Source organism: Sphaeramia orbicularis, chromosome 17 (genome assembly GCF_902148855.1).
Source record: "Sphaeramia orbicularis chromosome 17, fSphaOr1.1, whole genome shotgun sequence".
Taxonomy (NCBI): Eukaryota; Metazoa; Chordata; class Actinopteri; order Kurtiformes; family Apogonidae; genus Sphaeramia; species Sphaeramia orbicularis.
In genome coordinates this window covers 27,334,446-27,443,339 of record NC_043973.1, presented here as the reverse complement: position 1 = coordinate 27,443,339, position 108,894 = coordinate 27,334,446, and the positions used below count along the sequence as shown (strand labels likewise).

Here is a 108,894-nt window from a genome sequence, read left to right as displayed (position 1 = left end):
CTTTTTCTTCTCTAAAGAATGCATAATGGAAAGAATGATATTTAAGACAGAATATATATAATTATATCTAAATAAAATATGAAATCAGGGATTGATATTTTATAAATGTTCTGATTTGATCTTTTTTGACAACTGTAAGGTAAAAGTTTGAACATTTATGCAACATTTAAATATTTATGTTAAATAGAATTTGTATTTATGACAGTGAAATTTGTGCATTTATCAAGTAAAGTGATGATTGTTTTATTCAGAAAGGTTGTGAAAAGAAGTGGAGAAAAAAACAGAGTTCATTAAGTTGCACCTGCTTTCTGCGTCTTCATTTTTTGCGTAAAAACAAACGTTTTGGGTGTATCCTTTGGTTGTTTTTGAACCAACTAATAAGACTAATTCGGATTGTATTTTATCAAATTTCTCCCCCTTTAAAAAAAATGAGGAAACAGACTTTAATAATTTTTAATGGCAAATACTCTCCTATAGCTTTTGCTGTGATCAGAGGATGCAGTGGTGATGGTGCCAAATCATTAATAAACCGAATAAAATAGACAAAAATCTAAAAAACCTTTTGAGATATTCTTATACGGTCAGTGAAAAAATGTGAGGAGGAGACAGAGGATGATATCACATAGAAGAGACAATGAGAGGAGCTCGGGAAATGGTTTCAATAGATCAAAAAGAGGTGCTGCTGAAGTCACTTGCAATTACAAGAATTAGCCTGGCCTGGCCCTCCACTGCTAATCAGAGTCGGCGGTGATATGTTTATGTCCTCATGCAATCAGAAGACCGGTTGGAGAGCCGGGGCACCCAGGACTCAATAGGGCTATCATCATCAGGTCCCATTGCTATTTAGAAGGTGAAATAATGTGCGATTAAACCAGTCCTTAAAGAGAAGAAAAATGTGTTTTTTCTTTTTCCTTTTGCGCGCGTATTTGACCAGGGATGAATTACAATTACAAAGAAAAATATTGGCCGAGGCGTCATTTTATTTAAGAAGACTAAATTTATCTAAATTGACTAAAGTTTTTTTTTTTTTCTTTTAATGTGCTATATTCTCAGATCAATCTCTCCAAATCTGACTTTGGCCCCTGTGCGTCCTAGCCCACACGGCAGTTGACCTCGCATTTTTATCCGCATCTACTTTCGCACAGAGTATCTCTCTCCGGGAACAATTGTTGTAGCACTTCTTTTATTTTCTGAAGCCAAACGCATTGTTTTAAACCCAAGAGAATGGGACAGAGAGCGGAGAAACATCTGCCTCTCCACCCTCCTGACTCTGATGCCCATCGGCCCCAATATTCCAACAAAAGCCACCGTTGTTTTACGCTGTCCCTTGTATCCAGAGTAATTACTTATCATCAATCAAAATTAATAATAGCTGATTGGGTTGGTGTGGTCAACGATTATAGAAGGGGAAGGGCTGGAGCAGACTCTCACACCGTTTTTGCAGTCAGTGGTGAACCTGGCAAAAGGGGTGGAGGAGGGAGGGGAGGCAACGAGAGAGAGAGAGAGAGAGAGAGGGAGGGAGGGAGGGGGGGGGGATGTGCAGTGCTGGGGGTGCGACCCGTCTATTTGGTCTCCACTGGGAAACTACCGCCTCTCACGACGGCCAAAAAGTCAGAGGCTGAATAAGGAAATGAAGCGTAATTTGAGGAAGATGGATGAGCCCCCAGGGAAACACCCCCTTTTCATTCCTCTTGTATTGCAGATGATAACCAATGCGCTCTCGCCCTCTCTCTCTCTCTCTCTCTTTGCGCGCACACACACTCACGCTGGAGATCTTGGAGAGGGGCGGAGGGAGGAGTTGCAAAGAGGGGATGAGGTGGATAGATAGAGAGAGCGTGTGTTTATGTCTCAGTGTGTGACAAATAAGAGGGAAAAGGTAGCGGTTGGGCACACAACAAAGCGCCCGGCTGACTGACGCATATAGAGTGCAGAGATCCGGAGAAGCGGTCCACTCCCAGGGATGACAAACACGGCGCAGGATCTACTTCATTTCACTCTGTCTTTGCACTGAAAGTTTTGTGCGTCGCCAGGGGGGGAAAGGACACCTGCTTTCAAGTTTCTACCAAATAGAGTGTTTGCCTGCAAAATGCAAAGACCAGGCGGCCAAGGGACGGCGTTTTCTATCGATTCCCTGATAGGACCCCCCAGCCCAGACCGGGACACCTGCTCTACACGGGCTACCCCATGTTCATGCCCTACAGACCTCTGGTTATTCCTCAAGCTTTATCCCACTCGCCTTTATCGTCTGGTATAACCTCCACTTGCGCCTTTGGCTTCTTTTGCGGGCCGGCTCACCAACACGTTCTGTGCCAGTTTGGGACAGGGGGTGCCGTCCATGGTCGCGCTCACCACCACGATGCCAAGTTTCTCGGATCCACCGGACAGTTTTTATCCGCCACAAGAGCTACCCGGTCCGCGTTTAAGCGCCGCCGATCCCGGAGCGAGGAGGCAGGAAAGTCCGCATTCAGAGGAGCTGCACAGCCGGGACAAGGGCTCTGAGCTGCTCAACTTCACAGAAACTTTCCAAACAATATCAGGTAAGCTCGGCCTTACTTCGAACTGAATCTTTTTTAAACCTCGAGGCTGATGCGTAAAAGTTACCACCGTGCGTAAAAGTAACAAAAAAAGAAAGTGGCCGATCCGTGACCTGTTTGGTCTGATGGTATGGAATAAGAAGGAGGTAATAAATATTTTCTAAAGGCTGTGAAAATTACTTTCCAGTTACATGTAGTTAAATGAAGCAAAGCAGACTTTTATCTGTAAAGATAATGAATTTGGATAACGAGTGTGACGCTTTTAACTATAACAGAAGAAGAGTGGTTTCGTTTGGAGATAAAAGTAAACATGCAGCTTATAAATTTACCAAAATATGGTTGATTTATGTAGCAATAATTCCAACATTGGGGAGCATTAAGAATAAGGCCAATACTTTTATAAATGTAAGTATTTTTATTTATTTATTTAGAAAGTCCATTTTCTCTCATCGTGCGTAATTCTTCGTTAAAGCATCCTGTTAAATGAGTGACTTAAAAGTGTGTGTGTGTTTCTTTCTCCACATTTTAGGTGAAACCAAACTGTACAGTTCAGACGACGAGAAGCTGGATCTAAAGTCTGCAGACACCGTTTGCAGCGACCGGGAGGACAGCTCCGCAGACAGCGAGAACGAAAGTTTCTCGGATGGAAACAACTGTGGCTCTCTGTCCCAGAAGAGCAAACTAAAAACTGGTTCAACAGGAGACGATACCGACCGGCAGCTCAGCGGGGAAGAGCAGGAGGAGACGAACAGCTTTTACAAGTGAGCAGCTGCTGGAACTCGAAAAGGAATTTCACTGTAAAAGTACCTTTCTCTGACTGAACGTTCCCAAATTGCGCACGCACTTAAACTGAGCGAAGTGCAGGTGAAGATTTGGTTTCAGAACCGCAGGGCCAAATGGAAACGGATCAAAGCCGGTAACGTCAACAACCGGTCAGGAGAAACCGGTGAGAAACCCCAAAATTGTGGTCCCCATCCCGGTGCACGTCAACAGGTTTGCAGTGAGGAGTCAGCATCAACAAATAGAGCAAGGAACCAGGCCGTGAACTCAGATGAAAACACAAATATTAATAGTAAAAAGAAAAACAAAAACACTCACACTGACTGTATGTTCCACTGATTTGTTGAACGCATGAAGCACAAAAAGGAGGATTCAGTTATTTTGGACTGAGAGGTGAGACTCAGCAGAGAACCAGAGAGGATCTGCACACACAGACAGATCCATAATTTGGCAATACGCTGTCATTTTTATTTATTGTTTTGTGAATATGTAAATATAATCTCAATGGGCTAAAAAAAAAAACAACAACACACAAACGGTACAAATGGGCACTATGAAATGAGACTGTAAAGATTTTTTTAAGTATTTATATGTGGGGCCAAATTGTTCTGTTGGTTATGTGCATGTTCTTTACCTCATTTGGTGAAGGTATTCTGAAATTTTGTTTTGTGTTTCGTACAATTTGTTGACCACATCTGCATGTAACTTAAGACGTTTGACATTTTGTTTGGCGACTGTAGGAATCACGTTTGACAGCTATTTGTGAAAAAAAAAAAAAAAAGATGTGAAGGAAATAAATGACCAAACAAGGGACAATTGTAAAGTATATTGACCTAATAAATCGCTTTATACGAAAGATTGAATCAGATTGAATCATTTGCTTTTTTTATTTAGAGGATAAAATATTGCATCCTCAAGTATGAGTGGGAAAATGCGTAGGATTTATTTTATTTTTAAGTAAAATGTAAAATGTGGCCTTAAATATATAAAAAAAAAATGGAGAAAAAATAACTAAACAGAAAGAGGATACAGCACTATATGATATGAGATTTTTGTGATATTTAGACATTTAAAAATGAAAAATTGCAATATGCTTAACCTTTTTATAAATTAATATGTTTAATTTATCGTTGCATTTTTTAGATGAATGTAAAGTATGTGAAAATCCGACTGAAAAAGTGCAAGGTGCTTGAATTACAATTAAGATGCGCTTTGAAACTTCAAAATGAAAAACGCTGCAACATCCGAACATTATTTTTAATTTACTAAAAAACAAAACAAAAAGAAAACCAAGTGATGGCCTGACAGGTGTTTTTTAACCAACTGGAGTGATTGATTTCTCTTTAGGAATCCATGATGGATCCTCATTAGACAACACACTGTAATGAACTTCTCCATCAGAGAACCGACAGCATCCATTCCTGCAGGTTTACAAATAAAATCACACCGTAAACCTATTTCCAAACCTGTAAATAAAGGCTTATACGCTGCTTGTATGAAAAAAAAGAAATTTAATTTAAAGGAAATAGCGCAAAAAACAGAAAATAAAGAGGGTGGATGCGTCAAACAGGGAATGTTTGATGAATTTATAGAAGCAATTCTGTTTTTATTATTATAGAAAAAGACGGATTGTAGCTGCAAAACCCAAGTAATAAATAAACACATTTATATATTTTATGGGTCAATAAACGTATAAAGCTAGTTATGGCTACTGGGTAACATAAGTGAATAAACCTGCCATTTCAAATATATGTGTTAATACTGCACATTTAAGAGTGGCATTATTGAAATTTTCTAACAACTAAAATAACATCTACCCACAAAGCTATCCATTTACAGGAAAAGGGGGGAATAACGCTTGATGTTTTATGCAAACTTTCATATGGAGTGGTTCTGGGCTTACATTGCTTTCCTCTGAACTGTCTCCAAAAAGGCTTATGCTGGAATAATTTCACTAAACCCACACAGCTCAGATGAGAGAAAGTGATTGGTTTCACTCTTTCCAAAATAAGACTCAGGCCTCAAGCCATATTTAACCCAGCAGCACCTGTTGAAGTATGATGATAGGGCTGAATTCTTCAAATGTTTTATTAGTATTAATATTTTATTAGACTAACCGACCATCTCTTCAGTCAGTATTTAAACTAAATGTGCTGTGCATTGTTAAAACCCTGACTACAGCTGGGTGGGTGGGTGGGTGGGTGGGGGTCATTGTGCATTATTATGTTCTATTTCATTTTCTTCAGGCCTCTCATGGATGTCAGGCTGCACCATCACACTGAGAATAGTTTTATCTCACTTTGACCTCAGTGCATAAACAGACACTTGATGACCTGGGCACCCATGAGTGGTACAGTTTATTTCACCGTCCACTTCATACATCAAGACTGTGACACTTGGATGGGGATTCAAGGAGTGATGATGAGGCTGTTCCTACTGCTGGTGTGAAGGGGCAGTGGAAGTTTTATTATGGTCTGAGAGCTGACTAATACAGATGGTCAATTCAACGACATTGTGCCAGAGCGCAACAGCTATTTCAGTATCCGTGAACCTCATGGTGGAGGTGGTGATGAGGAGACATGACACAGCTCAGTTACTAACCCCTAGCTGACTATTATTATCAGCACCATGCAAGTGAGTCCAGGTTTACTCCAAAGTGACAGGAAAAAAAAGTAGGGTTTTACAGAATCTGGTTATTCCCAATACTGTGCCATGCAATATTAACCCTTTCATGCAGGAATTATGAGAACCATAGTGAAGATTTTTTTTTTGAGTGTTTTTTATTCCTCCTTAGGCATGAAAAAAAACAATGCGATTGAGTTATTTTTTCTGTGGAATTAGAAAAATGGTCATGTTTTTAATTTTTGAAGTAAAGAAACATGTTTAAAACCCAATATCAGAAGTGATATGAAAACAATGAAATAAAAAACATTTTTAATGCTGCTAATCTGATGTCTTCTCATATTTTAACATATTCTAATGCTAGTAATTATTCACTTCATGGAGATAATATGCAAAAAAAACAAAAAACTTTTTGCCTAACAAATAACAATTGACTTACACTCAAACATGTTACTGCAGATCAGCTTATCAAGAACAGCACAGTTACAGTTATTGTATGAATGTCAGTGCATGGGATGGAGCATAAGCATCACTGTGTTGGCTGATATGGAACTAAACAACAAAACCCATTAATATACAAGAGAACAGCTGGAGAAGAACTGTCCACTGGAGTGACCTATGCATGAAAGGGTTAATATACAAGAAAAATTACTGAGAAACATTTAGAGTAAATTTGGCTCTATATTGAGTTTCTAAAGCTCTACCTTTTACTCTTTTTAGAGAGGGACCAAATGTTTTCTGAGTAGAGTAAAATTTTCTTCAATTTGAGTAAATTTTACACAGGTAAATTTCCTGTGTAGGTGTAAATTGGAATGAGTCTTCTTTAAAATATTAGCTTCCTCAGATGCTTTTCTTCCTTTATGATTTTTAATAATCTCTCCACCATTAAGCCTACATCTTCAGTGAAACACCCCAGTCTCAAGACAGTACGTATATCATTTTGCCATTCTGCTGCTTGAATCACAAATTGAAATATCAGAGGTTCTCCTCAGCAGAGACATTAAACCATTTCCACATTCCCACCTGGAGAGAGAGGAAAGCGAGGGACCTCATTACTTGCTGCTTGTGTGAGTGCAGGGCTGCTCAGCACCGACTGGAAGGCCTGACTTCTTGGGAGGGTCTGGACGGTGGTGGCTACAGTGATGTATGGGCAGATGCATCAAATCGCACAAGATAAACAAGCGATGAGTTTCATCAGGGCCATCATAGCTTTAATTTGGCTGCCTAATGAGTCAGATCTAGTGGCGGAGATAAGAGTTGTCAGAGGCCCGGCTCTAATGAATTTCTTGCCACTTGTAATCAAGGTTGCCTGTCTGAGGGGGGATGATTAATGGAACCCTGGAGGATTCCCTCGGCCCTCAGCCTTCATTACAGCTAATGCATTCTCAGGCAAATTAACAGAGAAATGCAGGCAAAAGCCAACGGGGAAGAGAAGAGGAAGAGAGAGGAAAAGGAGGAGAGAGTGATGGGAAAAGAGCGTTTAGATAAGACAAAGGATAGAGAGAGAGGAGGATGAAGAAGGGAGGAAAGAAGGAAGGCATGGTGGGTATGAAACATCCAGGTTGGCGGCAGGAGAGGGAAAAAGAGACACTGAAATCCACTGATTAGCAAGAGGTTCAAGGATATGGAAATGAGTGTGAAGACATGGGTATGGGGCAGTCAGAAAGGGCAGAGTACAACATGGATGTACTGGTGAGACATGATGGAGCTGAAATTGATAAATGGATGTTCAGGTCTGGGGGGACCACAGAGGGGGGAGATGGTCAGAGTGGATATAATTACTGGTTAAAGAGGTTACAGGATTGAAAGGAGGGGATGGAAAAAGACCAAAAAAAACCCCCAAAAAAACAACAGGATGGAGTAGTAACCTGTTAAAATCAAGACAGGCTTGAGCAGACATGTTAGACAAACCTCTGCTCAACGCCACCGTGATGAAACATTTATGTTCCAGGCAGCCACGTCACTGACTGGAGCTCACTAAAAGGGCTGGTAAGTGGCCCGTGGCCAGGAGCTCCTACATGTTATGGAAATATGGATTTAATGTTTGCAAATATGGTCTCGTCAGGTCTTTGTGTACCCATCCATCAGCCTCAGACCCACCTCTGCAATCTTGGAGGCAATTTGTCTGAGAAGAGGTGGGCGGCAGAGAGCCCTCCTCACTGTTTAGCAGGCCCTGATGAAATATCAAAACACACAGCAGTGCAAGCAAGCGCTCCAGTCTCACCACAACAAACACAAGTGGCCTGGGTGTGCCAAGGCAATATGGTAATAAATTAGGACAGATTGTTTAAAAGATATGTTTTTTTTTTTTTTTTTTAGAATTGTGGAATAAGCATGCAACAGTTTTTTTTCAAGGCTTCACAAAAACCCTCGAAAACTTTTAATCAACAGGAATTCATGATGAATATTAAAAGACCTGAGGAAGAAAAAGAAGGTAGTTTAAAAAGGAGATATCGTTGGCTTCCTAAAATTTACAGGAGAAAAAAAAACTTGATATAACAGGAAACTGTGAAATATGACACAAAAACAAAATCTGTTTCTTTAATTTACTTACGGTGGAATGTAAACAACTTTCACAGGAGACTGAAATTTGAAGCTATACTAGGGGAGATAGCAGGTTTTTATTCCCTACCAAAAATGTCATTTAGCAGGTTTTATCAGGAAGCCGACGATATGTAGATATTGAATATTCAGAATAAACACAAACATAAAAAAAGGGCAATGTTCTATCTGATAAGGTTAGATAGCTCTTTTTGACATGTCAACTTCAAAGGAATAAACATACAGAAATACAAAAATGGTTGAATCTTTAAGAAATTAGTGTTAACACAGGAAGTCATTAGTGCAGGATGCCATTTTTCACAACTTTCAAGCCACTTAAGCACGACCTGATGCATAGTGGATCATGTCGAGCCATGCTGAGGGAGGAAGAGGGGAAATTAAAGAGAAACCAGGTGATAAAGCACAAACAATACCAGTCGACAGAGAGAGGAAGGGGATGAAGATATGCTGAGACAAGATTAGCAGGAAATAAGAAGTGGATTAGTGAGGGCTCGACTCCTCTGAACACTGAGACCTTTCACTTTTTCCCCACAGTGTTGTGCTGCCTGACACTAAGCCCGGCTCTGTATCTTAATCCTCTTTCAGCAACTGAGGGGGGTCCTAATAGCAGGAAGTGAAGAGGGTTGCTTTACTTACCTCGAAACAGGCCTGGTTGAGTTGTCTCTAGCACATTTACAAGAGTCGGTTTCAGTGTGATTGATGGAGCATGCAAACACGGTAGTGCATGTGTAAAATGACAAGGAGACTTTGAAATCAGTCAAATGTTACACAAGGACATGACAGATAGACGACTGAAGCACATACAAGACGCAAACATCAGTTTCCCCAAATCCAGGGAAGGCTACATTGTTTTATTTGAGTGTTTATTAATAGGTCAACAGTCAGCCAAGCATCCAAGCATACAACAAGTTACTCTTTAGCTTTTGCTTTGTTTCACGTTCTGAACGCAAAGGAATTACAATAGGAAAATTAAACCAAACAAAACAAAACAAAAAAATATTTACATACTGCATTATAAATATGTCAAATGTACATCATTATACACAAGTACCAAAGATGGTCGGTTAATGTCGAGACCAAACCAAAGTACCTTAAAAATATGCTTAAGGAGAAACAAAAACAACATATCAAAATATGGTTTGCGGGTCAAAGGGGCCCGTTGACCGAAAACCAGTTCAATTTGTTTCCCTATGAGGACTTTTTTCTGCCGGTAAAAGCATTAAGCTAATATGTACACTTCATGTTGTGTTTAGGTAAAACAGGCAGGTTTCTAGTGTTTTTTTTTCTTAGCATCTACAGTTTGTAAATAGTGTGGCTTCAGGTTATCGCTGTACACATTTAAGTCTCCTAGTAATCCCCTCGGACTACTGTACTCAGTAAAATCAAGTAAAGGTTGGAAATAAGGCCAGTACCACTGTACAGTACAAGTGTAGCTAGTTCATATGTAATCTGGTTGAATTTGTGGCCAGTTGTGGGATATTTTAAAGGAACAGTTGGACATTTTGACAAACTTATTTCCCTTTGTACTAAGAGTTAGCTTGTTAGCCTAGCTTAGCTTCAAGACTGAAGTGGAAACCAGCTACCTTAGCTTTGATAAAGAGTACAATACACAACTCTCCCTTTAACTCCTACTTATTGTTTGTAATTTTACTTATCAACCAAACAATACAACACATAAATAAGGGGTTTTCTAGTAGTGCTTCTTTTGCCAAATTTCCGAAAGCAAGGCTAACTCTTTTTCCCTGCGACACAATCTTCATGCTAAGCTAACAGCCTCTTTACACACAGACAAGAGACGTGTAGATCAATTCGTCTGGCTTTCAGCAAGTGAATTAGTCAAAATATCAAGCTACTCCTTTAGAAACCCCCTAATGTCTTCTAGTGACCACATATTCACTGTCTGTGAGCTAAAATACTGTAAAGCAACATCAATCTTATGTAGATAAGGTACCAAGTTAATAACTTGCTCTGTAAACATACATCCTGGCATTGTAAACCCTTAAAACAAAGATGGTTTAAAACCTTTAAAATGGCAGTCGAATAAAAGGGAAAATACAACATAAACAGACATGTGCCAACCTCCCCTGAACTCAGTTCTGCTCATATGACTTACTACTTCAAATGGCTTATCATGTCTTGAAGTAACACACAGGAATACTTTACATTTCTCTAAATGCAACAAGTGTCTATAAACCTTGCTCATTTTTTATTTGTCAGTCTATTCTTTGCTGCATCTGTCAGTCTTATGCCTGTTGCTTGAATGCATTTGTTAAGTCCCTGCTTTTTAGGCTTATAGGCTTTTAGGACGGGAGAGGGCACACAGGTTTAAGGACAAGGAAAAGGGTACGTTTCATTGACTCTAAAAGTCAGAATAAGTCCAAACTGTTTGTATAAGGAATAAGGTGAAGGAACAAGAACTACTTTTTACAGCGGTCTGTACATTAAAACACAGTTATGCTCCCACATCGTCACTGCGGACGTTCGTCTTCTCTCCAGTGTCCTTTCTCCGATGTTTATGAACAGAAATGCCCGGTTGATCTCTGCTGCGCGTGGTCACAGATGAAGACGTATGTACGAATGCGTGCGCACACACACATACATCCACACACACACACTCACAGTACCGTACATGTATTTCACAGCAACAATAGAAGAAATGCTCTTGAGAGTACCAATCTGGTGCCTTAGGCCACAGGAGGTGAAGGGATATTCCAGTACACTCTTGCTTGAAATTGTGTGAAATCGGTGTCAAACAATTACCGACGCAATCTAGTCAATGTGTAAAAATTACTTCAACAAAGAGATCATAATGGCACAATCTCAATGTTTCAAGGAAAGCTTCGGATCTGAATAAATTCTGATTGAAGAGGCACACGTACAAAGCTGTGTGCGTCAATGGACATAAAACATCATGCCCCTTAATTCCTCTATAGTAATGGACACTTCTACTAGAGGATCATGATAAGGGTGACGATGGAAATGACTCACTTTCACCCAAAAGGAATTCTGCAATCAACCCCTTTATGGGAATCCGAATCCATTTTGCCGCAAATTAAGTGTCTAAATCATTTGGACTTTTTAACCATAATTGCTTTGCCTTGTATATGAACAGTATGTCAAGAGTTTGATAGCTGTGTTGAAGACATGCATCATTACTAAAGCTGTAGCAGCCACTGGTACGGTGGAAGATTTAGTTTCTTTCTCACATCATTGTTTCGTCACTTGAAAAACTATTCCTCACAGTTTTATGTTATTATACTTAGGCTTGGAATCTGAAGGAAATTCTCATTCACCCTCATTATAAAATCAGTTCATGTTCAAGAAAGGGGAAGACATAAAAGGAAATGTTCGAGCATTAAGGAAATGCTTTCGTAGGGTAGGTATGAATGCCAAAGTAAGTCATTTGTTTGGTTGATGCTTAAAAAACAAAAAACAAAAAAAGCTTAAAGCTGATCGTAACCATTTAAAACCAAGACTGAATGGGTTTTACAAACACAGACAAATACAAATAATAATATAAAACAATTAATGTACATTGTCCGAACCCCAAACACCCACTTCTTTCTTTCAGCGTAGTGGAATATCAACATCGTGTCCGTCACTCCTGATATCTCCGCGTTGGTGCTTGTTCTGGATTACACAGTGTGAAACAGAGGAGGTACTGGGAAGAGACTAGGGCGGGTTCAAGGTCGGATGTGTTTGTCTGCGGCCACTCTCTGGCTCCTACATGATGCTAATACTGCGGTTGAGCTCACACTGAGCGTTGTTGTTGTTGATGTTGGGGTTGGGGTTGCGACGGCTCATGTTGGGCGTGGGGACGGAGGCCAGGCTGCCGGTGTCGTTGGGGCAGCCATGTTGAAGTAAGATGTCTGCGCACTCCTGGCTTCCTGCTCGCCGAGCATAGGACAACGGCGTCTGACCACGAGCGTCCCGACTCTTCACGTCCACGCCGTACTGTGAGGCAAAGTAGTGATAGTAAAGAAACATCATCAAATCAATCAGTAGAAACTTTTTTTATATATATATAACCACTGCAGGAATTTCCAAACTATGTGTAGTAGCTGATATAATTATCCTAAACAGTGGGAAAAAAGGGAAGGATTTTAAAATTAAAATATCCATGATGACTTTTCCATCCTTTTCCACATATTTGCCAAGACTTCAAGCAATTGCATCTGAAAACAGCTTGAATGAATCTTTGCAAACATAACTATAGTGTTTTAGGCAGTACTGAGAACACTAAAATAAGGAATTTTGTAATCTTTTTTGTTTTTTTTTGGCATATTTAAGATTCAGTTTTGATTTTTTTTTACATCCAGTATATTTAAATTGTCAGGTACATGTGTCAGACAATGGTGGGAACTATAATAGATACATGTAGTGGTATTATGTTTGCACGACAAAATAAATGTAATCGGGTAAAGATGAAATAATCAAATGCTATAGGTTACATTACTTTGATGTACTATTAAACTAGATCAGTTATTCTGTTTAACGGGCTAACATCTCATCTGTAAGATCTTACATTTCTAAAGTATCCTCAACACTGGTGCTAAATGACTTTATATTGTTAATACCAGGAGGGAACCAAGGAATTCTACCTGTTATCTCTTCATTATTGTGACAAAATATAAATGCATTGATGTTCTACTAAGTTTCTAATTAGACGTGAAATGATTCATTGACTCCAATCGATTAAAAGAATTATTCAATTACACTTTTCATGAATCGAAACTTCATTGCCTTAATTTTGCTGACACTAAACATTGACACATCATAACACACATGCCAGGATCACCACAAAGTCTTATGTCAGTAACATCTGAAGTTGTTAGTAAATTGTATATAAATTTGTTGCAGACTGCAGTGCACATAGTTTGTAGATGTCATTTGACTTGTTTGTTGTTGTTTATGTATATACACATGGATATTTTTATATATACTTTTAGATCACTGTTATTATTTCTATATTGTTAGATCTTTTTATATATAATTTTATATTGTCATTATTGTTTTTTTTTTTAAATCTAATTTTACTTTTATAGTTTTTGTGGTTGCAGTTTCAGCTGGTCCTGGAATGAAGGACAAGTTGTTTGTCATTTTCAGACAAGTCTTTCTAACATTTTTACTATTTTTTCGCCTATTCAAACAATTATTTATATGAATTGAAGAAAATCATCAACAGATTAACTGATAAAAAAAATATCAATAGCTGCAGCTCGATTTCTAGTACTGTAAAATCCCGTGATTAAGCATTGTGTGCATCTCTATGGTGTTGATAAACCTTCAGACTTCTCATGCTGATTTTCAAAATGCCCCACAAGTTCAGGGTTTCCATCTGGACTGTATTGGTGCATCACTAACTGTGTGTTCCTTCACTCACCCATATGAGCAGCTGTGTGATGACCACGTTGGCCATCGCGCAGGAGAGGTGCAGAGCGGTGCGTCCGTCTCCGTCCCCGTAGGTCTCATTAACCTCTTCTTTGGTGCCGTGGGCCAGCAGCACCACCACCAACCTCAGGTCATCTTCCACCACGGCTCGAAGCAGCTGCTGCCCCAGGGGCACGTCCGACTGGGGCAGCCCCACCAGGAACAGCTTCTGCTCGTACTTGGCTCGGATCCAGCGCTCCTTCTCCTCCCTGGAGAGACGGAAATGACAGAGAAGCTTCAGGTCAGCCGGGGTGAAGCATGCGGTAAGTATTCCGAGCAATTTAGCACCTACGCTAAAGAACTTTCAAAGCATATTTTATAATTTAGAGGCGGTGATTTAAAGAAGAAGGAATGTAGAGACACGAGGGAAAGATTACAGTAATTGGCCTAAGAGACTCGCTGATGTGAAGTGACATTTCTAAATTATTCGAGCACAGAAAAGCCACTAGTCTCTACTATCACAGTGGGAAATAATACAGTGAGATGGGCTGGAGAGATGGGAGAATGCCAAAGGGTGTGACGCTGTGGACAATATTCCACTTTTGTATGATTACGGATGACAGCAGGACGGTTAGAGCCTGGCCGAGCTTTCTAAAGGTTACACATCTTCAACAGCATGTCTACTGTGGACAATACAGAAAAGGAGGGGGACATATTTTTATCTGCGCTGTCGGCTGTCAGTCTGAACTGGTGGATCCCCCCACAAAAGAGGCAGTGTGTCTCCGAGTCCCGGTCTCCCTTGGGGTGGCTGGGCCCTGAGTCAGATCGATGGGGCTGAATGGCAGCCAGAGAGGGACGGTGGGATGTGGGGCTCCGTCACTCCAGCCGGCAGCAGAGAATAGACACTCAGGGAAGGGTCCATCCTCTATCGCCAAGTAGAATTCTATCTATTGCTCTCCATCTTCACCCCCCCACTCCATTTTATTCTCTGCCCACATACAAACTGTCCAAAAAAAAAAAAAAAAAAATCAATATCAATATGTGAATGACTGAGCATGCCCAGTATGGCACTAACCTCATGACCCTGTCAGTCTATGTGATAAGAGTCACAGCAAGAGACTGTTGTTTGGATTTGTGGGTGAGTGACAGAGAGGAGAATGTCTGTAAGGATAAGTTAAAGTGGTGACGCCGGCTAGAGTGACAAGCCCCTCATGGGACCCTCTATCATCAGGTCTGGGCCTCGCAGCATGTACCCACTGATAATCTAATTCACTTTACCACAGTCACAGGAAAAAACAGGTCCTGCAGGTTAATTGGTCAATATATAACACAAAATCGTAAATAAAAAAGAAACCGTAATTAGAATTTAAATGCAATGTCTTGCATCTTACTGGATATCCTTATATATTCTGAATATCCTTTCACTTCCAAGTATTTAACCCTGGAGATATTGACTATAATTTGAGTAAGGGTCACCTGATAATACTAATTATTAGTATGATGGGGGTTAATAGTTGATATATGCAGTGATAGTGTAAAAATATCTTAAGAACAAAAAGTGCAGGAAGCTCAAAGCAAAATTCTTTATGCGAGAATAAATTAAACAAATACCTCCTAGAAGTTTTATAAAGAAAATGTAAAAAAACAAAAAGTAAAAATCGACTCTCAGTTACGAGTCATATTTTGACAATTTTATGGTATGGTAAAAATCAGCTACAGAGAGAAGTGGATTCATAAGAGCCAAAATAGCAGTTTTTAACTAATTTATTTTATTGGATATCAGATTTACAAAAACAATACAGGTGTAAGGTATAAGTGTTAAATATAGGGCTGACAACTGGTGAGGACAGTGGTGCCTAAACTTTTTCTGCGTGAAACTCAAAAGACCAACGACCCACATTTTTTGTGTCATTTTTGGCTTCATGACATCATTTTGTGTTGTAAATATTTTTTGACATTTATATTGTTTTAGTCTTTTGTTATTTGCATTCTTTTAGACAGAGAACATGCTTTGTTTGTTTTCATTTTTAACAATGAATTCAAAAGCCATTTTATTATTACACATTCCACTCTGGGAATTAGTAACCAAATAAAAGCAGCTCCACAGATTTAAACCATTTTTAATCAGTTTAGTAAAACTTCATGTTATTTGTCTCATCTGAATTTGGCCCATTTTAGTAAGTATTCAACTATATCCACAGCATTTGTTGACAAAACACAAATGTCTTTTAAAGCCGTATCCTACATCTACATCTATCCTGGCTACTCTAAATAATTCAGACATCCCTCTGTAGGGGCAATAATGTAAAACTGACACCACTGAGCTGCGTTTTGTCATTTATGTGGACTGACGTCTTATATATTGTTCATCCCCAAATAACTAATTTTCAGTTACAACATTTAGTTAAGAATAGTAACCGGCTCAACATTAGTCACTTTAGTCACTCTCCTTTATTACGGTCTTAACAGCCATGTGTCAAAGCTGCCAACTTCCCACAGACAGCAACCATTTTCAGACTCATATGTCAGCTGCCAGGCTCACTTCACAGAGCAGTCCGTCTTGCACAGAGGAGCCTGGCACTGGCCCTAACTACAGGAGTTAAGGATGTAATGGAAAAGGGGCAAGTCTATATCAATGGCCAAGCACAGAATGATTAACTGCAGAGCACATAATAAAGGTACTTAAGCCATATCTTAAAATAGTCAACTGGATTGGTAAGCATATGGGTACATTTTGGTTATGACCTCGAAAAACTGCGGGGGAGAGTGTCCTTTAAGGCACTAAAGCATAAGGAAATCTTTTCTTAAGGATGAGGGTATTATGTGCACAACAATACAGCTATAATGGCAGGCAATTGCAGCAGCTCCGGGTTTTATGGTGTAAGACCTCCATCAATTCCTACTCAGTAATTATGTGCGGACAAGCCTGTTAGCAAATCAATTGGCCTTAGAACAAGTGGACTGCCCAGAACAGGAAGGGGCAGTCCTGCCCTCCCCTCTTACTTCCGGTGCGTTGTTAGAAACACGTGTTTTTTTTCCTTCCTAACTGAATAAACTACGCCTCCAAACTCTGTAGCCTACTTAGTAATCCTCAAGGCAAAAATCTACAACCTTACTTGGTTTGACAAAAACCCGAGAATGGCTAAAACAATCAGTAAGAGCCGCCGTCCAAAGTTTGTTTCAGAAAGCTGGACCATGAATGAGATGCTGAATCGGTGGAGCCAAGTGAATTGATATGAGCTAAATGAGGCAGAAAGTTGCACCAAGACGTGAAACAAAAAGGCTGAGGAGAGCCATTAAGAAGACGTCAACATCTCAGAAAGGAGGCCCGAGGACACTTTGTTAGCCTCTGCTAGAAAAATCAGCCCCGGAGACCTGCAGGAAAAGGTCTCGCTGCTGATGCTGAGCTTAAAATTCAACCACAGTTTTTGGATGTTTGTGTTTAAGACATAAAAAAAAAAAAAAAAAAACATGGCAGAAGCAGCCGGGCGGCGGTGGTTTTAAAAATTCCTCAGCTGCTGCCACTTGAAAGGTAGAGTGTGAAAGGAAGTGAAATGGTAATCCCGCCTCTGTCTTTTGTTTGAAATAGAAAAACAATCCAAACAGAGGTAGGGTTTAGACTGTCAGGGGGAAAACTGAGACCCTTGAAAAGGACACTTCCTCACCGCAGGAGGAAGAAAAATAAAATCAGCAGATTTAGCATGTCAAAGCGCCAGGACAGGGTAAGGGGGAGATGGAGAGGGAAATGAGTGAATTTTCTCAGCATGGGGGGATATTTAGGAAACTGAACTGATGGTTACTCTTACTTACACATCTACGTTGTAAGCACCAATACACACCAATTTCCCCACCCTTGAGCACATACTTGTTCTAAATTTCTCTGTTGCTAAGGGGACAGAGGGGAGCTTAAAGTTGCCAATAAAAATGCCTGTCTCTTCACGTAAAAACAACTGGTGTTTGTTTCGCCATAAACATCCTATTATCATTCTCACAGCTGATGGAACTGATACATCTTTGCTTAACCCCCCTCTCTTCATTAAATTTGATTGGGAAGACAACCCGAGCAAACATCAAAACACTGAAATTGGATTCCTGTTCGGGGCTGGTGTTCCCTTTCATTTGCCTACGCAGAACCCACCTAGATAAAGGCAGCCTTAACAGTAGAAAGCCTCAAAGAAAGGCCTCTTTTATAATTCTATTAGAGTTCTGTCCCTTCAGCCCTCTGTTGAGCAATGGATTCTGACCCTGACTTAATTAAGTGGCAAATGGCGGAATGATTCTCCTAAACCCAGCCCACGGAGTCAAGAACACATGACTGAATCCAAATAAAGAGGGACAAACAAGGATAATTAGTCAAGCCTGAAAGACAAAGGCGAATGGGAATTTATAGGAAGGGAAGGGAAGCTGAGACAGAGTGGGCGGAGCCAGAGTCGAAGTAGCAGCAGAATGACCAATCTGACTACCTACGAGAATAAAGGTCCGCAGGGAAAAGCAGGATGTCCGTCCCACCAACAGCCCCATCCTTCAAACAACACTGAATCCTCCTAAACAATCAAAGGTTTAGCTGGCTCCTCCTATTCATCCCCGCACTTCCAATTTCACTGTGGACACATCAAATAGACGCACTCAAGGGGAGAAATGGTGGTGGTGGTGAAGGGTTGGAGGGGTCTTTGCATTTGACCAGCCTGAACAGACTTCACAGTGGGGGTGGGCAACTTTGTATGGGACCGATTCCCATGCAGCCAGCAGCTTCACTTCCACAAACCGAGGGGAGGGAAGGGGAGAAAGAGACAGACAGTGAGGAAGAGAGGGACGGGAACAGAAAAGACAGCGAGGGGGCTGAGAGGGAAAAACGACAAAGATGGAAAAAAAAAAGGCGCACAACAGGGGAAAGAGAGCTGGGCCCCAAAGCATCAAAGGTTGCTAAGGACTAGAAATGAAGCAGCAACACAGTAAACGCTGCTGCAAATGTGGTAAATAAGGCCCCCTATGGTCCAGAGGGTACAGTGGAGACATGCCACGCTCGCTCCTTAGAATGCAACAGCTGCAAAAGAATTAAGACAAATATTCCTCCTTGTGGAATTGGAGCTTTTCTTGCTTCCAAAAAGTGCGGTCAGAACAGATGTAACACCGAATTCAAAGGTTGTTTTGTGGAGCTCAATGGAGGGGCCAGTAGGAGAGCATCTGGGTGCCGTAGGCAGCCAGAGGGATGAGTTGAATATATTGTGACATTAATGAGGTTGTCGGACTCCTCATGATGGAGTGGCTGTGTTTTTGTGCCAGCAAGACTAACACCCTTAAATGCTCATGCTGTTAACCCCTGCTGAACCCTCGCCTCACATACAAAGCTGAGGGGACGATAACACATGCCCTGCTTATGTGCGCAGCCTGAACCACTCTAAAAACCCTGCATAAACCTCCTAGGAAATTATGATATCATCTCTTTCATGTAGTCAGCCGAGGAGCTTCTATAATGATTCCAGCTAAAAAATTGAATCTTTCCTCTACATATACCTGGCTCTGAAACCTGGTGGCATGTGGACAATTAGTGACTGTGGTTCCACTTCTCCCACACAGGGCTAATTACTGACCTGTGGGTTTCATTTAGACAGACCGAGAGAAGGGGAGAGCGAACATGGGAAAACCCAGTCATTCATTTGTCTTAATTAATTACTCTTTTTCCACCAGGGCTCCTGGCAAGGCCGGCTATTCTAAAAGCTCTTCTGAGAGTTGACGTTCCCGCACTCCTAACCTGTGAATAGCCCGGAAGCTTTGCTGCGTTTTGGGGGGAATTACATGCTGGACAATGTGAGTGGAAAAGAGAAGAAAAAAACCCTAAAAAAACTTAGACTCCAATACAAACCTGTTCTAACAGAAACTGAGCATCGGTGTTGTAAACAGTGACCCCAGATGCTGGGCAAGAAGGGGTTAAAAGAGGCAGCGGGGCCAGGTTTGGAGAGGTTAGCGGTGTGATTCATTTTTATTACCACGCAGCCCCTGCAGGCGGCAGGAGTGGCAAATTATTTCTGAAACAAAGTGGAGGGCTCTCATCAGAGCTATTACCTGCCTGTGGCCGAGGGCAGCGCGGAGCCTACAGAGGGTGACAGTGAGAGGCCCGCGTCAGTGAGGGATAGCCGTCCACATCCGTCCACGCTCCAGGACATCTCCCCCAAATGAGAACTGGTGTGTGTGCATGTGTGGTTATGTGTGTGTGTCAGCAGAAGATAAGGGTAAAGTTGGCGACTGGACCCCCCCATACACACACACACACACACACACACAGTATCTGTCAAAATAGTCTGTGGTGTTTTCTATCACGAACATGCCAAGCAATTAGAGCAAGCGTGCAAAACATGACGACTCCCAGGTGCTAATTAAAAGAACAACTCCCCTCCAATATGCTGACTGCAGAGATCAGCCACAGTGCACAGCAAATTTCCAATCACAGATCTAACGGCAGTCTGGACATGTCTGACTTTTATTGCATTCTTCTTCTAAAAAAAAAAAAAAAGGGGGGGGGAAGGGGTGATCAGGTGACATTCATGTATACATGGATATAAACATGGTTCCCATTATGATGCCTGTAATCAGTCTTACGTACGCCAGTAATTTCAGCGGATCTGCGTACGACAAATCTATATATTGTGTTCTCTGGATCCAGAATATCATAAGCTAAACCAATCTTGTGGATGAATGCCTCCAAGTTAAATTTCCAAAATGCCGGCATAAAACTAGTCTTGCAGGAGACATTCAATCAGACACTGAGTTGATATTCAGGTAGTTACTGAATCGTTTAGATTAGGTGTCACTAATGTTTAGTGGGAGTTGGGAGCCATATACTGCCTGCCTAGGTGCCATCACAAAGCTGCTACATGTCACCAATGTGACACAATTAAAATCTCCTCCTCAAGTTAAGAGCTGCACACACAGAAGGAGGCAGGTGAGGATTTATGGCAGAGAAATGAAAGAAAAAGAGAAGGAATAAACTGAGTCCCATTAAGTTGGATATAATTCTTCATTCACTGTCACCTACAAGTTATGATGAAGCTAAATAATTTGCTACTAACGTTTAGCCCAAAAAGGGTAATCAGCAGCAACAGAATCATCATCAGCCATCTCAGTAACCAGTGGCCACATACGAAATTTACAACCGCTGCTTTTGTCCAAAGATTAGTTATGCTGCAAATGAGATTTATTGTTTGACAGTGAAAACTAATGGAGATGCCGCTGCAGGATAAGATCGGATTTTTTAGACAATGGAGAGCCTTCCTGCCCATGGCGACGTGGGACTGACAGTGGTAGGGGCAGGAATCAACATCAATAATCTTTCATCAAGTCTACGGAGGAGCACTTCAGCACAGATACCATTCAATAAATAACTGTAGGCCATCATTCAGCTCTGAACTGGCCTGAGAGTGGAGAAGGAAGAGGACTGGAGCTGACTCAAAGAAAAAAAAACTGGGAAACTTATTTCAGTTCATGTTTTTTACAAAGTATTTAATACGTGATATGATATCCCCATGAAAAAAAATCTACTTTTAGTGATTTTGTGTGACGCTACGTGCACTGAAATAACAGTGAATTACAAGGATTGTTAATTTATTTATGACCAAAAGCTTTTCCTTTCAGAATGCAGACTGTCTTAGTCGCCTTTATTCATATTTTAACAACTCTCACCAGATTTAGGGAAACTATACCAACATATAAATAAGAATAAGGGTCATTATAGCGGCTTACAGTCAGTCAAAATGTCCACCGTCAATACGATAGGGGTTATTCTCTGTCACTACATTGCATACATAATATAATGGTTATATTACTCAATCATGTATTTTATGTAAATGTATTTTTTCCTTTTGTAATATGCACTTTTCACCTGTCACTTCATGGTCTTAATACCGCTTCAGAGAATTTTCTGCCTTTCCAATGTAAAATCCTGAAGGAACTGCTATATCTCTCTAATTCTGTGCCATAGACAAAAACATTGTTAAAGTGTACTGGGAAACAGCAACTTCAGTGTTTTAGGCCACATATGGTTTTTAAGTGGAACATGGGCCTGTAAAGATTCTTTCTCTTGATTATAATCAACTTGAAGTACGTGTAGTAGTAGTTGCATTCTTCAACTTAGCCACTAATCATAAAAAAGCATTCAATACTCACGTTTCCACTAGGACCGGTGGAATTTAACATAAAAACAACAAAAAAGCTGCACTAAATGTGTTAAATCCTGGACAATTTGAGTGGTCAGTGCTTAAGTTTATATGAAAATTCACTAAAATCTACTTTCTGAAACTGTAATAAGGAAAGAAAGATTGTTTACTCTTAAAACAGCAATTACTGTATGCGTGCCGTCACAAATAAAAGTCAGCTGCACAACATGCATCATGATGCCTTAAGTTTATATTTTTAAATAAGTGTATCATGAATAAAAGTAGCTTTGGCAGACTTGACAGCAGCTGAAGTAGCAGAAGTAGAAAACAACCGTCTCTCTGTTGCTATTTCACTTTCTTAACAAAGTTACAAAGCTGTGATGTTGAATCAGTCTAATGCCACCAGGGAGACCCTACAGACAGTCTTTGCGGTGACAGACAGAGTGATGACCCGGCCCTGTGTGATGGATATGTGACAGGGCAGCTTGAGGCCCGAGGGCCTGGCTCTTGGGGTGGGGTTTAGCCATAATGGTGTGCTTAATTACCTGCACAGCCACACAGCAGGTCATTAGTCAGACTGGGACGCTAGGTCTCACCTGTCACCAAGAGATAAACAATCCTCCTACCAGATCTGGGTACCTCCGAGTAAAGGGAACAGATAGTCGTGGGGTAAGTTAGTGCAGGGCAGTACGGAGTAAGTGGCAACGTATAATTTTGGAGATACATATTAAAAAGCTACTTATTAGGAAGTAAAAAAAAAAAAAAAAACTCTGTGTTGAATAAGTTCTACAAAGTCCGCATCCCTACTTAATACTAAACTCAAACTCACCTCTGATTGTGTTCATACCACTACCCCGATGAAACAAAAGGGCTTGGCTTCGGATGTGGCTTAGATTAGAAGATCTTTTCTCGATTAGCGCTTACATGTCAAGTGACAACCTTGATGGATTTGAACCTAGTCAGGGCATTTATCAGGTAAGTGCAAAATGATGTCACACGCAACACTGCAGCACCCCCTCTATGAGTTATGGCTTTTTAAGACGCAGTAGAGTAAGGACAGGCAAGACAACACACACAAAGAAGGAAATATTAGTTATTACATGGCTTGGGTGAATTTTTTCCAGTGTACATATTTATATGTTGTGTCATTTTTGGAGAACAGATCATTGATATGAGTAAAAGAGCTATTCCAACTGTCAAATCTATGATCTATTATATTTAGTAGAAACAATATTTAGTAACATTCTTATTACAGTTGCTGTGTAGTAAGTACAGGGTTCAAACACATTTTTCAAGGTAAAATTCAAGCACTTTTAAGGGTCATTTTCAAAATTTTCCAACACAGCAACTTATCGCTGGAGTAAAATTCATATCTACACAATTACATATACTCATGATTATTTTTTTCACTTTTTATCACAATGATGTACATTGTATTATGCTTTAAACATCTAAAATTAAGTTTTGTAATACCAAAAAGTTTAGAAATTAAAGGAGTTTTATCCAAAAAAAGGCGTTCTTCAGGCATACTCACACCGACACAAAGATTAAGTGTGCCTGGAGTTGACCTGAGAACACCCGCTAATTTTATTTTTTGACAAAAAATTTTATTTTTAAAAATCTATCACCTCTCTGTAAGTAACAGTAAAGTAAGGACAGGCAAGACAACACACACAAAGAAGGAAATATTAGTTATTATTACATGACTTTGGTGAATTTTTTCCAGTGTACGTATTTATATGTTGTGTCATTTTTGGAGAACAGATCATTGATATGAGTAAAAGAGCTGCTCCAACTGTCAAATCTATGATCTATTATATTTAGTAGAAACATTATTTAGTAACATTCTTATTACAGTTGCCGTGTAGTAAGTACAGGGTTCATACACATTTTTCAAGGTAAAATTCAAGCACTTTTGAAGCACTTTCAAGGGTCATTTTCAAAATTTTCCAACACAGCAACGTATCACCGGAGTAAAATTCATATCTACACAATTATATATACTCATGATTATTTTTTTTCACTTTTTATCACAATGATGTACATTGTATTATGCTTTAAACATCTAGAAATTAACTTTTGTAATACCACAAAGTTTAGAAATTAAAGGAATTTTATCCAAAAAAAGGCGTTCTTCAGGCATACTCACACCGACACAAAGATTAAGTGTACCTGGAGTCAACGTGAGAACACCCGCTAATTTTATTTTTTGACATAAAGTTTGCTTTTTCTAGATGTTTCACCTCTCTGTAAGTAGATTTGGCTTGACATCTAACCTGGCAGAGTTAATATTAAAAATAAATAAATAAATCACATCACTGAGTTATAATTACACGCACTTTCAAGCAGTTAAACTAAAATTCAAGCACTTTTTAACCTTGAAAACACAACATTGAAATTCAAGTATTTTCAAGGATTTCAAGCACCTGTACGAACCCTGTAAGTATGTCAGAATATGTGTCCCCCTCGCTCTACATTAGCCCTTACATATATCCTATAATGCAGATTACAACAGGACTGTACAGTAGGTGTCAAAACAAAACTGGCTCAAGTAAAAACTGTGGATAAACAGATGAAAAAAGACGTTCTTGGCTCAGTAAGCTGACATTTATAGACCCTCAGTGCATCTTAAGGAGCATTTTGTGGCGCTGAAATGTTAGTGGCTACTAAATGGCAGCTAATGGAGAGAAAAGTGCGCCGGCTTTTTATCCTATAATCTGTTCAGGCTTCATTAAGCAGCACCTTTATTTGTAAAAAGGATCCTAACCTGGTGCTGTCGCTCCCCGGCTTGGAGTACCCTTCCAGCGCTCCCTCCCATACGCTGTTGGCCATCGAGTTTCCGATGGCGGTCATCACCATGCTCAGCTCCACCGGCCAGTCGTCCAGGTCTAGGGAGCGGACGCGGGAGAGGTGGGTGCCCAGGTTCCTGTGGATCCCCGAACACTCGATACACATCAAGGCGCCCAGGTTCAAACTGGCCCAGTCTGGATCTGAAGAAAAATAGGAAAGGATCATCAGAGTTATGAGGGGAGAGGAGAGGAGAGGAGAGAAGAGAAGAAAAGAGGGGAAAGAAGAGAAGAAAAAAGAGAAGAGGAGAGAAGAAAAAAGACGAGAAGAAAAGAGAAGAGAAGAAAAGAGAAGAGAGAAGAAAAAAGAAGAGAAGAAAAGAGAAGAGAGAAGAGAAGAAAAGAGAAGAAGAGAAGAAAAAAGAGAAGAGGAGAGAAGAAAAAAGAGAAGAAAAGATAAGAGAGAAGAGAAGAGAAGAGAAGAGAAGAGAAGAGAAGAGAAGAGAAGAGAAGAGAAGAGAAGAGAAGAGAAGAGAAGAGAAGAGAAGAAGCTTTATTGTCATTGAAAATACCATTGTACAGTGCAACAGAATTTGGTTTTATGTTCTATTAGGTGCTCAGGTAAAATACACACATCAGTTATACAGGCAAGAATAAAAATATATGTATAAAGACAATGAAAAAAAGTAATAAGACAATGCAAGTATAAAAAACAGTCCAGTAAAAATGGTACACACACAGAGGTGAGTCCAGTGTCTAATATGCAGAATATACAGGTGACAGTAATGGCTATAGTGTTAAGTTTTTTTAAGTAAAGTGGGTAGTACAGTGTCCTGGGTGTGGGTTCTGTTACTGTTACATAGCATTAGCAGAACATATAACATTAGTCTGAACATGTAGAACAGGGTTTCCGCAGGTATCAGCAAATCTAATTTAATGCTTTTTAATGCCCTTTTTAATGCCACTTTAAACAAATTTAATGCCTGTGTCCAACTGCAGATACAGTTTTAAATGTAGTTTTATGACAGTTTATCGTTGACAAGCTATAACCAGGTTCGGAATAGTTCCTCCTCCAATCACTTCTGCTGAAACTTGCATTTTCCCCATTTTTCTGACATTTGCTAATATTCCCTCTGCTCTTTTGCCACAACATGAGCACACTCACAGCATGTCGCATTCCAAGCATCCGGTGTTGATGACTTCATGTATCAGCCATAAACAACAGCCAATTAAAGGGTTCCATCTGTCAATCATCACACTACACTTCTGATCAAAATTATTAAATGTTTGCATAATCAAAACAATGCTTTTTTCCCATCGCGTGTACTTAATTTTTTTTATGCCTCTCGACCTCAAATTTAATGTTTTTTGATACCATTTAAGGCCTTAAATTTCACAAACTCTATTTAATAACTTAATACTTTAATGACCTGCAGAAACCCTGTAGAATACATGTGAGAAGTGGCTGGATTTGCACTGATTTTAAAGGCTGACATTATTCAGTTTGCATAGTTTCCTCAGATGAGTCTTTAAGTGGAACATAAAGAGCGTTCATGCTGCCAATGTATACGTCTACAGTAAAAATCAAGTTGTTTATGTCTTATCTGTTCCTTGTCAGTGTGATGGCACAGACTAAAAAAATAGGTTAAAAAAAGTTAGGTACTTTGGAAGATGTTTTCTTGGCAGTGTATCAGAGGGATCCACAATTTACTTGAACTTTTTCTCCCTCATATTGATTTCTGGACATGCTGTTCCTTTATTAAACAGCAAACAGTAGAGAGGAAACAAGAAATATGGGCAGAGAGGGCGCGAACAAGCGCACAAACTAGGGTCAATGCAAAACCAGAAACAGTGAGCATGCTATAAAGCCAAACCACAGTTCAAAACATACTGAAAAAAATCTTTAAACAATTATGCAAATAGATTTAGTTTTATTAAGTACAAATGCTAGAACACATGAAAAAAATGAGAAAAGCTGGAGCAGATATTATTTAAGTGCAGATAGATAGATAGATAGACTTTATTGTCATTAAATGCAAAAGAAACAGTGCACTAGAACAAAAAATAAATAGTTTGTCAAATCTCAAATCTAAAAAGTGCTGTGTACATACTGTTAAAAATCTATTTAAAAATCTATAAAATCGTTCTTTTTTCATCGTAACAGACTGATGTTTTGACACTACCGCTTCTTATTCATGGTAAAACACCAAAGCAACATGCAAACAGTTTGTAATCAACCTAAATTTGTTAGTAGTTTTTATTGATTAACAGGTTGACCTGAAGTTCAAGGCTGTTGGCTAATCATTTGGACCGGGGGTGTCGAACTCATTTTAGTTCATGGGCCACATTCAGCCCAATTTGATCTCCAGTGGGCCGAACCACTAAAATAATATTAGTAAAAAAAGTAAAATTATATTATGATCTACAAAGTTTCCATAAAAATCTGAATAACATGAGCAACTAGAATTGTCTTAAGAAAAACCAGTGCAATTTTCACAATATTCTGCCTTGTTTTATCAGTTTATCATTTACACATGTGCGTTACAATTGCACAAAACATTTAGTAACAGGCAGAATATTGGTAAAATTGTATGTACTTTTCTTAACACATTTCCGTTTGTTCATATTTGTTCAGGTTATTCACATTTTTTGTAAAAGTATAGTTTGGTAATGTAAACATTTTTATGTAATTTTACTTTTTTACACCAAAAAAACAAAGAGAAAATTTGGGGCTGTCATTATTTATAGGTTATTATGATAATATTTTACTGGTTCTGACCCACTTGAAATCTAATTGGACTGTATGTGTCTGTATGTGGAACCTGAATTAAAATGATTTTAACACCACTGATTGTGATTCAGTGTTATTTTTGCATTTCACAAATTCACCCTGCAGGCCGGATTGAACCCTTTGGCGGGCCGGATTTGGCCCCCGGGCCGCATGTTTGACACCTGTGACTTAGACCATTAAAAGGTATTGAAATTATCAGAGTGCTCCAGATTTTCTCTTTTTTTTCTACTTGAAGTCTGCAGTACTAGCAGAGAAACACCTGATTTGACTGATTTCTGCAGAGAACCTTAATCTGATAGAACATAGACCAGGTTTTGATGACCAAAAAGCACAAGGTTTTCCAATTCTAATTCGAGTCCTAAACCCTGAACCTTTTTATGTTATGATTAGATATACAGGTATATGATTATGTTTGGGAATAGCTCTGTATTTGTGTATTCTAATGCATAAGTTGTTGTCTTTATTCCAAACTAAAAATGCTACTCACTTGGTGCATCACAGTCGACACAGAAGCTGTTCCCCCTCACATTTCGTATGGACTGAATGGCCATAGCGTCACTTTGGCTGCCTAACCGAGACTACAAGACATAAAGGAGAGAACAGGTCAGCAGGAAGTAATAAAAAGGCAAAACAATTACATCTTACATCTGAACTGAGACTGGAGCTTAAACCAGGCGAGAGAGGGTAAGGAAGAGAAGAGGCGTTTCAAAGTCTTAAGAAAAGACCGAGGCAGAGAAAATATGAATATGAAAATGAGGCCGTGTCTCCCCAGTATGCTGACACAAGCCATGTTATATCTCTGATGTCTGTCAGTTCTAATAAGAGATCCCCCACACTGTGGTGCACCTGTCTGACAACCTCCCACATGTGACAGCTTCAAGTGGGTGAGGAGGGGAAGGGGGGGGCGTAATAAAGGTTGCAAAGAACGGGAAAAAGAGGAATGTAAATGAAGCAGCAGCTGATGTAAGATGATGAGACGCTGCAATTAGATTCTAATCGCTAATCATGTCCAGTTCTGGTACTTGGACCTACTTTGTTCTTTATGCTCTCGCACGACTGAAGGCTGGCAAAGATCTGGCTCTCGATGGCTTGGACCCACAGCTCCCTCTCCTCGTACGTGGACGCTTCGAAGTTCCACGTCTGACCCGTCAACGACACTATGATGAACTCAAAGGAATCCTCTTGCTCTGAAAAACACAGAAAATTTGACTTTTATATGTAATGTTGTGTCAAGTGTTCACCGTGTACAGGTCGAGTAAAAACCTTCTGTGTGATGTACATCTGCAGGGTGGAAAAATCAGCAGCTGTCACCGCACCGAAGGGGTCCATGTTAGATGTCGGTTGTGCAATCTGACTCTGCAAGTCAGCGGTGCGGCTCAGAGATTGAGGCCTATTCATGCAGAAAGCCACAACGGAAAGGACTTCAACTCAGCACATTTCTGGGCAATTTGCACCATCCCTGACTCTGATCACACTCAACAACAGTAACACACATGTAGTTTCTTTCAACTGCAGTTTGACCCTTTGGTGCATGAATTATGAGAACCTTAGTCAGATTTTTTTTTCCTCTTTAGGCATGATGATGATGGCAATGTGATCTTTTGTGAATTTTTTTTAATAAACCTATTTTTTATGGAGTTACAAAAATATCCACTCAGCTGGACACCATGCGTTTGATTTTTGAAGCAAAGAAACATGTATTAAAAATGCAATAACAGAAAGTGATAAACTGTGTGAAAACTATGAAATAAAAACACTTTTAATGCTGCTAGTCTGATGTTTTCTCACATTTTAGCATACTCTAATACAAGTTATTACTCACTCCATGGAGATAATATGCAAAAAAAACCTTTTGTTTAAGAAAACTGTTATTTACAGTTTACTGACAACTAGCAATTAATTTACACTCAAACATGTTAGTGCAGATCAGGTTTATGTAGAACAGCAAAGTTACAGTAGTTGTATGAATTGCAATGTATGAGATGGTGCATAAGTGTCCACTGTGTTGGCTGATGTGCAAATAAAACAACAAAACCCATGAATATACAAGAGAACAGCTGTAGAACAGCTGCAGCGACTGCTATGTGTGAAAGGGTTAAAATCTTTAAATGCCATTATCATTTCTAGCAGACGTCTTAAAAATATAATTTTCTAGTCAGGTGTTCTTTGTGAAATCTTATTAGCATTTGATTTGTACTTCACCCAAAGCTGCAAGAGCACGCAGAGTTAATAAATGTTTTATTTTACTGAACCTTTATTTAACCTGGAAAAAGCTCATTGAGATGAAAAAAACCGTCTTTTACCAGAGTGTCCAGGCCAAGACAGTAGTAGCAGAAGTCACACAAAATAGAAATCACAGCCATATATCCCCACTAAAACTATACATAAAACACAATAAAAGTCAGTTCTAATACCATAGATAAATGACTAAATTAAGAACATACATATAAAACACCAATAATTTAAAAGGTACTGAAAGTGTAACAACGTTCCTTAAAAGCATCTCAAAGCAGAATCTGATTCAATCAATTATAAAACTGTCTCCATCCCGATTTATCCTTTACCTATTGATTTAGAATTACTTTGAATGTATTTAAGAAGGGTTCCTACAGGTGTCTACAAGTTAAATGTAAGGCTTTTTGAGACCTTTTCAAGACTACTTAGAACAGAATTTAATGCCTATTTAAAGGCCATACTGACTCCTAGAATTTAGGAAAATAGATTTATTTACTCCAATGCCTTGATTCCTACCATTCAGAGTCATTTCTCACAGTGTCTGCAAAGTTTGTGATAATTAGTTCCTAATTTCATCCTAAATTGTTGGGTTTGAACGGGTGGAACTGAGTCGACTAAGGTTACTTTTTTGCAGTTTGGACATTTAACTGACACATTTAAACACAATACAGCCAACAAGTTTATGGCAACATCACTTAAGACCTACCATATCAAATTTAATACCGTTCAAAGACTTTTTTAAAAAAAAACTATTAAATGCCGATTTGTAGATTCAAGACCTTTAAGACTTTTTAAACCCCGCGGGAACCCTGTTTAAGAGACCAGTTCCTTCAGTTTGATCTCCTTCTGTACGTTACTCCAGGCAGTAGGAGCAGAACATTCAAAAGCTTTCTTTCTCAGTTCTGTTTTGACTTTTGGAACTCGTACAGATAACAGATACAGGGACCGGACCTAACCCTAACCCTAACCCTTATTCAAGTCATTCCAACAGATGTAGACCAGCAAATATGATGGAAGCAGACCTAAAATGCATTTATAGATAAAAGAATACCAGTGTTTTAATAAAAATTAGTGGGAGAAGGATAAAAACAGGTCTGAAAAAATTTTAATTAATAAACTTGTAAGCTACAACCTGATAGGATTAAACATCATGACATTAAAAAAAATGACAAATATTAACAAATGAGTCACATTTTTAATAAGAGTGGTGATTTTGAAAGTTTTAAAATGTATTTTTCCTTTTTTTGCCGGGTTCTGCACCAATTAAACCAAAAAAACTGGATCTGATATGACATTTGTACATATTGTGATTATGGTAATTGGTCAGTACTCTACTAGAAAACTACAGCTTAATTTCTTCCTAAAATGCAGACTCATTTTGCATCAAACTGGCAGCGAGTGTGTTAACTAAGATTTATGAAAATGTCACCTGCCATTTCCAAACAAGAGGCCTGACACAACATATGCTGTAACACATGCCATGATGCCTCTGCCGTTCAGAAGCAATTCATTAACTCCGTACTGTACAATGCGACTTGTCTAACATCTTTGGTCTGTGCACATGCTTGAGCTCATAGCCAAATGATTTGTAATTACCTAATTATGTCTATGCAAATAGTCATCTCATTTGCATAAACCATGTGTGGAGAACTGGAGGCGAGTAGACACCAGGGAAATGTTTTTCCTGTGCAGCTTTCATCCACTTTGTCCTGAAAAGTGTTGTCAATATCCTCTAAATGTGCAGTATGAATGATATTCTGATCGCAGTAGCGAGGAAATATTTGGAAAAAGTTAGTTGACAGCAGACATTATTTTAACACGTGAGGAGATATTAAACTAAAATCATCAGAGAAATGATCAAATTCCACAAATGACCACAGCTCAGGTTTACAATCAATTCTCCCTATTTGGTGCGAAACACAGCGCTATGCCATAAAAGTGCTGCTAAATGACAGATGTCTGCCACTAATATAGCGATCTTAGAGCTGAGGTGGAGGGCCATCTCTTCAGGGGGAAAGCAATAATCCAATTAGCTTGACACCGACTTCAATTATCTGATTTAGTTTGCGGAATTGACTACAGGTCACAGACAATCAATAAAGACTTGGAAGCCTCTTTGTTTAGACTTGAAGTGAAAAAGTCTTTAAATGGGTGTGGCCTTTTAAACCACCAGTGGGGATAATATATATAAAATTCTCCTTGTGATAGAGCTAAAGGAATCTAAAGCAAGAAATACAGCTAAGAAAATTATACTGGAAAAAAAAAAACAAAATAAAAAAGCTTGATTAATTGGAATACATGCAACAAAATCCATTTTAATCCAATATACCTTCAGGTACAATAACCAATGCATTTGATTATAATCTGTGGTTCCTAGACTCAAATGTTGTTATACTTGTGTTTTCATCTTTTTAAAAACCTGAACAAAGCTAATTATTCTGTTGGCTGCCCAGGCAATAAATTGGAGGCATTAAAACACTTTCATTATGGAGATTAAAAAAGCAATGGATGGCTGATTTCTTAAACTGATGAGTATACAAGGGAAAACAAATCAAATTCTCCATGCACAGTCATGCACATGCGAGACATAGTGTAACTGCTAAAGAGCCAGAGGAGCATGTGCAGCAGGAATCTCATGTGCCGTTGCCCCATGACTACACTCAGTGTCATTGTGACACAGGTATTGTCATTACATGCAGCCCCAGCATACCGATATTACTTTTTAATGCCGTCCACAGTGTGGCAATTCCGCTCCATAAGCCAAAGTAATTCTGCTCCATGTGAGTGTGAGGTCAAGGAGCTCCTCTCACGGTAAATCTGAGGCTGAACGATGACTCAAAGGTATCACTGCTATTGTACAGGCACCTGCCATGATGAGCTTGTAAAAGGGCCATTAGTGCTTTTGTTATTACTCAGTGCTTGCAGTTAGCACATGGCTAACAGGAACAATCACCTTGTCACATTAGCACGTGCATTAACCTCCTGACCATGTCTATCTGTGAGCCCACGATCAACAAGTTCAACCAATTAGAAATAAATTAACACAGCTCTGCCAGTGGGCGGACAAGGAAAAAAATACAATTTGGAGCCAACTGGAGGGGCTAACTGTGAGGAATGAGCCAAATATGATTTTCCTTAATTAACATGGCATAATGAAAAGGAAATTAGAGGATAATGGCCGAAGAGGTGCAAAGAGTAAAGAATAGATGAGAATACACATTGTCCACCATTTACATAGATTATAAAACGGTTAGGAAACTGGTGGCGACTCCTAGAGGCATCACAGCAGCGTATTAATAAACAAATATTGTATTATAATACTAATGGCTGCTTTGGAAAGAGCTTTCAAAGAGGTCAGGGTGTCGACAAGTACCAGACACGTGCATTTATTCACCTAACGCAATTCTTAACCACATGCTTTTGTATAAATCATACTTTTTTTTTTTTTAAACAAGCATTACATGTAAATATAGGGTAAGCGGTAGATGTGATTCCGAATATTAAGGAGTAATATGACGATTAGAGCGAGTTAAGTCAATCTAAACTTTGCCAACTGGTACTGTAAGTGCAAATATTAAAGGTGCGGAAGGAGATCCTGGAAAAACTGTTCAAGCAAGCTACTGTTTGAAAATACACAATTCAAAAGTCCAAACTCCTTTCTTCTTCCCTGCTTGTTCCCAAGGGTTCACGAGCGCTGCGCAGTCCTGTCCGTTCCACAGGGGACTAAAAATTTTTATTTTTGTGTTAGAGCATTTAGTAATTGGTTGCAATCGGGGTGTGAAGGGGATTTTAAGCAATATAGTAAAAAATGCTCGAGGAAAACATCTCCTACCCTACCTTTGAGTACAAAACAACATTAGGTTCCCTTGGGCTGTCTGACACAGTTTAATTACTGTTCTGTAAATTAACATCTAAACACATATACACTGTTGTCCATAAAGTTGGAATAAAATATTTTTTCTCTTCTCATGAAATGATTGTAACAATATGATTTATTTTTGATATATAAAGTGTAACTGGGATTCAGTATGTAATCATTGCACCAGGTCAAAGGTGATTACTGATGTGTCTAAATAGGAGGAATGCACCTGAAAACAAAATTATTCCAAATTCATGGGCAACGGTGTATATTATTGCCTGATCTTAGCACAAGTATTTTGTTTAATCTTTGCTAGTTGGAGTCTCGTGTTCAGAATCACTCAGCTCTGTGCCACATTTACGCTCCTCCATGTTTGTTTGAGTTGCCTTCATGCTAATTTCCTGCCTGGGTTGGTGCCATGTGGAAGACAGAAAGTCAACTATTGCTGGAAACGGTGATGTGAAATGACATGTTTTTATAATCAGAGCTCGAGTCACTTAAATACATAAAAAGGTGCATGAATGAAATTAGTGAAAATGACAAATCTGTGCCAATTACAACACGGAGACTACTGATGTGTATATAAAATCAATATAAGACCTGCAGACACCCTGTCATTTGATTGAGCTGAAAAATCAAACTGGAACCTGGAAGAAATTGCTAACCTAAGGATGGTGATCCCTCTATTGCTGTGTTTGAGCAGCAGATGCACCTATGAGGACCTGTGGACCAGATTACCACCTGGGGGGTTTAGTGCTGCTGAGCCCAGCTGTGCTGTCTATACAACAGGCACCAACACAGCATCTATTCTGTCTAAGCCCCTCAAAGACCTCTGGAGACTGCTGTCCTTAGAGAGGACTTAGCAAACAGACTCTTAGCCTTGAGGACTCCTCTCTTCCTCTCTTCTCTCTTTCTTTTTTTATCTGTTTGTTGAAACAACTTGGCTAAAATGCCGATGAGGTGCACCGGTTCAGGAGGTGAGCCACTGTTTTGGTGTGTAGGATGCGATGTGTTGTGTTGTGTCCTATGCATGCATCAGGCAGTCACTTAAAGAAGTGCTTGCCGTTCCCGTGAATTAACGAGCAGTTGGGAAGAACAGGCCAAGGCGGTGCCATCTGTAAATGTCACAGGCACTGCTTGCTCATTTTACACATCATTAAAGCCAATATTCCTAACCTGTATCAGAGCAATCAGGAGCAGGCCATTACTGCGACAGGGGCCCCAGGGGAACCACGACCAAACTCAGAAAGAAGAGAGCAGGGAGGGAGAGAGAGAGAGATAGAGCACACTCTTTATCTATCTGACACGCAAACACACACACACACTCTTGCACGCTTCTACACGCACATGCACGTGCTCAGACAAACACGGAGCTCACCTTCCAACGATAAACAAACACATGAAATCAGCACCAATGCCACTACTCTAATAGCTAGTGCATTTAACAACAGAGCAGAATGAAAACAGGGCCAATTATACATGTATCTGTGGGCAGTGTGTATAGAGCCCAAATGAGAATCTTGTTATTCCTTTCCCTCCATACTGTGGCGCTCAGAAAGCTAAGCCATTACAAGAGTGGAGGCTCCAGGGACAGCTTTCGGAAATGAGAGCGAGTCGGGGAGTGACAAAACAAAGTATTGAGATAAACACCCACCATTAGCACAGGCAGTTAAACCTCCATTTCCTAATCCTCAGCTGGACTCCAGAGGATATTAACCCTTGGTTTACTAAGGTGCAGGACAACAGGATACTGGATTATGTCCATGTTATCATATATCAATTTAACACCTGCTTTGATTGACACATAGGAGAGACTGTAGTGTGAGACGAGAGAACAGTGTACCTCTGCACAGATGTGAAGTGAATATAGAAACCTTATAACAAGCCATGAACGATGAAAAATGAGTGCAACAGACAACTTACTTACTTTAGCCTGTAGATTTACATGTACATCTGCTGCACATTATCATTTCAGATCTCTACGAAGTACCAGACATTTTGCAGTTCTCTAATTCTGTCCAGTTTCTAGTGACTTGCAAACTGATCGCAGTGGAAACATTATTTTATTTCCATCTGCATACACTAGTAAAACTATATTTTCCCCACAGCTCTGCTCTTCCTTTGTAATCCCATTAAAGACAAGCAGGAAATGCTGATTAACTCTTAAAGCCTATTTATTATCTCATATTTGCTTTTGCAGCAGCAGATCCCATTGTGTCTTGAGCAGAATTGCATGACATTCAATTAACATATGGCTTTATGTGCTATACCCATACATATGTGAGAACATATGTATACATAATTTTTATAATTATACACATATTCTAGACGGAGACTTCAGTCTTTTTGAGGATGTCATAAGGAGACATCCACATTTATTCTGGGACTCAGCAATAAAAAAAAAATATAATTTTATAATCTTGTAATTTAGTGGAGGGGTGCTTACAATCACTTTAAAAATTAAAACTACTTCAATGATTAAAATGTTATTAAATCTTTTATTTAATTGCAAGCGATCACAGAATAAGACAAGAGTTTTAGTGACAATTTGGGCACTTAGATCAAAATGTAATTTGGGAAAATAAAATGAAATGGCTGCACTATTTCATACATGATGATCATTATTAACCCTTTCATTTCTCATTTCTAGCGATTTCATTTCGTACATGGTCATTGTGTATAATCTATTAGAATATGTAGACGCATTTTATAGTTGTTTTGCAGTTTGGAACAATATGTGGACAAGATTTAGGTTCATGTTCATCATTTCAGATCAAATCTCACAGATGTAAATATGGTCTTTATGGCTTTATAATCAGCAGGTACACTCCAGAACTCCCCTTTTTTCTGTAACTTCCTGAGCACAATTAAAAATCACCCTCTTTAAAACTGGCTTTCATCACTATTCCCACACCTCCCTCTCTGCTAACATTGGACAAGCTAAAACCCCCAAAACAACGAGCATTTGATACACTTTCTTTAAAAGAGAAATACATTAATGATGCTCCCTGACAGTCTGCATTAATCAGAGGGGGCTCCCCCTGAACACAACTCTTTATCGGCCATCGATTTTCCAGTGGGTTTATGGCGGGCGACACACCAAGAGAGCTCGTCGCCGAGCGGCTGCTGGGAAACACATTACGGGGCTGTCAGTTGTCTCGCCATGCATCCTGCATCATTCTTTAAGCACATGAGAAGTTCATTACAGCACACAGCTCTGACAGTGCATAGGATATTAGGGACTGTGTCCATTGTGCATATCCTCGGTGGAAGTGTAGCACTGTAGAGGATTCATACACTATACAAATATGGCATTAAATCATTTATACAAATATAGCTTTCACTGATTGATTATCTATTTATCTACTACAACATATGGCAGCTCATATACCGCTTACACATGTAATGTCTCTCTAATTACTGGTTATACTTACATAAACTAAACTCACCCTCTAAGAAACTAAAAGTAGAACAATATTCCTCCAACAACATAGAGGAATTTGGCGTTGTGTTGTGTCACTCTTGGAAATGATAGTGCAGCAAAACTTTCTCCTAGCTTCCTTCACGTTCCTCCACGTCGCATGTTGACCAAAATTATTTCTCACCTTAAGACGCTCACGCTGCTTTGATTTATGATGCTTCACAACTACTAAAATTCAATTTCAGCCTGCATTGCACGCTTCTGATTGCCCCGTAAATGAGATAAACTGATAGCAATTTATTCAAGGATCCCACCTCTCCTCTCCCACTCACTCTCTCTCCCTCTCTTTCTTTCTCTCTCGTTTTTCCGACGAGAGACGCAACTCACATCCTCGACTTGGTTGAATCCAATATTTAAGCGATACGTCTGTATTTTAGAGCATTCAGCAGAACAGACAAGCTGATGCTAATGGAAAACTTCACAGAGAACAATGAGAGATAGAAAACAATGCACGCATTTGATGACGTGAGGAACATTTGGAATCTGCATCCTGTGATCTGATTACTCTGAGACTTCCTCCTCGAGTCCAGGAGTAGTCTTGCTTTGATTACTCAGACCTTAAGATGACAATTATCGATGAGATTTGGACTTTGATAATACCAGCCATTACTCAACCAGGGTTCTAAGACTGCTGTGTAAATCTGCCAAAAAGAAGATCATTAAAAGCTACGAGATGTCAAATACAACTAGGAGTAAAATGTAATAGGTTTAGATTATGCTTGAACAGATGCAGGGTGTTACAGAGTGTTTCCACACACTTATTTGAGATTAACTTTGATCAGATTAACTAACATATCTGCTGATGGAACTGTATCATGTGCTCAGAATAAAAACAGCAACACTTATCTCTGAGATGCTGATGATGTTCACTCCATACAATGTGGTCAACAGACCTATTCAGACTTTAAAGAGCAGCTGTCAGAGACCATGATAAAAAAGTATAATGATTATTAATGCTAAGCCCCATTTAGGAGGCGTCAATGCCATTGTTGTTGTTATCCAGCGTATCAATCTTGTTGATTGATCATCCCGCTCTGGTGACATCAGTTTTATGGCCTCTGAAATGCGTCTCAGTGTTTTCACAATGCCATCCAATTAGGGGACTCCATTCATCATTGGGCTGGGGAATCATTATTAATTGGGTGGAGAGCTGACTGCCACTCCCCTGCTGAGGAGGGCCACGGCTTCTGAAGATCAGACCATTCATAGTGCGGTAGAAGAAACGGAGGGCTGTGAGGGAGCGCTGCGCAGGAGGTCACATGAACATATAACAACTACACACCTTTATGTACTTTACGGTACATTAAAGCAGAATATGGATTAGAAATTCTTTAGGCAAAGCACGCACATCCATGCACTCACTTTAGCAGAGTGAAAAACACCAGCCCAACACCACTTCCAGTTATTAATTCTCCAGTTTCTAAAAGAGATTACAACTTTTATCGCATAAAAAGATTAGGCAAGGTTTGGTTGAAACATCAGATTTATGTAGAAACAAAATTAAGAATAAATTTTTTTTCTCTCCGTTTAACCTTTCTTAAATGATTTATCTCCATTTATCATAATAATATCCTCAGTATTTTGCTTTTTTCAGTGAAAATCTGGTATTTTCCTATATTTAATTTATCAATTAGGTAGATGTTCATAAAAGCTAATTTCAAAATTGAGGGTTTTTATATCAAAAACAGAGAAAAATGAAGAAAAGGTGACTTTTCAGCAAAAATATCAATAACTGAAGGTAAAAACAAGTGTCTACAGTCACTGTTACTTGTTAAACTACATGAGTTTTATTAGTGAATCAATGTTGCAGAAGATGACGGTGTTTCCACGTTCACTACAGAGCCTCTGAATGTCCAAATGTATCATATCTGATGACCATAAAAAAATGACAAACTGTATTTTACCCTAATTATTTCAACCTATGATGGGTTTAGTGGTTCAGGAGTCACTAAACATTTATAGTAGATTATTTTGGTTGCCAGTGACTGGGACTAAACAGTATGTGGGAGCTAAAAACTAGAAATAAATGAGACTTTTCAGAAATTTTTGAGTTCGATGATAAACATGTGAGTTTATAGATATAAACTTTGGCTGTTTTCTCATGTTATCTCCAGTTAATGTTTGGAGAAGCAGATCTGGACATTTCCCTTACTTTTTCCTTTCATACATGCAAGCACAAAACAGGAAATAGTCACTGTCTGACATTGTCACAGGAAATCCAGGTCAGTAGAACATACAAGAAGTGAGAAAAGAAGGAAAAAAGTAGACTGGAAAATGCATGTTTTGTTTAGAGCACATTAGACTGATGAGAACATGATGACTGCTTTTGCATCAATACCAACACTACATATATTTAGATGTATCTGCATTATCACTGACAGTGTGGAAAGTGATATAAATCATGTAAACGTGCAAATGATCCTTTGTCGTCACCCTCTGAGTGGCAGCATGGCAACGTCATCAACAACCTCTATTCACAGTCAGTCATTTGTGTATCACATGCTCCTCCTATGGGTAATGTCTAGATAATATCCGGGTATTTAGACCTGCCTGTTAAGTTCAGCTGAAATAGTTTCCCCATTTATACGTCGTTAACCTCATAGCATAATTGCATAAGTCATATTTTTTCAGGACATAGTCAATGATGCAAAATGAAGCAGCAGTGTTAGGAGAATAAAGTTACACAAATATCACAAGTTGGCCCAAAAATATGACCTCAATTATGCTATGAGGCTAACGATATCAGTAGCTCTTTTAATGTACAAATGAATGCACCCACAATACTTTTCACCTGTTTCACTGAGATGTTAAAAGGTGAAAGAGGTTTGTAAAGGAACACAAAACAAGCTGTTAAATCACTGGGTTCCAACTTGTGCAAAGTAATAGTAACATTGCTTGGAATCCAAAACACTGCGGGAATCGTGCAGTGAGTGCTAAAGCATAAGGTGAAGGTTTGGCCTCCAAGACACCCGTTTAGACCATCAGTCTTCGAGTCTCTCTTAATGCATCAAAGTTTTTTGTTGCTTCAAAACTAATGTAGCAGCGTGATTGTGTTGTACCTTCATTGCCTGCAGATAAGCCGTCTGGCTTCGTGATGCCCGTGCTCTTTTTCCTTCGGTGTTTCTTGCGGTTGGCGTGTGGAGAAGGAGGTGGTTCAAGTTTAGGACTTGTGGCGCTGCCCATGCTGGAATTTGCAGGATCGCCCGTCCCGTTGGCTGAAAGAAAGAAAGAAAGAAAAAGAGAGAGAGAGAGAGGAGAGAGAGAGAGAGAGAGAGAGAGAGAGAGAGAGGAGAGAGAGAGAGAGAGAGAGGGGAAACACATTTGGTTAATCTTTGGTTTGTACTCAGTGCCAGGTGGCCAGCAAAGCAGCAACAGGAAGAAAGAAATGATTCAGAAAAGATGATGCGACATGAGATTTATTATCTAATGTTATGTTAATTTTTTTAGACTGGTGTTTAAAACCTTAAGTACATACATACTGCATCTGTAATGTATGTAATTCCCTTGAATGTAGGCCATGAAATGCACAAAATGGATTTTATGAATTACCTCCAGATTCATTCTGTGTGTAATCCAGTCCAAAGAAGACAATTTATGACAGTGAAAGGAAAGACATCCCATGTGTTCCAGGTACATAAGGCACATTAATTATTCTCCTTTTAATAACTTCATGCAGTCAAACTGAATGGCACTACACTAGCAAAGAGTTGGAAATGGCTCCAAAAGTAACTGTTGGTCCGGCTTTAGATAGAGTGAAGGACACGTATGGGGCTATCAGTGAACAAATGGTTACCTAGGTTAGCCTCTGGCAAAGCTCTCTATATGACTGTCTGAGAGTGACAGGGGGCTAAGAGCCGGCTTTGTTTCTTGTAAGTGATTTTATAAATGTGATATTAACCTGTGCTACCGTTGGGCAAAGGGATAGGAGGGATGGGATGATAGGAGGGGGTTGTCAGCTTGCCATCTTTCTGATTTCCTGACATTTGACATCACTTTCCCTTCTTTCCCCCTCCAGATGCCATTATGAATCTGGGAGTAGGGGCCAGGGGCCTGGGGGAAGCAGGGAGGGAGGGCCAGTAGATGGGCCCCATATTGCTCTCCTCTTACCACCCTGTGTGGTGCTGGCAGCCTCCTCCATTGTCTCCCATCAAAAGCTCATTGTAGTGTGGCAAACTCCATTCATTTCCCTGTGCACCGTCCCAGCCCCAGGGGTGGAGTGCAGGAGGACAAGGGGCTCAGGGATTATTGCTGTTGTCGTTGCCAGTTGCACATGCTATAATGTGCGGCGCTGTGCCATTAGCCAGTGTACAACATTAGGCCTAATTCGGTCATTACCTTTAGGGAGATGGGGCTGTCTTGGAGGAGTAAGATGGGCTCAGCAGGGGACTGAAGATGCTAACGTGGGGGAAGAGTGGAGCTTGGAGGGCCTGGGGATGCATTGTTTGAGCGTGAGTACAATATAGGAGACAACACCTGAGACATTACATCGGTCCTAAATTTAAAGATTAATCACCAGGAGTGTTGACAGGAATTTATTTCTATAAAAGTAATAATAAAAATGTGGAAATGAATGAGAACTATTAGAAAACCGACAATACCAGACCACCCTTATAGTCTTTGCTGCAGAAATATAAATGTGTTACTTGGAAAATAATCTCATTTATTATATGCCATCACATTAATAAACATAACATTGGTGCTTGTGCTGGACTACATACATTACTCTCTGGTGTTTTGAATGGCAGCACGCAGCCACACATGTAGCAGCGCCTAGTCGAGGCGTCTGTTTCAATTTCCCTGCTCTCTTACAACAGCCCCCCTGAGACGAGTCATTAGCTGGCTCAGACAGCTGGGGGCACAGGGGTCCTCCATGTGCACCCCCCACCCACCCATCCTCTGCTTCCTCCTCCCTTTCCATCCGAGCGTCTGTCCCGCCAGCACAGCTCCGTATGGCGGGTGGAAGACTTGAGCTCCAACCTGCTTCCAACGTGACAGCCAGCATTTGTTTAATGTCGCTTGAGGTTAAAGGGGAGGGCTGCCCCTCAGGGGCCCCAGTCGTGTCATAAACACCTCTAATTATCAATTTCTGCCCCTAATGTTGTGGAAAATGACCCTGGTTCTACTCATCCTGCACCTGAAACATGCACTGGGTGATACGCCTCCTTTTGTTTGCGCACATCTGGCTTTAGGAAGTCTGTGAATAGAGGACTCCAACTACAGTCTACATCAAAGCACTTGAGACAAGTAGGTTTTATGTAAAGTTTCCTGACTTTAAGTAGTTCTCAGTTCAAAACTACATATAAGTAATCGGTGAGATTTCATAAGTTGAGAATTATGAAGTTAGAACCGCTCTGATCATGCACACATTCATAGAGGCATTATGAGCCAGCTGTTAGTGTGTATAAGGGCCATCAGGACTGAGCCGGGTAATGAAGCACACTGGGGATCAGGAGTCTCTTTTCCACTCAGCTAAGATCACCTGGGCAGCAGAATAGGTATCGGCTAACCTGTGATTACAGTGTATTACACTCCCACCATGGAGATGACAGTTTAAACATGCTTCAGTGTGAAGGCTGTGGGTGAGACAAAGAGGGGGCTGCTAACAGCCTCCTCGCTTTCTAATGCTACACTGAAAATGAATGAGAATGAAAAAAGGGTGAGAGAGGTGGGAGGAGGTGAAGAGAGAGAGAGAAGGGGGGAGGGGGGGAGTCATTTCATTGTTATTCAAGAGGCTCCGGGTGAGGAGCACTATGATTCCGCCAGGCCCCTTGACATGGCAGCCCTGTCTGTCCTCAATCAAAGCCAACGGCTGCAATTAATGGCAAAAATTAGAAACAATCACCGCCTCCCCCTTATTATCCTCAATTAGAGCGTACTAATCAAGGCCTGATCGCGCTCTGCTGCTCTCTCCAAACTAAATGTCAAACTTCATTATGGCCTGGCGTAGAAATCAAACGCCCCACATGCTATCACCCTCGCATCAGGAGGCCAAGGCATAAAACACCGTGCCACAGGAGAAGGCTATCTGTGCATTAACTACCTGTGTCCTGATATGCAAACTCAGAGGGAAAAAAAATCCTTCAGGTATAAATTACAACGCGACGGAACAGAGCTACAACACAAATTCCAGCATGAAAGAAGACAATACAAAGTTTTATTGAAGGACTACGGGTGGTGAGAATAGACAATAGCAGCAATTACTTGACAATTAATTCACCATTATCAATATTATGAGATTCTGAAATGGTAGAAAATTATATATTTGGTCCAGTTGATTTAGAGAAAGCCTGTATATTAAACATGCATTTATTGACAGACTAATCACTCATTTCTCACACTTATCTATTTGACTCATGACATTACTCACACTTTGACTGTGACTTAAGTCATTGTCATCAGCGCCACTGTTTGAGCCTCTTGTCTTTAATTCACGTTCAAAGATTGAGATGTGTCCAAGGAGAGCAGCATCTAAACAAGCGCCCGCGGCATTAAGAATGGGTGCCTTTATGAATGCAAGCAATCGAAAAATTGGGCCGAGATTTAATCAAAAATTCTGCGCTCAATATTCAAGAGACGTTACTACCTCTGCTTCTGCCTTTGCTCAATAGGTTTACAAATGAGGACATTCTTTAAATAATATGGAAATGGTTACCTGGCTAAGATGCATTCATTCTTCAGTGAGCCATCAATCTGATGTTTTTGCATCTCAGAATCACATTTTATGTTAACCTGCAACCTTCACCAAGGATAATGGAGTGATTGGTTGAAGTCAATACAAATGGCAAAACATGAGCAACCTTCACTGTGGAACACCCTCTATTGATTATTGAAGGTGCATTAGGATGAAAGATAAGGGGTCACATTTCAATCAAGTGTGTTTTCAGATAAAGCAGCTGCGTAGTTTGTGCCCCAGACATATTCTTTTGCTTTAAATCAGATTTTTTTTTTTTTTTTTTTACATTGGAACGATTTACAAAAAAATGAAGATGCTCTAAAAAGTTTTCGAGGTAGAAAGTATTCACTCCAAAATCGTGCCCCGGCTCTGCACAGATTACACACAACATATCTATCACTTGACACAATGTTTCTACTATTATTTTCAGCTCATTTGCCTCATTCGAGCTCATTTGTGGTTACCTTAAGAGTAGCATGAAAATAATTGGAGAAAATAAAATAATGGAGCAAATTGTGGCTCTGATTTAGTTGAAGACTGGATGCTGGTTAATGAGCTATGCTAATATGAAGGGCTTTTCAGTTTACCAAACATGAAAATGGGAAATTCAAGTCGTCTTATTTCCATAGCACAATGTTTAGGAATTTTTATTTGTCCTCGGCGGACCGGCAACCAAACGTTCACAAACATGCAGTATGACGCCTTTTTCTCCCACTCACATACAAACAGCTACACAAAAATTCACACATACACAACACACACTCATTTATTTGAGGACCCCACGAACCTAAGTAATTCTGCTTTGGGCATGCGGCTGATGGGAGACAGGGGTAGGGGGTGATGGAAATGCCTGCGTCCAGGCAGAATTGATCGTTTGGCAGCTCCAAATGAGAGACAGGCTTGTCTGCGGAACCACAAGGGCCGTGCAGTTGGACTCCAGCAGCGCTCGTAAAGTGCGCTCTTTAAACTGCCGGGGCCCCTGGGAGCCCATGGGGAGGGGGGGAGCCGCCGCCGCGCTAATGAGAACTACCAGAGTGCAAACATGCATGGAAATGACTGTTATTCTGTTGATGTGCATTTAAGTGCTTTTTTACTGCCAACCACAAAGAGAGGGAAATAACTGGTGATGAATGGTACCCCCGAAAAGCATTCATTTTCCTCTTCGGAAGAAAAGAGAGGAAAACAGAGGAAGGAGGTGGGTAAGGGGAGTGGGGGGGTGGGGGTGGGGGGGGCAGAGAATAAGACGGAAGGTAAAGACAGGATGGAAAAGGGGGGGCAGACATGCATGGTGAATATATTATTTTACTTGACTCAAATACAGTGACAAGGTGCGATGTGACACAGAGGCTGGAGATGCATCGATGGCAGAAAGTTAACCTTCAGTGTTCCTCTCCTCTGAACACGCTCCATGCTGCTTGTATCAAGAGAGCGGCAGCCAAAAAGGTCACAGCGATCACAGCCCTCATCGCCTAATTATGAAAATGAGCCTTGTTCCACCTGTCTGGCAAAAACTGGGAAATGGCATCTCCATCAAACCACACCTCTGGATCACTTTTTCCCCCCTCTGTTGTAATAACTGTATATGAATACTAAATCTACGATCATGTGGGGAACAAAAATGAAGACTTTTTTGGGCTTTTTTTGTGGATGAGTGAAGATCTTACGGGCGCCGCTGCTTGTACTGGTGTTGATGGCTTCATTCCACTGGTCGGCACTGGACACGGAGAAGGAGCGTTGGTGCATACCGTCTTTACCGAACGCCGAGCCACCTGTCTGGAGGGACGAGCTGCTGTTGGAGTGAGGGGCGCCTGGAAAAGACAAGAAAATAACTCCTGAATTCTTCTGTTCTTTATATAAATAGTAAAGTTAATCAGAAAGAAGTGTTTATGACGTAATTTGTTTTAATTTGTACTTTCCGTAGCACTGTAATGTTGCCTCCACCTTATTTGTGCACATCACTTTGTCAACCCACCCCCTCACACAGACACACACACACACCCCTCTCCCTCCGCCTCTGCCTCTAATTAGCCCTTAATTAACAAGATACACTCTGAACGCTAATTATCTCGCCTCATCCCTCTGACTGCCACATCGATCTCCACTGGCGTCAGCAGGCGTTCTCTCCCTAACTTCCAATCAGGCGAGCCACGGACGCCTGGCTCTCTTTACTAATTCATAGGCTAGGCTGCACCATGTGGGGTCCTTCCCTCCTGTTCGTGAGCAGTAGCTCCAGCACATCCTAACTACTCTGAAAAACTCATCCTCATACTTCAGTCATGTGAGAGGAGTCAGGTTAAAGCTGAAACTGTAAACGATGCTAAGCTAAATGGAATAATTTAATGTAGCACAACCCCCCCCCCCCCCCCCCCAATCCACGTAAATTAATTAGCTTGCTCTGAAATGTAAATTAATGATCTAGCACAAAGTTTAAAAATGTATGATCATCGAAGGTCATGTTCAGTTTTTCCAGTGTTGACAATAACTAGCTGCTAAAACAATATCTTTTAATGGTGTAAATATGTGACGCTTTTGTATCAAAAGGTTAAAAATTCACTGAATTTGTTTTGATTTCCTCATCAAAAGCTGTCGCATCTTACAGGTATCACACATCAAGGCCTTTTATTCAATAATTACAAGAGAATATCAGTTTCTGATTGAGGTGACAATAACAGAAAATATAGTGTGTGGGTCGTGTGTAAAGTAAACTAAGCGGCACGGGTGCTTGTTAGGATAATATGTCCTACTCATTATCTAGAGTAATAAGTGTATCAAATTCACATAATCATGTCTAATTAGTATCAGTAATTATCTTGTTGGGCCCAGGAATATTAATCTTCAGGTCCCAGAGGGGAGGGAGCAGAATCGCAGCAAGAATGGGAGAGAGAGCGAGGGAATCATGCTGAGGAGCACTGACTAAATTAGCATGCTGAAATCAGAGCAGAAGAGGAGAAGGAGGAGGAGGAGGAGGATGGGGGAGGAGGAAGGGGAGGGGGGATGGAGTGGGGGGTGACAGAGCCGAGAAGTAGGGATACTGAAAAGAAAATGTGAAACTTTTGTTTTTGAAAAGTAACACATGAATGATAAAGAAAATGATCTTTAATGAAAAGGCCTCTGATTACTATTAAGTACACAGTGGAAACCAGTTCGGAACAAATATGTAAGAAAATAATATTTTTACAACGCTACATTCACCTGCAATGATCCAATTCACCACAGACTCATGTTTAATCACCTCATTCAGTTGTCACTCATTAAACGATATTATTTTTCTACTGTTAAACAACTAACGTCTATATGACATGTGTGAAGTTTGACTCTTACCTTAAAATTGAGGAAAAAAAAAACACAGTTAGATAACTACAAGGCAACTTCTATTGATACTTAAAATTCAACAATCACCTCTAATTGTCAAATTGGATGCTAATGATTAATGAATTATACATGGCTGTATCCATTAGTCCCCAGAGACCACTTCTGCATAAAGGGGAGGATAATGTAATTACAGTGGAGAAATAATCAGCTTGTGGCATTAAAAGAGCACTGTACCCGCAGCTCCAGCCAGGCCTGAATCTAGAACATACGACAGCTTTAGTCACACTGGAGATCGATACCGATAGACCTGAGATCTGCCACTCAAAGGCCAAAATTCAGCAGCTCTATTAATGAGAAGCGCAATATAAGTTTCACGTACAAGAATAAGTATTAAATGCAGTGAAGTACAGCATTATTTTTAAATTAAATTTGTATTAACCTGAGGCTCTGTTTTGGTCTACTCTGTTAATAAATGCATCATCTTTTACAAGATCTGTCCACTTATTTTTCTCATTAAGAATGTCACTACTTGTTTAATTCCAAAAACCAACAATATTACAGTATGATCCCAAAGAAAATGACCGAAAACTTTTCATAAAGTACAAAACATAATGAGCATTTCTCCTTGACTATATCATAATGTGTATGAAGAGATAACAAAAAGCCCATAGTGTGTTCTGCAGGCTATCCAGAGCTGGGGTGTTAAGTAGAGGCGATGGATTAGCGGGGAGCAGCGCTGCCTTGCTCCTCATTTCTCTTTAGGCCGGGCCGTCAGTGGGCTGATGAGCCGTGACGAGGCCTGACCCCTCCGTGGAGTTGTTGCCATTATGTACAAGTAGTGGGATAATGAAGCATTCATGCTAATGTGGGCCGGGCAGCACATCATCTGTGGCTGTGTAATCCACCACCATCATCCCGACCAACGCCCAGACCCCCCCCCCCCCCCCCCCCCCCCACACACACACACACACACACACACCCCTGCTACTGCTGTCACCAGCCTCCACACATGTCATTCAGCTATTTAGATTTATGCCCGTACACTTTTCATTTTACTCCGACTAAGATATGACTCCAACCCCCTCAGGCAACGAAAACACTGCTTTATTTAGTCGCTTTTGACTTCCTCGCTTTATACTTATTTTTGTCAATGTGACGCCTTTGATGTGGTTTACAGAATCTACAGAAGTCTGCAGAAATTCCCAGATTTCAATACTTTTATACTGCACACATTCTTTTTATTTTACAATTTGACTGTGTGCCTTAATACAATAGGTACAGTCAAATAATAATGACTATTTTAGTTTGTTTTTCTTATGGATATATAGAAACACATTCTATATTCCATGTGGATATTTGAAATTAAATGGAGCAGACATATGGGATATGCTGATATTATTCAAGTTTTCTGAGGGTTATGTGAGCATGAATACAGAGCGTTGAGAATATGCATCTCAGTTGGGGTTTTTATTCCACTTTGGGACATGAGCTCTGTTTACAGTCGGCTCTACGCTTCCAACACAGCATCGACAGGGGCAGAAATGCACGGCCAGAAGAAAATCCTACAAATCTAGTTGGAAGAAGAAACACACCAACTTTATACAGCAGGTTTTTAGATATGTGCAAATACCATTTAACTGACCTTTTGTAAGAAGGTGGTTGAAGGAAAGAGTGTTTGCACAGATAGAACAATTCTGTAAATGTCAAAAAACTAGACAAACATACACTTTTACCTCCTCTTGTGAAATTATTGTGACATTGTGATTTATTCTTGATAGATAAAGTCTAACTGAGGCTCAGTATGTAATCATTTGCACTTGGTCCAAAGGTTTATTAAAAAAAAAAAAATGTCTGAAAACAAAATCACGCAACAGTGTGTATTATTATCCGATCTTAACACAAGTATTCCATTTGATCTCGGCTAATCAGTCTCATGTTCAGAATCACCCAGTCCTGCATCATTTTCGCCCTCTTCCATGTTTGTTAGCGTTCATGCTAATTTCCTGCCTGCATCTGTCCCATGTGGAGAAAAGAAAGTCAACTATTTTTGGAAAGAGTGATTAAAAAGACCAGAACGTGGCATTACACAATAACATGTTTCTATAATCAGAGCTTGAGTCATTTAAGTACATTAAAACGTGAATGAATGAAATGAGTGAAAACAACAAATCTGTGCCAATTACAACATCAAGACCTATTCCTAGAGTGTATTTTAATAGCATAATTGCCCAAGTCACACACTGTATGGACAAAAGTATTGGGACATATTGAATTCAGGTGTTTCTTTTCTAACAGGGGTCTGGGGTACAAAACAATAATGACAAATGTCATAATATAGTTTTACACTGGGACAAATATCATATTGATTATTAATATTGATGTGTATATCTCAAATCAGCATGAATGGGACATCTTACAAGCTGCAGATGTGTTCCAATATTTTTGTCTATACAGTTTATAAATATCAGTATTGCCTTTTTAAGTTGAATGGTTAGTTGTGGTAGAAAATTATTTGCAGTCAGAGTATGAAAAATATTTTTGAAATTTAGAAGTAGGACATTTAAAATCATAGTCATGGATAAAAAAAAAATCAATGTTGAGAGAAATTAAGTAAAAAAATATTTAAACAAAACTAACCAATGCAATAAAATGATATTTATTCCAATATAAAACTATATTATAACATTTGTCATTATTGTTTTGAATCCCAAACCCCTGTTAGAAAAGAAACACCTGAATTCAACATGTCCCAATACTTTTGTCCATATAGTGCATGACTCGAGGCTAACCAAAAGCAGCTTGTGTCACTTTTACACATGTTAGGGTGTTTGATGGAATATGCACGAATGTGTAAACAGATATATTAAGAAGCCCATTAGGAGTACAGATTTTTTTTTTTTTTTAGAATAAGAGCAAAAAATAGTATCATGTAGCTATAATCGTACAGAATATACCGACAAAACTGTAACAACTAACCATTAGACTGTATCACCTTCAGCTCAGTGAACATGTGGCTACTGCCTCACAGTGCGCCTTTAGATTTCAGACAAATTGCGAAGTAAAGAAGTGAATGAGCCGAACACCTTCTTCCCCGGAATCTCCACCTCCTTTTCCATGCATCTCTCTCTCTCTCTCTCTCTCTTTCTCTCTCTGCTGCAGGATTGATTAAAAGTGACTGGGCCCATTAATACTTTGATACAATGTATCTGTCGCTGGTGACACGGCAGGATGCGTGTTAACAGGGAGGATCATATTTAAAATGGTTCCGCTCAGCACCCAGCAAAGGAATTAAACCTGGCTGCTCGGCGAACTCGTGGGCGCATGCGTTCTCTCATTTACTCTCCATCTTCTAAACCCTTCCTCTTCATCTTCCCATCTTCCCCCCCGTCCTCTCTCCGCCCCTCCTTCCCTCCGTTGCTATCCCTCTTCTCCCAGTGATTATAAAGGTCTTTAGATCTAAGGAATGAATGAATTACTAAAGGCAAAGACAAGGCTTGTGATTTGGATGACATGAATGAAAAATTACCCCTTTGTTCCCTTCATCAATTGCATGTCTAATGAAATCAAAATCCCGATCGCATAATCAGAAGAGGGTCCTCCACCCGGAAAGAGACCTGATGTGATTTGTAACCTTTCTTTTCCTAAGTGGAGATTAAGGCAAATCTCCCTCACATTGTTCCCTGATGCATAAATGGATGGCTATTAAAGATCTTGGGAATCCGCTATTGAGGTGTTTCTTTGCGAATCAGGAGAAAACAACACCGGTGTGATAGAAGAAAGAGAATTTACAGATAAAAACCTGCTGGTGCCGTTTTTCCTAAACCCTGGTCTGGCCTGTTTTTCAGGGCCCTTTGTCTGATGACCTGATGACTCTCCTAAACCCAGCGCTCAAGGTGAACAGTTTGTGGGATGGAACAACCTCGATGCTGTGTCCTCTGCTCTGTAAACTCCTACATCTTTCTGCTTTTGACTGATTAACCCATTCAGAGGTGGCAGCACCTTGGCCGGCTTTGACTGTAACCTGCCTGGACAGTGCTACCGGTCCCCGCTGACCCATATTTGGCGCCGTACCACCCTCAGCCACTTAGCTTTTAGCCTGAGCGATGGAAACACTTTGCCCATTTTACAGCCGATGAAGGACCAGGCTCCCTCTGGGGATCACTTTGCTAATTAGTATTAATTACTCTTAATCCTAACCCCTAAATCCAATCACTGGCTTCCCCTCTGTACGCCTGCCAGACTCTCTGCAGCCTCCGGTGGCATAGCTCACTGGGAAAAGCTCTATTTTTAAACCCAAAAGGTGGAAAAACCCTGGCATGATACTTAGGAAAAAAACAATTAGGTCAGTGTCATAGCACTGGTATAGGCCAGGATAAACAAATCAGATTTTTTTTAAATATAATATCATTACTTTCAACATGGACTTGATGAATTTTTAATTCCCTGTTGAGTAATTCAGGGAACATTAATAGATTTCTCATAGATGCTCATTAAGACGTCATTGTGTATACTGTGAGGCAGCTAATCAGCATGAATGTAACATATAGAAAGCACATAATTACCCTGTTGGGGCCCATTTTTATGATTAATTGGAACTGAGGACATAGAAAATGAGTACAGTAATAAAAGGCTCATTGTGCAACCACTACACAATATATTATACCTGTGATTTGTTAATTATTCTGTGTAATGCACAATATGTGGTGGCACTTTTACCTACAATGTCTATTCTTTTAGATTTAAGAATTTTAATATTATTATTCCTAAATGTTACAACTACAAGTCACTTAACTGGGCTCAAGTGTTTCCCAATTATATTTCAGAAGAATAATTACACACAAACATTGCTCATTATAGGAGGGTTTCAACAAGTTCTATTTAAGACGTTTTAAGATTTTTACAGTATGAATGAAATTGAAAAAAATGATCAGAAAATTAAGTTTGATGTTGGTGACTTTAGTGATGTAAATACAGAATTGGATGTGGCTATTGCAGGTTTTGCAGCTGGAATTCACAGCAGCTTTATGCTTTGACTTTGCCTGCGACTAATATATTAAAAGTTTGTAACTAGAGCATTTTCTTACATTGCTTTGATCATTATGTTGTTCCCAAGCCATATTTCACTGAACTTGCACTTAGCCCTGTGAGGTTAAATTATTTATTTCAAATAACATGGCTCTTTTCAAGAGAGGAGATGGTGCTTTACCCCACAAATCAAATCGTGGCAAACTAATTGAGTGCGCTCCAATAAACTGTGATGAAGATGCAAAGTGTGTATTAGAGCCTATTGGTTCTATGTTTGTTTTGTTTTAGTTTTGCTATGGTGCAATTACTAAAAATTTCACCCAGAAACACAATTAAAACCAAAACATAAATCAATATGACTAAAAAAATGTTCGTAATGGGTGCTTTGCTGGGTCAAAAATGTGAAATGTAGGTGTGTGTATAAATTAACCATCTATACATGAAAAACAGGAAAAGCAAAACACTGTCACAAATAACAGTCAGTGTTAAAAAAAATAATAAGTAATGTCATAAACAGAAAAAATGCTCAATATACTCTAATATAACAATGAAAATGCATAATTATTATTATTTATTTATCATTTATTATTATCTACAGGGAAACCATATTGCGACCACACGGAGTCGTCATCAGGACATAATAAAACCCTCTGCCTTCAGTCCACACCAAAGTTTTTGCACATACAGAGGGACAGACGGACGGATGACGAACTGATGACAATACCCCGTGGCGAGGGCCGAGGGTAAAAACTCAGTGCGTCATGTGACACCAGTCACCTCTTACGTGTATCAGAGTTGCATTATTTCTAACTGTTTCTTATATTGCTTATTTTCTCAACATTCTTTGCAACTGTCTTTTTTGCTTTACAGAAGTCAATACAACTTTATAAAAGTGAAGTCAATATCATAATTTAATCACTTTTCCAGCCTGTTGAAACTGGATTCATTATGTTTTAATGTATAAGAGTTTTAAAGACTAGTAAAAGCCCTGTATAATGTTAAAAAGTTTGAAAATAAGTCTGTTTGATATGATTCCTGTCTGTTGTTGTACCTGTGTTCCCTATGCCCAGCTGCAGGGTACTGCGGTCCTTGGTCAGCCCATTGGTTTTGGGACTAGCGGTCGGAGCTACGGTGGCTACAGCTCTGGGCGGCCGCTTCCCCGGAACCTTCACTGTCGTCCTCAACAGGTCGATCTCCTTTCCGTGAACATTCTGCATGTAGTCCTGAAGAAAGTGAAGAAACAATAAGGGAACACATGAGAGTTGTAGGCGGCCTGCACTCTACATAAATATCTCTTTCATTGATACACACAGAAGATAAACACGAATGCAGGACTTATGAAAGAAAAACAAATTAAAAGATGATTCAATTTCCATCCCCATTAGTCACAACCCTTCTTAGACCTTCCACTAAGGGTGTGTGATAGCAGAAAAATGACTGTAAAACCATTATACATCACCTGAGCCCACGCCGTCTCTCCAAATAGCGAGATGTTGGGTTTAATGAATGCAAACAGTCTCATTCTCTTTCAATTTGGCCATTTGATTTGGTTTAAAGCGACTACCGCCCAAATGTGGGAAGCCAAGGTGAAAATCATTGGGCTCAGCAGAAAAAAAACAGACCCAGATAGAGGCGAGCTCGGCCTTTGCTGTCCCCCCACCGGCTCCTCGGCTTTATTACTGTGTCATAAAGCACTCATTTCTTTCCCAAGCCTCCTCGCTAATTACCCAGTGAGCGCTCTCATTTCATTTTATTGCTGGAATTAACAGCCAGATCGAAGCGTGCAAAGCTATTAAGATGTGTGATTAAGCCACATTCAATTAGTTTCTACAAACAATTTAATTGATGTAGCAGATAGAATTAACAGAAGGTGATTGTGTGGATGGCTTGGCTGACTGCGAAATTAAAGGTTCCCCTCTTCCACTCTCAGTCTGCCTCCCTCCCTCTTCATTCTTCCCTCTCTCCTTTCCTCAATCTCTCTCTTCCCCTTTCCTTCCTCACTCTTTCTCTGCTCCACTGCTCAAAATGAGCTGGAGCTGTTACCGCGCTAATGTAACTGTCTCTCTTATTCCACCTCCCTCCGTAAGTCAACAGATTCATAGATTCAAAGATTGCCCCGATGACCTGTAATAGCTGTAATGATCAAGAGATAGCCTGTTCACTCAATTACATACATCACTGTAGCACGGCGCTGCTTTACTAATAACTGCTTGTAAATTAAACCACTAACACACTGTCAGTACAACAAGGCCACGCGCAAGGTTCACGTGTCTAACTATCGGGCTCGTTCTCCAAGTTTGAGTCGTCTAATTGCACTCGAGATGTCGCTGGTGCAATATTTTAAACCGCCTTTCTTTCTTTTTTTTTTTTTTTTTTTGCAGAGTGATAAAACACACACGACTGGATGTATGAGTGAGAATGATGGACGGGATTTTCGGGGACGTTTCTGTGTGTGGCACCGGGCTCCTGAGCTGTCTGCTGCCAGCCCAGCCGAGTGTTTAAGAGGTATTAGCGGCCCAGCGGGATTCTGACAAAGATGGATGTGGGAGGCTGGTCAGGCTCTGCTGCCATGCGGTGAGAACCATTATAAATACAAGCCAGCGTGGAGTCTGGGCGCGGCGGGCACACAGCAGCACAGCCATGTCTCCATTAGCCAGAGCTGGGGATCGGCACCACAGGGGGGTGGAAATGACCACCAGGACACCCCCGTTCCTTAATACTGAGGCTAAAGTCACAGGGTTATCTAATACTAATACAGCCATTATATGCAACGATCAGGCTTAGGGAAAATCACCAGCCCTACATGGTTGTACCTCAAACTCGTGAGTTGCAAATGTAATCGTATCAACAGAATCGCGCTCAGCAGCAGGTTGAAAAAGTCCTGCATTAAAAGATGTTTGGCAGCACCCTTGAGTACAAACAGTGGTGTGACAAACACATAAAGCCGATTGGAAAAGAAACGGGAGGGAAGAGCGGAGGGGGAGGAGGAGGACTTACATGTAAACTGGGGTGGTAAGTGAGGACGCCATTATCACACAGTGTGACATATTTCTTTTTCCACTCCTTGTTGAGGGATTTGCCACTTCGCTTCAGAAGGATTCCCTGGAAGAGACAAGGCATCACAGTGAGCATATGCTCTTTTCAAAGCAGCATGGTGGAAGATGAGAGCCATTATGGATGTTAAATACCATAAAGCAGCGTTAGTATTATTGTTATCACACATTAGATATGGTGGTTACGTTGAGCATTTTCTTTGCAGTAAGTCATGAAGCAAACAAACATTTCACAGGATAATGATGAGGCGGTAATATGAAAACACAATAATTCAGAATTAAACAACCACAAACTTTTTTTCTTAGCTCATCTATTATTTTGACTTCATTCAGATAATAAGTTGGTGAATTATTACAGCTGAAAATGTCAAGTGTTACATTAAGATTTGTATTAGATTTTCCTTTGTAAATATAACCCATGATGCAGAACCTAGAGATATTTACTTATCGATTAGATCCAACCAAGAATAGCTCATTTGCAAAAAGCACAATTTGGAGTTTTGTTTTTAAAAAACTAAAAAGAATTTATCATGATTGACTTTTTGATCAGCTGTTAAACACATTGCTCTATTTATTAAACAGGTTTAATTAATGTTTTGGTCTGGGGGTCATTTCAACCACCAACACCAGCCTTGTTCCTCTGGCACAGTGACCATTCAGAAACAGAGACAATCCAATTTGCCAGACCTCCTCCCTGCATTCATACACATTACATGCTGAACTCTGGAAGACCTCTCAATCCTGGGATTAGAGAGTGTGATCTCCCCTCTTCAAAGCCCACTCAGCTCTTATTCTTTTCTACTTTATCTTCCGGGGCCTTTTAGGGCCTCAGATGCTTTCCTTATCTGTTGAGTAAATCCACTGGTAAACAATGCAGTTCCTCTGCTGGAGGTGACCAAACACTGCTGAGCGCAAGGGCCAGGAGGCTCTGTGGGGTTAAATACTGAGGAGGGGCCCGCTTAATTAGGGGATTAAGACAGGTCAATGTTTGTGCTTTTACAGCCAGGCCCAGTGTGTGTGTGTGTGTGTGTGTGTGTGTGTGTGTGTGTGTGTGTGTGTGTGTGTGAACTGAAAAGGGGAGGTGGATGGTCAGTGTTTTGCTAGGCAGGCCCATCCTGCGGGCTTTAATCCTGATTAACACATCAGGAAGGGATGACCCTCGGTGACCTGGGCACCAGGCTGTTTGCCGACAATCATCCTAATCCAAACCCTGATTCATATGGGAGGGGGGTTCTGATTTTTAGCTGCATGCTGAGACCGAGGAGTTTGCGCTTCTTCTTCGTATCTTAATTACAGCTGGTTGTATGCACATCCGCCAAACCTCAGCCGGATGAGTACTGAATATTAAAAAAAAAAATACATCAAATATAATGCGAAGAGTACCTGCACCACAGACTCCCAGCGAGTGGTAAATGTTGTGTGCAGGTACTACTTGAATTCTTTAAAAAAAAATAATAATAAAAAATCATATTTAACATTTTACCATTCTGTTCATAATGTTCTCTGTGGAAACAATAGCTTTCATTAATATCTAAAGCGTGCAAAATCTTAATTGGAAAATAATAGGAAAATAAATTTTATTGTCAATGACAGGAAATGAAATAACAAGCAATATTTTTCTGCGTCGCTTGAGTACTTCTACATTTAAAAAAATCTATTTTATAAGATAAAAATCTCCTACAGTATCCTAAGTAGAATTTGAAAGAACCTGGAAGTTTTATAACCTTATCTTGACAAAATAAACAAATATAATGAATAAACACATAAATAAATAATAACTTGGATTTAATACAGGTTTTAGTCTTATTCTCCTACTTTCTTCTAAACAATATTAAAAACAACATGTTTAAATTTCATCATGCATGCAATGAAAATTCTGATTTATATAGAGTTTTCTTGGCCCAATAAAATAATATATGTTAGAAGAAAGTGGCACCCATGGAAAAAAATGAATGTTAAAAATGCAACTATATGAAACAAAACCAAACAAAACTAAATCTTGTCTGTAGTGAACATGTGGGAACTCTCATAGGTGGAATTATGCTGTATTTTTATGGTCAAAAAGATGGATAGTCATTGTAAATAAGTAACTGTTGTGGTGCAAAGTTATTTTATATATTGTATTATTGGTAAAAAGGCCACAGTTAATAAGGGTTTTCTCTGAATACATCCTGTCTTCTGTAGAGCTTCTAGTGGTGAACAATATCATATAATTTGTTGGCTGTTGAAGCATTACAGATGTTGTTTCAACTCTGTAATGATATGACGATAAATGAAAAATTCATACAGTGTTGGTTTCCCAGTATATTGACCAACACTAATCCTAAACATAAGCTTGTATTCCAGTGTTTTTTCTAAATTATTGAATAAAATGTACAACTTTTCAACTGCTGCATTTAAACAGCTATTAGCTGTGAAACCTAAATGTTAAATATATAAAATTAGACACAAAAAATAACTTTAAGAGAATTTTGTGTCATCTTTTAAAGTATTGATACTTTAAAAACATTGTGTCTTCCAATCGATAGAAGCCCCTCCTCAGATTCTGCTCATTTCTATCAATAAAATAACTGTAAACACTTGAAAATGGCTCTCTAATCATACACAGTAAATGAGGCGGTCACAAGGGCCTCTGGCGACTTTATAATGTTTTACAAGCAAATATGTTGCTCATCTTGTGGCCTTACTGAAGCATACACAAATCTATACACGCAATCAGAGTGCAGCTTCATATATTAATCAGTGCTGTGAAGCAGATCAATACAGACACTAAGAGAAATATGTGGAAATCTTTACACGTGCAGACTAATTTTTCAGCTGTTTTATTTGAACAGTAGCCCATTATGTCTGCGATGTATCTTTGATAAACTGTGTCACGTTCAGTAATTGCAAACTTGACGAATGACTTAAGATCATTTATCATAATTGTTCTGTCGCTTGCCACATTAGATGGAGCGGCGTAATCTTTATGTGATAGTTCGACACATCAGCGGGGAATGTGTGTGAAGCCCGGCACTTCCTACAAACACACACACGAAAAACAGACGTGTGTGTCCAGCCTGTGCGACATAAGGAAACAGGCCGGCTGTCAGTGTGTGTCCGCACAATTGTCATATCTCCACTGAGGAGATAGTGTCTTTCCCTTCTTTTGTCGGAGTAACAGGAGAAAAGCTTCATCCTGCCACTGCGCTTGACTGATAGGCCGGCCCTTTGTGACAGGCCAGGGAGCAGGAGGGGGGGTTGGGTTTGAGGAAGGGGTAAGGAGGCATGGGGGGGGAGCAAGAATGCACTCACTGCTGAGGAGCTGCCAGCAGTGAGTGCATTGTTACCCTCACTCACTATTTTTATAGAAGGGGGGGGGGGGGGGGGTTAGAGGAGAGAGGGGGGCATGCAGCGAGTAATTTGGCCCGATGGGTTTGAGGGGAAAAAAAAAAAAAAGGGGGGGGGGGGGGGTGATAATTAAGCTCACATTGACACTTTGATCTCCTTGATTGTGCATTTGACTGGCCTGGGGATCAGCTAGTCACACCACTACCCCCCCAAAACCCATGTGAAGCCAGCAGGACTACCACTATAGCCACCACCCCCCCTTCTCTGAAAAACCCTTTGTAGATAATGGGGGGGTGGCTTATCTTGTCAAAAGTTGCCATGATACTAAAGGAAATTGGCCCTGGACTTTAAAAGGCAGCTCCCAGTAATGTAATGGAGAAGAATGACAGTTTCCAGTAAAGACCACTCCAGTAAAAAGGGGGATTTTTCTTTTTTCTTTCTTTTTTTTTTTTTTAATAATTACTGCAAACCATCCTCCTGCTCACCTACATCCACAATCTGCAGGGGAAGTTTTCTATGATCAAAGGGAAACAAAAACCACCATCATCTTTTAAGAGCATCTGTTAGTTTTTCAAGACACCCTGTATGATTTCAACTAAAACACACACATACACACACACACACCACTGTACACTTTTTTAACCCCGTTTTTTTGCAATAACAGATAAATATTCCTTAACCTGTACTTTACCCAGAGCGATATTTTCTGACCAAGCTATGCAGCTCAAATGCATCACCCTGCAATTATCTCAGCTGGACTCGATTCTTGGCAATTTGCTATGAACGGGGGGATAAGAAGGTCTGGCTCAACATTTTCAGAAGGGACATTATCTTCCATCATTTGAAGGTAAAGAGGATAATAAACAGATGCTGACCCGTTTCAAAAGCCCTCATATAATCACGAGTGATTGCTAATCAATGTGTCAATTACTTCTCTTTCAGTTACATTCGGACGTTTAGAAATGATCCTTACTCTGATGTCTAATTTAATGTTCATTACTACCCCTCCTCTGACCCTTGAAAGAAACGTGCAAATACGTGAAAAGAAATACAACGATGAAAGGATAAAATACATAATGAAATAAATAAATGAATGTACTTTTTTTTTTTTTGAACCAGAGGCATAAGATTCAGTTTGCACCAGAAAATACCTACTGGGATATGTAATAATATTTTCAGCTAATCACGGCTGTCACAGCTGATTATATGGATATGCATGAGTAAACGTTCTATGAAAATATACATTCGCAAACAATTAAGAGGATTAACAGCAAAAATGTTACTCCCATTTGTTGCAATTTTAAAGAAACTAATCATCATCAAAATGCAAAGAAAAGACAAAACAAAACAAAAAAAGGTGAGTCTGAGACAAATTATCCTGAGACCTGACATTATGTAGTTTTTGTGATTCTATTTTTAATACTAAAATGAAATTACAAAAAGCAGAATTTGTATTTTTTTTTATTAGAACTGATCAGTTAATTACAATAAACACAGATTCAATTTGTACAGTGTGTCTTTTATGTATTTAAATGAATATATATGGTAAATATATCTGCAAATCAACCATATATGAGCATGTTACAACCTTTCTCAAGCCTCCTCTCATTCATTTAGCTGCACCTCTGCTGTTGAAGTTTAGTGTTAAGTTGTGTTATGTCGCCATCTAGTGGTTAGAATAACACATGGCTTTTCCAGCATCAACCCAAAGCCTGTGATTAAATGTTACAGCACAGCAGCGACACAATCATACTTACCCAAACTACTATGAGTAGTGAAGGGGAAAAAGATGAGGGGAAGTGCTTACCTGTTTGATAGGTATGGCCCTTCCACTGCCTATGCTGTCTGTTTTACTGTCAACGCTCTTTGCTTGCTCACTGGCTTTCCGCGACTGCAACGAAAACAAGAAAGTCAGTCAACAACTGAAGCGGCACACTGATGATAAAGCAGAGTGGGAGTCGTAGGGTGTGAGGAGAGCATGTGTGTGTGTTTGTTGAGGTGTGCGAGAGAGAGAATAAGACTGGGGGTCAGGGGTGAGGGTAGAGGGGGGGGGGGGAGTGAGGGTTGGTGTTTGAGTGTTTTGTGGAGGAGACTCGACGTTGCAAAATAAAAAGTCTCAAAAAGAAGCTTGAAATTAACAGACAAGCAGACCAGCGGTAACAAACAGCAGTAACACCGACGTGCAAGTTAAAAAAAAAAATAAAAAGTTCAAAAAGAGACCAAAAAACCAAGACCACACTAGACACATTTCAACACAGAGGAGACCAAGACCACCACACATCGAGTCATGACTCAGCCCTGAAACCCTTTAGGAGATCCTTCCCTCTGTGTGAGACCCAGAAGGGGCCCTTAGAGGACCTGCAGACCAACTGCTTAGACCCTTCATCAGCTGTGCCTTTAGCATAGCTGCACCGACAAGGGCTTTTGTAGCGTGATACACAAGTTAATACTCATAACAGGTTAAAAAGGAGAGAAGGGAAAAGGGTTATTTCACAGGTGACTTCAGAACAAGTAGCTTCAATCCGAAACCTGGAGGAAGATAAGATTATTCTGCAAACATTCTGCACATGTCAAACAGGGTCAAAAAAGGTTAAAATGCATCAACATTTTAATTTTAGTCTCTGGTTGAGCCTGCGGAGAGAGCAAATGTTAGATAATAAAATCAATATTAAAAAGACAAAAAAAAAAAAAAAAAAAAAACTTCCCACCCCAACACAAATAAAAAGATGAGGTACAGATACGGACAGACATGAGTGTGTATGGTCTCACTCAGAACATGAGAAATGTCCAGTCACCAATGGAGAGAGGTAGAGTCTGAGTTCAAGTAAACCAACTCTGCTTTATATTTTTTCCAACAGTTTATTTTTTTCTTTATGATGACTTGTTTAGCTTCTATACAGACACCATACAAAGCAAGTCACAAATTCACTTCAAAATATTCAACAGATTGAGCCAAACATTGCAGTTCCCACAAAATATAGGATGGACAATAAAGGCATTATTTCATATATTCCTTATATGTATGTACTTTTTATAGAGTACCATTGTAAATAAAATACAATACAAGATATACAGCAGTCTATATTTTTCGTCGATCCGTTCATGATAGAAAAGCGATTATGCAAGAGTTCATAATCTCTGTACCAAACCTGAACTGAGAAAAAATGTAAATAAATCAAATGAATCGAAAAACAATACAACGTGGAAAAATAAATAACTTTAAATAAAATCAAAAAGAAAGAAAAAAAAACAAAACAAAAAACAAATATTAAGGTTAACTACATTCATACAAGTCGGTGCAACCCAGTTTCATTTCTTGTCACCTTTCAGAATAGTCTCACTACTCTGTCTACTCTGAGTTTTATGAAGGCCTTCATAAAATTACCCGATCTGACTCTAATCTGAAACACCTCCATGATAGTACAACATAAAACCACATTTCCAGTTCCATTAAATATCTCAATACTCCCTGGAAAATAAGAAGGAATCGAATAAATATGGACCAAATCAATGTAGGAAAATCTATAAAGGAAGAACAAAAACAACTTGGCACCTCTAGTCCTTGAGTCCTCATTTATGGCAAAAGGCAGTGTGATGTCATGTAAGGAGCGGTTGTGTCCTTTGGGTGGCTGGATAACAGTTCCAAGAGTGACTTGACTGTACAGTGTGTTTGTTTATGGGGTGTCTGAATGGGGTGGGGGGCAGGGGTGGACGGGGCATTTCCAGGAGTGTCCCTACAGTCTCACTTCATGATATTTGACAGTCTATTTTCAGTGAGCACTCAAATGGACTCGACTTTAAGCTGCGTTACACTCATCAAGTCCTACGTTTCCATATAGTGCAAGTTCTATGCCTTACCCTGAATGCATCAAAGCACAGAGAGTAAAGCAGCAACACGCTGTAAGTCCTCAATCAATAATTTCCTCTTTCTATCAGGATTGGCAAAGCAGGGGGACTCTTTTTTTTTTTTCTTTTTTTTTTTTTAAACCATCATGTTCTTCTAATTCGGAAGGAGTTGGAAAGCCCTTTTTGTTGAAGAAAGGTTGGAAACAGAAGCACAAATCTGCAAATATTGAAAAACAGTGTCAAATGTTATTTTTTTGTTTCGTTTTATGCCGTTTATGTTTCGTTTCACGTAGAGATCCAGTAACAAGTCAAAGTGACAAAATGTGAAATGGGAGAAACAAAATGGCAGACAGGAATAAATGGAATGAGTATGAGTACGTCGCAATGGAGTTAAGTATAAAAAAATGCAGTAATATTCATCTAAGCTCCTAAACAGTGTGCTTTTAACACAAAAAAGGGACAGACAGCCTGAAGACTTCAGGAAACCACAGACAGATTACAAACACACACACAGTTTAGTTATTGACCATGGAAGCACTAGGAAGAGAGTGATGTGGACTGTACTGACACCTAGTGGCCGAGGACAGTTATGGTAGAAACTGGTTTGTGATGATGCAGTTCGTGAGACTGATATTTGTGAAGGTGGTGAAAAGACAGAGTGAGAAGAACTTCTGGAGTAAAGCTTTGGGTTTTAATGAATCAATTGAAAACCAGTTTATTTTATTTTAATCAAAGACCAAAGTAATATACTGTCAGGATTCAACTTTAAACCTGACAGCAATGTGGTTTTTAACTCGTCAACACTGTCAATACACTGCAATGGATTTGAAGAGTCCCAATGCCAGTGCCATGAATGTGACAATATTACTTTATTCTTACAAATGGACTGAATGTATTTCTTGCAAAAAATGTCCAGAAACAAAATTCTAGATGCGATAACTAACTGATATTGATCTTTTGAAGTCTGTCGAAGCTTGTCATCGGATGACATTAAGGCATAAATCTTTCACATGTCTCTTTAAAACTCCCCCAAAAACATAAAGTGAACTACTTACAACAATGTGGCAAGAAAATGAAGGGATTACTACAGTCGATCAGTGACTTTGAGAGAACTTCAGCACAGAGGTTGATTCATTTATTTACTTTTTTTTTTTTTTTTTTTTTTTTTTAAATGGACAAAGCTAGGAAAGCGACATCCTCGATAACGTCGGACTGATGGAATATTTTCTCTTTCTGTTGTTTTGAAAATGGCAAAATGGTCGCAAGTCTTCCTCTCCTTAGCCCATTGAACTCTTCCAAGTGTCACTGGAGAAATGTCGCCCCGTTTACTCTCCGTCCCCTCCTCCTCCTCCTCCTCATCATCATCATCCTCCTCCGTTTCCTCCCTCTCCCTCCCTCCCTCCTCCCACCCTCCGCTCGCCGCTCCTCAGAAGGTCATGAGCTGAAACTCCCGCTCGGCTTGCCACTCCGGCACCCACACTGGGTAGGTGGCGTGCTTCGGCATCTCCATGACGCGGACGGGGAGAGGCTCATTTCTCTGGTGGACATGGTTAGTCACTACCTAGCAGGGGGGGAAGGGAGACAACAAGGGGAGCTAGCACACAGCCTGTACTGCTTGGATGCCACAAGCTTGTGGCTGTCACAGCAGCTGGGGGGGGAGGGGGGTTACAGGGTGAAGGCAGTAGGAGGAAATAGAGGAGAAGAGGGGGGGGATAGGGAAGTTAGAGAAGGAGTTAGTTAGAAAGAGATAGGGGAGAGAAAGACTGAGGAAGGAGGCAGGGGGGTCACAGAGGGGAGATGTACCAGGAAGGAGTTATGTAATCTCAAGTAGTCTGATCTCCATCTTATAAAGCTCACAGAGTTCTGGTGAAAATAAATAAATAAATAAATACAACTTTGAAAAACCTGAGTCAGTTTTACGATGCACGGCTGCTTTTCTTTTTTGGGTACAAACAAGCTCCATATGAACTTATTTAAAAATCCTTAATTCAAAAAAATAACAGCGCACATTTTGGCAGAGAGTTTTTACCGACCTCCGCAAACTTCAACATCCAGAGGTCTGGCTACGTGAGATTAGTAAAAGGCTTAGCAGCGAAGAAGGCTGGTGTAGGAGGGAAGAGAGAGAAGGAGAGGTGGTGCAGGCTGGGCAGAAGAAGAAGAAAGAAAGAAAGAAGGAGGGAGGAGAAGAGGGCAGAGGCTACGAGGAAAAGACAAGCTTAGGACAGCTAAAGAAATTAGAGTGGTTAGTGCACACATATGCAATTGGTAAGAGCAAAGGGTAAATATGACAGGACATGGGGTAAAGAGCAGGCACACAGGGGTTGGGGTTCTGGTGTGGTAGTGGATCTTGGTTTGGGGCCGAAATACTGTAATTGGAGGCCGGGCCGGGGGGTGTTATTTAGACTCAGCGAGATGGTTCGTTGTCGGATTGGAAATTAGAGAAGTTGAGGCCGTGGAAGGTGTGGGCATGCGTTACAAAAACAGTGGTTGGACTTTTAGTTTAAGCTCTGTTGGGCAGGAGAAGTGGTATTGGTGGGTTGTTGCTGCCGTCTCTCCCCAAAAGGGAAGTCACTGCAAAGAAAGGATCTAGTAAAAATAAGAGGGGAGGGGGGAAGGGGGGAGGGAGGGAGGTCAAAGATTTAGACAGCGCAGAGGGCCCAGTTTGTTATGGGTGAGATGAGAAACTTAATCCATGTGCTCCATGTGTTACTACATCCAATTAGAAAAAAAAAAAAGACATGAAAAGACATTTTTTCCACAGTGTTTATCTTTGAATTTTGCTCCGAGAGGCTTTTTTTTTTTTTGTCATGTTTGGGGATCTACTATGTTTTGTTTAATTCTTTTTTTTTCTCCTTTGCCCATTGTGCTGTGTGAACAAGACGCTTTCTTTGCCTGCATCGGAGGCAGGAGAGGTGGCTTGGAATGCGTTTGGAGCTACCTGTCTCCCTCTGGTGGACAAAGTGGCAACGTGCCTCCTAGTAGTGAGAGTGGGTGTTGCTTTGCATCAGCTGTCGCATACTTACTGTGAAAATGTTGGAGCGGCGCTTTGACTGCTTGCGGATTGGCGTGGGCGTGTTGGAGGCAGCGATGGTCTCAATGCGCATCTCCCGCTGACTTATGCTGGGGGTGGAGGGAACAGAGGAGGAGTAGTCGCTGAATGCACCCCCTCCATTGGCCGCCTGGGGAGCGAAAGGGATTAAGAGGAACCGACAGAATTAGAAGAAGAGATGGAAGACGAGAGAGAGAGAGAGCGAAGGGAGATTGAATGTCACAAAGGGAAAGAAAGAGAGAAAACAATCAAAAGCAGGTCAGTTTGGGATAAATCGAAAGCAGACTTCTTTACGTAACAGCATCGAGCTCCGACTGAGCTATGATTAGGAATGAAAACAGAGCTCCTAAAGTGGAAGGTGCGGATCTTACCTGGTTAATGTGAACGGAGGGAATGGATGCAGCGGGGACTGATGAGTGGCTGGGAGAGTTAGGGAGAGATTTGCATGGACCAATAGAAAGCTGCTGCTTTTTCCTCATGGCCACAACCTTCTGGGCAACTGCAGCAGAGAGGGAGACAGCAGCAAAAACATAAACAGGCTGCACTTAAACGCATCTTTGCAAATATTTCACAGAGGTTTTATGCTTTGGAAATCCACCTGCAAATACAGAGGAGTGGCAATCAGAGAACTGACATCTTAAAAATGCATCTAAAAAACCAAATCCTGCCAACATTAGACATTTTTTAGTCCTGACTTCATTGTATTTTTAATATGTCTAAGTGTCAAGTGTATTTTAACCCTTTCATGCATACTGGTCACTACAGTGGACAGTTATTCTACAGCTGTTCTCTTGTATATTCATGGGTTTTGTTGTTTTAGTTCCATAGCAGCCAACACAGTGGACACTTATGCATCATCTCATACACTGACATTCATACAATTACTGTAACTTTGCTGTTCTTGATAAATCTGATCTGCACTAACATGTCTGAGTGTAAATCAATTGCTAATTATGATTAGACTGTAATTAACAGTTTTCTTATTCAAAAGGTTTTTTTTTGTTGCATATTATCGCTATAAAGTGAGTAATAACTAGTATTAGAGTATGTTAAAATGTGAGAAAACATCAGATTAGCTGAATGAAATATGTTTTTATTTCATAGTTTTCACATAGTATATCACTTTTGATAAAGAATAAAAAACATGCACACCAGTCACTACATTTAAAAGGATGTTTTAAATTAAGGTATTCAATTAATATAAAATATTAGGATAAAGTAAGCCAATTATCAATATGAATCTATGATTTTGCTAAGATTATATTATTTGTTTTAATATATTATTGTTTAAAATGGTGCCATCTTGTTATCTTTTTTTTGTGTCTGCAGATTTCCTTCTTGTAAATAGGCATAAATATGCTGTTGTTTCAGCCTATGCCTTTTCACCCATGTTTAATATACAAATCCAAACTGTGTGTATGTATATAAATATCATGTTTTGTTAAATGGACGAATGAATTACAATTACTACTACTACTACTACTTTCTGATGATGGTTTCTTTGCTTCAAAAATTTAAAGCATGAGTGGACATTTTTGTAACTCCTTAAAAAGTAGGGTCATAAAAAATTGAAAACGCATTGTTTTTTTCATGTCTAAAGAGGAATAAAAACATTCAGGAAAAAAATCTCGACTAAGGTTCTGATAATTCATGCATGAAAGGGTTAATATTTTTTCACTTACTTTGTCTGATGTGTTATTGATTGTATTGCAAAACTTGTATTGTACTCATCTGTGTTTAGGTATTTTAAATGTATGTTTTAAAAATTGTAAGTTTATAACCTTGTGCTTCCTTTTTAGGGTGACAGTTCAACATCTGTCCAGGGACTGCAGATGCACGTACTTGAAGATAGATTCTGTTCATTTAAATGTTATTTTGTTTTTGTCTTAATTTGCTTTGTTTAGTTTTATTTTGTTTCTTTGCATGTTCTAAATAAATAAATAAAAATAGTCAGTACACCAACTCTGGTGCATTTACAGCAATGTGAATTAATGTGCAATATCCCTGTTAAACAAACAAACAAACAAATAAATAAATAATTTTAATACTTCTGACTATTTATTCAGTTCAAGTGACTTTGTTTATATCATATATGTTTTGTATCAATGCACTGTTTCAAAGCTTTGCACAGGGAAAACTGTGGTCTGTTTTACTGGTCTTATTAGGCCACTGAAATAAAAGTTGAGTTAAAAAAAAATGGCATAACAGGTGATAAACCTGAATTATCCATGTGCTTTTCCAGACTGCCTATTACATAACCTTATTGTAGTACTAATATTGCTGATGTATGGTGAGTGGTGAGACTGAGCTTCTGTTCCTGGAAAGGTTGAGTGTGTGACATCTAGTGGTGAAGCTGCAGATTGGCTGCAGAAAACACAGATGTCCTATTGTTACAGCCAATTTTTATTTCATCCATTCTAGGCTTTTGGGGAGATATTAACTCTGGTCCACAGGCAAACATAGTAAACGAGGAGAATATGGCTTAACTGTAGATGCCACCAGCTATAAAACAGAAAAAAGAAGAATTGACAGTCCCTTTGAACTACTGTAGAAACATGGTGGCACAAAATAGTGGACGTCATAAACGGTGACCTGCTGCTCACTCTGTAGACATAAACCGCTCATTATAAGGTTATGAAACACACTGGTTCTCATGAAAACATAATAATGACTTATGTATCTTCCCTTTCTGCTGTTAGATCCTCCTCTATATCGCATATTTGACCGCAAAAAGTGAGAAAATAGTGCATTTACACTTCTAATGACTAAACCGATCAAACAGGCGACAAAAACATCAGATCTGAATAGTGATGGAAATAAAGATTTGTTTCATAACTTATTTTGGTTTCATGTGAGGCTGGGCAATAGGGTCTGTCATATTAATTTGATTAATAAAGGTTTTGATTTCTGAAAATTATGAAAAACAGCATAAAAGGTTAGTAAAGAAAGAGTATTTGTGAATCCTGTTTTGTCTCAAGTTCATTTAGTCAGAAAGCAATTGATTAATATTGTAAATTGTCCATAACACTGAAAAACTCAGACATATTTTTTTGGTAAATACAGAGTAAGTCAGTGTTTTTACTTAATATTCAACCTTTTTTTAGTGCAGATGTAAACAGACTGAACTGAATATAACCGTCGCTGCAGGTATATTTAGTACATTTCCACAGAGTTAGGACATGAAGCATCTTTAAAATGTGTTAAGAGTCCAAGGGGAAACTACTTTCTTCATTGTGTAATTAAAAAAAACACTATCATTAACCATATTAATGACACAAAGCCCAGCAAAGTAAGCAAAGCTAATTCCAGCCAGATGAGAGGCTCATATGAGCACATTACACCAACCACCTCAGGCCATTTGTTTTACAGTCAGGTTATAAACCACATGCTGCAAGGTGGCTTATATAGTCCATATCTCCTGGGATAAGTACCTCTATTCTCCAGCAAAGTAATCATACACAATTGATACTTGCAATTTTGCCAGTCACTCTCTGAAATCCACAGTGTGATGTTAGCCAAATGAGATCATTGTCAATGTCTGCAAGAACTGATTTGCCATGCGGTCGGTGCAACCTGTCATTTAATTCACAGCACACTCGTATGAGGAACAGGGTGGGGCGAGGGGAGGGGAGGGAGGTGATGTTCATGGCTGCGTGATGTGAATTAGCACTGAGGGAAAGAGAGATGATTTGAAGTTACGCTGACAGCTGGGACCATAACGCCCGGCTGCCTGCTGCAGCATGGCAATAAGGGAAGGAGGCAAGAGCGATGTAGAGCGTTCTCCAGACAGCCGACACTCCTTCATCTCTTTTAATTATTTCAAATTGGGCTTCAGGAAGCAATTAAAGCAGGGAAGGAAGACAACGTGCCTGTGCATCAACAGTCAAAGAAAATGTAAAGTGAATGCTGTGCAGCATATTCAGATGTTTTGTGAAGGCATGACAAGCTTTGAAAGGAGCTGCAGCCTTGGGGGATAATAACGACACTTCCATGGCTTCAGTTATGCATCGAGGGACATTTTCAGCTTCCAAATCCACTTCATCCTTTTAAGAGACATTACACAGATATTTCTCTATTCTATACCCACTAGTTTCTATCTTATGCATACAATGATACATTCTGATTCATGTTTTTATACTCAGTAATACATGCAGATAATGTATTTCTGCTGATTGTTAAAGTCTGTTAATCCTGCTCAATTATTCTCAGAGCTTTATAGCGTCAAGGAATATTAAAAGGGTCATATTTTGCTAAACCCACTTTTATTAGTCTTTGGTACATTTATTTGTGTATTTGGACCCTAATAGCTCAAAAAGTTTGAATTTGAACCCTCCAGGTGCTGCAAAGCTATCTTTATATTCATTTCGGCAAAAATCAAGTGGATTTCTAGAACTTGCTTTAATTGCTTCTTAATTTTTTTGCGTCTATAACTTGTTACTTCACAACATTTGCACATATAAGGTCAAAACTTCCGACGAACATTTCTCAGAGTACAGAGAAACGGGACAGACCAACACAGTCAACAACATGGAGGGGGTGGAGCTTGAAGTGGCTCATTTGCATTTAAAGGGCCAGCGCTCAAAATGACCTTTCTGGTGTCATTACTCAGAAATAGTGTTGAAGATGGACCTGTGGAGTTGAATTAATGAAGAATTCCGACCCAAGCATAGCATTTACAGTTTATGTAGACCACAGGGAAATGTTTTAAAATGCATAATTCTGTTTAAAAAAGCAAAATATGGCCCCTTTAATGTCTATTGTCGCTCCTCCACTCCACATAAAAAAAGCTGGGTAAAACTTGATGTTAAGGGTTGACAGATTCACTGCTGACTGGCTGCTTATTCACGTAAATATTAGTAGTATATCGGCTGACACATTAAAACATTTAGTAATGATTTACCATGATCATATTCTACAACCATTTGCCCTCAATAAGTTTCTAATTACATACTTAGTGTCAATAAACAGTAATTAGATTGTTAGTGAGGGAAAACTGTAGAATATGGTCATACAAAAATAAATCACTATTACTGTACGTGCCTTATAAGAGCCAACAGAAATAGACAGAAATATAAAGATTAGCTCTAATGTGTGAATCTTACCTAAGCTGACCATATCTGACCAGTTAACTTAAAATGGAAAGCCATTCTAGCTGCAGGCTCGTATTTCTGGTTCAATACTGATAATTCAATTCAAGAACTGTTAAATAAATCTTGTGGTCTTGCTAAACAGAAGAAAATCCGATTAGTGACTGTAAATGCCGCTGTTGGGAGGCCCATCTCACCATCCTGGAAGACTCTCTCCACATTTAGGCCGTAAGTGGAGCAGGTCTCGTAGTACGTGCAGCGTTTCAGGTCATTTGACAACTTTCTGGCCCGCGAGTCGTCGATCACTCTGGGGTTAGCGGCGCTGATTGCATCTAAGAAAACAGAGAGAGGGATATTAGCAAACATTTTATTAAAAGCATAAAGCTGGTGATAGTCTACATGTTCGTCATTGATGAAAAAATTCAATGGCTTAGTTTGTCGCTGTGGTAAAAAGGTGAGAAACAGACATGTAATTTTGAAGAAAATGGCTGAATGAGTTTCTAAAACAATTGGTAACTGCAGATTTTAGTCAGAATCCAGTCCAAAGAGAGTAAACAGTTCTTTTGGACCATTTTCAGCTGCGGATTTTGTGCAGGATTATGTATGTGAAGTAAGTCTATGTTTATTAAATATAGAGAATGAAGGAACATGTGAAACAATGTACCAGTGTAGCCCTAAGATATTGGTCAACAAAGTGATTTCAGCAGTAGGGGTGTGAATTGGCAAGAATCTTGCGATACAATACAAACCACAATATTAGGATCATGATATGATACATCGCAATATATCACGATACTATTACCAAGGCTATATTTTTTTGTTTTTCTTATTTTAAGATTATTTCCTGTAAAAATGGTATTACACCAAAAATATGCATGAATACTAAACAAATTTTATTTGATCAGAACAGGATCTATTGCTGTATCACAAAATGTTCCTCTGTAAAGACTTAAATTATGTTTCACAGACATTACAGTTTAAGATCCTGCTAAAATATTCATATTCTATTAGTTGTGAAAACAATGCATAGCGGACAGTCCCTGAATCATCCAAAATCATAACATTATTTTTGTGCAACAAAAGAACTAACATCTGCTTCTCTCAGATAGTAAAAAGTGCTTTAGGATGCTTGAAATAACCATTATTTAACAAAACAGTGTTAAATAATGATAAAATATAAACAAAAAAGATAAACAAAAATGAACCCTCACCATGTCTGCAAATGAATAAATACCAAAAAATATCTATACGGTACATTTTAATATCGATACAGTATCGTGACATGAAATATTGCGTTTTATTGCAGAACCGATATTTTCTTCCATCCCTGTTCAGAAGTATTTTTATGCAGCGTTTTCTGTGCATAAAGTATAAAACTAGGAATGATTTGTTGACTAAACTTTATGTGCTGTATCAAATGTAGTGCAAACACCTTGTGTTCCAACTAGGACCATGGGGACCTCAGCTGTGTTCCTATAGGTCGATAGGCGTAGAAAGTAATTGTAGACTGTCTGGAAGCTGATCTCATCCTCCAGGCTAAAGACGAAAACCACCGCATCCACCCAGGCAGCAAACTGTGGACAGAGCAGAGGTGGGAAGTATAAGACGTTCCATTGTTGCACATAAACACCAAACGTTACACAAGCTTGTGTTAAAAGCACAGCAAACTCTTGGATAATGTACAACTAATAAAAAGTTGACAGTTCATTCTGGACTGAAATTAAAGCTGGATGTGCAATTTCCATTTTATTCAACATTATGGGCTCCTCATGATTATTCATAATAGCAGTCTTAGCTAAAACTCAATAATGTATAAATGCAATATCAATTTAAAAAAGCAGCAGTAAGAAATAAACATTAGCAGAACAATATAAGACCACTAATGAGATGGGAGGAATATTTTCAGACTGAAGATAACAAGCCAGCTGGTGGTACTTTAAGTGTTTTTCTGAGCAACAAATGTCTGCACAGAATCTTGATTTTGCAAATGGACTATTTTTCAGTATTTTAATACAGTAAAAACTTGATTAAACCAAACTAAAGCAACTGAAACACTGAGTTTTGAATGTTGCAGTTTATTTTCACGGTGAAGTTCTATTCTCAGACAGAAGGGGGCAGTGTCGTAACAGCAATAGTGGGCTGAAATTTTAGTACAAGCACTAGGTAGACTGACAGAGAATGATTAAAGACTACTACTGAAATCATCTTTTTTCCCTGTATTCCCCAGAGCTGCCCTAATTTGAGATTTTCTGTATTTGCTCTGTCATATACATTAATAACCCCACGCAGCTCATGATCAATGTGGGAAAGACATTTCCCGGAGCAGTAGAAATCAATCCTAATCACCATCAATTGTAGAGTGGAAACCTACAGAAACCTCAGAGTAGTACCAAGTGTGACAATCGAGTGACAACTATTTCCTCGCATTGCCCTCGTCTTCATTCAGCTTTCACATCTCACCCAGACCCCCAGAGGGAATGAATGGCAAATGGAGCCTCCGAGCTACAACTCAGCGCAGCCTCCTGTGAGTGGGAACATAATGGAGGCCTTTAATTATGCCACTAATTATACAGGCAGCTGACAACTGAGCCAAACTCATTTCTATTCCCTAATCTCACAGAGCGTAATGCAAACGCAATTCTGAGCTTTGCCAAACTAGGTATACGTAGATGTAACACACACACACACACACACACACACACACACACACACACACACACACACACACACACACACACACACACACACACAGAGTTAAGTCCTGTGAGACCAGAGACACTGAATCTATGAATGAAGCCACAAGCAAAACTGTTCATATGTGGTAGGGTCAGGATGAAACTGAATTTTAATAAATCTGTTTTCATTAATTTTTACATTAGGGAGATAAATATTTAACCCCTAAAGACATTGTGTTACTTTTGTGGCAATTACAAAATTGAATCTTTCTCTATATTTAATTTTTCTTAAGTGATTTATCACCATTTACTCTAATATTATCCTCTGTATTTTGCATTTTCAAGTGAAAATCTGTTTCTTTCCCTATATTTGATTCACTGATCATATAAATGTTCATTAACCCTTTCATGCATAGAAGTCACTACAGTGGGCAGCTATTCTACTGATGTTCTCTTGTATATTCATGGATTTTGTTGTTTTAGTTCCGTGTCAGCCAACATGCATCATCCCATGCACTGCAATTCATACCATTACTGTAACTTTGCTGTTCTTGATAAACCTGATCTGCACTAAAATGTTTGAGTGTAAATTAAATGCTTGTTATTGTTATTAGACTGCCATTTTTTAAATAAAATGTGTTTCTTTTTGCATATTATCTCCATGAAGTGAGTAATGACTAGCATTAAGAGTACGTTAAAATGTGAGAAAACATCAGATTAGCAACTTTAAAAAAGTTCCGTGTCGTTTCCATGTGAACGTTTCCATGTGAGAAAACATCAGATTAGCAACTTTAAAAAAGTCTTTATTTCATAGATTTCACACAGTATATCAGTAAATACACGTTTATTTGCTTCAAAAATTAAACCTATGGTGTGCAGCTGCAACTCTATGAAAAATAGGCTCAAAAAATTTTCAATCACATTGGGTCTTTTTTTAATGATTGAAGAAGAATAAACATACTCTTGTTTAAGGCTCTCATAATTCATGCATGAAAAGGTTAAAGATCAGATTAAAGTTGAGGATTATTATATTAGAAACACAGAAAACTGAAGAAAAAGTGACTTTTTCAGTTAAATCGATCAATAACTGATCATAAACCCAGTGTGTCCATCCACTGTCATTGATCCAACTCCATGGGTTTTACTGGTGAATCAATGTTGTAGACGATGACAGTGTTTCCACGTTCGCTATGGAGCCTCTGAACGTCCAAATGGGTCATATCTGATGACCATGAAAAGATGACAAACTGTATTTTACACCAATTATTTACATGTATTGATAATTTAAGTGCGTCAGAAGTTATTAAACATTTTACATTGGTAAATGATTTTGGTCACCGGTGGATGTTTGAGTCTTTATGGGTTAAAAAGTAGAAGATATTCATGAAGACAAACATTTTAATCAGACATTTTGGTGATATATATATATATATATATATATATATATATATATATATATATATATATATATATATATATATACACACACACACACACACACACACACACACATTTTTTTATAAGTGGTTCTGTTCAGTTAGTGGCAAAGTTCCAGACAGACATTAGAGTCAGTTTGGTTTCATGTGTTTTGAGGATATTAAAGCTACAGTCCTCAATAGTTTTTTTTTTTTTTTTTTTTTAGCATAACTGGGCAATAATTTCCCTGTTTACTCTTCAGCATATTGTAATTTAAGTGATCTGAGAAGACATGGGACTTCTGCATCTACTCCTTGCCTGTGTTTTCAGGCCTGTAAGAGGGATATCTACCCTGAAACACCCCGATTTTGGCTAAACACAGGCATTTTCAGACAGATATAGGGGTTTAATATGTGACAGATCCAACTATTGAGCCGATTCTGCCTGATGTGACCACTCCTGGCTTCACTTTTCCAGTTGAGCTGTATTTATATTTGGCCTTTTGATTTGGACTAAGAGGAAAAAGCCAGAGAGAGGTCAAGGTAACTTTATTTATACCCGTAGGTAGACTTTATCTGCAATAACAGGAGAGGGCATCTGAATTATATAACTTTAAGACAAAACAAAACACAGACAGAAGACAATAACAAATACTCATGGGAAAGTACTCTCAGAGGCTCCCCTGATCTGGACTCAGCTAGAAATAAAATAAAATATCAAATAAATATATTGAATTAAAATACCAGGGTAAAGAGAATGTCAAACCATAGTCCCTTGAAGGCTTCAGTAAAAGGTTAAAAGGTTAAAAAGTGCACACCAACTTATTTAAAAAACTAACAGCAGCGTTAACCTGGCAAGAAAACGTCAAACTGTAATAAATAGAAACAAATGATAAACTTCAGTAAAAAGTGCACAAAGACTTGTTAAAAAAAACATAATTAATAAAAATAAATAACTGATAGATACCAATAAAAGGTTAAAAAAGTACACAAAGACTCATTGAGAGGAGGTGTGTATCATCAAATTCTAGCATTTTTGATTCCAGTCTGCACTCACACATATTAGATGACGGTATTTCACTTCATTACCATCATAAATCAGGAAAAAAACCCATTAGAATTGGAATTCTTTTCTGAAATACTGTACAAACCTACGCTCTCTGTAGATATAAACGACCACGATGATCCTTACTTTTATGGGATTCTACTCTACTGGAAACATAATCACGAGTATTATATTCCACTTAAGTCCATTTTAAATTCACCAGGTAGGATTAGTAGGAAAGACTTGCTCAATAACGTCATCAGACTGTGTTCCCTTCAGGAAATCAAAGCTTACTTATTGATCTGTTGCTGCCAGTCCTTAAGTGTTTTGGGTAGAACAACCACACAGGGCTTCAACACCGCTCTAAACTGTCCCGCAGAGAAGTAATGGTCTGTGTCTAAACATTTCCTGTCTGCCTGATTTTTGTTTTTGGAGTCTTACCTGCAATTCTGGAGGCCCTCCTTCATCTCTGATCAGAAGAAGGTAGCTCTGCCCGTCCACGACTATTTCTTTCTTGAACCGTCCACCTGTGAAAAAACAGATTTAATCAAAAAGTGTCCATCTAGCTGTGACGGTCCAAGTCAATAATCATGTATATTACAAGCACTAGCTGTTTCTGGTGTGGTAGAAGACTACCCAAAGACATCATAAAATAAATGACAATTCACCAGATGAACCCTAATTCAATATCAGAGCACAGCTTGACGGGGCTCATAAAAGTTTGCGATGTGAGATGTGCCCAAGTTCAGATCAGTTCAGATCTCCTGATTGTGTCGCTGCCAGAATCACACACCGACAGGAACCCAAGTCTCTCTGGAGCCAATTACGTGGGCGAGAAACTGCCATTTAGCGTATCCAATGCACAGCTGCCGAGGGAACCGGTGCGGAGCCACTGTCACTACACTGCCACAAGTCTTGGAAAGCCACAACTTTGACTTGACAAACATTATCAATGCAGTATATCCAGTCTGTCACATCATTACATTATGATGAGCTGCAGCGTTTGAAGATCTGTTTTCTCACATTATGCTTTACAATGAAATGATAAGACAAGGGGAATACATTTAGCACAGCCAGGAAAAAGGGACTAAGTATTTCAAATAATCAGGGGCTTATGTGAACTGGAAAGCCTCGGGTCAAAGGAAGTCCACTGGACAGCGATGAGGAGCAACACCAGCCCCACGTAACCACATTCTCCTCCTCTCTTCTTCATTTCTTTTCTAATACAAACACATGCTCCTTGCCGCTAGCAAAGCTAGTTGCAGATAAAGAAGAGACCAATGGGAGAACCCCTCAGTAAATTAGATTTTGCATATCATTTGAATGGTTTGCGATCCTGCTGAGATTAAAAACATTCAAATGAGAAAGTTGCGAGGCTAGAGATGTCCCTCGGAGTGAAAACACTGCCTTATGAATACTGAAATATGCTGAAAGCAATTTGACAAAATTGAATAATGTGCACAGTCGAAAACGTCTAGGAGTGATCATGAAACGCATCAAAGAATTATGCTGAAGACCTGGGATGTACAGACAGGAAAAAAAAAGCACACTTGTTATGCACTTCCTGAGTTTCATAAGCAGACGTGTTAGTCAAGGTCTTCACATTATTAGATAATAAGAGCGTCAGAAGCTGTACTTTTGCAGCCTGAATTTTCCTTCCAGCATATTAAGAACTCTATATCAGTGGTAGTTCTATTGACCCTACTGTAGATAAGGGCTGTAATTTTTAATAGGCGGACAGTATTCCTGTCTCAGCAAACACTACATATCCACTTGAGCCACACTTCCACCCTGTTAAGTCCACTTTAGCCTGCCTGGCAAATAGGGGATTCTCCCATCCTCTTACACAGGCTTTCAAGCCCAGTTGGATGCTGGTTGTGTAACAGAGAGAGAGAGGCAGAGAGAGGGTTTCTTTTTTTTTTTTGTACTGAAGTCGCAGAGCTTTAGAGACTCTGACAAAGGACTGAGAAACTGTGTCTGCATGTCTCTGAATCCTGTTTAAAAAAAAAAAAAGGCAAAAAGATGAGGAGGATCTCTTTACAGAGTGAGCATAACAGAATCAGAAGCGCACAGAAAAGAAATGATTTATCAGAACACTGTATGAGATCTGTCAGAGCCTATATATATATATATTTCCATATATATACAGACCACAACATATTCTAGAAGTATCTCTGTAATCACCCACTGTAATGAAAGCAGATCTGGTGAAAATGTGGATGGAAACTGAGGTAAACATTTCACTTACATAATCATCCAGAATTTTGTTGTCATTATTTAGAGCAGAGTCAATACAATGCATCAAAAACAGGTCTGTGCTGTTAATGATTCCTCTACGTTGCTACGTAATTAAGAATTATATCTATTTGTTATGAAAAGAAGACCTTGCAGACACAAGGTAAGTCGGTAGGCACAAGTATGTAAGCATACTCTGCTTACACGGAGGCTCAGACCTTGACACAGAGCCACAATCCAACGGAGCTCCATCCGGTGTTGCCATGGCAACACACCCCAGTACCTTTTTTCAGATATCATAGCAAAAGCCCAGGAACAAAACATTGAAGGAACAACTGCTGCTGAACCTTCATCTGCTGGGCAATGCTCCTGCAATGTAAACCCCCCCCAATCTGGAATTAAAAGCCATGTGTAAAGCACATAAAACCACAACGAAGGATCTGTGCAGCTGCTAATTGTCAGACAGGTGTGTTACGCAGCAACACGCAACAATGCAGATGGACACGCTCGCATATCTGAGCAGACATGCTTCCTTGATTACAGTAACAACATGCGCTCTGTTTTTCAGCATTTTCAGCATTGATTTCTCAAGGACTAATTAAGCTATGAGGATTTTTTTTCCTCCCTTGGTGCAGTAAAATGCCAGAAACTAATTATGCGCTTCATGTCTGATCCTCACTGTAATTACACTCAAATGAAACACTGCAAACCACACAGAGATATCATGTGTTTGCTACCATCTTTGTGGATCTTGAGAGGTCTTACTTTTCAGTCCAAAAGGGAGCAATATTATTATGCCATTGTAATAAAATAATTTGACGAATATCAGATTCTCAAATCTCAGTAGAGAACCAGGCTGGAGATCATACATCTTAAGTGTGGTGAACAGTTTATGATTCTGAAGCTGTAATTTATGATGATGAGTTTTACATTAATGTTTTTAACTGTGTAAACTTCACAACCTTCAATTACTGGAAAGGTTATGATGATCATTATCATACAGTAAAGAAGAGATGTAAAACGCAAAGTTCCTGTATAATTTCATTTCTAAAAATCCATCATCAAGGCATCTATTAAGTTTCAAGAGTGATATTTTGTTCAGAAAAGGAGGTGAAATAACAGTGTAAACTGTAAAGCCATAAAGCAAGGGCAGCGTTAACATGTTGCATTTATGTGATGTTTGTGTATGTGACATGTTCGTGAACCTGCGGCATTCTTACCTTCAGGAGACTCCTCCTGCACATATGTGCCCGTCAAGTACCGGTGGACCAAGGCAGACTTCCCACTGGACAGATTTCCCACAATCCCCTGCAAGGTCAAATCACAACATTTGTACTGGGAACAAAAGCCCTTCAACATTCTGTCTAAAATGCCTGAATAAGATAGAGTGTATTTTCTGCATTTAGATGACTTCTATTTTCCAGATCTCAGGTTATGATTGAATACATTTCCTTGAATGCACCTCAGAGGAAAAAGAAAAAAGATGTTAAAATTAAAAAAAAAAAAAAAAAAACAGATAATTAGCTCATCATAGACATATTAGTACAAGTATTATTCAGGTTTCAACAAGTTAATTAGGACCTTTTATGAATGTAATTTAAGGCTGAATCTGGTAAAAATACAACAATTAACTGTTGGAAATTAGCCTGCACTTTACTAGAAGGTGGGAAAAATAGGGATTCAAATCATGTCTCCTGATCCTAACACAAAAGATCATTGTAAGATTGTCATGATAGCCCAGCACTACTACACAATATTGATGTCAAAAGATGTTGCTGATGGTTTTTTATGGGTTTTTTATGTGACTATAATATCTTAACATAAAAAATTTCTCAAGTGGAGCAGCTTTTTTTTTTTGCACAAGAGCATTAAATCCACTGATTTTTTAAAGCATGGCAGGGTGGGCGACAGGGTGGTGCAGTGGATAGTACTCGTGCCTCATAGCAAGAAGGGTTCGATTCCAACACCAGGGTGGGACCTTTCTGTGTGGAGTTTGCATGGGCTCCCCCTGTCTCCGTGGGTTCTTTCCAGGTACTCCGGCTTCCTCCCACCATCCAAACACATGCACTGATAGGCTAATCAGTTAATCTAAATTGCCCATAGGTGTGAATGTGACAGTGATTGTTTGTCTCTATATGTCAGCCCTGCGATGAACTGATGACATGTCCAGGGTGTACCCCACCTTCACCCATAAGTAGCTGGGATAGGCTCCAGCGACCATAGTGAGGATAAAGCAGGTTCAGAGAATCAATGAATGATTTTCTAAAATGTTTTAAACTTTTTTAGATATTTTGTGAACTGTAGTTTTTGCTTATAACCCTACTTGTAAACTACAGAAGTTGTTTGTACTAACACCAATAACAGGGCCTGTGTTTTTAATAATATAGTCATTCATTTCAGTACAAAATCCAATATTTTTAACATTATAATTATTTCATAACAAAGGGGTCCATCTTAATACACCCTTGCCCATAAAGTTGGAATAATTTTGGTTTCAGACACATTTTTCTTTTTATTCCTATTTATATATACATCAGTAACCACCTTTAACCAGGTTCAATGATTGCATACCGAGTCCCAGTTACTCTTTATCTATCAAGAATTAATCACATTGTCACAATCATTCCATGAGAAGAGGCAAAAAAAAGATATTATTCCAACAAACAGAATGACTTGCAATAACAATCAAGTGGTATAAGCAGTTGCACTGTTTGACACTTCTATTTAAAATCAAATTTAACAGGCATTACATTGGACACCTATTCAAGCACATGGCCTTAATGGGAATGTTCATATCAAACATATTTTCAATGTATGTGATCATTTTAACGACAATGATTCATTTAATTGTTGTAAACCTGAACATACTTGACTTTACCTGTAAAATATCAAAGACTGTCATGTCAGAGATTAACTTTGGCGTTCAGCTGTAAAGAGCTGCAGGGATTCTCCTCTGACAGAACTGTCTTTCATGTGGTTTCTTGCTATTTAAAAAAAAAAAAAAAAAAGGCCTCTTGAATGATAGTTACACCATTTTGACATTCAATGAAGTTCATCTGACAGACACAATACCACAAAATAATTACTTTTTTTTTTAAATCATCTGAATGTGCCAACTCTTACACACTTTAATAAGATGAATTAGAAAACAAATGACAGAAGTGCTGGTTCACTGATGTTTTTATTCTGTGTGATAAAGTCAACACATATATATATATATATATATATATATATATCGGTTTATGTACATTTATACAACAGATTTATAAATTTTCCACTAGATAGAACCTGTAAAGTGAATGTATTGTAATGTGCAGACTATGTTTTGAAGTAGATCTGGGCGCTCTGAGACGAAGATTCTTTTTGAATAAAACCCATTCTCTCCTTAATTCTCAGAATTTCACATTTTGACCCAAGACTGTATAACCAACCAGCATTTTTTGCTTTACTTTTCTTTATTAGTGACTCAGACTTGGCAAAGTTTCACTCCTTTTTTTCTGGAGGCATTCTACTTGCAGACCAGTGTATTAAATCCATCGAATTTAACATTAAGCCAAACTTCACCTTTTTAAAGCTTTAATTTAAATTTTTTAAAAAATTATTTCTTTGAGCAGCTACACCACATTGACATTTCTGCCAGAAAAGCATCTCAAACTGTATTGCGACCAGTCTTTTTTAGTCTAGGTTCTCAGATGTTGTATGGTTACACGTGATTTGCAGGTTTATTTTAACCCTTCTAAAGTAAACCATACAGACCCACATACACAAATGAGCGTTGTGTCCTTGATGCATAAATGTACTCAGCTTTCACTGTGATAGACTCCTTATCTCATATAGACTGTTTTGTCTGCGCTCGCGTGAACCTTAAACCAGCTGCTGTCTGGAGTTTTCAGTTTCTGTCTTGAGGGCAGAAACTAAATACTAAAACTTTGTGTACTACACATAGAAAATGATGGGTAGGTCAAACACAAACAACTGAGAACCACTGCGGTTCTTTATGCAGCTCAGACCTGAACGGAGTGAAGGAAAGTCCTCAAAAATGCATGGGCTCGGTAACAGTGTTTCCCTTGCTTCCTCTCCCTGGTGTCTAGACCAGACCTTACAACAGCGCCTTCAGGGTGATGCATGATGGAGGGTGGGCTGATGATGCCAGCATGTCTGGGAAGAACAAAGGCCACAACATGCCTCATCTCCTCCTCCTCCTCCTCCTCTTCTTCCTCCTTCTCTACCCACCATCGCCCTCTTCGTCTTTAGATCATTAGTGGGTGTTAAAGCCAGGTATGGTTCTAATTATAGGGACGTTTGAGGCACAAGAGAAAAGGCCTTTCCCAGCCCCCTCTCTATAATTGAAGTAGATATAGCATGAAGAACACCAGCAGAATAAACTATGAATAAGCATTAAGCTGAAAAAAAGTTGTAGGCTGTGCACTCTAAAAACTATGACTCAACAAAAAACCCACTTTGATTGAACCACAGAGGGAGGGATCCCGCTGTGTTTAATGTCAGGCGTTATGACCTGCTGGTATATAACAACATGTAACAAAAAGACAGATCAGCACAACTCCAGTTCCGTTTTAAGTCTTACTCCATTTTGTAGCTCTTAGGATTTGGCCTGGAAATACTAAAAAAGTGAGGACTTCTTTGAGATGCTAAAGATGGTAATAAAAGATTTACAGTGGTAACTGTAAAAAAAAAAAAAAAAAAGATCAGTACTGTAGATAATCCGATTTGACCCCAGTGCTTAATATTACCAAATGTAACATGAAAAAGAACAGATTTTAGCTTTAATGTTGAAAAGCTTCTGAGGCGTAGAGCCAACGTCACTTCAACATGACCTGAAGAGAAAAACTGTTTGCAAGTTTTGAAAAGAATGTTTGTCCTTAGCAACACTTAATTCTTTCTCTCCAGGTCCATTTAACAAACCCCTATGTGGAGGCTGCCAATTAACACCTTAGAAACATAAAAAGAAACCGACGCACTTAAAGTGTTTGAAGCAAAGGAGCAAATTTGCCTTTGAGCTCCCTGTGAATTCGCCCCATTCATTCAATTGAAGTTTTCTCTTTCGCGAGGTGCCACAACAATGAATTCCCCTAACATGGGCATATTATATCAGCTGGCAGAATACTGGAGTTGACTTTCAAGGCTGCTAGTCTGTATGGGTGGAAAGCATTAAATCATGTGAGGATGTTAGTTGTGCTTTTGGCAGTAGCTGTGTGTGCTTCGCTGGATGGTGGGATCAGACCCAGGATGTGTCACCGGTCTAGCCCAAAACTGTCACTCATCTCGCGTCCTGCTGCAAGCCACCCTGCGTCTCCATGCCAACGCATCTCATTAAAAATCACCCGCAACATGCCAGGGAAAAGTCCAGCCAATCTCTCGACTGTTCTGTCTCATGTAAAATGCAAAAGCGGTATTACATGAACAGAACATGCTTTCCCGCTGACATTTAAATCGATCAGTAAGATGAAACCTCTGCGGTCCAGCTAACAGGGGGACGCCAGAGTTACTCACCACTTTCAGCTCTGGCACAGACCGACTCAATGTCCACTCCTGGCTGTTGACGAAAGAGTCTGAAAAACAAAAAGATGGAAAAAAAAAAAACTAAGTGAACAGCATTAAACAATGTGACAAAGTTACTTGAACACTTTTAAGACTGCCATTATAACAGGCCCACCAAGGTGTCTTCATGTTTTCTTTGCAAAACAAATGTCGAATAAATTATTTTTTGTCAATTCTTTTGCACCTTTGTTTTTAGTAACAACTTAACTTTCAATATCTGGCCATTCATTATCATTATTATAAATAACAAATGCTTAAAACAGGGTGTATTTGTAAAAAAAAAAAAAAAAAAAAAAAAGCACACTTTTTCACATTTATTTTATCTTATTTAGCATATTTTAGCATAGTCATTATAAGAAACAAGTGTAAATGTCCTTAACAAAACTTTTTGAGACTGCAAAAATAAACTTTCGATTATTTTACATCTGCTCAAACATGCTTTTGGTCATGGACATTTAGTACCAATATTATGGCTTCATATTTTTTGTTATTTTCATGTGTTTTTAGTCTGTGTGGAAGACTCTAAAACAGGTTCTTTCTTGTAATAGAGTCCCATAATGCTGCTGTAAAATGTTATGTAGTGTCAGTAAGCTCAGGATCTCAGCTTTCCAATTTTGCTTAAATTTTGTCAATAGCGCAGTTACAGTAATTTGAATGATGTAAAGTACCAAATGCAGCACCGGAGAGATTGCCGTTGTTAAAGGGTTAAAGGAACAGTATTTCTCCATCTTCATATAAAAGAAACTCCAAACTAATGTGACATAATATTGATTTATCTGCTTTTTTCACCATTCTGTGTCCCATTTTCCCCTGAATCCAACACTGGGACTTTGTCATTCATTTGAGTCCAGATTTAATGAGCCACAGTGAACAAGGGTAAAGACCCTGGTCAGACCCGACATTAACATCTGTCCTGACAAATCCATTCACATGTAGGCGGCTCTAATGCCAGGTGTGAACACACTCCACATTCACATGTGATCTCCCAGGATGCATTTGGAGGTGGTCTGGGCTGCATATGTCCATATTCTCTTAGCAATATATCCTGGAACAGACTGAAGGACTGCCTACTCAGCCGATGTGCTCTGTGTTGAGAGCCAACAGCATCACATTAAAATGGTTTCAAGACGTCTGAAATTTTCAAAAAGACCACAAAGATATAGTTCAAGTGTTTCAAATGTGTACTGCGTGTGTGAGTGGACTGGAACGATGCCCTGCAACTTTTTTTCCCCCACATGAGAAAACACAATATCCATGTATGTGTTTTAACTACTTGAAGATTCAATAAAAAAGCACATGTCAAAGCAAAAGAACTGATAAAACACAGGATTAGGGTCTGAATTTAAGGTGCATCAATAGCTTTAATCTCCTAAGACCCACTGTCCACATTTGTGGACAAGAGTTTCACAATTTTATACAAAAAAAATAAAAGAAAACTGTCCACCACAAAGGACATTCCATAAAAATTTTAAAAACTGCATCTGAAAAAACTGTTGCATCATGATGTTTCCAATATAGGTACTTGTTTAATAAAAAAACGGGGTCATATTTTGCTAAACCCACGTTTATTAGTCTTGGGTTCATTTATTTGTGTATTTAGACCCTAATAGTTCATAAAGTTTGAATTTGAACCCTCCAGGTGCTGCAAAGCTGTCTTTCTATTTGTTTTGGCAAAAAATTAAGTGAATTTCTATAACCCGTTTTAATTCCTGCTTAATTTGTGACATCTATAACTACTTACATCACGACATTTGGACATATAAGGTCAAGACTTCCAAAGAACATTTCTCCAAATACGCCGTAATTGTTTGTCAGCAGCACCGGTTGTAGTCCATAGTGAAAATATGTTCAAACTTTGAGCTGATTACTTAAAATGTTCAGTTGTTGGTTGAACAGGACAGAACAGCACAGCCAACAACCTGGAGGAGGTGGGCTCATGTGCATTTAAAGGGCCAGTGCTCAAAATGACCTTTCTGGTGTCATTAGTCAGAAATAGGGTTGAAGATGGACCTGTGGAGTTGAATTAATAAAGAATTCAGACCCAAACATAGCATTTACAGTTTATGTAGACCACAGAGAAATGTTTTAAAATGCATAATTCCTTTTTAAAAAAAAAAAAAAAAAAAAAAAAGCAAAATATCACTCCTTTAAGAAAATGTCTACAACAGGTGGTTGTCATTTTGGTCGTCAACTATGTCCCCACACCCTGTAACATGAGGTTTGTCCATATTTATACAGCCTGTATAATGAGGATTCTGAAAGACAGCAGATTGTATTAATATCTAATATGTTATGTTAATATGCATAATTCAATTTAAAACAGCAAAATATCACTTCTTTAAAGTTAGGAAATGACACGATAAAGGTGCATTAACATGCGTCCTGAGAAATCCAAATGCAAGTGGCCAGCTGTAAGCGCATCTGATCACATCTGCCTTTAAAAAGCATCTCCAGATGTGTTTCAACTTATCATCTCTGATCGGATCTGAAATTCCAGCTAAATATGCAAATCAAGCAGCTCGTCTATAGCCTAAAACACAGTACATGCTTTCATTTCAAGGTGAACAGACCGGATTTGCAATTTTTTGCAAATTTATGTGCAGGGTTCATATACATTTTTCAAGGTCAAATTCAAGCACTTTTCAAGCACTTTTAAGGGTCATTTAGAAATTTTTCCGCACAGCACCTTATCGCTGGGGTAAATTACATATTTACAGGAATACATATACACATGATTTTTTTTTTTGGTCTTTTTATCACAATGATGTACATTGTATTATGTTATAAACATCTAAAATTATGTTTCATAATAATATAAAGTTTAGAAATTAAAGGAGAACACAAAGTTTCACCCAAAAAAAGGGAAGCCACTTAAAACAAAAATGTATCACCTCTCTGTAAGTAGCAGTAGCAGGTGATCACAGGGTTAGAATGTCAAGCACTTTCCAACACTTAAAACTAAAATTCAAGCACTTTTCAGACCTTGAAAAACACAAAATTGAAATTCAAGCATTTTCAAGGATTTCAAGCGTCTGTATGACCCCTTTGTGTGACTGTGAAGCTCAGAGGCTACTGAAGGCAGCTTTTAAGGGGAGTTTTTTCTGCCTTTTAAATGCTGTGATGCCATGAATCAATTAATAGGCCTGCATCTTAAATGACGCTAAGTCTGTCTATTGTGTTTGTTTTTAATGGTTATCCTGTGTGGAATAAATGAATCTCAATGTTGATGAATTTCTGATGGATTATGTGAGCTTCCTCATGTAGAAAAAAAAAGCAATGAAGGCAGATCGTCAGCCAGGTGAGCTCAGGCAGCTTTCCATAAAGCACTTTAAGCTTTCGGGAAATTGCAGACGTCTTAACAAATACTTTAATATGGCAGATGTTAATGCAAGGATTGAGCAGGGCCAAAGAGACTATGTGTGTGTGTGTGTGTGTGTGTGTGTGTGTGTGTGTGTGTGTGTGTGTGTGTGTGTGTGTGTGTGTGTGTGTATATATATATATATATATATATATATATATATATATGACTTTTCAAACTGGTTGACTCTGGTTTAGAGGCCACACCTTACCCTCAAGAAAACTTAATTTTGTGATTAGAAAACAGCGATTTCTTTGTCTTTGTCATTAATCTTGTTTTTGTTTTTAACAATGCAGACTTGTGCAATGCCTACAGTAAATACGATCTATAGAAGCAATTTCAATATTACGGTTTCAACACAGTGCGATGTCTAAAGGGGATTTGGCTAATCCATTTTAAAAGACAGCTATTACCAGGCCTGATCCAACTTGTTTGGTTTTTCCAATGACATTTGGAGAACAGATAATTGTGAGAAAGGGCAGTGGGAAGAAAGACTAAAAAGAACAATAGAAATAGTCAGAACGAAAAACACAAATCACGATTCCACGAGCTGTGTTCCTTTCCCACAGAGACAGAGCACACAACTATGTGTCATAACAACTATTAAACAAAGACCACCTTCCTGTTTTAGATCAGGACTTGAACTCCCCAAAAAGATACCATCGTATACAGGAGTGTAGACTCCCTGTCTCCAAGCAACAAGGCGAGTAATACCAGGTTAACTCTCTACATGTCTAAACCATGACAATTAAAGTGTTAACACACCAAACAGGGAGCCATTATTACAGTAAGTTGGTTTGTTGCAGCAGTCATGATTTCCTTTTATGCTCCAGGCGATGCTAATATGAAAGGAATGACAACATAAACAGTCAGGTAACCATGCCCTGTCACTGTGGGGCTATTTACTCTCCAAAATATACACGAAAATCATAGTATGACTCATTGTTGGGCAGACCTGAGCCAAAAACGGCATTTAACCTACTATAATTAGAGTAAAATAAACCCTTCAAATAAAATGTTTTATTTCTGACCTCCATTTACAACAAGCTTTGTGCTCTTCTGGATGTCTCACTTGTTGTGGGAGAGAAGAAAAGAGCCTCCCAAACAGAAAGGCCTTTCATCATGTATTGTGTGGAGCAGAGTAGCTTTTAACAGCACGTCTAACGCTGAGTCCTCCCAGTGTGGGTTTGACACTTGAACATGTCAGGACACGTATGGAGACTGATGCAGTTTGGAAGTGCAGGAAACTCAACACAGTTCACCGCTCTTTGAGAAGATTTCAGATAAGGCCGATAACTTCTTTTTGTTTACTGTCATTTTTTTTTTTTTTTTTTTACAGGATTGTTATTCCCAGATACTTTATATCCATTTATTTATTTTTTACTGATTAAAGGTTTCATATATATATATATATATATATATATATATATATATATATATATATATATATATATATACATATATATATATATATATATATATATATACACACACACACACACACACACACACACACACACACACAACAGTAATAACCACTAATTATAAATATGCGCGCAAATGCTACTTTATTTAATATGATCAGATGGTAATAATTAAAAATTAAACAAATGAGGAAAAAAATGATCAACCTGATGGATGTATATTGTATTATGGAGGACCACACTCAGGGTAACCATGCTGTGAAATTAAGTATCATTAAAGGCCAACACAGAAACAGAGTGGTTGAACACTGACAAGAGCTTCACCCTGGAACAGCACATTCCCTCATTACTGACCATAACACCACCACTTATCCTTTCAAAGGCACAAAAATACAGAAAACAAGAGCTGTTGCACAGAACTGGACCTTACCTCTGACTGCACTTAACCATTTTTCACACCATTAGATATCTTTCTAGGAAAACATTTCTTTCCGCAAGCACACACACACCAAGGTTAAAATAGTTTTGGATTTTTCATTATAGTTTAGTTTTATTTTGTTTTGACTTTTTTTTCTCTAATTCAGTTAGTTTTAATTGGTTTTTAGAGCAGGTTTGCTAGTTTTTATTAGTTTTCGTTATTTTCTAAATGCTTAGTTTTATTTTGGTTTTAGTTTTTTTTATATCTTTTCTCTTCTTCTCCATCATATTCAAATAAATCCCAGACAGGACTCTGCTGCTTTCTCCCAACTTTAGTCTCCATGTTTCCAGGTAGAGTGGGGACCAGAAGACGACTGGAAACCACAAGTGACGGACTGTCAAGTGTCATATGGTGCCAGCAGATAAAATTGCTTGAGGGAAATAAATCGATTTCATATCAATCCGACATTGACAAGGACAAAAACGAAGGGAATTTTATCCAGAATTATTATCCGTTTTAGTTAGTTTTGTAAACACACAATACAGTTTCAGTTAGTTATAGTTTTTTTTTTTCTTTTAATTATAGTTTTTATTTATTTCAGTTAACGAAAATGCTTTTTTCAGTTCTAGTTTTCGTCATTTCGTTAGTTTTCGTTAATGATAATAACCTTGACACACACACACACCATATCCTACGATGCCCAGCTTTTGCCATAGTTGGAGGAGATGCAGCAGGACCAGTTGAGTCCCCAGTTGCAAAAAAAAAAAAAAACTTAATTGAATCCATGTGCCCCATTTTTACGTCATTCTTTAAATATGAGCAGCCCCACATTACTGTGTCCCAGAATGCCTATGGAAACAGAAAGCCCCAGCGTTTGTGATGCTTGGAGAGGACACCAGTGCCTTTGTCTGTGCGAGGGGAAAACTGTGTTGCCAGCTTGTTTGTCAGGTTTTTCACTTCACTGCTCATGTCTGCTCAGATAAAAATGACCATTCAGTGTGCGTGAACTGAAGCACGGTCATGAGGGAGAAAAAATACAACGCGAGCAGAAAACTTGCGCGTATAGTCGTCGTGCATGCGTCTGCTCATGCCAGTACATGCGTGTATTTGTACGTGCAGCGAATGTGCCGTGGTTTTGGAATGGGAGAGGACAACCTTGAAGTCTAAACTTCCACTATAGCTCTGACTTACTTTCCGACCATGCTTTCCCACAGTCATAAATTACAGGAGTGAGAATAAGCTAGCAATTAGTATTTTTACCTCCCTCATTTGCCAACCTCATGACCAACCGACATTCCCCGTCTGACTACTTTTATCATGTAAGACTTAACAGAACAGCCCTTTAGCATCTTCCTTTTTCTTTGTAGCGTTCCAAAGCTTCTTACAGTGCAGTCAGAGCTTTTATCATGTTCTGCCCAGCTCTCACAAAAACACTAATGTCTTGTTCCTGTCAAGAGAGATAAGTGACAAACACAATCAGCACAAAACAAGGAAAGAACAAATCTTTATACCATTCTTCTCTGATGTGGTGTGGATGGCCTGTGATACTTAACATTCCTGAAACCCTGTTTTGTCTGCAGATTGGTATTGATCACCTCCCCAAAAATAACACCATGGATCAAACAGGATTCTTTTTGAACAGTAGATGCTCAAATTGGGTTTTGGGAAATCCTGCGTCACAATGCTCAGGCTGATTAGTTTAACCCATAAAGACCCAGTACTACTTTTCTTGCACTTCCCAAATCAAATGTTCTGTGTTTTTAACCTTTCTTAATGAATTTATCACCATTTTTTTTAATGTTATCCTATGTATTTTGCATTTTTAGGTGAAAATCATGTATTTTCCTATATTTAATTTACAGATCATGTAGATGTTCATAAAAGCTCACATTAAAAAAAATCAGAGAAAACTGAAGAAAAATTGACTTTTTCAGGAAATATATCATTAACTGAACATAATCCAAGTGTCTCCATCCTCTGTTATTGATCAAACTCCATGGGTTTTACTGGTGAATCAACGCTGTAGAGGATGACGGTGTTTCCACGTTCACTACAGAGCCTGTGAACGTCCAAATGGGTCATATCTGATGACCATGAAAAGATGACAAACTGTATTTTACACCGATTATTTACATGTATTGATAGGATTAGTGCTCAGGTGTCAAACATGTGGCCCGGGGCCAAATCCGGCCCGCCAAAGGGTCCAGTCCGCCCCCTGGGATGAATTTGTGAAATGCAAAGATTACACTAAGATATTAACAATCATTTTAGTTCAGGTTTCACATTCAGACCAATTCAATCTCATAATAACTTACAAATACTCACAACTCCAAATGTTTCTCTTTGTAAATGTAAATGTTTTCATGTATTTAGACTAAAACAAGGTATAATTTCGCAAAAAATCTGAATAACCTGAACAAACATGAACAACCTGAAATGTCTTAAGAGAAGTGCAATTTTAATAATATTCCACCTGTTACTAAATATTTTTGTGTATCTGTAGATCCACTGTGATCTGTGAGTTATAATGTACATGTGGAAATGATAAACTAAAGCATAATAGTGTTAAAATTAAAAAATTTTTTTCAGTTAGTTCATGTTATTCACATTGTTCGAAATGATAGTTTGTAGATGTAAACATTTTCATAATGTAATTTTACTTTTTCACTGTAAAACACAGAAAAGTTTGGACTTGACATTATTTATATAATATTATGTTATTTTACTGGTCCGGCCCACTTCAGATCAAATTTAGCTGAATGTGGCACCGGAACTAAAATGAGTTTGACACCCCTGGATTAGTGGATCAACAGTATTAAAAATTTTAGACCAGTAGATGATTTTAGTCAACAGTGGATGTTTGGGTCTTCATGGGTTAATTCATAGTGTTAAGCTAGGGATAAGGTCAGATTTCACTTATCCATCCTGCAACCAAGAACACTGCAAATGGACTTGTTTATTGTTTAATTGCAATTCACCATAAACAAAGAGCTAAAATGGCAAACACAGACGAGATCTTCAAAATTCAGACCCCTGCTCAAACTTGCAACAACTGTTACAACAAACGCAACAGATTGTAGACTTAGCAGACAGAAACTAGCCATCTATAAATAAAGAACAGCAGGATCGTACTCACCTACTGAACCATAATCCTGAAAAACAAAATGTACCCGAGCTAAGATTTGCAGTGGCAGATGCTCAAATATGAGTTATCCTTTTGCTCATTCTCAGAGTGTTGCTTGCTCAGTGATTTTTACGTCTCCCCGTATCTCTTGTAATGAGGGGGTATCATCACAGGGCTACTATTTGTCAGAGTTTCCTTAAAATTGTCTGTTGTCTTAATAATAATTGCCTACTGGAGGTTCGGTTTATCAAAACCAGCTGGTACGATTAAAATAAACAAATACATCCTTATATTCATTCTCAGTTTTCTGTTTTGGAAGCAACTGCAAGGCGAGGTTTATACTGAAACATTGCTGGCAGATATTCACAGGAAATTATATTGAGGGAGACAGAGTAAAAAACGAGACACAGGGAATTCCATCCACGTGAATAATGTTTATGTCAGAATCAAGATAAAATTGGATGGATCACACTAGGGGGAATTTTCTTCTTAACTGTCAATAAGTATAAGCAAGTCAATGCAAGTCAGAATGAATACGCATGAGTGAGCACTTTCCTGTCTGCTGGCTGCCGGTGACACCTTATACCAGTGATAAGTGTCAGACCCCCATAAAGGACCACTAGATAAACCTGAGCAGGATGATACAACAGGGAGATAAATGAAAGATTACAAAAAAGGAAGAAAAATGTTCCTTTAGATCATGCATTTTAATCAGTCTCTCTTGGTTACATAATTCTGAAGTACTGCTCATTTTACCTCATTTAAGTGAACAAAGTGACTCTTGGACAAGACGACAGACAATTGATGAATGTGACAAGTAGACACCAGCAGGGACTCAAGTGAAAAAAAAAAAAAAAAACTACTGTTGCTCAGCAGAGGTTGAATTCTACTTGGTGTCCTATTGCTAACATTCCCAGTATTTTAGCCTGAAATACTCGGAATACCTAGAACTCATGACTATCAACCCCTCCTCCAACCCAAAGACCTCCAGAAAGCCCACATCTAAGCACACGGTTCACTGATCACTCATGGATCCACAAGCATGACAGAGTGACTTTGTTCATCCACAGGTGGGGGCAGGGACAGAGTCTACACACCTCAATCCTCTCCTCTCAAACCCTTTTTCATTCCCCCACAAAAACTCACTATAACACACAGAAACACAAATATTACAAAGCAATGTTTGGACCAGAAAATGTGTGTTAATTCAGTCATGGGAAGGCTGAACTTTAGATTTCTGGATTTAATTTAGGAGTAAGCACTTAGGCAGGTAGTAACAAGCACACAGTCCCGCCCAGGGCATTGAACATCTCACTTTACTCAGGCTGATCGGCACACCTACATTCCTAATGCCTGACTGACTTGACTCTGCAGTGGAGTACATGGACAAATACCACTCGCCACACTGCCACAAAAAGAAAAGGTATCTATGGCAACACGTCACGTGTGAATACAAACAGACCAAGAGATCAACAAAGTTGACCTCTGGGCCTATTACAAGCTTCATGTGAGCATGAAAATTAAGTTTCTGCTTTGCCAGTTCAAAGGTTGGATTAATTAGGATGAAAGCTATATAAGAGCAAACAGATATTAGTAGAAGTCATTAAGTTGCCATGGAAGACTAATTAGGTCTTCACGTGAAGGTGTGAAATTGGAGCCTGGCATACAAAACATAACCAAATCACAGCTATTAATTCAGAGAGTTACAAATATTTGCTTCTCTCTCCTTGCTCTTCCAGGCAACTGGACAAACACACTGTACTGTCAAAGTTAACCTTTAAACATTGTGCTTAAGTCGTCTTCTCTTCTCCCCATCATTACACCATGTAAGCCCTCTTAATTTAGCCCTGCTAGGCTGCCAAACGCATCCCCATTACAGCCACTAACTGCTTTAATGCGTCTGCTTTAAGCTGCATCACTGAGCGCAACAGACAGCAATACCAAGTCTCCTACGTCCAGTCAGGAAAACTCACTGAGAGGCAGACCTGGGTCTACATTACCACTGAACCACTGGAAAACAACCCATTAAAATGTGCTCTCACTGCTGACTTAGGTTTACTAGACTTGCCTACTCGTTTTCTGATCAAAAATCTTATGGATGGTGAAGTAATTGCTGTGTTAGAGCATAAAAACACACAGTTCACACATGAAAAACTCTGGAGAAATAAATTACCCAAAATAGAAATTCCAAACGGACTCACTGAAACCAGACGTTTTTGAAAGTCATCCAAACTCACAATTCCCCATGTGTTTTTCATTTGCCTGTCCGCCTAAAAAAAGCCCACTTCCGTGTTTCACATGGGCTATAACTTTCTGTGCAGTAAATGAGGGGCTGTAAATGGAGAACTGAAGCTTAGAAAGAAATTTAGCAATCTTGCAGGTCTTACCTTGACCTTTGTGGGAGTTAATGCCTGCCAGAGTCTCTATGGTGACTGACTGTGACTTATTATTTCCAGCCAGGGGAAACTGGCTGGTGTCTTTGCTTTGGGACTGCTGGGATTCACATTTGCCACTGCAAGACTGCTCTTTCCTCCTGAAACGGTTGGCTATGAGCTGCCATATGCTTGGTTCTTCCTGAATTGGTTTAGTGGACAATTTTGTTGGACAGAGGGGTACCTCCATTACCTTGACCTTCCCCCTGCTGTGGTACTGAATATACTGCATTCCCCCATCATCTATCTGCTCATTGGAAATTGGAAGTGTTCTCCCTGTTAGGTATGAGAAAGGTCTAGGAGGCATTGCAGTTCCCCCAGTGTCACTTTTAATCTGAGAAGAGTCCTTAGATTCCACCTCAAAAGGAACTTTGTCTCTTGGGCGAGTCCTCCTAATTCGCAGACTGAGACTCCGTCTTAGTGAGCTCAGTGTACTTCTTGGAGCATCAGCCTTGTTGAACTTAGGCGAAGATGTAGTATCTTTGTCACCATCCTTCTCTTTGCTCTTATCCTGTGGTGCTTTGCCAAATAGCCTCCAACGAAAGCCCCCTCTGAGGAAGCCTCCTCCATCACTGCCTGTGTGACTGCAGCTCCTTTGGCTGTCTATCTCATCATCAGAGCCCCTCTTCCTCAGTTCCAGCACTGTCATACTGACAGGCCTGGGCTTCCAGCTCCTCTGGCGGACCCTGGGGGTCACCTCTGAATGGGCCGGAGCCCGCTGAGCTGCCAGAGTGTTGAGGCCATCTACTGCCCTCAGCTCTTCCTTCCTGCTCCTGTACTGCAGGCTGCTCTCTGTATCACCTGCCCTCCTGAACAGTGGCTGGGCTCGAACCTCAGACAGGACAGAGCCTGGGCCTGCCAGCATGCACACACTCCTGGGCCTCCGGAGCCGTCTTTGTTGCTCAGGTGAAGAATCTCTTTGCTGCTTGACTGGCTCTCCATACATGCTCAGCGTTCTCCTGCCAAGAGAGACTTCATCCTGACATGGCCTTCGCTGCACCGCCCGCGGCAGAGAGTTGTGTCCTGTAACACAGCCATGATCCCTGAGGACAAGCCCTTTAGGACGGACAGAAACAGAGCTTGATGTTGAGCTCTGAATGTGTTGCTTCTGGGTGTCGCTGGCAGATGACTCTGCCACGTCTCTGTCTTGCAGTGAGTAGCTACCTGAGTTCTTCAAGGGCTGTTTCAGAAACCTGTCAGTCTTCATTTTTCCCTCCACCTCCTCCAACTCCTCCTCATTCTCCTCCACAACTACCTCCTCTCTTTGCCTCCCAGCTCTGCCTGCACGGTTCAGGGAGGGCCACCTGTCGAGCTCCTGTCGTGCCCTGCCCAGCCTGGGGCTGTTCTCCATTGGCATTGCAGTGATTATCTCTTCTCCTGGCTGGCAGTTCTCCACCAGGGTGTGGGTGACCCGGCCCATTCCCAGCTCTGACACCGGTTCATCTCCCTGTGTTTCTTTGAGGATTACAGAGATGTGATACACAGTTTTTCCCTGCTGTTGTTGGCAAAAAACTGTAGTCCTTGGGCTCACGTCCACTGTCCCACTGCTAAGGAATAGCATGGCACTTCACTCCAACAGTGTCCCACACTAAACAAACACACATACTAAATCAAATTATACAAGCGTATAGCATAATCCAGTGTTCTCATCCTGCCCAGGAGTTGTTAAGATTCTGCTCATAAAGTCATTCATTTGAAGACTAAATTCCTATGCCAGGCATAATCCTTCACCTTTGACATGGGGAAAAAACTTCAAACAAGTTAGAGCAAAGCCTCGCTACCACCTGCATCCTCTGGCTCCGTTACTCAGCCGACTCTCACAGGCATTTAGGTGGTAGCTGCTTTTCCCCCACATTTCGTTTTACCTGTCCTGTACAAGCAGCTGAACAAAAGAAAAGCAGGTTATCCACTGCTTGTTTTGCAACAGAGTCATATCTGTAAAAACTGCAGAAGTGGCAACTTAAAAAATCTGAATCATCCTTCCTCTTTGGCAAGTTACAAACCGTGAGCAATCCTTGTTGTTGGCGGTGCAGACAAGCCCCTTAATCTCTGAGCTCTTGCCATGCAGAGCATGAGGGAGTGTGTCTCTGTTTGAACTTTCAGCTGCCTTCCAACCCCCGGGACACATGGAAAACAAGGAGTGGATCCCACGGGCATTAAACACGCCCTCTGATTTCTGCAGAGCTTCAAGTAGCCCCCAGAGACGCACAGACTAATATGAAAATGAGACTGGGAGGCTGAACTGAAGTCACAACACCATCATCAACAAAAACCACTATCACAACAAAGAGCACTTCATGGTCACGGTCCTTCTGACCAATAGCACACAAAGAGCAGATATTTTTCATGCTTAACTAAGCAAGTGGGAGTTCACTAAAGACCACATAGTTTGTTCATTCACCCACATTTAGCAATCACCTAATTAATCTGATGGGTCTAACATAGATATGCTTTGGTCAGTAATCCTCAAAGAAAAAAAATGCATTACAAGAGACGAATCCGCCTCTCATGAGACGATTTCAGAACATGAAGTATACATACAATTACAAACCACACTACCACTACAGAGAGTACACACCGTATAAGAGCTTAAGCTTAATTCCAAGATTGGCTGACAGCTATTTCTGGTGGGGAAAACTATATTCTTTTTAAAGCACTGGTAGTTACTGTGGCTGAAAAATGGAACATGGGACATTATGTAAAATGCTTCAACCTCAAAGTAATTGCACATTTACTACTCAGGCTGTTTGGAATCTATTTCATTCAGAAAATAGGAACAATGACATGACTCTGCAGTGTAATTAGATGAAATGGTTATGTTTTCCAGATCTGTTTCCTCTTGGTAAAAGCTGTGGCAATGTAAATATGGTGTATTGGTGAACAGAGCCATCCCATGTCCTACAGAAAGCACTTTAACTGAGGCCATTTTTCACCTGCAGCACTCTAATGAGGGTCCGAACACTGCCCCTTTGTGGCCAGAGGGAGGAAAAGGCTCACTACAGACGTAAAAATGGGGGATATTGTCACTGATGGATGTATTAAAATTGATTTTGTCTATTTTATGAGCCACATTTTTATGGTGCAAGAAAAAAATAACCTTTCATTTCCCATAGTACATATAAAGCGCTGAACCAGTGCATGATCAGAATTTAGTATCACCGCTTTTTTGGGCAAAAAGCTGGAACATTATTCTCAACAGCCATTGTCAGAGTGCGTCATTCTGGGAAACACACGGCAATCATCAAGCTGGAAAGGCATGAGCTTGGTGCCAAAAATTTCAATGATACTTGATTTGCAAATCAGTTCTGAAATGGAACACAAAGTTAAACCCTTAACATATCAAAATATGATCATTTTCACAAGTTTGAAAGAAAAATGTGTTCCAAAATGTTTTAATATAAGTTGATTCAATTAATGCCCTCGTCATTTCATACCAATCTGTAGTGCATATGAAGCACTTAAATTCCTGCTACTGGAGGTGTTCCTCCACATATTTTTCCTTTGTGTCCTTATCTGTAGACCACATAGTGTCAGAATGAAAACACATGAGAGCATGTGAAGTATTTTTCCAGGACTATGGCAGTACTTCTAGCACGTACTCTGATCTTGTGTATGCAGCATATCTTTGCTTTTCTTAATACCAGACTGAATTGGGTGCCAGTGAATTCACATCTCATTCTGTGAGAGCTGAAGGGTCCTTTACCTGAGTCCAAGAAGCAGGGGTTTGGAATAACCTGGGGCTCATCAGCAAGTAAGTAGTCCCTTTCGCTCCACTGAATTTGGTGTCGAGTTCGTCTACGACTCCCAAAGCACAGCAACATGGTCAATCTGTAACCTCAAAGGTCCTGGTCCAGTGGCTGAAATCTCATGTTAGTCCTCCAAAGTGTTGGTCATCTGTTCATTTCATTCTCCTCCTCTCTGGATTTACTCTTCTTTTGCTTCTGTCGGACATTGTTATGACAAATTCTCTGCTGAATTCTCAGCTCCAGGACTTTAGTCGTCTGTCATCTTTGTCCAGCAAGACCACCTAAAACAATCTTTTCGTCTGGTGCATCGTGCTACCGCTATGTTGTGCCTTCCCCGCAGACCTGATAATGTTGTTACCAGCAGAAACTCAACTCCTAACTGGACAACGTGAGGAATTGGCCCAGAGAGGCCATGTGTCACGGTTCACTTAGAGTCATTTCCTCTTGGTAATTCGTAATGCAGGTGTTGTTAGCAGGGTCCTACATAAGAAACACTGATAGGATTAAAGTTAATCCACTGTCCTGTTGTCTTTGTTGTAGTTCAATCCAGAGGAAACCTGTGCTGGTGTAAATCCGAGGATTTCAAAGTGCTGACCAGGTAACAGAGCTTCTCTTGTGTGCCCCTCTCTCCTCCTCTGTCCCACAGCTAAATGTTTCTCTCTGTTGTAACTGTATCTAGATGGCTGCTGGGAGGGTTTTTCAGAAAGAAAAAAAAAAACTGGATTAGCACGTTTTAAAGTTCCTGAATTTCCCTCCACCTCTTTGTGTGTATGTGTGTGCACATCTGCCTCATTGTGTGTGTGTAAACCATTTATCTGCACTCATCTGTATGCGTCACTACTATGACAAACATGAGTGTCGTGTTATTGTTTTGCCAACATAACTTTGACCCGTCTATCCTTGAGTTCATCAGAACAAGTTTTTTCTCCCCCAATTCATTTTCTATTCAATCTTCAACAAAAAAAGGCATAAAGTGGAGATACTGGAAAACATAATACAATGTTACATCGTTAAAAACATACTATTTTCTTTTGTTATTCAGCAGAGAATAACGCACATTTATTCCCAACACATAGTGATATATAGAAGAAGCAGCTCATTATAGAACTTCATTTTATATTCCGAGACAAATTATATTAGGGCTTGTGCTATTTATTTAATGCTGTTTGCATCTTCAGCTGAGATAAGCTAGTCCCCTGCAAGCATGGACAATCATAACACAAAAAATACAGATTTCAGGTTTATATTTTCAACCATTTCAAAGGGAAAATTAACATAAAAGCATGCATTTTAATCCACACATCAAGGGCCTTTCCTTAAAAACAGAAACTTAAAACATGTTTTTTCAGTGGGGAAAAAAAATCCATTCTCTTTCCTTGCAAGGAAATATCTTGTTTCTGCAATTCTCTTACCTATGTTGGATTACACTGATCTGCTCTTTATGAATGCATCCAAATAGCACCTAAAGAGGTTTTGATATCATTTACCCCTGTGCTTTATGAAAATCATGTACACCACTGTACTCAGTGTGCCTGCAGACTCTCATATTGGTTGGCATTTATTTATGATAAATATAATAAATGCCATGGGCTGCTTCCATTGCATGTTTGTACATAAAATGCAAAACAAATTTATTACACCACCATTTGATGTAAGGTTTATGCCACGGCCACGCTAAATCATGTTTAATGTTTCCGTAGCGGTTACAACAAAAGTATGTCGAAGTTTTTTAATCGAAATTACATCTTTCATACTAAAACATGATCAATAAATACATGCATTTTCTGTCTCACAGTTTTACATAAAAACCACTGAAAAAATAGAACACATTATTATTTGTTGATTAACGTGAAATTATAGTCATTTACTCACATTACTGTGCAAAAATTTTTGTTTTAGTGGTTGAATGCTATGCTTGATTAATTTGTGACTTGTCAGAGAAGCCAAATGAGCAGCTCAAAGGGATCAAAAAGTGAATTGAGTGTGAAATTCCTTATCCCTGTTCAAAACAGAAAAACAGAGACCTCTGTACACTGTATATGTGCAAAAACAAATGGAGTGAGAGTCGGAACAGAGGAAGGTAGAGGCAGGTTTGTTGTTTGTTTTGATGATGCCCATGTCATCATTATTTGTATTTTAATTTTTTTTTTTTTAATATATAATGAACGAGTGATGTACTAATGTTGGCTGTTTTATGTTTTGTTTCTGTCACCTGCCTAAGGACTGCAGATGAAAAGTAGTTATTTTTAGTAGCTAATTCTGGCAAATTTACATAGGTGTATTTTTTATACTGCAATGTTCATAAACATGCATGGTCCCTACAAAATAAACCATAAATAAAATAAATAAAATAAAATAGCTTTTAAATTCACTGCCACTTCTTCATGAAGTGACTTGAATTTCCCTCAGGATTAATAAAGTATCTATCTGTCTATCCATCCATCCTTACAGAAGGACCTGAAACTGTCCAAACTTGCACTGAAATCATTGAACTTGTCTTTAACTAATCTTGATTTTTGCTTTTAATCATGTATATGTGTGTGTGTGTGTGTGTGTGTGTGACAGAGAGAGACAGAAAAATTCCTGCCTAAGTTTGAGCTAACCTTTAAAATTAAACATCTTCACCTGAAGTGTCGAAGCTGCAGTCACTGTTTGGTTCTGCAGTCACACAGCAGGTGTTTTCCTTATCTGTTCGCAGCAACAACGGAAAAAGTATATCTGAACAGCAGACATCACAGACAGGCAGCGCTGGTGTGTTTATATAAGGACACAGACGCGACAAACACTGGCGTTGTCTAGCAGATTGCATGATGCATCCCTGCCACATGAGTAAAGCTTCCGAACCCCCAGTCAGTGTTAGAACATGAGTCAGCGTTAGGAAGACAGCCGTGTACATATGTATGGTCTTTCATGCCGGCCGTTTGTTTCCTCTGGTAAATATGCTGAGAAAATAATCAATGAAAGCTGCTTAGAGGTAAGGTTAGAATTAGACCTGGAATGATCAATCCATTCAAATCGATTAAAAAAGTCATTTGATCACAGTTTTCCTGAACTGCAGTATAGTGCCCTCAATTTTGCTGCCGCTAAACATTGGTTCCACTGCTGTGTTTCACACGGACGTTTATTGGTGACGCACATCATGCTGGGACCAACACGATCAATATGTAGCTCAGAAGAGACGGGGGCAAAAAGGCAGAAAACGTCTATATGTTCACTTTTCTTCACTGTAACCATCATTTACTCCAATAAACTTTTAAACTTTCTCACAAACATTAAAATATTGGGCTTTTTCTTTTTCGGTTGTATGTTAGTTCCATATTAAATTGTTAGTAAGTTTGATATAAATTTGTTGAAGGGTGCAGTGCAAATTGACGTGTTTGTTGTTGTTTATGTATATAGATATTTTTATATATACTTTTATACTGTTGCTATTGTTGTTATTTCTATATAGATATTTTTAAATATAATTTTACTTTTATGGTTTTTGTGGTTGTTGTTTCAGCTTGTTCTAGAATAAATGACAAGTTGTCATTTTCAGACATCTTTTTTCATATTTTTATTTTCAATATTTTTTATATTATTTTTTTTTTGCCTTTGCTTGAATTTCTTGAATTAATAAAGTATCTATCTATCTATCTATCTATCTATCTATCTATCTATCTATCTATCTATCTGTTTAATTAAATCGAATAAAGTAGAAAAAAAGAAAGAAAATAAAAATAAATAAATAAATAGATTAATTAATTGCAAAAATAATTGATAGTTGCAGCTCTAGTTAGAATAATTCAGACATCTTTTTTCATATTTTTATTTTCAATATTTTTTTTTTTTTTTTTTTTGCCTTTGCTTGAATTTCTTGAATTAATAAAGTATCTATCTATCTATCTATCTATCTATCTATCTATCTATCTATCTATCTATCTATCTATCTATCTGTTTAATTAAATCGAATAAAGTAGAAAAAAAGAAAGAAAATAAAAATAAATAAATAGATTAATTAATTGCAAAAATAATTGATAGTTGCAGCTCTAGTTAGAATAATTAACATTAGGCCACAAGTAGTGTGTAGTCAAACACAGTCTAATCTGGATTTTTTTCCCTTTTTTTTTTTTGTCAGTGTTACTGAGCTCAATTCTTCTTTGAGTTCAGAAGTGAGAGCTTCACATGACAAATCAGTGTTAAAACTCGCAGCACTGACTCACAAGGTTTAATGAGAACAAAAATGTCCATGACTTCTCCCAAGTATGGATGTCACGCTTTAAATATAACCTCATATGAACGACACGAATGAAACGTGGAGACACGAGGGAGGAGAAACAAGGACGTCAAATGTTTGCGCCCTTGGTAGAAGAAGTTGGTAACTCTGATTAACATCATTACATGAGCTCAGAATTGCAAATCTATTCTGAACGACATTGTGCCCGAGGCTACAATCACATAAAATGACTCCTGATGCTTTCTTTTACATTTTTAATTTTTAGCATAAATGATGGAGCAGATGCTGTTCTTCTGGGTGAGGAAATGAATAATGTTAAGATGATGTTCAAGTAAAAACATACGAAACGTAACACAGAACTGTATATACTGTATGTAAGAGCAGGTTTTAGACTAATTATCCAGAAAATACTTGAGTTACGACTAAGAATGACAGGCTATTGTAGTTTAATAGGAAAAATGCAATTAAGGTATCTGTATATTTTTACCAAACATACCAAGACGAGAATATTTAGGCTGGTTCACATTCCAAATACCAATTTCACATGTACAGTACTGCGTTGAAGTCTAAGCTATGTTGTTTTCACACAGTTGAAATGAGCACAATATCAATTTCTCAGTCTCTTTATTAAAATGCAGCAAGGAAATAGAGGATATATTGTGCACAGTGTTAAAAAGTCACAAAAACCTACATGGCGTCAACAGGAAACAGTCTGTATTTAGTGTGATCTCTGTTTTCATGACAAAAAATAGACCAAACAATAAGAACTACAGGATGTGCGTTGAATGAAACCTGGTGTAAAAGAAGATTAGGTTAGTATATTTGTAGCGTTCAAGATGTTTTAAGTACAATAGAGCAAAGGAAATACTGGACATTTCAGTCTTGTTTTGTTTTTTTTAATGCTGTTCTATATTTCAGTTGTATGTTTGTACATTATAACATCATTATACTCTTAAAACAGCACTGCATATAGTTCATATTCTAAATACTCAAACACCAACTAGCCCCTTCTCAATGATAACATCAACTCCGTATCGCAGTTACTTTGCATAATGGTTGGAACAGTCTTCATTAACCTTTATAAAACAACACATGTTCATATTTCATCATTATTTCCTTGTGATTTTGAAGTTTGACTGATGTTCTTTGAATGATGATACCCTGGGGCTCACCCTTTATTCTGTTACCGTTCAATAACTGACTGGAGAATTAGCGCCACCAGCTGGTTTTCTTTAAGGACTTCACTTTCAATATTCAACAAACTGTAATTCTATGACGAAAAATAGTCATGAAATTAGACAAATTGTTATTTATCAAGACAGCCCAAGGAAAATAAAGGTGATTTTTATTTAGATGGCCCAAAGTTTGATGCTTCTTCTTAAAGAATATTATAATCATCATTCTTATCATTCTTATTATTATCATCATTATTACTCTGTTGCCCATAAAGTTGGAATCAATTTGTTTTCAGACACATTCCTCTATTTATTTCTATTTATACACAGGTGTAATGATTACATATTGAGTCCCATTAACACTTTATCTATCTAGAAAAAATCAAACTGACACAATCATTTCATGAGAAGAAGTAAAAATATTTTATTCCAACTTTATTGGCAACAGTGTGTTATTATTACCATCATCGTCATTATCATCATCAGTATTACTAGGCTTATAATACATTAACGGTATAAAATGACTTCTTATTGTTATTATTGTATATAGATGATAGTTATAATGTTGTGTTCTTAGCGGTCTGAATACATGTCGAATTCTAAGTTTAAATGTGGAAAAAAAATGTCATTTTATATTCGGCTAAAATTGTTTACACTGTGCTGCACATGGTTTTTACAGCCATACATTTCTACTTCTTCTCATTTGGGCGCCTCGCATTCTTTCACGACACAGACACAGGCAGGAAAATGGAATGAAATCAACAGAAACAAACATGTAGGAGGCGTGAACGTGACACAGAACGGGGCAACTCTGAAGAGACGCCATGCATGGAAGTTCCAAATAAAGGCAGAAAGGAATCAAATGTGATCAAGTACAGTATGGCATCATGAATTTACAGAATAATTATTAAACTGTAATACTGTTACTATAACAGAATCCCTACCCTTCACCTGCCTCATTATTCTGTTTTCATCTTTTTTTTGTGTGTGTTGTATTGGACTGATTTACTATTTACTGTCAGCAAGTGATTGTAATGAACTATTATCAATGTTTAAACGATTTGTAATAAGTATTTTGCACCAGATATAAGTCTATTATGCAACAATATAGTCAACTGAAGCTAGAAGTGTACTGGTAGTCATGCATTGTTATCTCAAACTATTTACATGCAATTGTCAGAGTATCTTTCCTAAGGTGTAATTAAAAAGCAGGTGTCGGTGTTAATGTTTTCTTAGTGATTCGGTTACATTTTGACATTGTATTACAGGGGAGTTTTATAACACATAGGTATATCCTGAGAGATCGTGCCACAGTGGCAGCCCTACTCCGGGGAAAACAATCAAAATTAAAAAGCTGTCACTGTGTCTTTAAAAAGGAAAAGGGAGAATAAATTATCACGGTTAATTATAAGTGAGGGTACACATCAGGGAGTTCCTCCGAAACCCTAATGTTTTCCACAGCGTGACTGTTGCATCTCAAAATAAACACTTGCCGCGGCTTACCGAAAATATTACAAACAGGTCTGTCAGGCAGCCAGAAAGATCAGGATGATATTCTGATTAAGAAAAACACAACGGAATACTTTTTACAAGGGTAGATATGAAGCAACTGTTTTGCTAATTGAAAGTGTTGTGATGTTTATTCCCAAAAGTCAATGTATAAATGTGAGAAAAGTGCATTTTGACAAGATGTGCATCGTTCTACGTAAGAGCACATGTCGAATATATAGTAAATTTTGCAAACCTGTCCTTAAGAGTCCCTTACACCTAAGTGATTAAACAGCACGAGTGATTACACAATAACCAGCCACTCTACAAGAAAAAAAAAAAAGCAGAATTTCATCCTCCCCTCCTTTCGGATCCACACTGAATTAATATCTGTAAATGAATAAGTCAGAAGAATCATACACAGAGACAGAGGGGCTACAGACAGCAGTGAAAGTTTATGATAATTACGCTTGCAGTAGTGGTATTGCGTGTGGGTGTAGAGCTTTTTAAAATTCAGCTGCACTAGCGACGAGCATACGTCACCGTTGCTCCACTGCAGAGAAAATGATAGGTTCGAGGACGTCTGTGGGAGGCTGTGAAAAAATTCCAGACGCTTCTGTCTCTAAAATTCAGGTTTTGAGGGGAGAGCTTGTGTATTCATTTAGTACGTGAGAGTCGTATGAAATTAAAAAAAAAAAAAAAGGTGGGTGATGGTTGTGTATTAGTTGTGTAACCACAGCTGTATAAGCAGAACGAAAACTGAAGCCCCCTTATTAAAATGTTTGACATCCAAGACGCTTACTGCTAATTTTCCTGTTTCCTCTGACAGAGAATAATACTATACATGAAGTGTCAGGATTAGTATTGTGTGTGTGTGTGTATGTGTGTGTGTGTGTGTGTGTGTGTGTGTGTGTGTGTGTGTGTGTGTGTACCTGCACATGCATGAGTGGGTGAACAAGCAGGAGTCTTATCTATCACAACTGCTCTTCTATTCCAGCCACAATGTTTCTATTTATCTGATGCATGAGGTGCAGAAAACTGGATGTGAGGTTTGCTTTTTGTGCGAGTAGAGCTGAACTAACCAACTGGGAAAAAAAAAAAAAAAAAAGGTCAGATTGAATCTTAGGAAGATGGAAGGGAAACACGGAGGCATGTACTGATTTGTATTCGATGACAAAATGACCGGTGTGAGAACGTAGGAGGAAGCTGCAGAGAGATGCACAGTTTTTACAGGCAGGTTTGTGTGGGCTGGTCGCTCCCAGTCCTCCTCCTCCTCTACACATTAGTTTGCAAACCCCCGCTCGCTTCTGGTATCATCAAGTCTTCAAACATACTTTTATGCAATAGCTTTCATGTGGCACAGCATTCAGCATTCCTCTGAATTTGTATTATTACACTAAAATACATAATCAAACACCATCTTCGGAGCAGGTTCACTTGTTCAGTCAGAACCCAAAACTCCCTCTGCATAATGAACCATGATTATGATGAGCAGGTCCGAGTTAGAGGATGATCGAAAATATTTTAATGCAAATGACGGAATTTCATTTGAAGAAAGTCTGTTCAATGACAAACCTCGGCTGCAAACTCTTCACTCTCCTGCTCAATAATGTGTGTAGCCTTCAAGCGATCAATGTACCTGGAATTTTCTCCAATTTCAGTCTTCGAACAGCAACGTGTAATCTGTCGTGCACCATCTGGCTTTCAAACGGATTCTTGTATCTCATCACGATCCTGTTGTAACAATCCTCCAGTGGTTAAAATAAATGGACCTGCCAATCACAACATCAGTCGACCGCAAACTGATATCATCTTTCTACAACACGACAAAGAAGTGCGAAAAAAAATTCAACTTGGTTTATGTTAGTTCTGGTTTCCATCCAATCCTCACTCCTCTTCATCATGACATAATATTGAGGATGTTTATTATAAACAAAACCTATTGGTCATGTTATGGTTTAAGGTTAAGCCCCAACAGTTCATTGTCTAATTCCGGTCAGTCTTCTCGTTTTCACTCCTTTTGTGGCTTTTTCTTTCCTTGCTGTTCCAAAAGAAGGGCCAAGAATAGCGACACATTTGGGCACAAGCTCCCATGTAATTTCCCACGCCTTTTGTCTCCGTTCCTGTGCCGCCCATGCACGCTGAGACAATAAGCTGGGAGCTTCGTTATGAAGCTGACAACACCATTTTACAAAAGGAGTCAGTAGGAATACCAGCAGTCCTACTAATACACCCTCAGAATAAGAAACATTCACATCTCTGGTCCTGCTACCAGCTGATCACAGCATTCATTTGTCACCTTGAAGCCGATAGACTTCATGACCCTCAGGTTTACATATAGAAATTGTGTGATAAGATTCTGTGTTCCTTGACTTGACACTGTGCCTCTTGCTTCCAGAAACGCTTATGCAATTAGTTTCAACAGATAATGGCTCCAGGATAGTGACGCATGATCAATTCAGTATTCAGTGTGGGATTAATTGTTGTTCATTTAACTAGCATATCTGTGACTGATGAAAATCTCATATCCTTTTCCTATGAAACAGCTCAGAGAGATTTGCTGCCACAGGTGACTGACAATTAAACTACGCTACAACAGTTCAAGTTAAATGGTGCTCAACAGGATGGGTGCTGTGGTAACATGGTTACTAGCAATTAACATGGCTCAGGGAGAATGGAGGGCGCGAAATGAAAACAGAGGGAAACCAATATCTATTATAATGTGTCCAATGTGTAAATAACAGCTCTGTGGACCAGATTTCTTTCCCTATAGCTTACACTGGACTGAAATCTCCAACAGGCTTCAAAAGTGGGGCTTTAGCGTGAAATTGAATAGCTTTAAAATCATTTAAGGCACACAATGTGAAGCTCTATCAGAAATGACACGGCATCAGTATTCTGGATGAGAGTACGTTCTCAGACACACAGACATTCAGCCACGGAGGCTTAGTTCCAGCTCAGTCGGCGGCTACAGCGGCTGAATGACAGAGATGTCGAGGCTGTAGAGGCCAGTTCGCAAACGTCTGCATCCTAATTGGTGAAGTTTCACGACAACTCTATTCGTCAAAGTCGACATGAAGCAGTACACTGCCGCTCCTTATGTTTTTTTAGATGCCCTTATCATAATGATATATCATCCTGTCCCTGCCAGGTACGTCGGCGGAAGGAAGGAAGGATTTCATCATGTTTGTTTGCGTCAGTCCGGTGTGATGTGGCATAAGCAGCAGGTCGAGGTGAAGCAGAAAACAAGAATGTGATTAAACCAGACATGGAGACACTGAGTAATGATAACCAGCATGTATATCCTGCAATTTGGCTTTTTGAGAAACAAGGCCTCCTGGAAGGCTTTTGTCATAATATCTAAAAATGGCAAGGGCAAGATGGACTGCATATGTTAGGAAACACACACACCGATGCATAAAAACAGCTACAATTACTCCCAACCCTACCAGTACTGTACAGAAGTAAACTCACCAATAACATTTTTACTACCTCCAAATGTCAAGATATCAAAACTGCTGATCAGAAGATGCTCAACTCCTCAGGGCACCCACAATGTGCTGAATATGCAATTTCCCTTCCTATATTTGATATTTCACCATAGAGTCTTAGTTGTCAACGTCAAAACTTGACACCAACAACTAAAAGCTCTAAAAACATCACACAGAGCTGTTGGCTATCGAATGTTCTTCAAAAACGATGCTTTTTAATCGCACACAATCAGCAAAAGCTGAGAGGGCAATTTTAGTTGGAGTGAAGAAAAAAAGTGGGAGATAACACGTTTGAGAGTAAGAGCTCGGAATTCAATCTGAAGGGGGGAAAAAGACAATGTACTTGGCATTTATATCAGCTGATATTCATCTAAACACTGACTTTCTTCCCAAAAATCACTTGAAAAGATCAACTCAACTTGTTCCGACTTACATCCAGCCTGGAGATTGAATTCTTCCAAATGCTGACAAGCCATCTTTATTAGACAAGGGGGAAACTCTTCCTTCGGGAAGTGCCAGAATCTTGTCAATTTAACGGAGGCACATAT

General features: G+C 39.1%; 1 protein-coding gene and 1 pseudogene across 2 annotated transcripts; one reads left to right on the top strand and one right to left on the bottom strand.

Annotated features, from left to right (window-relative positions):
* Positions 1-2,086: 2,086 nt before the first annotated feature.
* LOC115437798 (homeobox protein GBX-1-like) lies at positions 2,087-3,579 on the top strand (annotated as a pseudogene).
* A 6,195-nt stretch (positions 3,580-9,774) lies between these two features.
* Positions 9,775-98,636, bottom strand: LOC115436983 (arf-GAP with GTPase, ANK repeat and PH domain-containing protein 3). Of its 2 annotated transcripts, none has more exons than XM_030160023.1 (18): positions 97,934-98,636; positions 83,427-83,485; positions 79,136-79,223; positions 76,122-76,207; positions 71,978-72,119; positions 70,743-70,877; positions 65,830-65,957; positions 65,433-65,588; positions 60,371-60,454; positions 55,178-55,282; positions 53,232-53,403; positions 45,508-45,651; positions 40,230-40,385; positions 28,628-28,782; positions 28,083-28,173; positions 24,786-25,008; positions 13,882-14,137; positions 9,775-12,452 (listed from the first exon to the last, which is right to left on the bottom strand). In XM_030160023.1, the coding sequence occupies exons 1-18, from the start codon at positions 98,049-98,051 to the stop codon at positions 12,222-12,224; spliced, it is 2,529 nt and encodes an 842-aa protein (XP_030015883.1). In that variant the 5' UTR covers positions 98,052-98,636; the 3' UTR covers positions 9,775-12,221. The 2 variants fall into 2 exon arrangements, with proteins under 2 accessions (XP_030015883.1, XP_030015881.1); XM_030160021.1 differs by lacking the exon at positions 97,934-98,636 and adding an exon at positions 94,186-96,405.
* Between the last annotated feature and the right edge of the window lie 10,258 nt (positions 98,637-108,894).

Excerpts from the sequence above, each read along its gene's own strand:
- LOC115436983 (XM_030160021.1), bottom strand. The coding sequence starts at position 95,791 with ATGCTATTCCTTAGCAGTGGGACAGTGGACGTGAGCCCAAGGACTACA. Across the intron at positions 40,386-45,507 it reads CAGTACAAGCAGCGGCGCCC|CCAACGGGACGGGCGATCCT; the intron begins GTAAGATCTTCA and ends TCTTTCTTTCAG. Across the intron at positions 25,009-28,082 it reads TGTCGACTGTGATGCACCAA|ATCCAGACTGGGCCAGTTTG; the intron begins GTGAGTAGCATT and ends ATTTTTCTTCAG.